This window comes from Mesoplodon bidens, assembly GCF_964165515.1.
Source record: "Mesoplodon bidens genome assembly, chromosome: 10".
In the NCBI taxonomy this organism is placed as follows: domain Eukaryota; kingdom Metazoa; phylum Chordata; class Mammalia; order Artiodactyla; family Ziphiidae; genus Mesoplodon; species Mesoplodon bidens.
The window spans coordinates 92,060,140-92,172,890 of NC_138172.1; the positions used below are offsets into that span (position 1 = coordinate 92,060,140).

Consider the following 112,751-nt stretch of genomic DNA (forward strand, 5'->3'; position numbering starts at 1 on the left):
ATCCCTTTTTCTATGAGTTTGTATGTATATTTGTTTTTGAAGTATGATTGACCTACAATACTATGTTAGTTCCTGTTACACAATATAGTGATTTTTTTCTGTACATGTCAAAATGGTCACCACCATAAGTCTGCTTACAATATGTCACCATACAAAGATATTACTTAGTTATTGACTATATTCCCCACACTGTACATGTCATACCCTGGACTCACATATTTTGCAACTGGAAGTTTTTCCTTCTTAATCTCCTCCATCTATTTCTTTCTTCCCCCCACCTCCCTCACCTCCGGCAACCACCTATTTGTTCTCTGTTATATAAAACTCTGTTTCTGTTTTGTTATATTCATTTGTTTTATGTTTTAGATTACACTTGAAATTGAAATCATACAATATTTGTCTTTCTCTGTCACTGCTTAATCAACTTCAAAGAGAAAGATATATTTCTCAATAATTAAGCCTGGAGTGAGATATTCAGTGTAAATTTACTTTCCTAAGAAAAAAAGGGACTTCCCTGGCAGGCCAGTGGTTAAGACTCTGCGCTCCCAATGCAGGGGGCACGGGTTTGAACCCTGGTCGGGAAACTAGATCCCACAAGCCGCGAGGTGCGGCCAAAAAAAAAAAAGAAAGAAAAAGGAATTATTCGAAGCTTCCCTGCTCCTGTTCAGCCTGCCCACTCCCTAATTTTTCAGGCCCTTTGCCCTGTTATTTACTATGGAGTAGTATTCTGATGTCATAATAATAATACATGACTTTTTGTTGAGTCAAGTCAATAAGCATAGCTGACTTTTATAAATACCAACTACCATCCCAGGGGGTGAGTCTTTCCAATCGTTACTTGCGAATGATTTTCATCACTCCCTAGGACGTAATCCTTTAAAAGCCCCAATTTAGCTCAGTACTCCTAACCTCATTTTAGAATAAAATAGGCCAATGGTATTGCCAGCCTGACATGTCCTACCTAGCCATATTCACTTTTAAAAAAGGTGAACTGGCCTCTCTAAATAAATTAAGAGGGTGTTTAACAATAATGTAAGCAAATCAATGCAAGCGATTTTTAAGAATCTTACTTTGTAATTTATGCATGTTGGGAATATATATTAATTGCTTAGGCCTTTCCTCTGGAAGTATTCCCAAGCTTTGAAAAACTGAGATGCTTAGATCTGCTGATGATTCTTCCTAAGAACCAAGCAGCATTTAGGTCTCTGGGAAATAGTTTTGCATTTGACACAGGATGGAGATAGGTTGTTGGATGGTCCTGTTTGATGGGTTAGACTGAGATTTCTTCTTGGAATGTGGACAGGACACTGAAGGATGAGAAAAGTGGGGTAAGAGATAAGAGGAGACGAGACTCTTGAACATCCTCTTGCCCTCCAGGTTATCTTCCCTTTGAAAGATGGATACGGAACTCCACACTAGGTTCTGGTTTTGTGCAAGTCACGTTTAACTGGATGTTGCCTCTCCAGGGATAAGAAAGAAAGGGAAAGAAGGCAGAAGGTGTGGGAAAGAAAAGGGGAGTCATTCTCAGAAGCAGGCCAGAGGACAAGTGCACCTGAGCATGTAAGAAAAATGGTGGGAGTTTTAAAAAATATGCATTCCTAGATTCAACCCTAGAGATTCTATAGATCTGGTTGGGGCCCTGACAATCCATGTTTTAAATGCTTCCCATCTGCTGCTGATGCCAGATTTGGGGACTACTGTGGAAAAGCAAAGTTTGTGCCTAAAACAAACCAGGATCTAATTCTTTAGCTTTGACATTGGGGGTAAAAAAAAAAGGGAGGGATGGGGCCTGAGGATGTTTAAAGTCAGTTGGTTAGGATACTTTCCTTGATTCTCGCCTTATTCTCTCTCCCCCTATCAAGAAAACTGTTTCGTATTCATTGCCTGGCAGGGGGTGAGGGTGGGGAGGATAAGCCAGGGTGAAAAGGAATAACCTTCCAAAAACCTAAGATCCTTAGGGGAATTAGATACACAGGAAAAATATTTCAGAGCTGGAGGGTGAGGCCATGCCCAGAAAAAGACTGAAGAAAAAAAAAAAAAGAAAGAAAGATTGTCTAAGCAGAGGGTATTTAGAGAGGGGAGGGGAACAGAGAGGACACAGGTGCCTGGCGTCCTCCAGAGGAACTACGTGCCCTTCCCACCTGAGGCGGTAGGATTCAATGGCGAAAAGCCTCAGGCTTCACTCCCCAAAGCAGAGGCCTGGAGTGCAAGGAGACCCTGGAGAGGGAAGGGCTACACCGTGCATCTCAGCCCAGGAGGACCCGGAGGAATGCAAAGGCCTGGACTGAAGGGGGCAGGCAGAAGGCCAGGAAGGCGAGGTGCCTTGGCAACAAGTTGCAGGCACAGAGGACATCAAGAAACACATCCTCCCCACAGCATGACGTGCACCCTAGGAACGACTCTAGGAAGAGGCGGGGTGCTGAGACCTGACTTGACTTAGTTTATGTTTCTGCTACCTCTAAAAAATGGGGTTTTGGAACAGAAATTCTGTTGAGTTCAAGAAATAGGAATTTACATTTCTTGAATACCTGAGTCATGGACACTCTCATGTCTGCTCATGTCAAGACATGTCTGCTGCACTAGAAGCTAATCGAATGAATAATGGCAGCATCCCATGATAAACCACGGAACAGCCTGGGTAGGTATGGGGAAGGGATGATGGGCTTGCCGTTGAGTTTCCTACATTTCCGGTCAATAGCCAGGATATCTTCATTCTAAGCTAAAGATCACGTGTAGAGTTGTAAGTTACTCCAGCATGCGTGCAACTCTCTCTAATTCTAATCCAAGACATTCTGAAATAGTGCCAAGAAGCAGGGTGGCCAGATTTAGCAAAGAAGTTGTCCCATGCGTTATTTGCACAACTGGAGACATTCTTCTACTAAAAAATTATTCGTTGCTTTTCTGAAATGCAAATTTAGCTGGGTGTCTTCTAGGTTGTCTGGCAACCCTACAAAGAGGGGAACTCACAGGTGAGGGGGCCCAATAAGACATCTCCCACTGTCCCCGACCTGTTTAGCAGAGCCCTTACTCCACTCCAGAAACCCTGCCAAGGCCCTGGCTGAGAAGCAGCTGGACAAACCTCGGTGAGAAGAGGCCGGAATGTCAGTGGGCTGAGCAGCTTCCGTAAACATCTCAGACTCCACTCCCTGTGCCCGCCCATTGGCTGTGGGAAGTTCTAGAATGCTGCCTGGCTTAAAGAAAGGAACACAGGTTTTGAAATTAGTCAGATGTGAGTTCAGAGCCCATCATGTCAACTACCAAGTGTATGACCTTGAGTGAACTCCTTAACCCTTCTCTTTTAGACAGCTCCCTAAAAGACGTTTTAAGGATGAAAAAGAATGAAAAAGAATGCACGTAAAGCACACAGCGAAGTGTATGGCTCACAGTGGGTACGCTTAGTGCTATTTTTTTAAATAAATTTATTTCTGGCTGCATTGGGCCTTCCCTGCTGCGTGCGGGCTTTCTCTAGTTGCGGTGAGCGGGGCTACTTCTCATTGTGGTGCGTGGGTTTCTCACTGCGGTGGCTTCTCGTTGTGGAGCACGGACTCTAGGCTCGCAGGCTTCAGTAGTTGTGGCTCGCGGGCGCTAGAGCACAGGCTCAGTAGTTGTGGCGCACGGGCTTAGTTGCTCCGTGGCATGAGGGATCTTTCTGGACCAGGGCTTGAACCGGTGTCCCCTGCATTGGCAGGAGGATTCTTAACCACTGCGCCACCAGGGAAGTCCCCCCTTAGTCCTCTTATTTCATGCAATTAATTACTAAATAAGAGTGTGGGAAACTTTAAATCGTATTCCTTGGTCTCTTCCTCTCCTCTGGAAGATCCTACTTGGATATTGCAATTATTTGGGGACACAATTTGTCCCGTTGCAAACTCAGGGCTATGTATCTCAGTCTAGAGTTTACATTTTACAGTATTTTCTTTTACCCTTTTCTGTTATCCTAAAGAATTTATTTACATCTAAACAAAGGGCTAGGGAATTCCTTGGCAGTCCAGTGGTTAGGACTCTGTGCTTCCACTGCAGGGGGCCCGGGTTTGATCCCTGGTCAGGGAACTGGGATCCCACAAGCCACATGGCCATAAAAATAAATAAATAAATAAATTTAAAAAATGGTTAATTTTTAAAAATAAATAAATAAAGGAATAGCGTACTCAACTCATTCCTTAGTTGAGCATCCTGATCACAATTCCACTGAGCCCAGGGTATGGGGACAAATCTGGTTTAGGTGAAGCTGTTTTCTGACTGAAAATTGTTTAAAATAAAGAATGTAAACTTACAGCCATTTATGCAATACATATTTCCAAAAGGAAATTTATCTGCATTAAGTATTTATTCAAAACCCTTAAAGTAAAAGTATAACCATTTCTACTTGTCCCTAAACGGCAGGCCCTATGTCGTCATCATGTTTCTATCTGCAGAACATATGGCTCAGAATGCTAGTAAATATTTGTTGCGTAGTATTCCAAAGGTCTGGTTTTAAAGGATATATCCTCCTCCTGTAGTTCCTATTTTGGTATAATCCCTGAGGGAAAGCACTATCTTCATCCAATTACATAAAAGTGATTTTTTTCTGTTTACTTCTGACACAGCAAGTAGTACATGGTCTAAGGTAAACTGTGTTTAAAAAGAAAGGGAGGATTAAAGGTGTTTTAATAATAAAAGATTATTTTAACAAACTAAAGTATTTTTGAAATACACAGAAAAATAATTCCATCACATAAAGGTGGTTGAGGGAAATAACAAATTGAAATAACGAACCTCTGTGAATATGCATTCAGCCATCTAGTAAACATTTATCCAATTTGCACATGGTACTCTGGATATAAAATGTTAGGAAACCATGATGTGGCAATAATGAGGGGCTTTTCTTTCTAATGTATTATTTATTAGTCCTTCATTATTTATGACGTTAGTAAGTGATACTCTGCACGTCTGTAGCACCATTCCTGCAAAGTACCCCTCATCCCTCCTTCGTTTATTTTACAGCATGTGAATTTGGATCAACAAGAAGCCAGTCTAGACTCAGAAGACTGACTTACGAAGGGTCAATCCACCAAAGGTGAGTTCAGGTCGGCTGCGGACCTGGCAGAATATTTGACTGAGTTTTCAGGAATTGCTCATCGTGACTATTTGTCAGAATTTAAAATTTGCTCTTCCCTGTTTCTCCTCAGCCCTCCCTTCTTCTCTCTATGTCACCCCTTAAACATTTCCCCTTTCTTTTTCCACATTGTTGGCATGGGTAGGAAGTTGTCAGTGAAAGTTGCTGAAAAAAATCTAAACAAATGATCTTACTTGTCTTGTTTCGACTTGATGTAGATAGAACTGGTCGCTGTACTTTTATTTTCCTTAGTTTGAACTTAGGACAGAAAGCTTCTAAGACCTATTGCATTTTTTTTTTCCCCTCCATCTCAGTCTTTAAGACTTTTCAAAAAATCCCGTTCTAAAGTTAACGATGGAGCAAATGAAGGGGAAAAGTCAGCTCCTTTTTGTTTGTAAACTCAAAGCAAACCTTGAGAAAAGGAAGAGGCTGTTATCTGAGGAAGTGTGGCTGCAAAGGGTAGGCCCAGATGATGAGTTAAGGAGAGGCATAGTCGCAAGGGCCAGCAGTGAAAAGAGAAAAATGGCTTTTCCTTCTTAACTGTCTACTCCTAGTGGCCTTTTGCAGGTCTGTGTCCTCACCACCTGTTTGCAGAGTAACTGCCGTTCTGCATGGCACCATCTAATCTGGGAGAGACAAGGGATTATACTCCAGTGTGAGCAGGCATGAAGCTAAGATCATTCACTGATCTCTGCACCTCAGCTGAAAGACATGGGCCTAAAAGCAGGTGCTTCTTATAGTAAGTGCTTAGGAGTTACTGCTGCTTCACAGAAGGGTCAAGATTTTATGACCACACAAGTGAAAAAGGGCTGGTTTAACTCTTACTAACTTAAAGCATCCAAGTTGTGGCTTGGATTTAATCGTGGCTGGTAGAAGCTGTGCGTTGCTTGGTTAGGGCCTCTGCGGAAACTTTTGACGTGCTTTGATGTTTTAATTCTGAATCTAAACCTTTGTGGGCAGAGGTAGCTTTCTCTAACCGGAGGTGGTCTGTTTAACAGGCTTTGCTCCATGTCTGCAGAGTTGCCTTTGTTTGGCAACACTGCCTATTTAATATTACATGTAGAATAGTTTAACTTCACTCATATTTGCTTTGGAGAATATTTGTAGAGTTCTTTTTGTTTTCTGGTTCTGAAGAACCATGTTGGTGGTGACTCATGATATGCTGTTGTCCTTATAATGGACCCAAACAAGGTGAGATAGTTTGAAGACAGGCCGTGGGTTATAGGTACTGGCTTTAAAATCATCTTGTTAACCGTTATGTTTGGTTAGTTGCTCTGTTAAATCAGCTCTGCTATCTGCGATAATAGACACTAAAAAAGTACTAAATCCAGAATTTCATTTCAGGTAATAGTCTAGCTTCCTTTGAAAGAAGAAGCTAATGAAAATTTTAAATGTTTAATTTCATTTCTGCTCACATTGTGGTAAAGGTGAAATGTACCAAATGTTAAATAAGAAGGAAAAAAATCTACAAAAAAAATCTATAAGCTGCAGGTTCATCAACTCTTACTTAAATTGTTGATTGCAGACTAATGAAGAACAGGGGTTCCTAAGCCTGCTCTTTACAGAAACTTTGGTTAACTTCAATACCTTGATGTCTTGATGTGTAAGTTGTTCATATGAACAAATGTGTTTATATTTGGCCTATAGGAGGGGAGGTATGTGTGAGTCTTTTAAAAACGATTTTTCATTTCTTGTGTTTCACAACTTTTTAGGCCTTCCCTGTTGTAAGAGTTAAGAGCTATAGGTGTGTTGTGGAAAGAATACTTTTGATGACCAATGTCAGGGAAGGAATTTTTACTCTAAAGATCCATTACTATTTAATTATTTTCCACAAGTAATTTTTGGAGAGAATACTGTATCGGAATTTTGTCTTGACTTCATAGCACCTACGTAGGAGGTCAGGCTATTAGTAGGTGATCTATTTAATTGCTTTTATAATTTGTTAAGTAGAAAGCTGCCGTCATTTGTGTCCTGACAGTTTAGGAAAGTGAAAAAATCTATAGATTTTACTCCAAGTTGCCTGACTTCTTATCCAACATTTTAGATATTAGTTGCTAACCCAGTACCAAGAATATTCCCCCTTAAGAGTTCCTACCTTAGCATTGGTTTTGTGAGTGTTTGGAAAAGAGAAAAGCCACAGCAATTCTAAGGAAGTAGTCTGATATTTCTTTTCAGAATTTCTCTCTGCTCACAGCTTCTGGGATTGTGAGATGGTTTACTCTCCATCCATGTCTTTTGTTTCTTGTGAATTAATTCTAAAAGAAAATTTGTACAAGTAAAGAAGGATAGTTGGGAATTAGCAAAGTGCTCTTTAAAGTGCTCAAGTATGTTTCATAACTGATGTTTAGTTTCAGACTGTTAACATTTCAGATGTGCTTTATGAACTCTACAGCATGGTTAATTCTTAAAACAGTGCCTCTCAGATGTCCTGTGCATAGAAATCACCTGGCGATCTTGTTGAAAGGCAGATTCTGATTAAGTAGGCCTGGGATGATCTTTATTCTAACAAGCTCCCAAGGACTGGTGCTGCTGGCCCCTGAGTAGCGAGGGGCCAAAAGACACCCTTTAAGCTAAGTAGGTTGTACCTTTCTGGTGGTGGTGGGGTGACGTGTACAGTAGGGTTGTTAACATGTTAATTAGTAGAATGCTCTTGAAAAGAAGTCTTAATAAGTTAGGGTCTAATACATTCCAGCATTCCCTACAAATGCTTTTAAAAAATGAAAATGCTTGGTCTCACTGTGAGCAAATTGAATTTTGCAAACGTTATAGTTTTACATAGATTGATGTAATGATGAGGCCAGTTTTCTAATGAAACTGAGGAATTATATTTAAAAAAATAAACTAAGCCATTAGATTTATTGTATGGGATGAATTCAATAACAGGTGTTTAGAATTTAGAAAGTAGAATTTGGGAGTAATTATTAGTGTTACGTGCTAGGGGTTAATAAGAGCATAATACAGTAAACTTTAAGAGAATTCAGTAAAATGATAAAGTATAATGCACTATGTGGACAGAGCTTGTTTTAATGTTTTGTACACTGACATATATACTAAATGCTGAGATTAGAAATCAACACATAGTAGGTTCAACACATAGTAGGTGTTAATGTTTAGATTATGTTTATAAATTGTTTATAAATATCTATATCCTCCTTTAGCCTTGATCTCAATTGTTTATGTTTACCCTAGTTTACATTTTGCCTATAGGCTAATATATGTTTAATCTTTGTTGATTCATTAACTGTCTTAAATAATAGGATGGGACTGGTTATCCTGAATTTGGTTATTACTTCATTCAGTAAAACTGAATTTCCATTTAGGATTGATGAATTTAAAATGTGCCTTCAATTATAATGGAAGGTACATAAACACATATATGCCAAAAGCTACTATATATTGACATACGCAGTCAGGAAGAAGAAAAATGTTATATGGCATGTTGGAATTAAGTGATATATATAGTTAATCAAAATTTGATTATATTAGTTAATTCAGTTAGTCTTAAGTATTACTTTATTCCCCAAAGACAGAGAACACAGTAAGTTAATGAGAGTATAATGATGTACATCTTTAAATATCTTCCCAATGCTGTGGCCTCTCTGTCCCTAAAATACAGACAAAAACCCCAGTACTTTTCTAGAATCCCAACCCCACTTTGAGTTTTTCCAGCTGAGATTGAAGTTCATTATATCATTATAATACATTTTTTTTAAAAACCCACTAGTTTAACCTTATTTTTCTATCTAATGAAATGCTTGGTAATAATTATCACATAGAAATGTCTGTTGGAAGATCAAGGAGATCTGTCTAAAACTACTCTCAATAAAATAATTTGCTTCAATACACATCATAGCAGATACCTCATTTTGTGTAGGTAGGGTAAATACATACCTTTCTAACTTCTTGTAACTGTCATCTCTAAATACTCCTTTGGCCAGAATTGTCTTACCTTTTGAAGAAGATATAAAGGCTGTTTTTCAATCCAGGTTGGGTGTAGACCAAATTGTATTTCACTTGTAATTGGTGGATATTCCTTATCTCTAAAGAAAGGTCAGAAACCTCTCTATTTGCTAATTTATAATTGTCAGATGGATACCATATTATATGGGGAAAAATAAAGACGTTTCTTTGTGGGGAGGGACTTTAGTAGTAACAGTCTTCTCATAAATTAAGATCTCTTCCAATACACCATCTGTTTTGGCTGAAAAAAACTGGATCCACGTTTAAGTGAAGTTGGTCTAATTTTTGTTTTCAACTTACTGAGATGGAATTTCTGTCCTTCTGTGTTTTGTGTCCATTTCTGCCACTTGATCTGAATATGAATAGCTGTCTTTTTTTTTCCTTATCCTTCATAGAGACAAATACATTGAATTCTATTGATTTTGCTAACATGGCTTCTCTCTGTGATTTGGAGGTCTGATGTACAATATCCTTTCTACCCAAATGCACCTGTTGATGTACTCTTCACTCCCATCCTTCAACATGTCCTCATATCCCCATGCCATGATGGGAGTCCTGGAATTCCCAGGTGATCCTAAGCCAGCTATTTGAGTCTAGTCTTTCCAATGGCTATCATATCATACAGGTGGCAAATGTCTATGCTCACTATGCAGTAAGACAGTACTAGGATCTCAACATTTTAGTCAACATGAAGGCCATCACAGAGAGAGTTTTTTAAGTGTGAAGTTCTCCACTGAACTGGAAAAAAAATCTTAAAAAAAAATGTTTAAGTGGGCTTCCCTGGTGGCGCAGTGGGTGAGAGTCCGCCTGCCGATGCAGGGGACGCGGGTTCGTGCCCCGGTCCGGGAGGATCCCACATGCCGCGGAGGGACTGGGCCCGTGAGCCGTGGCCGCTGGGCCTGTGCGTCCGGAGCCTGTGCTCTGCAACGGGAGAGGCCACAGCAGTGAGAGGCCCGCGTACCGCAAAAAAAAAAAAAAAAAAAGTTTAAGTGGTAGTTAGGTTCCTAAATTGGCTACAAAAATGGCAGAGTGATGGCAAAGGTAAGAGGATAATAATTCCTGCATAATATTTTCATAGGGATCTGTTTACAATGCTAATGAGTGCTTTATCATGAATAAATAAATGAATTTGAGAAATATTAATTTGTTATGCAGTATAGGAAATGAATGTATGCAAGCTAGGAAAGGTTATATAAAGTAGTTCATCTGTATTCATCATTGTATTATTTATTACAATAAAATGGAAACAGTTGGCAATGGTAGTAATTGGATGTTGGGCAAATGAGCTAAAGTATATGTAGAGCTACTGCTATGTGTCAACACTCTTCTATGTGCTCAGATTATAGCAGTGAGTAGAAAAATCTTGGCGTTTAAAACCTATTAGGGGAGAAATTAGTTTCTATTAAAATACTCCCAGTGAAACAACCCAAAACACAAGATCACTTCTCAGAGTTATTTCAATTTTGTCTAGACCTAAAGACTGATGGGAATAGAAATAATGAAAAAAGGACGAATAAAGAAGATAACCACTTTATAATAGAAAATCTGCAAGTGATAGCTTCCAATTCTGTGAACTACAGAATATCATAGGTTTTGTAGGGATTAAATTTTATCATTTATAGAAATTGCTTACTTACACGTACTAAATAATACATATTATTCCCTTCCCCCCAAACTTAACTCCTAATATCGCTGGAAGGATTTCAAGAATACCTATTATTATTCCATGCCATTTGATATTTTTCCCAACTTATATATAGTATCTCTTAGAGAAATATTCAGTAATTATTTGTATGTTTTGAAGGTGGGCAGGTTAAGTTTTATAATCAGAATAACTTATTATAACCCATTCAACTACTAGTAATTCCTAACTGAACAATGAGTTCTGTACCAAAAGTGTGTGAAGAATTCTAGATTTGGTGATTTGTAACTCCAAACTGAATTTCAGCACAGACACCATATTATTTTAGAATCTCAAAGTATGTACAAGAAGTTATTTCATCCCATAGCGAGGCTGATACTATTTCAGGGTAAAATTAGGCAGTGGAAAGTTTAGGATGCAGATTTCTTCTTGCTTCTTATTGCTTCTCTGCTGTCAAGATTGGTAAAGTTTCCAATAACTCAGTTACCTGAATGTGGGACTAAAGTATTATTGTTCCCTCACATTTATTTTACTTCAAAGAAATAATCATAAAATGAGTTAAACAACTGAGATCAAGGCTAAAGGAGGATGTGGATTTTTCCTTATCTCCCTGAATCCTACTAATCTTCTGTTCTGAAGTTTTATCCGAGTGTGGCCCAGCTCTTTCGCATGTCCTTTCCTTTCAGAGCTTGGATATGAATGCTGTCTCATACACCAAATAACAGCCCCCAAGAAAGGAATGATTTTTGAGTCCCAGCCAGTTTATTCTCCTGTGCTGGAAATTTTGAGTTTGGTAGGGTGAAGAGGGCAAATGGTATGTGGCTACAGTTCAGTCTCCTATATATGAAGTGCAGTTAGAGATTCAGGTACAGATGTTTCCTGGGAGTTGGCTTATTAGGCATTACCTTACTCTGCTTGTCACATACCTAGCTAAGAATCATGAAAGACAACTGTATTGAAGAAGGATGAAGTACTTCAGGGGGAAGAGCTTGTATACCTGGAGAGTTAGTGGTGGAAGGGGGCATGAAGCTAGGACACTGAAGCACAAAAGGAGGTAATTAATTTTGTCTATCCTATTTGGGAACTTTTTATAGTCTTGGTGGTTATAGTCAGAGGTGCCATTTGTTCTGTAAGCCTGTGCCTTATACGGCATGATTCTTTAGGTGCTGGAAGGTACTACAAATTCCAAGGTACTGTAAATTTGGCTTCACCATTTTTTTTTTTTTTTTTGCGGTACGTGGGCCTCTCACTGCTGTGGCCTCTCCCGTTGCAGAGCAGTGCTCCGAACGCACAGGCTCAGTGGCCACGGCTCACGGGCCCAGCCGCTCCACGGCATGTGAGATCTTCCCGGACCAGGGTATGAACCCGTGTCCCCTGCATCGGCAGGCAGACTCTCACCCACTGCGCCACCAGGGAAGCCCTGGCTTCACCTTTTGACTTATATGATTTATATAGTGATTGGAATATTGTAGTGAAGTTTGGTGGTAGAGATGGTATAAAAGTCTTGAAGTTAGTTATTTGTATCTGATAACTGGATGATATTAGATGCTTTGTATCTAAGCATTTATTATGAACTATACAGAGATACATAAATCCTTTCATCAGAACCACCAACCTGTTGAGGTTAATATTCATTCTATTTGCAGATGAGGAAACTGAAGCTTAGAAAGAGGATCAGTAACTTCCCCAAGGCTACACAGCTAGTAAGTGATAGATTTTAAATTAAGTCTATTTGACTTCGAAGTTATTTATAAGCTTTAAAACCAATTGTCTCAAATGGAACATTAAGCCTATGTTTCTTCACAGTAGATTTTCTCCCTAAGGTTACTTGTTTGAACTCTTATAGAAAAGCTGGGTTATAGTCCTCGCTTTGACTGCACAGCTCAGTGTCCTCCAGTATGCCACCTGAATTCTCTGGACCCCTGTCTTGTCCGGTGAATGAGGGCTGGACCACGTGATCACCAAGATCTTTCTAACAGTCAGCTCTTACAATCTCTCTACTTTGTGGATGCAGTCTCTGAGCCTAGCTCGCTTATTCACTTTCCTAAATATAATGCCCTCAATTTGGGGCAAATATATGTATATTTTTATTACTGGTAATATACCACTCACCTCTAATGTGAGCTGACTGCTGTAGGTAATCATTTATTGCATTTCCTGTATACCAGGAAATATACTAAGTGCTCCATTTGGATGACCACAACAGCTCTATAAGGTGGATTTTAAAGTTCCCGTTTTATAGGGGGGAGGAAGGTTTTGACTTATCCAAGGTCAAACTAGAGAGTGGTGGAGTGAGAATTCCAGCACTTGTGTGTTTTGACAACAAAGCCCTTATATGTTAATGGAACATTAACGAAACTATGTATTTTCTATTTCTGCTTTAGGCTTAAAGATCATGGACATTGTCTTTTCAACCAGTTTTTTTCTTTTTATAAGGTATTGTTAGCTTCTGTCTGTGATTTTACAATCTGCTCACTTTCTGCCCGCTTTACCAACCAAGGGGAGAAGGAGACTGGGAAGGAGGTTACTCTTTTTGTGCTAAACGCCTCTTTCGAAGTCTACGTTTGCAACGAAGAGCAATAAAGCGAACGGAACCCCTGGCTTTGTGCCTCTGCGGCGAACCGTTCATCTCCTTCCGTGTCCTGAGAATTCGCCTTCTTCCGCTGAACTACGTTTCCCAGCGGCCAGCGCAGCCGAGAGCGCGGGCTCGACCCGCCCTTCCTTCCTCCTCGCCTATCACCCGGTCGCAGCGTGATGATGCAAACTCGTCGGGCGCTGACAAGTGACGACCTTCTGGCTCACGACTGCAGCGGCTTTAGCGGCGTCAATAGACGCAACAGCGGCGACTGCAGGGGCGACGACAACGGCTGGGCGGGCGCTGTGCGCAAAGGGGAGGGGTAGGCGGGCGGCGCCGGCGGCTTCAACTGCGGCAGCTACGGCTAGGGCGACGGAAGAAGAATCCCCAGCAGCCGGCGGTTGAGTTAGGCCCAAGCAGCGCCCGGAGCCGCTCGCACTGTCCTCTGCGGGGGAGCCTCCACAGAGACGGTGACATACACAGAGGCGGGGGTCCGCGGGAGCCTGCCGGACCGGAGCCAGCTCCTCGGCCTCTGTCGCCGCCACCCCCTTCCCTGCCGCCAGCGCGCGTTCTCTCTCCGCTCCTGCTCGCAGCCCCGCGATTCCCGGTGTGCCTGTGCCCCGCTGTGTGGGCAGCGCGTGCGTACTTCTGGGCTGGGGCCGGGCGGGGGGGGGCTCTAAGGCCGTCTCTGCCTCTCCCGCCCCGGAGGGGGAAGCCGCGGAGGCTCACGCCATGGCCTCGGGAGCTGGAGGCATAGGAGGGGGCGGTGGCGGCAAGATCCGGACTCGGCGTTGCCACCAGGGGCCAATTAAACCTTACCAGCAGGGGCGACAACAGCACCAGGTACGGGACCCCGGCGCCGTGGGGGCCTAGCGGGTCGGGAACTGGGCGGGAGTGGACGGGCGGCGAGGGGCCCCGGCGCCCCACGTGGAGCGGACGGGAGGGCCTGAGCGGAGGCCCGAGCGAGGCGGCGGGAGCTCTGGCCGCTGGGGCGGCGACGGGAAGTGGGCTGAGACGGGCCAATCCTGCGGCGCACACGTGTGGTTCGGCCGCCTCTCCCCAGCCCTCTCCGCCTGGGGCTTTCCCCCGACCGGCGCAGGGCGGGAACAGAAATCCTAGGCCACGCTGGGCCTAGAATTCTTCCGTTTTTTGGCGGGGATTGGGGGTTTGGGGGTATTATTCACGTCCTCTCGAGGGAGAAGGAAAAAGATGTGACTGGAGGCCCCTACGCCTGCTGTTTGCTAGTCTCCCGCGTCTTAGCGTGTGTGAGGAGGGGGCTGCCCGGAGGAATCTGCCTCCGGGGCACCCGGGGGTTGTCGGTGCCGCTGTTAGGGCGGAAAGTGGAATAACTTACAACGCGATTAATTAATTCTCCATCTCCCGGTGTCCCTCCCCGATCTGAGAGCACTGGCTTCGATTTTGTTTTGTTTGTTTGTTTGTTTGTTTCTTAACGGGCTTATAGTTAGTGGCACTGGGGCATTTTGAAAGTCCCTCTCCACACTTACGTCTCTTTTCCGTCGCGAGACTCTTTCCTCTCCACTTTTGTCCAATCCCCCCCCGCCACCCCACCCCCCCGCCTCCCCACCCCCCCGCCTTTTATTTTGGAAGCTGGAATTGGCCATTCTGCACAGCTGACCGGGACTCCAGTTCTGATCTCACGCACAAACTATTTTAATGTTACGGGGCGTATTCTAGAAGTTTAGGTACTTTTGACACTCCAGGAATGTTGGTGGTCTTATAATCTAAGCACCCTGTGCATTCGTGGGTGTTTGAAATTATGAAAAGGAGTTTATCCTAATTGTAACTAAGACATTTGATTCTGAGACAACTCCGTTTTTAAAATTTTACTTGTTATGGGGATTGAGTAGGAATATGTTAAGAATATTCTAATAAACGTCACTTACAACACTTTTCAGGGATACTAGGTAGAAGTAAGTGTGGGTCTTAAACCTATAAAAAACACAAAGGTATAGCAAAAGGGTCTGATAACTTGTCGCTTACTGTTAAGGGTAGACTTCCTAGATTGCCTTATTCTGGATGATGATGAATATTGAACACTTCAACATGTTTGGTGCTGGTGTTAAATTGTATTATTAAAAACAGAATTTTAAAAGATTTCAGAGAAATTTCTTAATAGTAAAAATTGTGGTTTATAATATTAGGTAGCTTTCTACTTACGGTTACAGGTCTTGGCCTTACTTTTACCTCCCACCGGTTTTCCCCCAGATATATACCAAAAGAGCTTGGTTTTCAGATTCCTTTGTGAGGAGCAGGGGTACTTGCAGGCAGATTTAAGATTAGAATTCAGGTCACAAGCCTGGCCATTTAACCTAATCCTTTGGTTGAGTGGAAGTTAAACACACATGCTTTCTGTTTTTCCTAAGAATAAATGTCTTTGAGTGCTTTCGTAGATCTCCTCAAAAGAAAGTTACTACATAAAAAAAGAAATTTGTAAATACAGATCATTGGATGGTCTGGACAGAGTTTAGAAAGGAGCTCATATATTCTGAGTGGCAAAAGCCAAAAATCACACCTTATTTTTATTTTTTTTTATTTTTGCGGTACGCGGGCCTCTCACTGTTGTGGCCTCTCCCATTGCGGAGCACAGGCTCCGGATGCGCAGGCTCAGTGGCCATGGCTCACGGGCCCAGCCGCTCCGCGGCATGTGGGATCCTCCCGGACCGGGGCACGAACCCGCGTCCCCTGCATCGGCAGGCGGACTCCCAACCACTGTACCACCAGGGAAGCCCCACACCTTATTTTAAAATGTACTTAGATAAAAATCTAATTTGGGGGAGATGATGCCTTAACGACGTAACACCTATGATCCAAATGGTCTTAGAGCTGGTATGATTTCAGACTGTGTGGTTTTGTTTTAAAGCCTGATAGTTTATCATTTCCCCCTATCTAAAGTACTTTCAGCTTTTTGCCCCACCCATTTAATTGAAAAAGAAAGTACATTTTTAGCTTTTGAATTGGATCAAAGGTGTTTGGGGGTTTCTTAATCAACACTGCAGGTATTAATATTGGCAGATACTACCAAAGAAAAGTATCCAGGAATATACAAAATAATACTTTAAGGATTTTTTTAAAAAAATCTTAAAATAAGGACTTTCTTTGATCCTTACTGGAACTTTTGTGCACTTGTAGACTACCTGGTTGCTGTCAACTATCCTAGGCTGTCGCCTCTGTTTTGCAGCAACTGCTGAGTCATCATGAATAGCAGGGAGCTTCATGACATGGCATGTTTTGTACTCATGTATTTTGATTAAATGTCCAGTGGTTTCTGGGCAAAAACGAAGTTTTTGGGTTGTGTAGTAGAGGCTTGAAAGAAGAATGAGCGATCTGGCACTGTTAGTTAATGGATGTTTGCCATTGCTTGTCAGGCCAACTGGCTTGTGCAGTCACGCAGTACCTGCGACTTTCGCATGTGTTTAAACTGACTTGTAATTTCCTGTTTTGACTTATTCTGGTTTAGCTCTGCTGAGGTATATCTAAAGTTAACATTTTTTTTCCTATTAACTTCTGATCTTTAAAATGGCATCTTGCTTCAAGTTGTGGAGACAAAAATCCATTGTCTTATTCAACTAACTGAAGGGTAGTAACTTAAGAATTGTAGAAGCAAAGATGAAGAACAGCACCAAATGATTAAGTTGATCATTTTCACTTGCCTTCTTTCCTACCCGCTAACTCTTAGCCCAGATGCATTTAGGAAATGGTATCATTTTTCTAGTGGGAGTGAACAGGTCAGTAAAGAGAATGTGCTTAGTTCTTGTCACCTGTTCAGTCTCCTTTCCCCTTTCCTTTTTGTGCAGATTGTCAGGCCCAGAAAGTCAGCTCTGGAGAGGTCAAGCTGCTTTTCTTAATAGCCACCACAAAAAACTTGAGCCCATGGGCAAACCAGAACATTGCCTCTGGAAGAATCTACTGCCACCTCCTGGTGAGAAGGGAACTACTTATTTTTGCCCTTTTTTGGGGGGTGTCCTTCAGAGGTTTTGTCTTCTGGTTTGGAGCTAAGGGAATCCACTCATTTTATCTTCCTAGATGCAGTTTGTCTTACAAGCCAGTTTCTGCATTTAGCTGTTTTTTAAAAAGGGGGGGAGGAAACCCCTTTATCTATTCAGTAGCTTAAATCAGGAGTCTGCAAACGTTTTCTGTAAAGGACCATAGAGTAAATATTTTAGGTTTTGTTGCTGCAGGTTCTTTGTTTTGTTTTTATAACCCTTTAAAAAATGTAAAAATCATTCTTAGCTTGCCGCCTGTATGAAAACAGGCTGAGGGCTGAATTTGGCCCACAGACCGTGGTTTGCCTAATCTTGGTTTATATGATAGTGTAGCTTTTTTTGTTGTTTTGGTAGCTTCTGTATGATACTTTGTCCCAAATAACTATGTCCTGCTTGGATTCTGATGGCAAAAGAGTGTTCTCAGTTTTGAAAAGGAGGGATATTTAATGGCTGAATAATTAACTCATTCCAGAAGTCGCTGAGTAGTTTTGACTTTTGTCTTTATTTGCTTTATCCTAGATGTTTAATTAATACTGTTAGTGAAAATAGAAATGGAAATAGTTGATAGGAAAAAGATGTGCTGTAATACAGTCAGAGCCTCTGAATTTGAATCCCTATTCTGCCAGAACTTGGACAAGTTCTCTCTGCTTAATTTACTCATCTGTAAAGTGGAAATTGTTGGGAGGGGTTAAATGAGATAATATAAGGAAAGCTCTTAGAACAGAGCCTGGCATATAGAGTAAGGACTCATTTGAAATTGTTGTGATTAAGTAGAACCTTTTGATTTAAATGTTTTATTGTCTCTGAATTTTGCTGCCTCTTAGTAGAGGTATTTTTCTTTTATGTACCAAAGTTCAATCTTTTATGGGTTTGTACTATATTTAAAAACTTGTTTTCTTTTCTTTTCCTTTAAACTACCTTAAGCTACATAAAAATACATTATTTTTAACATGTTCCTCATAGAAATGCCAGTCATTTAAGTGTATAGGAAAATAAATCCAAGTGTTAAATTACTTAATGCATAGTAGGTTTTTTTGTTTGTGATGAGAGGCCCTTGTGTGTGATAGTTTATCAATTTACTCACCAGTTTTTCAGATAATGACAAAAGAGCCCAGGTGTCTCCATTTCCTGGAAAGTCCTTTGATGAGGCAATTACCTATTACTTAAGTAGAATGGTCTGATGTCACTAATTAAAACCATTTCATTAGGCACAGAATATTGCAAAGATGTGATGACCTTGTATTTTCAAAAATGTTTTATTTGTAGTTACTTGGCTAATGGTCATGGTTGTTTTATATATATATATATACACACACACATATTTCTCTTTTAGATATCTGTTTTTGGTTTTTTTTAAGATCTTTACTGGACTATAATTGCTTTACAATGTTGTGTTAGTTTCTGCTGTATAACAGGGTGAATCAGCTATATGTATACATATATCCCCATATCCCCTCCCTCTCGCACCTCCCTCCTACCCTCCCTATCCCACCCCTCTAGGTGGTCACAAAGCACTGAACTGATTTCCCTGTGCTATGTGGCTGCTTCCCACTAGCTGTCTATTTTACGTTTGGTAGTGTATATATGTCCATGCCTCTCTCTCACTTCGTTGCAGCTTACCCTTCCCCCTCCCTGTGTCCTCAAGTCCATTCTCTACGTCTGCGTCTTTATTCCTGTCCTGCCCCTAGGTTCATCAGAACCTTTTTTTTTTTTTTTAGATTCCATGTATATATGTTAGCATACGGTATTTGTTTTTCTCTTTCTGACTTACTTCACTCTGTATGACAGACTCTAGGTCCATCCACCTCACTACAAATAACTCAATTTCATTTCTGTTTATGGCTTAGTAATATTCCATTGTATATATGTGCCACATCTTCTTTATCCATTCATCTGTCGATGGACAATTAGGTTGCTTCCATGTCCTGGCTATTGTAAATAGTGCTGCAGTGAACATTGTGGTACATAACTCCTTGAATTACGGTTTTCTCAGGGTATGTGCCCAGTAGTGGGATTGCAGGGTCATATGGTAGCTCTACTTTTAGTTTTTTAAGGAACCTCCATACTGTTCTCCACAGTGGCTGTATCAATTTACATTCCCACCAACAGTGCAAGAGGATTCCCTTTTCTCCACACCCTCTCTAGCATTTATTGTTTGTAGATTTTGTGATGATGGATATTCTGACCGGTGTGAGGTGCTACCTCATGGTAGTTTTGATTTGCATTTCTCTAATGATTAGTGATGTTGAGCATCTTTTCATGTGTTTGTTGACAATCTATATCTTCTTTGGAGAAATGTCTGTTTAGGTCTTCTGCCCATTTTTGGATTGGGTTGTTTGTTTTTTTGATATTGAGCTGCATGAGCTGCTTGTATATTTTGGAGATGAGTCCTTTGTCAGTTGCTTCATTTGCAAATATTTTCTCCCATTCTGAGGGCTGTCTTCATCTTGTTTATGGTTTCCTTTGCTGTGCAAAAGCTTTTAAGTTTCATTAGGTCCCATTTGTTTATTTTTTATTTTATTTCCATTTCTCTAAGAGGTGGGTCAAAAAGGATCTTGCTGTGATTTATGTCATAGAATGTTCTGCTTATGTTTTCCTTTAACAGTTTTATAGTGTCTGGCCTTACATTTAGGTCTTTAATCCATTTTCAGTTTATTTTTGTGTATGGTGTTAGGAAATGTTCTAATTTCATTCTTTTACATGTAGCTGTCCAGTTTTCCCAGCACCACTTATTGAAGAGGCTGTTTTTTCTCCATTGTGTACTCTTGTCTCCTTTATCAAAGATAAGGTGACCATATGTGCGTGGGTTTATCTCTGGGCTTTCTATCCTGTTCCATCCATTTATATTTCTGTTTTTGTGCCAGTACAAGACTATCTTGATTACTGTAGCTTTGTAGTATAGTCTGAAGTCTGGGAGCCTGATTCCTCCAGCTCCGTTCTTCTTTCTCAAGATTGCTTTGGCTATTCGGGGTCTTTTGTGTTTCCATACAAATTTTGAAATTTTTTGTTCTAGTTCTGTGAAAAATAGCAGCAGTAATTTGATAGGGATTGCACTGAATCTGTAGTTTGCTTTGGGTAGTATAGTCATTTTCACAATGTTGATTCTTCCAATCCAGTAACATGGTATATCTCTCCATCTGTTTGTATCATCTTTAATTTCTTTCATCAGTGTCTTATAATTTTCTGCATATAGGTTTTTATCTCCTTAGGTAGGTTTATTCCTAGGTATTTTATTCTTTTTGTTGCAGTGTTAAATGGGAGTGTTTCCTTAATTTCCTTTTCAGATTTTTCAACATGAGTGTATAGGAATGCAAGATTCTGTGCATTAATTTTTTAAAATTAATTTATTTATATTTTTGGCTGTGTTAGGTCTTCGTTGCTGCACGCGGGATTTCTCTAGTTGCGGCGAGTGGAGGCTACTCTTCATTGTGGTGCGCCGGCTTCTCATTGCGGTGGCTTCTCTTGTTGCAGAGCATGGGCTCTAGAGCACAGGCTCAGTAGTTGTGACACAGAGGCTTAGTTGGTCTGCAGCATGTGGGATCTTCCCAGACCGTGGCTTGAACCCGTGTCCCCTGCATTGGCAGGCAGGTTCTTAACCACTCTGCCACCAGGGAAGCCCCTGTGCTTTAATTTTGTATCCTGCCACTCTACCGTATTCATTGATTAGCTCTCGTAGTTTTCTGGTAGCATCTTTAGGATTCTCTATGTATAGTGTCATGTCATCTGCAAACAGTGACAGCTTTACTTCTTTTCTGATTTGGATTTCTTTTATTTCTTTTTCGTCTCTGATTGCTGTGGCTAAAACTTCCAAAACTATGTTGAATAAGAGTGGTGAGAGTGGGCAACCTTGTCTTGTTCCTGATCTTAGAGGAAATGGTTTCAGTGTTTCACCCTTGAGAACAATGTTGGCTGTGGGTTTGTCATATATGGCCTTCATTATGTTGACGTAGGTTCCCTCTGCCTACTTTCTGGAGAGTTTTTATCATAAATGGGTGTTGAATTTTGTCAAAAGCTTTTTCTGCATTTATTGAGATGATCATATGGTTTTTATCCTTCAGTTTGTTAATATGGTGTATCACATTGATTGACTTGCCTATACTCAAGAATCCTTGGATTCCTGGGATAAACCCCACTTGATCATGGTGTATGATCCTTTTAATGTGCTGCTGGATTCTGTTTGCTAGTATTTTGTTGAGGATTTTTGCATCTGTGTTCATCAGAGATATTGGCCTGTAGTTTTCTTTCTTTGTGACATTTGTCTGGTTTTGGTATCAGGGTGATGGTGGCCTCATAGAATGAGTTTGGGAGTGTTCCTCCCTCTGCTATATTATGGAAGAGTTTGAGAAGGTTAGGTGTTAACTCTTCTCTAAATGATAGAATTTGCCTGTGAAGCCATCTGGTCCTGGACTGTTGTTTGTTGGAAGATTTTTAATCACAGTTCCAATTTCAGTGCTTGTGATTGGTTTGTTTATATTTTCTATTTCTGGTTCAGTTTTGGAAGGTTGTGCTTTTCTAAGAATTCCAGGTTGTCCATATTATTGGCATATGTAGTTGCTTGTAGTAATCTCTCTTGATCCTTTGTATTTCTGCAGTGTCAGTTTTTACTTCCCCTTTTTCATTTCTAATTTTATTGATTTGAGTCTTCTCCCTTTTTCTTCTTGATGAGTATGGCTAATGGTTTATCAATTTTGTTTATCTTCTCAAAGAACCAGCTTTTGGTTTTATTCATCTTTGCTATTGTTTCCTTCATTTCTTTTTCAGTTATTTCTGATCTGATCTCTATGATTTCTTTCCTTCTGCTAACTTTGGGGTGTTTTTGTTCTTCTTTCTCTAATTGCTTTAGGTTAGGTTGTTTGAGATTTTTCTTGTTTCTTGAGGTAGGATTGTATTGCTATAAACTTCCCTCTTAGAACTGCTTTTGCTGCTTCCCATAGGTTTTGGGTCATCGTGTTTTCCTTGTCATTTGCTTCCTAGGTATTTTTTGATTTCCTCTTTGATCTCTTCAGTGATCTCTTGGTTATTTAATAATGTATTGTTTAGCCTCCACGTGTTTGTGTTTTTTACATTTTTTCCTTTTATTGATAACTAGTCTCATAGCATTGTGGTCAGAAGAGAAACTTGATACAATTTCAGTTTTCTTAAATTTACCAAGGCTTGCTTTGTGACCCAAGATATGATCTATCCTGGAGAATGTTCCATGAGCACTTGAGAAGAAAGTGTATTCTGTTATTTTTAGATGGAATGTCCTATAAATATCAATTAAGTCCATCTTGGTTAATGTATCATTTAAAGCCTGTGTTTTCTTATTTTCATTTTGGTTGATCTATCCATTGGTGAAAGTGGCGTGTTAAAGTCCCCTACTGTTATTGTGTTACTGTCGATTTCCCCTTTTATGGCTGTTAGCATTTGCCTTATGTATTGAGGTGCTCCTATGTTGGGTACATAAATATTTGCAGTTGTTATACCTTCTTCTTGGATTGATCCCTTGATCATTATGTCATATCCTTCTTTGTGTTTTGTAATGGTCTTTATTTTAAAGTCTATTTTGTCTGATATGAGAATTGCTACTCCAGCTTTCTTTTGATTTCCATTTGCATGGAATATCTTTTTCCATCCCCTCACTTTCAGTCTGTATGTGTCCCTAGATTTGAAGTGGGTCTCTTGTAGACAGCATATGTATGGGTCTTGTTTTTGTATCCATTCAGCCAGTCTGTGTCTTTGGTTGGAGCATTTAATCCATTTACATTTAAGGTAATTATCGATATGTATGTTCCTATTACCATTTGCTTAATGTTTTGGGTTTGTTTTTTAAGTCTTTTCCTTCTCTTGTGATTCCTGCCTAGAGAGGTTCCTTTAGCATTTGTTGTAGAGCTGGTTTGGTGGTGCTGAATTCTCTTAACTTTTGCTAATCTGTAAAGGTTTTAATTTCTCCATCAAATCTGAATGAGATCCTTGCTGGGTAGAGTAATCTTGGTTGTAGGTTCTTCCCTTTCATCACTTTAAATATGTCCTGCCACTCCCTTCTGGCTTGCAGAGTTTCTGCTGAAAGATCAGCTGTTAACCTTATGGGGATTCCCTTGTATGTTATTTGTTGCTTTTCCCTTGCTGCTCTTAATATTTTTTCTTTGTATTTAATTTTTGATAGTTTGATTAATATGTGTCTTGGCATGCTTCTTCTTGGATTTATCCTGTATGGGACTCTGCACTTCCTGGACTTGATTGACTATTTCCTTTCCCATGTTAGGGAAGTTTTCAATTATAATCTCTTCAAATATTTTCTCAGACCCTTTCTTTTCTTCTTCTGGGATCCCTGTAGTTTGAATGTTGGTTCGTTTAGTGTTGTCCCAGAGGCTTCTGAGACTGTCCTCAATTTTTTTCATTTTTTTTTTTTTATTCTGCACTGCAGTAGTTATTTCTGCTCTTTTATCTTCCAGGTCACTTATCTGTTCTTCTGCCTCAGTTATTCTGCTATTGGTTCCTTCTAGAGAATTTTTAATTACATTTATTGTGTTGTTCATCTCTCTTTGCTCTTTAGTTCTTCTAGACCCTTGTTAAGTGTGTCTTGTATTTTCTCCATTCTGTTTCCAATATTTTGGATCATCTTTACTGTCATTACTCTGAATTTTTTTTGGGTAGTTGCCTATTTTGTGTTCATTTATTTGGTCTTGTAGGTTTTTACCTTGCTCCTTAGTCTGTAATACATTTTTTAGTCGTTTCTTTCTTTTTTTGGGGGGGGGATGGTGCTGTATTCCTGTCCTGCTGGTTGTTTGGCCTGAGACATCTAGCGCTTGAGTTTGCAGGCAGTTGGATAGAGCCAGTTCTTGATGCTGAGATGAGGACTTCCGGGAGGCCTCACTCCGATTGATATTCCCTGGTGTCTGAGGTTCTCTGTTAGTCCAGTGGTTTGGACTCAGAGCTCCCACCACAGGAGCTCAGCCCTAACCTCTGGCCTGGGAACCAAGATCCTGCAAGCTTTGTGGCATGGTAAAAAAAAAAAAGAAAGAAAAAAGAAAGAGAAAAGGAGCAGTACAGTATCAAAGAATAAAAAAGAAAATAAAATTAGAAAGAAATAATATATTAGGAAAAATAAAACTGTAGTTGAAACAACTGCAACAAGGTAAAATAAAACTACAACAGATAAAAGAAAAACAAGGGGCGGGGGGACAAGCCAAAAGGAGAGAACAATGACAAGGTATAAAGAATAAAATAAAATTAGAAAAATAAAAGATTTATTAGGGAAAATAAAAATATAAAAGAATTGGAACAATGAATCAACAAGGTAAAACAGAATCTCAATCTAAAAGAGGAAAAAAGAAAATAAAAAAGCCTTGGCTATGGGAGTCAAAAAAAGCTTGGTGAAGTTTAGGTGTGGGTGGAACTGAGTCAGGAGCGAGGTTTAGCGTTGGGTGGGGCCCAGGCAGGGTGACTGTTCAAGCGTGGGGCGGGGCCTCTGCTTAGGACCTGCTTGGAAAGGGAGAGGCGGCACCTCCAAAGGAGGGCCTGCAGAGTGTGGAGCTCCTGGGGCCCTGGTTAAGGGTGTGTGGGAGGGGTGTAAGCCCAGGGCGTTGGAAGGGGTCTCAGAGGCGATCTCTGAGGGTAGAGATGGGGCCCTGGGTGGGGGGGCAGGGGTGGGGCTTGGGCTCTGCGCAGCAGGAGTGGGGCTCCGAGGGCAGAGGATTAGGCCTGGGAGACCAGCAGGCGTCCTGGTGCCCAAGCGGACAGGGAGAGCACGCCCCGTTCCCTTCCGTTCCTTTGTGCCCCTCCCCCACCGTCTCCCCCAGTGTCTCTCCCGTCGTCGCTGGACCCCTAGCCGGGGTGGGTCCCGCTGCTGTAGGACCCCCTCCCTTCCCCTAGCCACACCTCAGGGGTGCCGGTCCCAGAGTTCCGGCCTTTACTTTTGCTCCCCCTTCCCTCCCTCCCACTCCCTCAGGACCCATGCAGCTGGAGGGGCCCTTGGTGAGCACAGGATCAGGCCCGGGATCTCAGCAGGCTCCCGGGGGCCCACGTGGGCAGGGGAAACCTGACCGTGCTCCCTTTTGATCCTCTGCCCCCCAGTGGTTCCCCAATTTCCCCCTTCGGGCGTGGGATCCCTTCCCCTCCCCCAGCCGCCCCTTAGGGGCACCAGTCCCGTCCCGCCTCCACTTCTCCCCCTTCACTCCCCCCACGCCCCCCGTCCTACCTGGTTGCTGGGGGTTCTTCCCGTGTCTGTGGTCCCCCACTGGTGCCTGGTAGGTGCCCTAGTGGTGAGGAGACGCGAATTCAGCGTCCTCCTAGTCCGCCATCTTAACTCCGCCCTCTCTGTAATATATTTTGAAAGGATTTCTTCTGTGTTGCTAAGCCCAGTTGAAAGTCTTGCCACCAGATACAATTTACTGTTTACTATTGGAAAAAGGATGGTAGAATGCCTCTTCTGTCTAAAGATATTTCATTTTCCCTGCCCCTTTGCTTGTGACTTAAAGAATAAACTTTTACACCTAGTTTTCAAACAGATTGTGAAAGGAAAGTGACAATATCTTGTAGATAACTTTTAGTGGATTAAATTGCTTTAGGCTTTTATTGTGTCTCCTATTGCTAGTTTGAAAGGTCTTTTAGGGACTCCTTTTCTTGTCCTTGTTGTTTGATTACTGTTAATTATCTATTAATACCACCTGTATAATGTAGATCTCTAAAAATAAGAGACTAAGCCAGGTCATGTTTCTCCTTCCTGAATTAGTGTTAGAGTCTTAAAGGACGTTGAAAATTGTGGCCAGTTGTAATTTAAAATTTTCTTAGCTACAATAACTATTATGCTCATTTTTAAAAAAATTAATTAAGTTTATTTTTGGCTGCATTGGGTCTTTGTTGCAGCGAGCGGGGCTACTCTTCATTGCAGTGGCTTCTCTTTGTTGCAGAGCGCGGGCTCAGTACTTGTGCCGGCAGAGAGATATGGGAGAGCAAGGTGTATGGGTTTGGTACTACTGGGTGGAGAGGAATTATGGCCTCATTGATTAGTCGGAGGTCCTGGACCAGGCGATAATCCCCAGAGGCCTTGCGGACAGGCAGGATGGGGGTGTTGCAGGGAGAGTCAGTGGGGATAAGGAGTCCCTGGTTTAGGAGTCTGGTGATAATAGGTTGTAGGCCCCTAAGGTGAGTCTCAGAGATGGGAAATTGGGGCCTTGATGGAAATTTGGAGGGGTCCTTTAGGCGGATGAGGACGGGGGAATGGTGTGTTGCTATTATGGGCTTAGAAGTATCCCAGACTTGGGGATTGATTGGGTTCGGTGTGATTGGAAGAGGGGGATAGGAGGGGGAGGGTTCTAGAGACAGGCCGAGAAGAGGAAGCAGGAGTTGGGAGGAGGGGACCTTAGGGTCAAGTCTAACCAGCTGGAGGGAGGCCCCTAAGTGGAAAAGGACATCTCAGCCTAGCAAGGGAACTGGGCAGGTTGGTATGACTAAGGAATGAGTAAAAGGGAGGCCTTCGATATGACATGGGAGTGGACCGGTCTGGAGTGGGAAGGATGGTTTGCCATCAGTACCCATGACCGAGATCTGGGAAGGAGAAACTGGCCCGGAATAAGTAGGCAGGACCGAATAGGTAGCCCCCGTGTCCACCAGAAATGAGATGGACTTACCCGCTACCTGTAGCGTTACCCTGGGCTCGGCGAGGGTGATGGGGGTCTTCGAGTCCGGGCGCTGTCAGTCGTCAGCCAATCCCAGCAGTTCGAGTGGTAATGCCGTGGGGTCGGCCTGCCCCCCGCGTGGAGATGCCGAGGGAGGGCCAGTCGTAGGGCAGTCACTCTTCCAGTGGCCCGTTAGCCCGCAGCTGGGACAGGGCTTAGTAGGAGGTCGGGGATTGGGACATTGGCGAGCCCAGTGGCCTTCTTTTCCGCATTTGAAGCAGGCCCCCGGCGGGGTTGCCTTTTGCGGACCCCGTGGATGCTGTGATCCATGGGAGATGGCCGGCCTTAGGGCGGCTACAAGAGCTTGGATTTGGAGGGCCACCTTCTGGTGCATCCGAGCCTGTCGGCTGGATTCTGCCAAATCCTCACGGCCATTGTAGACTTTAAAGGCCATCTTTAACAGATCTCGAATAGGGGTTTGAGGGCCGTCTTCTGCCCGTTTTAATTTCTTTCGGATGTCCGGGGCTGATTGGGTGATAAAGTGGGTGGCTAGGACCGCTGCCCTTGCTGGGATGTCGGGATCCAGCCGGGTGTAGAGAGTTAAGGCCTCTGTAAGGCGATTGAGAAAGATAGCTGGATTTTCGTTAGGTTCTTGGGTTATCTCTTTTAGTTTTTCAAAATGGACTACCCTATGAGCAGCAGCCTGCATGCCAGCCAGGAGGCATTGGATCATGAGGTCGCGTTTACGACGGCCATTTTGGCCATCCTGATAAGTCCAGCCTGGATCGGTGCCAGGTACGGCAGTCGCTCCGACAGGCATGGAGTTGTCGGTAAGGTGAACCTGATCTGCATGGTTTCGGGCAGCAGTTTGAATTCTTTCCCTCTCATTAGGGGTCAGAGTAGAAGATAGGATCACAAAGATATCGTGCCAGGTTAGATCGTAAGCTTGAGAGAGGTAGCGAAATTCTTTGATGTAGCGGGAAGAGTCGGCAGAAAAGGAGCCTAATCGCTTTTCTATTTGAGAGAGATCTTGGAGGGAAAAGGGAACACGAACTCTAACTACTCCTTCCGCTCCTGCCACCTCCCTCAGAGGGCAGACGAGATTTGGATCTTGGGAGTCGTGAGAGCGTGTATGTGCACTAATTGGCGAAGCAAGGGGCGTGGCAGGAGAAACCGTTGAGGGAGGCGGGGAGCGGTTGGATGGACCGTTGAGGGAGGTGGGGGAGCGGTTGGATGGGCTGGAGCGGGTTCGGGAGGAGGAGGGACTGCTTCAGGGTTGGGTGGAGGTTGGAGCGGAGCTCTGGAGCGGGGAGAGGTGAGAGATTCGGGTGGGTCCGCTAGTGGAGAGGCGTCATCGTCAAAGGAAATGAGGGGCTTGGATGTAGGAGATGTCTGGCAAGAAGGATCTGGGAAGTGGAGCAATCGACGCGGAGGGAGGGGCGGGAGCGTAACTACCAGAAGGCCTGAACGTAGGGGACCTCGGGCCATTTGCCCGTCCTGCGGCAGTAATTATCTAGATCACGGAGGATGTTAAAATCGAAAGTCCCTTCAGGAGGCCATTTTGGATTGATTGTCTAGAGGATATTGTGGCCAGGCCACAGTGGAATAGAAAATAAGCCGTCGGCGACGGAGATCTTGGGAGAAACCGAGGGCTGTAAAATTGGCAAGGAGACACCCCAGGGGCGTCTTAGAATCTGGTTTCGATTGTGAGGTTCCCATGACCCCCAGTCTGTCCCTGAGTGAATGGAGAGGGAGAGAGGCGTCCCTGGTCTCAGTCTCCAATTCACGGCAGGTCGGAGGGCGGTCAGGCAATTGGGACGTCTCCACAGTTGCCCAAGGCCCGGAGAGAGGACGGAGGAGTCCCTGACGCGGCCGCGATTAGGGACAGGGAGTCTGGCGGGTAGGGACTCTGGGGTTCGGAGGGAACAAGGGAGCGGGACTTACTCCGTTTTCTGCCGGATCGGGTGGATGAGTAGAGGTTCCCTGGTTGTCTCCTGGGGGAGGGGAGGAGCGGCCCGCGCGGTAACCCGCGGGGCTTGGTACCCCTCCCGGGTTTCGGCACCAAATGTAAGGTTGGATCTTAACAAACGGCACCGCGAAATGGAGGAAAGCTTCAAGTGAGCTTTATTAGGGGGCGCTCCCGGGCGAGGCTCACTGGTCCGAGAGAAAGGGGCCAGAGAAGTCGCACCCGGGCGAGGGCTGGGCAAGATTTTATAGGGGAAGAAGGGAAAGGGGTGTGGTGAATCTGGGAGGGCGCAGGGTATTCCTTATTTGGTGGTCTCTTCGGGTATCGTGGCATATCTGGTGCCGGTTACATCAGTCTTGGGACCGTTAGTCCCGCCCCTCGAAAGGGGGGAAGGCTGGGCCGGGTGGAAGGTCCCCAGGTCAGTTCCTGGAACTGGGTGTCCGGAAAGTCTCCAGGTCAGTTTCTGGAACTGGGTGGTCCGGAGAGTTTCGGTCTGATGCAACCTGTGAATCTGATTGCGTTCCCCTGCCTCGGGCCAGTTGGCCTTACAATATATAGGATTTTTTTTTCCATTACAAATGAGTTGAGTTAGGATTGTAGAAGAACCTTGTCCCACCTCAGCCTCTTTCATTAACCCTTGAACTCAGGTTAAATAAAATTTGAAAAGCTAATATATTCACAGTACCTTACAAATTGGATGTGCTTGATAGGTGTATAGTATTGAATTGAATTTACTTCTGGCCCCCAAATTGAGTATTTATTCTAGATCTCAGTGACATTTTGATAGTGTTGTTGTTGTGAGGTTTTTTGTTTTTGTTTTTGTTTTGTTTTTGCCACGTTTGCCAAATGAAGAATGCTTAGTTCTTGAGGAGAAAAAAAATCCAATCATTTTAACCAGTCCAGGTTTAAAGATTCACTCCTGTAAATCCTTGACTTTAACTTCATTACTTAGGATCATCTGGTGTAGACTTTGCTTTGGCTACGAGGAGTATTTTAAAGATTTTAATGCCCTGTTTGTTTTGTTGCTTTTTCTAATAAGCCCTTCATTAATTTTTCTTTCTTTGACTACTTTTCTGCTTCTGTTCATTTAGTTGGCTTTGTTTTATTTATCATTCCAGAGGATGGTTCAGTTTTCCCATGCTCTTGGCTAACTTCACAAGTTGTTTTTTGGAGGAAGGACTATTAGTGTGGCAACAAAAATAATATTTGTTTAAGCTGAAGCTATTATACCAAGCAAATGTATTATTTATTTTTTTGAATTCTAGGATTATTGATGTCCTTTTTTGAAACTTGCCACAGCATATTCGTATGTGGGAATAAAAAGCTGGTTGACTAGTGCAGCTGTAGAAAAAAAATAAAATCATGCACCAGCTAATCTGTGCACTGTACAGACCTGTTGCCTACCTTCACAGAGCTGATCCTCCAGGGGAGGTGATAGACTGTGATTACCATCCCATATGCCAGATTGCCTGTAGGAAGTACAGGGTGCTGTTGGTGCATGTAAGTGAGTGACTGTCCTAGACTTGGAGGATCAGAGAAGATGTTCTGTAGGAAAACTTAAACATCAAGTTATAATGATGGCAGTTATGCTTACCACTGAAGCCTGTGGAAGTGGAGAGAAAGCTATTCTGGTAAAGTAGGACTTGAGTATTCACTCCTTAGTAGACCTTTACTCAGTGTACCTCTTTCCCCCTCAAGGTTGGTTGGTTTGTTTGCTTGTTTATTTTTAATATCACAGAACATTCTTTCTTCAAGTCCATATAGGAAGCTGATTTTCCCCATTCCTGTAAAGACCTGAAGTATATTATCTCAATAACTCCTGAAAAGGTAGACCTTCTTTGGTGATTGTAAAAGGAACCTTTTCTTCCATAAGAAAACTATTTTTCCCCTTTTCTAACTTCCTTCACTTTTTCTCAGTTTTCCATTAGTGGCTGAAGTACTTCGAAACTCATAAAAATTGCCCGCCAGGGAAGTACTTCTCCAAATCTATATGATAGACAGGGTCCCTTACATCTTCAGTCTACCCTATTCTGTGCATAATCAGGAGATTTCTTTTCCCTAACAGTTTTTTAAACTTCTAATATCTGGTAGTTGGTTATTTACTATAAATAAGCATGTTAAGTCTTTAACTGGAAATAAAAGAGATTCAAAGGTAGCCTTTTATGTTTTACTTCTGTTTACTTCTATATTTGATTTTCAGAATTCATATTATAAAGTAGGTATTTATGAAAGTTGGTATAATGGTATGACATCTTTGATGAGATAATCTTGGAAACAGTTTATTTTGTAGTTAAGTTTATACTCAGGGTTATGTTTATCATGGCCTTAATTCGGAAACTTGTCAGAGTTTTTAGATGATTTTAGTACAGTGTTTCTCAAACTTTATAATTTGCGTAAGAATCGCCATAAGAGCTTGTTAAAACAAATTTACATTTCTAACATGCCCTTAGGTGACACCAAACCAAGGCTGCTGGTCTGAAGATTCCAATTTGAGAACCACTTTTTTAGGCTTTTTTATAGTCACTAGATGAGCCACAGAACAAAAGGTTACATGTACATTCTCACACGTACACGTATGTGCACACCCACATGATTAAAGGGGAATTTTGAAGGATCAAAATAGTTATTTCAGGTCTATCAGATTTTGCATTTATTAACAACGTTATGAGAAGCTTGGATGGCATGTGCCAAGGACATTCCTACATTTGAGTCTTTGCACCTTTTGCTTCCTCAGCCTATAATACTTCTCTGCTAGAAACGTATATGGCTCATTTCTCACTTTTTCAGGTCTTTGCATATATAAAATGACTATCCCCATTTTGCTTCCCTGCTTTATTGTTGCCCATAGCACTGAATCACCATATCATGTGTTACATGTTATACGTATTTGTCTCCCTAACTTAGAATCTAAGCTCCAAGAGGGCAGGAACCTGTTCCTGTTTTTTATCCCTAGTGTTCTTGCCTGACATGTAGTATGTGATCAACAAGTATAGATTGAATGAAGAAAAGCAATGTTTGCCTTTTACCTCTGTGATCTAGATAAGATTTTAAAATATTCATCAGGGTAAGCCTCTTTCCTGGTCCGTTTATGTACTGTTTTACAGAGAAAACAGTTGGATATAACTTTTGGATAGTAAGTGCTTCCCCAAGTGTGGTATATGTGTTCCATTGTTGCTAAAGAAGATGAATCTAACTGATACGTGGACTGACTTTTTATTTTTCATGTTAATTAGAAAACAAATTTAACAAGTACACTAAGGACCCAACGGGAAACAGTTCTCCAGATGGTTCAGCTGAAATATCTTTAAGAAAGAGTCTACTCAAAGATATGGTGGTGATTAAAGGAATACATGCGGGATAGCAGGATACCCAGAGACTAGCAACAGTGGGAAGCTGCTACCATCCCTAGGACTGGATGGATAAAGGGAAGAAATTGTGTAACTGGAGTGGAGGAAGGGCTACCTGGCTGGAGCTGTAGTTTTGGAGAAGGGGCGCTTGAGCAGAGGGAGCACAGGAAGAAAGACTTCTCTTTCCTTCCATCCTCTAATATCTAATATCCTCCAGAATCTCTCATGAGCCAATCCAGAAGCCAGTTTGTTGAGACAGCCAGTCAGGAATGGTGTCAGGGCAGCGCAAGTGAAGACCAGTACAGCATCAGATTTGTGATTTGGTAGATTTTATTGTGTAGGAAAAACTGTTTATTAAGAGAAATAAAATAAATAGAAAACCATTAAATAACAGTACAGGTAAAGATCATGGCTAAAGTTTGGGAAACACTGGGGAAATAGTTATTAATCCTCATTGTATTCAGCACAGTCCACAATAAGATTTGTTTTCCTGATTCATTAAATAGCATTTTAATATTATGATATATTTTAATTATTGTCTGACTAGTACTCCACATGTATGTTTTCCAGATAACTGAATATTAAGATTTAAGTATACATAATTTTATTCACCTCTTGTAGAGGGATTTCTTCCCTGAAATGTATTGTGATTTCCTGAAATGTATCTAATTTCCTAATCTCTTTAATTAGATTGGTGGTTCTCAAACTGTAGCATACATCAGATTCACTTGGGAAGGTTTGTGAAAACAGGTGGGCCCTATCTCCTGAATTTAGTAGGGCTGGGATTGGGCCTTAGGTAATGCAGATATAAATGGTGAGGGGACCACATCTTGGGAACCACTAGTACTAGGGTATACTGAGCTTAATTTAACTTTTCTTGATGACTTAGGGTCATTTACCCTATAGAGGCATATTGAAGTAAGGGGATATTTCCTTTTAATAACGGTTCCAGGTCAGTTTTAGCATCTGTATTTGATTTTGTTGTCAAGTGCATCATGCTGACATTCATTGTGCCACTAGTAATTCCTCTCTCTCACTGTAATTTTTTTTTAAATTTGTTTATTTTATTTATTTATTTTGGGCTGCATTGGGTCTTTGTTGCTGTGTGCGGGCTTTCTCTAGTTGAGGCAAGCGGGGGCTACCCTTCGTTGTGGTGTGGGGACTTCTCATTGTGGTGGCTTCTCTTGTTGCGGAGCACAGGCTCCAGGTGCACGGGCTTCAGTAGCTGTGGCCCATGGGCTCAGTACTTGTGGTGCACGGGCCCAGCCGCTCCACGGCATGTGGGATCTTCCCAGACCAGGGCTCGAACCCGTGTCCCCTGCATTGGCAGGCGGATTCTTACCCACTGCGCCACCAGGGAACCCCTCTCACTGTAATTTTGTACTGAGCTGCTCTGGGCTGAGACTAAATAAATTGGTTACATTTTAGTTGAGAAAAGAGAAGGTCTCCAAGCAAAATTCATGAGTTTCAACGAAGGAGCTTTTTTTTTTTTTAATCCATTTTGCCTGTTCAATTTTTACTGATTATTCTCCACAATACCTAATGCTGCCACATAAGTGACCTTTGGTTAAGTACGGTGCTAATTTTAAGTTGTTCTGTACTTGCCTCCTTCAGTGAGTAGAGATCACAGGAATCTCTGATACTTTTAGTAGCTAAACACCTTAGAGGAAGTCTACAAAACATTTATTTCACACTAAATTCTTGCTATAGTGCCTTAATGTCACTTTGTATCAAGTGTGTCTTTTTTTTTTCTTATTTAAACTGTGTTATGTATTGCAAGCACTTTCAAGTCTTTTGGAATATGGGGAGGGGGTAAATAAATATTTAAATATAAATAATTAGCAAAATAATAAACATGAATGTTTTTATAAATATTAAATCTTGGAATAGGTATAGAATCTTTCTTTCCAAAGAAACTAATACTGTGTAACATTGGCATAGAAAAGGGGAACAGTGTGGGCTTCCCTGGTGGCGCAGTGGTTGAGAGTCCGCCTGCCGATGCAGGGGACACGGGTTCGTGCCCCGGTCTGGGGGGATCCCACATACAGCGGAGCGGCTGGGCCCGTGGGCCGTGGTCACTGGGCCTGCGCGTCCGGAGCCTGTGTTCTGCAACGGTAGAGGCCACAACAGTGAGAGGCCCGCGTACAGCCGGAAAAAAAAAAAGGGGAACAGTGAATTTGTGTTTTTCAGTAGTGAGTATTCTAGGGCTGCTGGCTTCATGTGTTGTTAGAGATCTCACACAATGTAGATCTGTTCAAAGTTTCTGTTTGGAGGAAAAGTAATTACTTTTTTCCCAGTTGTTACCTACAGCTTTTCAGATAATCAGGAAAATACTATTCAAGTGCTTATATCAGAGGTGTCCTCCATCTTTCCTATCGACAGAATTTTCAAGGCCTCTTTGTCTTGGGTTTGCTTTCAAGGTTTATGTGTTCTGCGTTAACTTTACCGTTTTTTTTTTTTTTGTACCTGGTGATTCATTCTTTCCCTTCCGTGACTTTCTCTCTGAAATCCTATTCTGTGAAGGGAATTGTTGCCTAAAACTGATTACCTCACCCCAGCTTGTTTCTGCTAATTTTTTTTCTCATTAGTAATAAAATTATCAGTGTATGTTTCTGTTAATATTTAGTAAATTGTGAAGTGCTTTTACATTACTTCATTTGATCTTCATTATAATTCCTATCAGGTAATAATAGGAGAGAGTGTTATTCTTATTTTACATAGAGTAAATCGTAGTACAGCCTACCAACCCCGAAGTCGATGCTTTTACTCTATCCTAGATATACCACAGCAGTCGTATTTGTACCTGGGCAAGTTACTTAACTTCATTGTCTCTCTTCATCTGTAAAGTGGCACGGTTAAAACCAATTTCATAAAATTATTGTGAGGATTAAATTGAATAATATGTTTAAACTGCTGAGAACAGTGTCTGTTCTATGATGAATGTTAATAATGCTGGTAGTTTTTATACCACATCTTTTTCTCTCTTTAAAAGTTACTGTAATAAAATTCTTGGTTTTCAGGCAACATTTGATATAACAAAATTTTACCATCAAAAAAAAATCTTAGATTATTTCTTGAGTTTATGTTGGATTAGTTGTCTTATTGCCTTTTAAAAAAATTCTAATTTTTATTTGTCTAAATTTTTGTTCTTAAAGAATGTGCAATAAAATATTTGAGGAAGCTGTTGAAGGTATTTATTGCTTCTTTTAATATGCTGGGATCAAGATGGATGCCTTTTGTCTGGGATTATAACATTTTAGTGCATATCTTATTACTAAATCTAAAATTTATATTGCTTAGTTGAAGACCTGTGGGAGCTTTTTAAAGATTAGAATAATATGGCCATTTGGGACAATTATTGGCTCATGGACATATGCATATGAAAGAAAGAAAAAGTAGGAATTTCATAAAGTATAGAATTCGTAAAATACATTACGTCAACATTAACTCACGTAACTGAAGTTTAGGAAACTTTGTTGGAAACAGTTGTGTTTTGCTTGGTTTGGCTTTCTGTAAATAGGTACTTATTTAAAAGATAAATTTCTAAAACTGCCTTACATGTTTTCCCGCCAACAGGGCATTCTCAGCAGGGTTACAGAATCTGTTAAGAACATTGTGCCAGGATGGCTACAAAGATACTTCCACAAGAGTGAAGATGTATGTAGCTGCTCAGCAGACACAAGAGAGATGGCACAGTGGCCGGAAAATAGGGAAGATGACCGTATAATATATGCTGATGAGGAGAACCCTAACATGCATGATGGGAGAATCACTCCTGAGCCAACAGTCAGTAATACAGAAGGTAAACAGAATGTGGATATTTTGTTGTGAATGATAGGTTTTCATGCCTTAATTTAAAATATGTTACCTGGCTATGGTAAATCTAATTGTGTAGTACAGAAACGATGTTGGAGGAGGGTGATGATCACCTTCAAATTAGAAATCTTTTTTATTTATCATCTTTGTTGTTTATTAAGGGAGGCTGAAATACTGTATCAGTTGAGAGTGCAAGCTCTGCTGTTAGACTTTGGGTTTGAATTTTCATACCACCAATTGTTAGTCATGTGGCTTTGGTCAAGATAATCTTTGTTCTCCTCTGTACCCATAGAAATGGTTTTGAAAAAAGTAAAGGTGAAGCCCTTTGAGTAGGTCGTGGCACTGAAGGAGCAGCGTGGCAGTGCTTCCCCCAGCACACGGACTTGGGTATGGTGTCACTGCAGTTGTCTCCAGTCCTCTGCAGCTAGCGCAGCTGGGCCACTTCATTAATCTTACCACTGAGTGACCCTGCATTTTAAATGCTTTTTTGGATCCATTTATGGTGTTTTTGTGGGGTTTACAAGTCTTAAATAGCTTCAGTGTAACCCATGAATGTGACGTATTTGGGAATATTACTTTGTCATTTCACTTTATTTTTTACAGCTTTAGTGAGATGTACTTCACATAACAATAGGACTCACCCATTTAAATTGTATAGTTCAGTGGGTTTTAGTATATACAGAGTTGTTCAGTCACCACAGTCAATTTTAGAACATTTTAATCACCATCCTTCCCTCCCCATCACCTCAAAATCCTATACCCATTAGTAGTCACTCCCCATCCCTACCCCTCCAGCCCTAGGCAACCAGCAATCTGTATACTGGACATTTCATATAAATGGAATCATAAAATATGTGGTCTTTTGTAACTGGCTTCTTTCACTTAGCATAATGTCTTCAGGGTTCATCCATGTCATAGCATGTATCAGAACTTCCTTTTTATTGCCAGGTAATAGCTCGTGGAATGGAGAAACTATATTTTATTTATCCATTCATCCGCTGATGGACATTTGTGTTGTTTCTACTTTTTGGGTATTATGAACAGTGCCAGTTTGAGTTGAATTGAAAGAGGTCTTCACATATTCTGGATATAAGCCCTTACCTGTATATGATTTGCAAGTATTTTCTCCTATTCTGGCTTCTTGATGGTGCCCTTTGAAGCACAAAATTTTAAATTTTGATGAAGTCCACTTTATCCCTCAAGTATATGTTTCTTTCAGTTTATATTTTTTTTCTTTCACTACATGTTTTACTTATAATTATAAAAAATTTTTTGAACTCTGAAATCTTGTCTTGCCTAAATAATTGATGTGGATGTGCCTATTAATTTTGGTATACTCAGTAACTTATTTTCCTGCCTGATTTGCTTATAAGGGAAAACTAGTGAGGGTGAAATGGGCTGAAAGAGTGATTCTTATTTGGGAGAAATGGCAAATCTAAGTTTTCTTAGTGATATTCAGTTTGGCTTAGTCTTCAAATCCTTGCTTATTTTTATTAGAGTAACTTAGGGAGTTTTAATATCTGTGCTCTTCAAGATTTCTTTCTAATATATTACCACCAACCATCTTGAGGTTTTATTTGTTAGATCTCTAAGGTGACTGCTTCTATATTGTTCTCTTTTCTGGACATCAAATGGGACCACAGCTTCCTTCTTTCTTTTGACTGGAGACTTTTAGTGTGCAGCAGCGTATATCTACAGTGACTGAAGCCTTCTTTTGCACCCTAATGAGTATGCTTGTGGGGATTAACTAACTTGAAGAATTTAATTCAGGTGTGAGATTAATGGCGTTTCTCATTTTATATCTGTAAAGTTCTTTTCTGTTTGTATTTTCATTGAAATTATGGAATTCAATGGTCTGCCAAGGTTAATTCCAACTTGGATTTTATTCATTATATTATTAGGTTTGTAAGGTAGCTTTTCTGTTACGTGTATATTACACACGCCTTTGTGAATAACTTCTAAATTTAAATTATTGTGGACATTTTCAAACTACAAAAGTAAGGAGGATAGTAGAACCTCCATGTACCTGTTACCCAGCTTCAAAGACAACCAGCTTTTGGCTGACTTTGTTTTCTTTATTCCCACATCTATTCACCTACCTTCTCAGTCTAACTCCCCTGATTATTTAGAAGCAAATTGTGAACAGCTTTCTGATATTAACTTCAAAAACTTGATGGCATTTTCCCTCTGTCTTGTCTAAGAGCTGACTCCTGCTCCTATCGTAAAATCTGTAAGTTCCAGGCAGTTCTCTTCACACAGTCTGCCTCCATCTTTCTCAAAGTATTTATTCAATAGTTGCAGTCACGTAATGTGTGACTACAGTACCATTGATAACTCCCCAGTATGATGACTATAGATCTTACTAGATGTAGCAAATCAGTTTATGTTTACTCTGTGAAACATTGCTCTTAAATTTGACAATGCATTCTCAAAACAACTTAGAGGGCTTCCTTGGTGGCACAGTGGTTCAGAGTCTGCCTGCCGATTCAGGGGACACAGGTTCGTGTCCCGGTCGGGGAAGATCCCACATGCTGCGGAGCGGCTGGGCCCATGAGCCATGGCTGCTGAGCCTGTGCGTCCGGAGCCTGTGCTCCACAATGGGAGAGGCCACAACAGTGAGAGGCCCGCGTACCGCAAAAAAAAAAAAACCCAAAAAACCCCCCCAGAAAAACAACTTAAGATATACTTGCTCTTAAAGTAGTGTAAAATTATCAAAAGCTTAAAATAATTTAGATATAACAGTCCTGAGGGTTGTTTACTAAATAGTAATTTTACCACTGTAACTTTTGTATTAATAGTAACTGGAGCTGGAGAGTATAGGACATTCTTCAAATAGCACAGTGCAGTATGACAGTTATAGAATCTGTGGCCCCTTTCAGATCTGTTGTCTGCAGCTGTGTGCTTATATGTACCTCCTTGTATTGACTGTCTTAATGATGGTGAGCCATTAGGTGTCTAGATTTCTTCTGCTAGGGTAATGAAATGGATCAGTGAGGAGAACCTCAAATAATGTACCTGTTAGATTTTTATTGATTCAGTAAGAGTTCAGGCCTCTGAGAGCCCCACGATGGCATATCTAATATGCTAGTCAGCAGTAGATTGAAGTTGTAGACCACATTGGCTGATTGATACTATGTGATCATAGGTGTACTCTTAGAAACTGGGCATTTATGGCTGATGTGAATCTGTAGATGATGTGGCCTTATTTAGTCTTATTATCCCAAAATGCGTCCTTCATTGGGCCTGATTTGGAGGTTAAGGAAGCTCTGTAAGTATAAAAAACTGGCATTGCTATTAGCAGCATACCTTCCAGTAGAAGTATATCATACTAGATTTCTTTTTTCTCTATAGCTTCTGTATATACTAGATTACTAAATGTCTGCCAATATCTAGAAAGTTGTCCTATCACTTTTATCCTATAGGATAAACTGCTGTAGGGATGAGAGAATGGGTAAGTGAACAGCACTTTTAGGATATAACATACTACAAAATTAGAATACTTAATACTCTAAGAAACAATTCAGCCTGTATGTGTATGAATCCTGACTGCAGAGAAATTGAAATATGATCATCTTTAGCTGCCAATAGGTTTAAATGCCAATACCAGCAGATTTCGAAGCTCCAGCCAGTTTCTGTCTTAACTTGAGCAAGCTTGATAAGAAATTATTACATATACATTAAATTCTAATTCCCCATTCCCCCTCCCCGCAAGCCCCTGGCAAACACCATTGTAGTTTCTCTGTGACTTTGACTACGTACCTCATATGAGTAGAATCATACAGTAATCTTTTGTGACTGACTTATTTCACTTAGCAGAATGTCTTCAAAGTTCATTCACATTATTGTAGCATATATCAGAATTTATTTCCTTTTTAAGGCTGAAGAATATTCACTGTATGTATTCACCACATTTATTTATTCATTCATCTGTTGATGGACACTTAACGTTACTTCCACCTTTGGCTCTTGTGAATAATGCTGTTAGGAACATGGTTGTACACATCTCTCTGAGACTCTGCTTTGAGTTCTTTTGGATATATACCCAGAATTGGAATTGCTGGGTCATACGGTAATTCTATTTTTAATTTTTTGAGGAACCACCATACTGTTTTCCACAGTGGCCGCATCCATTTTACATTTCCTCTCAACAGTGCACAAGGTTTCTAGCTTCTCCACATCCATGCCAACATTACTTTCTTTTTTTCTGATAGTAGCTGTCCTTATGAGTGTGAAGTGGTATCTCATTGTGGTTTTGATTTGCATTTTTCTGATGATTAGTGATGCTGAGCATCTTTTCATATGCTTTTGGTTGTTTGTATAGCATCTTTGGAGAAATGTCTGTTCAAGTCCTTTGCCCAGTTTTTAATCAGGTTATTTGATTTGTTGTTGTTGAGTTGTAGGAGTTCTTTGTGTGTTCTAGATATTAACCCCTTATCATATATATGATTTTCAAACATTTTCTACCATTCTGTAAGTTGCCTTTTTACTCTTGATTGTGTCTTAGTGCACAAAAGTTTTTAAGTTTTATATAGTCCCACATGTCTTTCTTCTTTTGTTGCCTGTCATATCTAAGAAATCACTGCCAAGACTAATGTCTTGAAGCTTTTCTCTGTTTTTTTTCCTATCAGTTTTATAGTTTTGGGTCTTACGTTAGGTCTTTAAAACAGTTTGGGTTTATTTTTGTATATAGTGTAAGATAAGGGTCCAGTTTCCTCCTTTTGCCTGTGGGTATCCAGTTTTCCCAAAATTATTTGTGGAAGAGACTGTCCTTTCCCCATTCATTGACTGGTCTTGGCACTGTATCAAGGATCATTTGACCATGTATGCAAGGGTTTATTTCTGGGTTCTCTATTCTTTTCCGTTGGTCTACCTGTCTGTCTGTATGCCAGCAGCATACTTTTGATTACTGTTTTGTAATAAGTTTTTGAAATCAGGAAGTGTGAGATCTCCAGTGTTGTTCTTCTTCAAGATTATCTTGGTTATAAGTGGTCCCTTGAGATTCCATAGGAACTTTAGAATGGATTTTTCTATTTTGTCCAAAAAAAGTCATTGGTTTTTTTTAAAGGAATTGCATTGAATCTGCAGATCACTTTGGGTAGTATTTACATTTTAACAACATTAGGTCTTCCAACCTAAGAACATGGGATGTCTTTCCATTTATTTACATCTTAAATTTCTTTCAGCGATGTTTTATAGTTTTCATCATGCAAGTCTTTCACTTCCTTCCTTAGTTAATTCCTAAGTGTTTTATTCTTTTTGAAGCTATTAATAATGGACTCATTTTCTTTATTTACTTTTTAGATTGTTCATTGTTAGTGTATAGAAACAAAACTGATTTTTGTATGTTGATTTTGTATTCTGCTACTTTGCCGAATTTGTTTATTCTAACACTTTTTTTTGGTGGAATATTTAGGGATTTCTGCGTATAAGATATATCATTTGAAAACATAATTTTACTTCTTCCCTTCCAATTTGGATGAATTTAGTTTCTTTTTCTTGCCTTATTACTCTAGCTAGAGTTTCCAATCCTGTGTTAAATAGAAGTGGGGAACGCAGGCATTCTTATCTTATTCCTGGTCTTGGAGGAAAATCAGTCTTTCACCATTAGGTATGATGTTAGCTGTTAGTTTTTCATATATATGGCTTTTGTTATGTTGATGTTTCCTTCTAGTCTTATTTGAGTGTTTTTGTCTGCACTTTTTTTTTAATATAATAGCACTTGGAAACTAAATAATCCAGAATTGTTTTGCATTGCTTAAGCTGGTAAATATTTTTGAAGACAAACTTTTAGAAAGATAGTATTGATACATAGAAGAAGATTACAGAGTAATTTCAAGTAGCAAATACAGTCAAGCACCACAGTAAAGAACAGCAGACTCTTCTTACTCATTGGGGACAGTTAATGTAGGGATGCAAGGAATCATTAATCATTAGGGAATTATTAATATAGTGTAGCATGTTAATAGGTGAAATGAGGTTGTAAATTGTTTCTTTCAGGTAGATACTAAATAGGCATTTGTTAAAACTTAAAAATCTATTGTTCTTTATTTCTACTTGTAATATGGAAACCACTGCTTAATATGTCAGTCATCCACAGACCAGAAATCATGTGTCATAGTGAAACAATAGAAGCATTTTTTAAAATGTGATTTTTCAAGTGATTTTTGACTAAATTATTTTGTAGAATATGGGTGGAGATTCTGGGTTCTGTTGTCTTCCTCTGAGAAGTATTGATTCTTGTTTCAGCAAGCAGTTGTTACTGAATGATCATTTTGAACTCTTAACATAGTTCTATGTTTTATTAATGTCCATCTGTGGAAAATCTAAGGTGTGTGTTAAGTCCCCTAAAGTGACAGGATTTAGCCTCCAAACTCTGTCTCCTCTGTGGCTTTTTAGATGGGTTTACTACAGCAGGTCTTGTTCTAGGACATGGCCCTTAGTCTCAAGGGAAAGCTCTTCTGGTATCTCAGCTGAATGCCAGGGTTATTTAAGGAGGTGTTTATGGGACCTCTAAATTCTGGCAGTCTTGGAACTTCACTGTCCTCAGCACTGCTTTTTTCCCCTAGCACTGATCAACCTTCTAGTAGCTGTTTTCTCAATTTCATAGCAGCTGCTGTTTGGTAAGCCTTAGGTGGTCTTGCTCTGTGTATGTATAGCCCGTCCACGCTCTGGACACTCCTGTGTAGACTTCTGGAGGCCCCTTTCTGTGTAGTTTTCTACTGTTCAATGCCCTTAATTCTGATTTCTGCCTACTGTATTTTGCTTTGACTCCACCTCTCTCTGCCAGGTCTGGAAATGTTCCTAGACAGCTGGGTAGCGATAGGGCTCACTGTGAGTTTTCCTTGTCCGTCTTCTGTTGTCTGAAAATTACTACCTCATGTATATTGTCCACTTTTATAGTTATTTACAGTAAGAAGGGCTAGTCTAGGGCCCCACTTATTCCAGCCTAACTGGAAGAGAGTCTTTTGGAAACTTGACAAATGATTCTAAAGTTCTTAAAAATACACCAGAAAATGAATAGAGAAATCCTGAAAAAGAGCAAGGGAAATGTGATGTAAGTCAGAGTAACTTTTACAAGCATTAAATGTGTTATAAAGGTATAGGATTTAAAACATTATGGTACTGGTATAGATATATATCGTTGGGGAAGGCCTCTTAGAATTTACTATGTGGTAGTGGTGGCTTCTCGATCAGTGAGGAAAAGATGGCTTACTTAAGATTATTTTATTTTATTTTATTTTATTTTATTTTATTTGCGGTACGCGGGCCTCTCACTGTTGTGGCCTCTCCCGTTGTGGAGCACAGGCTCCGGACGTGCAGGCTCAGCGGCCATGGCTCACAGGCCCAGCCTCTCCGCGGCATGTGGGATCTTCCCGGACCAGGGCACAAACCCGTGTCCCCTGCATCGGCAGGCGGACTCTCAACCACTGCGCCACCAGGGAAGCCCAAGAAGATTATTTTAGAATATAAACAGACTAGCCATTTGGAAAACAATGAAGCTAAATCATTCCCTCACTACTTCATCATAACTGATTCCATATGGAGTCAAGATTAAACCTTATATTGAAATAAAAGCAATACTGCCAAAAAGAAGAGAGTAAAATTTTTTATTTTTCAGTCTTGGAATGGTAGAAGTCTCTGTTAAAATACGTATTATTTTCTATATTACAAAGGACACCATCAAAAAAATAATGGTTTCAACCAACAGTGAAAAAAATTAGTTGTGATATTTCAGATCATGTCACACTAATCTTACTGATCAAAAAGAAACTAGATTGGACTAACTTTATTAGCAAGATAATAAAATATTAGTATATACTTATAGTTTATCAATGAGCAGTTAACAGAAGAAATATAAATGACCAGTGAATAGGGAAGGGTGCTCAATATGTCATTTAAATAAATGCAGATAGTAATGATGCCACTGGACACAGTAGATTGACAGAAATCAGAAAAGGTTATTATTATCCAGTATTGGAGAGCATGGGGGAAATATACATTGTCATTTACTATTTATGCAGTATAGCTTAACAGAAAACCTTTGGATCCACAGTATCTCTCATAAGCAAAAGTGAGCATGTACTCTGATCCAGTATGACAGGGCAGTTCCACAAATTATTGTTTATCCATTGATTCTCAGGATACCTTGCACTACTTAGGCTGCTTTATGGGCCCAATTTCAGACTTAGAGTCAGATTTTTTGTGGGTCACTTAGGCATATTTCTTAAATAATTTCTCCTCATGTTTCTCTTACATATTTAAAGAACCATGGATTTATCCAAAAAGAATACAAAGTCTGCAAGTATAAGTGCTTGTATGTTTGATAGAATATTGAGAAACAATTACATAAATAATTATGCTAAATCAGTCTGATAAAATAGAATGTGGTCTTCACATGGAATGTGCTCTGTATATGGAGACAAAATTATATGATAAATGAAAAAAACAAGTCACAGAACATAATGCATAAGCATGATTATGTGATTAGGGAAAATGTGTGTATGCATATAGAATGTCTGAGAGGATGTACAAATTTTTTTGAGATATAATTGATTTACAGTATTATGTTTCAGATGTACAACATAGTGATTCACAGTTTTTAAAGGTTATTCTCCCTTTATTGTTATTGTAAAATATTGCTTGTATTCCCTGTGCTGTACAATAAATATGTCCTTGTAGCTTATACATTTTATATGTAGTAGTTTGTATCTCTTACTATCCCTACCCCCGTCTGGTGCCCACCCACTTCTCTCTCTCTCCACTGGTAACTATTAGTTTGTTCTCTGTATTTGTGAGTCTGTTTCTTTTTTGTAATATTCATTAGTTTGTTCTGTTTTTTAGATTCCTCATGTAAGTGATATCATACACTGTTTGCCATTTGCTGACTTATTTCACTAAGCATAATAGTTTCTAATACTCTCCATGTCCATCCATGTTGATGCAAAATGGCAAAATTTCATTCTTTTTTATTGACTGAATAGTATTCCATTAGAGGATATACAAATTTAATAGGGGTTGTTTCTGGAGGGATGGACTTACCTTTTTGTTTTATGACTTTTTTTTTTTTTTAGCAGGAAGTTGAATGATATATTTATTTTAAAGAAGTGAAATGTTTTCAAATGTAGTTCATATAAACAAAAGAAAGTGCTAAGTAATAGAAAATGAGTATTACAGTTAATTTTTTGGATAATAGTTCTTATATATTAATAGATATGTATATGGCTTATAACTGGGAAAAAATTATTTTTTTTTTGAAAAAAACTTTTAGACTGATTTGCCAATTTATTACACTGGTAACTTAAACATGAAGAAATGGATTTCCTCATCCTTCTCTACCCCGTGATTAACAGCTAAGACTTGGGAGAAAAAGACACCTAGATTGAAATCTCACCTCAGTGCATCTTTAGCTGTATACCAAGCTTATCAAGATACTAAAATTCTCTGTGACTCATCTATAAACAACTGACCACAGCTAACTGACAGGATTTTGTGAGAGTCAAAGAAGTAAAGCAGATAGCACAATGTTTAGCACATAGTATGTATTCAATAACTGAAAGCTATTATTGTGATTCCATATGTACGTGGGCCCCTCAACCCCAACTTTAAATTATTTTTGGACTTTAAATTCCTGAAAATGGGATTGCTAACTATATTATGAATAGAGAAAGTGGCTGGGAACTTGGTAGCTGTAGTAATGATGTTCTTGCAAATACTGCAGATAAAAGTTAATTTGGAAGGGAGCAGGGGAAAGATGCAAATCCTAGTTTTATATTATTTCTGGGTAAAACCTGTGTGAATGTGCCTACTTAAGCTCAAGGCAAGGATCTCTGAGTAGTTTTGCTTAGCTAAGTTTGTTGAAGCCAAAGGACTTTATGCTAAACAGCCTGCCCTGACCCAGAGAGCAAACTAAAGCTATGATTTCTTATTCCTCATTGGCATAGCATTAGTGAGGGGCCCACAGTGCAGGCTTTGGTGGAGATTAACTGGAAGAGCCTGTCGTCTGCCAGTAAAATATTCCCTTAGGCAAGTCTCCTAGGAGGGGCAGTTTCTACTCTATCAGACTGATTTCTCCTTCTGTTTTCAAGACTGGGCTACTCTTGAAGTGGAAGGGGGTTGAGAGTGAGTATTCAAATTAAAGTTGCGGCTATAAGGGTTAGACTCTGTAGCCTATGAGTTCTGCTAACGTGAGGGTCATGCCTCATTCATTTTTGTGCCCCTGATGCCTCAACAGGGTTCTGCATTCAATATAATTATGAATATATGAATCCTCATAATTTTTCTTTACCTAATTGTCGCGTGTAGGAACACTACGCCAGTTTTTAAAACAAGTACACCTTTTTAGGTAGTTGCTTTGGAAATGTATGACCTGTGGTGTGAGTAATAAGGCATACCAAATGCCAAGCACTGGAGCTAAGCATTTTACCTTACTACTGAGTGAAGTCAATTTTGGAAACGGAGACTTCGACATTAAAGAATACAACTAAGATGGCACAGCTCATAGGTGACAGGGTTTAAAACTTGAACCCAAGGCTGCCTGACTTTTAATCACAAGAGAAAAGGCCTCGTATTAATTCGGCAAAACTCGGTGAACCGCCGCCCTTCAACTTGCAGTTCTCGGCAGGTTCCACCCGGAATTTAAGGCCTGCTTTACCAAGAAGAACCTCACCCTAAAGAGAACTGGACGGGAAAAGGTAAAACGTGGCCCCTGCGCAGGCTCAAACGTCCCTTCCTAATTCTTCCTTCCCTGCTCCTCGGGACGTCACGGCGGCAACTTTCTAGAGTCGGCAACGACTCTAGAATGCTCCTGCCCACTGTGAAGTCAAACGGGTGGAAGCTGTACCCCTCTGTGACGTGGACAACCTTCTCTTCCTAGGGCCTTTCCAACTTGGAAGCCAACACCACGCGCCTCGGCTTCTCGGGGATTCAAGCAGGAGTTTGCCAGATGTCAATATGGCCACTCTATGACTTTCTTATATAGCTTCTTCGCTTTTATTTTTCCATGAGCAGATTTTATTGTTTTTTCTCTTTCTTATTGAGCATGTTTTATAATACCAATTCAAGGGAAATCAAGAACTTTGTACTTTTAGAAGTGTATTTGATAATGAAGTATATTTTGACACTAGGTTAGGTAAATTTCAGTTAGTTGAAACTTTGGCTAAAGAATATCTTAAATTGGGCTTATGGGAGGCTTCAGTGTTTTTAATTGAAGCTATATTATACAGTATATTTTCTTGAAACAAACACTGTTTTGTTTTGACAGTGTATTGCTTTTTCTAAGTTGAGTATTCATAATATTAATGCTTTTCTTTTAAGAACCCTCAACAACTAGTACTGCTTCAAATTATCCAGATGTATTAACAAGGCCTTCTCTTCATCGGAGCCATCTGAGTCTCTCCATGTTGGAATCTCCTGCGTTACACTGTCAGCCCTCCACATCTTCGGCATTCCCAATTGGCAGTTCTGGATTTTCCCTCGTAAAGGAAATTAAAGATTCTACCTCTCAGCATGATGATGATAACATCTCAACCACCAGTGGTTTTTCTTCAAGAGCTTCTGATAAAGGTATTCTTGGCATTTGGTAGTATATAATTTTGGTAGTAAAAATAAATTTCATGGGATAATTTTTTCTAATTTGGTTGTCATTTTCAATTTATAAAAATATAGGCCTTGTAATCAGTGGCATTACTATGCATTGCATATTTTTGTTTCAGATATAGCTGTTTCAAAGAACACTTCAGTGCCACCTCTGTGGTCCCCAGAGGCTGAACGTTCTCATTCACTCTCACAGCACACCACCACCAGCTCAAAAAAACCAGCATTCAACTTGTCTGTCTTTGGAACACTTTCTCCTGTGAGTACTAATTTGATTTGATTTAACCACATTAGTTTTGAGTGTTTATTGCTTATAATTTATCATTATGTTTTTGTGCAGTCACTTGGGAATTCTTCAGTTCTTAAAACAAGTCAGCTTGGAGATTCTCCTTTTTACCCTGGAAAAACGACATATGGTGGGGCAGCAGCTGCTGTAAGACAGTCTAAACTACAAAACACACCCTATCAGGTTGGTTTGAAAGGGAGGAGGATTTGTAACCCTTTTTTTTTTTTTTTTTTATAATCAATAAGTAACTTGGCACTCAAATAGAGTTTTGGTTTAGTTATTCTTTAGTGAAATGATAGAACTCTGGATTACATTCTTTTCATTTAGGGGCTATATTAATATTATTTGAGACCTAAGGGAACATTTTATACATTATTTGTGATTTATTTCTTCATTCATTCACTCATTCATTTGTTCATTGATTTATTTATGGCTGTGTTGGGTTTTTGTTGCTGCACACGGGCTTTCTCTAGTTGTGGTATGTGGGCTTCTCCTGTTGCGGAACACGGGTTCTAGGTGCACGGGCTTCAGTAGTTGCATCACGCGGGCTCAGTAATTGTGGCATGTGGGCCCTAGAGTGCGCGGGTTTCTGTAGTTGTGGAATGCAGGCTCAGTAGTTGTGGCTTGCGGGCTCTAGAGCGCAGACTCAGTAGTTGTGGCGCACGGGCCTAGGTGCTCTGTGGCATGTGGGATCTTCCCCAGCCAGGGATCGAACCTGTGTCTGCCGCCTTGGCAGGTGGATTCTTTTTTTTTAATTTATGTATTTTTTGGCTGCGTTTGGTCTTTGTTGCTGAGCGTGGGCTTTCTCTAGTTGCGGCGAGTGGGGGCTACTCTTCGTTGCGGTGCGCGGGCTTCCCACTGCGGTAGCTTCTCTTGTTGCGGAGCATGGGCTCTAGGCACGCGGGCTCAGTAGTTGTGACTCGCAGGCTCTAGAGTGCAGGCTCTGTAGTTGTGGCACATGGGCTTAGATGCTCCGTGGCATGTGGGATCTTCCCAGACCAGGGCTCAAACCTGTGTTGCCTGCATTAGCAGGCAGATCCTTAACCACTGCACCACCAGGGAAGTCCGTGTGTGTGTGTGTGTGTGTGTGTGTGTTTTAGGAAGCATGATGATTAATTCCTTTTTTAAAAAATTGAGGTATAATTTACACGTAGTAAAATTTACCCTTTCCACGGTATTTGAATTTTAACTAAACACATACAGTTGAGTAACCACTTCTGCAATCAAAATACTGAATAAACATTTCCATCACCCCAGAATATTACCTTGTGTATCTCTAGTCAGCCCTTCTTCCTACTTCTACCTCTTGGCAACCACTGATCTGTTTTCTTTCCCTGTAGTTTTGTTTTTTCCCAGGATGTCATAAATTTAATCACATACTGCGTAGTTTTCTGAATGTGGCTTATTCTGCTTAGCATAGTGTATTTAAGATCAGTCTCTGTATTTGCATATATCAATAGTTAGTTCCTTTTTATTGCTGAGTTATTGTTTATCTGCTCACCAGTGAAAGGATGCTTGGGTTGTTTCTAATTTTTGTCCATTGTGAATAAAGCTGCTATAAACATTAATTTTCATTTCTCTTGGATAAATACCTAGAAGTTGGACTGCTGAGTCAGATGGTAAATATACATTAATTTTATAATAAACCATGAAAGTGTTTTCCAAAGTGGCTGCTACCACTTTGCATTCTCACCAGTATCATAAGTGTGTTCTGGTCAGCACTTGTTATCATCAGTGTTTTGTTTATTTCAGGCATTCTAATAGGCATGTAGTGATAACTCCCAACTCACTGTGGTTTTGCGTTTCCCTAATGACTAATGATGTTGGGCATCTTTTCATGTGCTTATTTACCATCAATATATCTTAGGTGAAGTACCTGTTCAAATCTTACTGCCCATTAAAAAAAAATCTATAAACATTTTTCACTGAGTTATAATTAATTTAGAATATTAGGTTTAGATGTGCAACATAGTGATTTGATATTTTTATACATTATGAAACAACTGCATTAAGACCAGTTACCATCCATCACCATGCAAAGTTGTTAAAATATTAATTACTGACTATATTCACCGTGTGTACATTACATCCCTGTGACTTATTTATTGTATAGCTGAAGTGTACACCGATTAATCCCCTTCACCTATTTTGTCTGTCCCTTTTGCCCATTTAAAAAAAAATTTTTTTCTTACTAGTGAGTTTTGAGAGTTCATTATTCAAGATTTAAGTCCTTTATTAGATATATGTTTTGCAAATATTTTCTCCCATTCTCTGGCTTGTCTGAACAATACCTTGTCAAGAGAAGTTTTTACTTTTGATGACATTCAGCATATTGTTTTTTCTTCCTTTTATGGTTCATGCTTTTGGTATCATATCTAAGAAATTTTTGCCTAACCCAAGGTCACAGACTTTCTTCTGTTCTCTTTTAGAAGCTTTATAATTTTAGGTTTTAATTAAGATCTGTGATTCATTTTGAGGTAAAATGTTTGTGTGTGGTATGAGGTGTGGATCAAGATTCATTTTTTTAACATACGGGTTTTCATTTTTTCTGGTCCTGTTGATAAGACTGTACTTTCTCCATTGAATTGCCTTTGCACCTTTTATGAAAATCAATTGACCATATAGGTGGCTCTATTTCTGGACTTTCTGTTCTTTTCTATTGATGTGTGTGTGTGTGTGCGAGTGCATATATATATACATATATATATATATATATATATATATATCTTTTGTCAACACTATCCTTTTGTCTTGATTCTTATATATTCTTATATTCTTATCTTTATATTAAGTTTTGAAATCAAGTAATCTGAGTTTTCCAAACCCCCCTTCCCCCGCCAAGATTGTTTTGGCTTTCCTAGTTCCTTTACTTTTTCATAATTTTAGAATTACCTTATCAGTTTCCACAAATCTGCTGGGATTCTGATTGTGATTACATTGAATCTAAAGATCAATTTGAGGAGAATATACATCTTAACAAAATTGAGTCTTCCAATCAGTGAACACAGTATGTCTCTCCATTATATAGGTCTTTTTATTTCTTTCATCAGTGTTTTGTAGTATTCATCACGCAGACCTTACACATATTTTGTTGGATGTATACCTAAGTATTTTATGTTATTTGGTATTAGTCAACAATAAATAGCCCGAATAGTCTATGCAGTAAATTGAATTCATAGTTAAAGTACTTTCCACCAAAGAAAACTTCAAGCCCAGATAGCTTCCCTGGCAAATTCTACCAAACATTTAAGAAAAAAAAATACCAATTTTATACAAACATTTCCATACAATAGGAAGGCATACTTCCCAACACATTTATGAGGCCAACATTACCCTGATATTAAACCAGACAAAGACATTACAAGAACTCTACAAACCAGTATTTCTCATGAATTACCTACACAAGCCTTTTCAACAGGTATTTGCAAATTGCACCCAGTATATATAAAAAGGATACTACATTATGATCAAGTGGGGTTTATCCTGGGAATGCAAGGTTGGCTCAACATTTGAAAATTAATGTGATCTATCATGGAAGCAAACTAAAGAATAAAAACTGAATGAACGTCTCCACAGATACATAAAACACATTTGACAAAATCAAACATCCATTCATGATAAAAATTTTCAGTGACCTAGGAATAGATGGGAACCTACTCAACCTGATAAATTTTATCTACGGAAAATCTTCGGCTAGCATCGTACTCATGGTGAAAGCTTAGTATTTTCTTCCTAAGATCAGGAAGAGAACAAGGATGCCTGCTGTCACCGCTACTGATCAGTGTTGTGTTGCAAGACCTAGCCAAAGCAAGAATACAGAAATACAAGGCACCCTGACTAGAAAGGAAGAAGTAAAAATGACTCCTATTCATAGACAACGTGCTTATCTACATAGAAAACCTTAAGAAACGCCAAAAAAAAGTTGTCAGAACTTACAAATGAGTTTAGCAAGGTCACAGAATAAAGGTCAACATACAAAATCAGCTGTATTTACATACATATATTAACAGAACAATTGGAAATTGATTAATTTTTGAAAAACATCAATTTAAGGTAAATTGCATCATTCTGTGCTTTGTCCCAAGAGTTACTTGATCATAAAAGTCCAGTTTCATGTGTATGTTGTCATGGTGCTTACATAACAGGTTTTGACCTTTTAAAGATGGAGGTGTAATAATACTTTAAGCCTGTAGGCTTTTGGTAGGCTTTTGGAGAGGGAGATCCATTTGAAGATGACAATCCATGATATAGAAGTGACACAAAAGCCAGTATATATGAAGATTGTGTCTTGTCCTTAAGAGTAGTTTCTTTCCTAAGTAGAGGATGCTTCTATATGTAATTGACAGTAATTATGAGTCTTACTTCTGAGTGTGTTGTTCATTAAGGGCAATATTTTGTTATTTAAAGTGTTAACTGGATGTTGGAGTTAAACAGGGAGTTTTTTCTAGAGCTTAAACTGGATCATATTACTCTTTTTCGCAAAATTTTTACAGTTAAAATAGTTCAGCGTGTATTAGAAGATAAGATGAAGCATGCCTGTGATTCATGGAATAGTCCAAATCAGAGTATATTTCTGCTATTTCCTCCTCTGTTTCTTGTATCACATCCTGTACTTTTTAATGCTGAGTCCTGACATACCCTTAGAATCCTTGTCAGCATGAGCTTCCAACTGTTCATCATTGATATTTGGGGTTAAATCTATTTCCTATTCCTTTCCTAGGGTGTTAGAGCTGGGAGGTATATTAAAGATTCTCTAATTCAGTTCCATTTTATTGATTTGTGAATTGAGGCCCTGAGAGTCCAGTGACCAGCAGAATCCAATGACAGACTGTCATGTTTTCCCCAAGGATTTTAATGTTGCCTCATGTTTGCCAAAGCCTCTGGCCTGAACAGCAGTCCTAAACAGTGCACCAAGTTCTTAATAAAACTAACGTAGAATATTGCAGCTACTCTGAAAATAAAATGAATATTGGTATCAGAGAAACTTATTTAAAGTAGTTATTATGATTCAAGTTTTCAGATATTATGAGCTGTTTATAGAAACTGAGTTATATTTTGAATGTGAGCATATATATATTTTTTTATATTAAGCATTTCCAGACTACATCTGTGGTAGTCACTTGGCTATTGGAATGTTATAATGCGTTCATGACAAAAGGAAGTGTTTCTATTAGAATTTGTAAACACTGCATGTGTGTTAAAGGGTACATGTTTATTCTTTATAAGGATTTTTCCTTAACTCCAATTTTAAGAACATTTAAAAGTCAGTTGTTAAGAAATAGCCTGAGTATTTAAAATTTTTCTTATATTAAAGTTTGAGAAATAAGTCAGTTTAAAATTTTTAATTTCCATTTCAGTAAAAGTTTACAGCCTTGTTGAGCTATCTGGGACGTTACTATAGTTAGAAGTTGTTTAATACCAAAAATAATGAATACTAATGCAGTTCTCATTAGTGTTCTTCGATTTAAATATCAGGGATAAATTGATCCAGGTGATACGATAACTTTTTACCAGTTGTCTCATTCTTCACATTTGACGTAGCTGACGGGTCTTTAGAGGAGCGTGTGCCATCTTGTCATTTTTATCTGATGGTAAAAGTAATTTCTCAGAGGATTGAATGGTCAGTAAAGGCATAAAGAAAAAACGTTGAACATGAGCTTAGTGATACCACCCAGAGATAAGTTGCTGTTAACAGTTAATCCTGTTTCACTTCTCACATTCATTCTATTTTGTAAATACTTTCATTTCCTGAAATGTGTGCTTCAGAGTTTACGGTTCCAACAAATAACTCAAGGTTTACATTATAGGCACCAGTCAGAAGACAGATGAAAGCTAAGCAACTGAACGCCCAATCCTGTGGTGTGACTAGTTCAACAGCTCGGAGGATATTGCAGTCTTTAGAGAAGATGTCAAGCCCTCTAGTGGTAAAATTTTTAAATCACAAATTCAGAATTGTAACAGAATTTCAGTTTAGTGAAAAATCTTAATTTTGTTATTTCAACATTAACAGGATGCAAAAAGAATTCCATCTGTTTTTACTTCTCCTCTGAATGCCGTAAGTTGACTTTTAAATCTTTTTAGGAGATAATATTTTTATATATTGGTGATGAGAGTCATATTTTTTCAAAGTTTTCCATCTATTCTAATAGTGTTTTATTTTTTCAGCCTCTTGATAGGAGTGGGATAGATACCACCACAGATTTTCAGACCAGAAGGGAAAAGGTAAGACTTCTTTAGCATTTATTTAAGGTATTGGCAGTTTTGTTGTATTTATTTATTTATTTTTTGCGGTACGCGGGCCTCTCACTGCTGTGGCCTCTCCCATTGCAGAGCACAGGCTCCAGACGCGCAGGCTCAGCGGCCATGGCTCACGGGCCTAGCTGCTCCGCAGCATGTGGGATCTTCCCGGACCGGGGCATGAACCCGTGTCCCCTGCATCGGCAGGCAGACTCTCAACCACTGCGCCACTAGGGAAGCCCTATATTTATTTTTAAGTTGGCAAATATACAAATTGACTTTAATTGATAGTCATTAGGGAACATGTTTGAAAAAATAGATTTTTTTTTTGGACATTGTAACCTCTTGTGAGGGCCTTACCACATGCTGTATATGTAGTAGATGCTCAGTGAATATTTCTTGGTTATTTGGCATTTCCATCTTCAGTATCCTGGCAGTCTTTTTTTTTTAACTTTATTTATTTTTAAAAATTTTGGGGGGTATAGGTGATTTACAGTGTTTTGTTAGTTTCAGGTGTATAGCAAAGTGAATCAGTTATACATATGTCCACTCATTTTTTAGATTCTTTTCCCATATAGGCCATTACAGAGTATAGAGTAGAGTTCCCTTTGCTATACAGCAGGTTCTTATTAGTTATCTATTTTATATATTCCTGTCAGTCTTTATACCTTTTGATAAATGAAAATAAGAGTGAACGGAGTTTGACGTTTTTATTAATTAGAAGTTCAGTGAACTAAAGCCCTCATTGAACATAGTTATCTTTGTAAATTTTCCTCATAAACATTATGTCAAATTTGTTATGTGTGATGGGATTTCTAGTTGGCATATCTTCCATCAGTCAGCCAATGTACTGTTCCAAGATCGCAGAGCTAATAAAAAATATAATATAGATTATACATTGATAACCTTTTTTAGTGTATTCTATTTGGTTAAAATTAGCTTTGGAGGTTACTGTGGGGGAAAAAAATGCTTGATAGTTAGAGTTAAAGAGGTATCTTTTTTGTCAGTTATACTTGTGGCTAGTTAAATTTCCTTCAGGGGAAGCAGATTCCCAGATCATTGCTTGTGAAAGCATTTATTATGACCCCAAGTTCCCCCAGCAGTAATTGATTAAAATTATCATAAATCTCTGAATTAATTGTGGTAACTATATTCAAGATATTGGTAAATTATAATTATTGTTATGAAATTCTGAAAGCTTAATTGAGTTTTTTCTTGGGATAGCATTGCTTCTCAGTTTTCCGTAGTACCCAGACATTTGTAATAAGGCAAGAGAGAATTCATTATTGGCTGCTGTGATGGGATTAATTTAGGCCATTAGCTGCTTTTCTCAGACTCACTTATATCAGATTGCTTAAAAAGACGTAAAATTAAAAAATTGTGCCATAAGAGAAGTTCTCATCAATAAAAATTTTATTAATGGTTGAGTATAGTATCAATAAAATTTTGGTAACGGGTGCTAGGAAGTATAAAGACCAGAATACAGTATTGTAGTTCAGGTTGTACGGTTATAATCAGAACAGTCTACAAAATAGACTTGTTCATTGAATTATAGGATCAGCACATTTGTGATGAGGATTTAGGGAAGAGATAGTAACTATACAGAGGCTTTGCCCTGGAAACCAATGTTGTTCACAGCTGCTGCTGGGTGAAAGGACTGTATTCATAGTATTACAGTCTTTGGACAGAGTAGAAGCTCTTGGCTTTATAGGCGTCTTATACCAACAGGATTTTTAGTGTGTTTCAGTGTACCAAAAGAATGTTGACAAAACACTTGTGTACTTAGATAATGAAGCCAGTTCATCTTAAGATTTGGAATTCTTCACAGTGCTTTACTAATTAGACTTAAATTGTATGACTTTTGATTTGGTTTTTAAATAAAAATGGAAGAAAATTTACTTGGAGAGAGATTTGCTCATTTTTTAGCAATTAAGATATTTTCATAGCTAGTTAAAAAATACAGCTGAAGAGAATGTAGATAGTAATTTGGGGAAAATGTGGCAAAATCAGTTTTATGTTTGAATAAACATGTATGTATGTTTATCAGTTTTATGTATGAATCAGTTCATATGTTTGAAGTTCATCCTGTAAAAGCTTAGATTATTCAAAAGGCTCTGCAATAGTTTCCATTTTGTGTGTGTCACATGTGTGTGAAAAGGCATTAAGTCTAGAATAAAATAGTCTGTGAAACTGTTTTGAAATTATATGTGTATATGTAGGTATATGTCTAAATAAATAAGTACATACATAAATTAATAATATAAATACACACACCCTTGGTTCTTTACTTTCAGTTTTTCCTCCTAGTATTTGTTTGCACCTACTGGGTATTTCTCTAGGAAGTACTCATAGTCTCTGGGTTACATTCGCTATTGTCAAATAATTTTTAGATATACATCGCTGATACATGAAAATAAAAGTTTGTCTTTTGATTTCTGCCTGTCTGTAAGGTGGACTCTCAACACCCCCCTGTTCAGAGACTCGTGACCCCAAAACCAGTTTCCATAGCAGCAAATCGAACTGTTTATTTTAAACCATCTCTGACCCCATCTGGTGAATTAAGGAAGACTAATCAAAGAATAGATAAAAAGCACAGTGTGAGTATGTGTTTATTTTCACTAGTCTTTGAATATTGATTTCAATGAATAAGAATAAGTAACATAGAGTACCAGTAACCTACTATTGCAGTCTAGCAACTAGATAATGCATAAAGTTTGTGAAGTAGTGATGATTACGGAGTGGTATAGCTTTAAATGGTTGGCACCTTGGTCAAATCCTAAATTAGTGTTTACTGGTAAACACTAGTATATATTCATTGTTTGGATTACATAATTTTGCCACACTAGCTTTATTTGTGTGTTTTGTTTATGTTATTGAACTATCTGGAAATAGATTGGAGACACCACGCCTGTTCACCCCAAACTACTCTGGTATCGATCGCCCGTGTCGTCATGTCTAAGCAGATCACTGTCAGTTCCTGCCTAATAGTATCTAATAGCTATAGTTCATATTCATATGTTATTTATAGCTGCTTGGGGTGTTTCTGTTTTGCCATACCATGCATCTTGTGGGATCTTAGTTCCCCAACCAGAGATTGAACCCAGGGCCCAGGCAGTGAAAGCACAGAGTCCTAACCACTGGGCTGCAAGGGAATTAATTCCCTATGGCTACTTTTTTGAGCCAGAATCCAAACAGGTTTCACATATTACTTTTGGTTTTGTCTTTCTAGACCTCAAATCTTCATGCTCACCACATTGGTTTTGTTTTTAAATAACTTCCTTATTGAGATATAATTCACATACCTTGCCATTCACCTATTGATTTAAAGTTTACAGTTCAGTGGTTTTAGTATATTCACAATTGTCCATCTACCACTACAGTCAACTTTAGAACATTTTCATCACCATCCCCTCCCCCTCACCCAAATCTCACATCCGTTAGTAGTCACTTTCCACCTCTACCCCTCAAGCCCTAGGCAACCACTAATCTGTCTCTATAGGTTTGCTTATCTGGACATTTCATATAAATGAAATCTTAAAATAAGTGGTCCTTGGTGTTTGGCTTATTTCACTTATGTTTTTGAGGTTCACATCATATATTAGACCTTCAGTACTTTTCTTTAAAATTTTTTTTTTTTTGCGGTACGCGGGCCTCTCACTGTTGTGGCCTCTCCCGTTGCAGAGCACAGGCTCTGGACGTGCAGGCTCAGCGGCCATGGCTCACGGCCCAGCCACTCCGTGGCACGTGGGATCTTCCCGGACCGGGCACGAACCCACGTCCCCTGCATCGGCAGGCGGACTCTCAACCACCGTGCCACCAGGGAAGCCCAGAACTTCAGTCCTTTTTATGGCTGAATAATATTTAATTGTTTGGATATACCATGTTTATCCATTCATCAGCTGAGGGACATTTGGGTTGTTCTCACTTTTTAACTGTAATGAATAAATACTGCTGTGAGCTTTTGTGTGCAAGTTTTTTTGTGGACATAGGTATTCATTTCTCTTGGGTCTTAGAGCTTGGAGTAGAATTGTTAGGCACATTGGTATTTGAAAAGGCCAGGTCAGTTGTCTTATATGATGTGTCTTGTATCCTGGGTTTGTCTGTTTTCCTGTGTCATTTAACTAAAGTGTATTTTTTTGTATTTACATAATATCTTCCTATTTGTGCCTTTGTTTATGTTTAATTTCATTCAATCTTCATAACTCAATTTCTTGAAAATTTTCAAACTGAAGTTGAAAGAATAGTACAGTATTTACCCATTTCCTTTAACTTGACTCACCAGTCTTTAACATTTTGTCATATTTGCTTTATCAAACTTTAAAAAAATGATTTGAGCATAATTTTGGACTTGGAAGAAAAATCTTAAGAACTCCACATTTTACGACATTTCCTTCATGTTTTTCTGTGTTTTCTACAAACAAGGAATTCCCTCACATAACTGCAGAACAATTACCCAAACCAGAAAGAAACTTGACATCGGTACAGTACTATTATTTACAGATTTTATTTAGATGCCAGTTGTCCCAAAAGAAAGAAAATGCAAGATCATGTCTTGCACTTAGTTGTCATATCTCTTTATCTCCTTTAGTCTACAACAGGTTTTTAGGGGTTTTTTATTTGTTTTTTGGTATTTCATAACATTGATAGTTCTGAAGAGTAAAGTAAGCTGCGTTGTTTGACGTCTCCTCATGATTAGACTCCGGTGTGGTACTTTTGGTAGTAATACCACAGAATAGAGTCTGAACTCTTCTCAATGTGTCGTATTAGGAGGCATGCTCTACCAGCTTGTCCCACTCCTGACACTGTGATAACTAGTTAAGGTGGCATCAGTGGGATTTCTTCATTGTGAAGTTACTGTTTTACCTTTCGTAATTAATAAGATAACTTTGAGAGGATAAATATCTTTTTCACCCACCAGTGTTAGCATTATTTTTTTTATTTTTTATTTTTTTGCGGTACGTGGGTCTCTCACTGTTGTGGCCTCTCCCATTGCCAAGCACAGGCTCCGGACGCGCAGACTCAGCGGCCATGGCTCACCGGCCTAGCCGCTCCGCGGCATGTGGGATCTTCCCAGACCAGGGCACGAACCCGTGTCCCCTGCATCAGCAGGCGGACTCTCAACCACTGCGCCACCAGGGAAGCCCTGTTAGCATTATTGATGATATTTGCCTGAATCTGTTATTTGTAGATGCCAAATGGTGGCTTTCTAATTACACTATTTCTTCTACCTTTATGAAGTTGGTTTTCTACTGTAGGAAGTTTACTTTTCTCTTTTTGTGTGTGTATTTCTCTATTTAAGTCAGTGTGAATTCTTATATTTCATAAGATTATAATCTTTTACTAGCATTATTTATTTTGATGCTCATATTGTCCCATATTTGGCCTTTGAACTGGCTCCTGTGTGTCCTTTTAATATTTCCCCTTCATTTTTCAAGCACTTAGTTTCTTTTTGATACTATAAAACAACCCAGGCTCATCTTGTGAGTTTTCAGCCCCAGCCCTGTAATCAGCCATTTCTCCAAGGAACCCTGATTCCTTTAGATGGAGGAATTCTTAAGTTGCAGAGAATCATTTCAAAAGGAATATCCTTATAAATTTGATTGCACATTTAATAGGCCATAATGAGAGATAAGTAAAAGTATTTTTGTGGTGGTAAGTGTATTAAATTTGTCCACTGCTGTTTTGTTGAAAGGACAGTTGTGTTTAGTGATAGTTTATGTGTATAATCACAGTGTATGTAGCTCTTGGTCATCATTTTGGAGACAGGGTATAGGTTGCAGATTTTAGGATTCACTAACTAAAAAAATCATTAAATTCCTGATTCCAAATATTAAAATTCACAGATAGAAGGGTGGTGCTAAGAAAATTAAATAAGCAAGCATGTAAATACGTTGCGTTTATTCTTTCCTAGACTGGATATGAAAAAAATAGGACACCAGGACAAAATAGAGAACAACGAGAAAGGTAATGTCATCCTTATAGTGAAGCTTCTTTATACTCATTTGTAAGGTCTGTATTTGATTTGTATCTGCCTTTTTGAAGATTAAGAAGGTTAAAAAAATAGAAACCACACACACACACACACACACACACACACAAATCTGTCAGCTTTTAAAATCACATTCAGCTGAACATTTATTTTCTCAGTTGTTAGCAGTTCTAATTTTTCGGTGTTCAATTAGTTAACAAGTTATGGACCAGAGTAATACATCATTGGTTTTAATTTTCTTTTTCTTTGCCTAGCGGCTTTTCTTACCCAGATTTCAGTGTGTCTGCAGCCAATGGTTTGTCTTCTGGAGTAGGTGGTGGAGGTGGGAAGATGAGGCGAGAGAGGACGCGCTTTGTGGCATCTGAACCTCAAGAGGAGGAGGTAGGGTTGTACTCTTAACGTGTGTTCTGAAGCATCGTAATACCTTGAAGTTTATTATTAAAAGCTTTGGTGTGGTGGTGAGGGGGAGACCTGGAGGTCCCCTGGAGGGGTGGGGTTTGGGGAGACCCAGCACAAGAATAATCTGCCATTGAAACAGTTCCTTAGAAGTGTGTGTGTGTGTGTGTTAAGCTGTCAGGCTTTTTTTTTTTTTTTAATAATTTTTGGCTGCGTTGGGTCTTCGTTGCTGCGCGGGCTTTCTCTAGTCGCGGTGAGCAAGGGCTACTCTTCATTGCAGTGCGCTGGCTTCTCATTGTGGTGGCTTCTCTTGTTGCGGAACATGGACTCTAGGCGTGCGGGCTTCGGTAGTTGTGGCATGCGGGCTCAGTAGTTGTGGCTCTCGGGCTCTAGAGTGCAGGCAGGCTCAGTAGTTGTGGCGCATGGGCTTAGTTGCTCCATGGCATGTGGGATCTTGGTTTCCCCGACCAGGGATCAAACTGGCATCCTCTGCATTGCAAGATGGATTCTTAACCACTGGGCCACCAGGGAAGTCCAGAGAAATGTTTCCACCTGTGTAACCCAAACCCCTGTCAAGCTGTCACACATTTCCATCACTCCAGAAAGTTCACTCATGCACCTTACCTGTCAATGCCCATTGCCTCCTGCCCCAGGGACAGTCACTGTTCTCATTTGTTCCATCATATATATATATGGTTTTGCTGGTTCTAGAACTTCATATTGATACAGTTAGTCAGTATGTATTCTTTTGTTCCTGACTATTGTGAGTAAAGCTGCTGTGAACATTCTTGAACCTTTTTGTAGACATAAGTTATTTCTCTTAGGGTAAATACTTAGAAGTGGATTTATGAGGTTATATGATTTGTTTAACTTTTTAAGTAACTGACAAACTGTTTTCCCCAAAGTGATTGTAACATTTTACACTCCCACCAGCAGCGTGGGGCTTTTCTTACTCAATCAACTACTCTTTATCAGTAGTTGACTGTCATCCTTTAAATTTTAGCCATTCCGCTTTGTGTCTGATGGTGTCTCATTGTAATTTTAATTTGCCTTTCTCTCTTGCTTAATAATGTGTTCTTCTTTATTGGCCATAATATCTTGCTTTGTGAAGTGTCAGATCTTTTGCTCTTTTAAAAATTGGATTGCCTTACTATCATCGAGTTGTAGGAACTCTATAAATTCTAGACCCAAGTACTTTGTCAGATACGTGTCTTACAAATATTTTCTCCCAGTTTGACTTGCCTAATCCTTTTCTTAACAGTATCCTTTGATAAGCAGATGTTCTAACTTTTTGAAGTCTGAACTTACCCATTTTTTCCCATTATTTTTACTGTTCTTTGTGTCCTAAGAAACCTATCCCCAGGCTGCCAAAAAAGTCTCCTATGTTTTCTTCTAAGAGATTTATAGTACTGCTTTTATGTTTTTCCTACTTTCCTTTTTGATTCCTTATGTGATCCGTGGATTATTAAGAAGTGGATTTAGTCCTGATTTTAACGTTTTGAAATGTATTGAGACTTGTTTTGTAGCCCAGCACATGGTCTGCTTGATGAGTCTTGACGAATGTGTATTCTGCGGTTGTTGGGTATAGTATTCTCTAGATATCAGTTAGATAAGATGACGGATAGTATTTCTAAGATCTTTGTTCTTGCTGAATTTTGGAGGGAGTGGGGTGGGGAGATGTCTGTTTTCTGTATTGTTGAGATATGAGTTAAAATTGTTAACTTTTATTTGGTGAATTTATCTTTTTCCCATTTATAATGTCAATTTTTGCTTACTTATTTTGAGGCCCTCATTGGTGCATACACACCTTATATCTATTGTGGCTTCTCAGTGATTTGCCCCTTTTAATATTACTAAATGTCCTTTAAAAAAATCTTTGGAAATATTCTCTGTCTTGAAACCTGCTGTAGCCGGTGTTTAATGTAGCCAGCCACTTTATTACTGGAATTAGCCTTCTTATGCTTACTAACTGCAAGTTATATCTTTTTCCATCCATTTACTTTCAATCTGTGCCTTTTCGTTTAACGTAAGTCTCTTATAGACAGCGTATAATTGAGTCTTGTCCTTTTATCTATTTTCTGCCTTTTAATTGGAATGTTCACTTATATTATTGGTATGGTTGGATTAAGATCTACCTTTTTTAAAATTTTCTATTTTTCCCACTTGTTTTTTGTTTCTCTCTTGTTCCTTTTGAAAGCTGTCTTCTTTTAGGTTAAGTGGAAAAATTAAGAGGAAAAATGGATGTTTACCTCACATATTCTCCACTTCTTCCAGAAATCTGAATTTCCGTTTGGTATCATTTCCCTTCCCCCTGAAGAACCTACAGAGCAGGTTTTATGGCGACAGATTCTTAGTTTTGTTTTCTCCAATTGCCTTTATTACACACCTGTAGTTTACAGAGATTTGGTTTGCCAGAGATTTAGACAGTTTATATGCAGACTTGGGACTCCCCTTCTGTGGCTCTTCATTCCTGCATCTCCCCTTATTTTCTACCTACTGTGATCACCCTCATGTGTCCTTTGAATGCCTCAATCAACAGATTTGCAGTTTTCTTTCTGAATTTCAACTATCCGACTGGCATCAACTCAAAGAGAGCAGGAAGCTCACTCAGAAGAAGCCTGTCTTCTAAGTCTCTTCTTCCCTCCAGTGTCTGCTTGCTTTTGGTTGCTTTGAAGTGTTTTCAGATGTTTTTAATATATTGTCCAGAGTCTGTAATTCTTATCTGTCAGAGCATTGGTCAGACACAAGCTCCTCCGCCATTAGCAGAAGTGGAACTCTTTTTGTTTGTTCTAATCTGGGTCATTTGAGACTAGTGGTGGTCTTTGCTATATTGAGTTAAAAACCAAGGCAGTTCACCAGACTTACCAGTGCTGACATTTATTAAATGCTTGTTTTACATGCCAAGACCAAAAGTGACTTTCTTTCGTATTAATACCACAACTGTGGTATGTTGATTTTTTTTTCTCATTTTCACCAGTTAGGAAATTGGTACCGAGGACAGTTAGGTTCACAAAGTCGCATGGCTGACAGGTGGCACAGCTGGGATTCATATCTTGTTTAGTATTTTTTTTTTTAATTCAAGAGCTCACATTGTGAACACTGCATAGTGCCACCGTATCCCTGTTTATTCTAAACTTAGCTGTAACTATTGATACATCAGTTCTACCTGAAAATAAGTAGAGACAGAAGTATGACACAAAAGATGAAATATACCATTGTAAAACATGTTGTGTTTCAGGAACTGGAAGTCCCAGTATTACCGAAAATCTCTCTACCCATCACCAGTTCTTCACTGCCTACCTTCAGTTTTAGTTCTTCTGTGATCACAACTTCCTCTCCATCACCCACTAGTCCTTCACAGTCATTAACAAACCAGGTAAAAAACCATTGTACCAATAGAGGTGATTTTTGTTTTTTCTCATTCTTTATTTTTAAAAAAGCTAATCTGTTTAAAGCAGTGATTAATTTTCACTATGGAAATTAACAACTCAGTAAGATGAGAAAAATGGAAATAGTGTTTTGCTTCTTTTTTTTTAATGTACATCATGATGAGAGCATTCTTCAACTCTTATGAATGCATTAGGGGAAGAGTTGAGTATTAGTTTGTTTCCAAACAATGTTCCCAGTTAAAATACTTTTTTTTTCAGTGAGAGTGGATTTATGTTTTTGTTTCTCAAGTAGTATTAACATTTTTAATCTGCTCCTGAAATTTTTATGCTTTTTTCCCTGACTTTTACATCTTCTGAACATATTCTTATAGATGTCATTTCTCCCCTTTAGATAAGTATCTCCCTCTAAGGTAATGTATATTCCTCTTCTAAGAGGAAGCAAGATCTTATAAGCAGTTAACTGTTTAGTAGTTTTCAGAAGTTAAAAAGTGATTTTTGAATTCAGAAGGGGAAAAATTGCTTTTGGCTTCTTTGTAATAATTAATTTTGCTTAAGGTCTATTTTATTGTCAAATTCTTTTCTAAAAAACTATTTTTGTATCGTTTCTTTAATAATTTGGAAAACCTAGGTACAAATGACCTCTCCAAACAGCACTGGCAGCCCCTTGTTTAGATTTTCATCTCCAATTGTAAAATCTACTGAGGCAGATGTACTACCTCCGTCATCCGTAAGTAGCAAGCAAGGAATATTTCATATTTATTGATTTCAAAGGCATACTATATTTTTAAAATCAAATCTGAGATGCCATTGGTAGTAAGAAATGCGACTTTTCTTACCAAAAAAATTCCAGTGTACAGAAAACTTTCAATGAACATCTATATATTTTTCACTATATATACATATATATATATTATGCATATGCATTTTCTTATGTACCATTTGCAAGTTAGGGTGCAGACATCTTGGTACCCTTAATACCTTTCCGTGTATCCCCTAAGAAAAAGGATATTCCTTTGTATACCCACAATACAGTTATCCTATCCAAGAAATGTAACATGATGTAATAGTAATAGTGTTCATGTTCAGATCTACCCATCAGCCCCAGACTGTCCTTTAATTGCTGTTTGTTTCTCTTGGTCCTGGATCCACTTACGATTAGGACTAATCTAAGTCATATTGAATTTAGTTAACATGTCTCTTGAATTGACTTTAATCTAGAAAAGTTGGAAGTTTTTATGTCCCACAGTATGTATTTTTTTCTTCATAATTAAGAATAAATATTTTGAGTAAGAATAATACATAAGTTTAATGTTCAAATTGTGTCCTACCTGTATTTGGCATGTGTATCATTTTAACATGTTACTTTCTGTTTTTCACTGTGTCCTTGTTTTCTGTCACAACTAGATGTTCCAGATCATTTTGTAACTTCCCTGCCACATGCCTGAAGTGCACTTGTTGGCCATAAAGTCTCATACTTTTTATTAGGAAATGGCATTTAGAAGTCCAGAACTGGGCATTAGGAACACATTATTTTTACGTATTGCTTTGAATGAAAAAATGCTTCAGAAATTTAAAATGCTGTTGTTAAACTGTGACACACCATTCATTATAAGAAGCACACCAATTTTAGAGATTTAAAATAGGAGAAACTGTGAATCTTAGAATATGTGAAATTCAGTATATTTTTTTGACTTGGCATAAAATAGAGCTTTATATTTGATAATCATTGGAAGCTAAATGGACACTGAAAAGACACCTTCTCTTTCTACAGATTGGATTTACATTTAGTGTGCCCGTGGCAAAGACAGCAGAACGCTGTGGCCCTAGTAGTGCCTCAGAGCCACTTACAAGGAGTTCAGGTAAGGAACCATTTCCATAATATTTCACATAAAAATACATTAGATTGATATTTTAAATTATCTTTTACCTTTGGCAGTTCTTGTAAATGGTTTCATTTGAATACAGTTAGCTCTCTAAATGTGAATGGTTACAGTTTGGATGTGAAAGGGATGGTCACAATAACAAATTTATCCACTGTCTTTATTTAGTCAAAATAAAGTGATATTTTATTATAAATGAAATCTTCCCTTTCTTTTTAACATCTTTATGGAGCATAATTGCTTTACAATGGTGTGTTAGTTTCTGCTTTATAACAGTGAATCAGCTATATGCATACATATATCCCCATATCCCCTCCCTCTTGCGTCTCCCTCCCACCCTCCCTACCCCACCCCTCTAGGTGGTCACAAAGCACCGAGCTGATCTCCCTGTGCTATGCGGCTGCTTCCCACTAGCTATCTACTTTACATTTGGTAGTGTATATATGTCCATGCCACACTCTCAGTTTGTCCCAGCTTCCCCTTCCCCGAGTCCTCAAGTCCATTCTCTCGTCTGCGTCTTTTTTCTTTATTCCAGTCCTGCCCCTAGGTTCTTCAGAACCCTCTTTTTTTTTTTTTTTTTTTTTTAGATTCCATATATATGTGTTAGCATATGATATTTGTTTTTCTCTTTCTGACTTACTTCACTCTGTGTGACAGACTCTATGTCCATCCACCTCACTACAAATAACTCAATTTCATTTGTTTTTATGGCTGAGTAATATTCCATTGTATATGTCGATGGACACTTAGGTTGCTTCCATGTCCTGGCTATTGTAAATAGTGCTGCAGTGAACATTGTGGTACGTGACTCTGTTTGAATTACAGTTTTCTCAGGGGATATGCCCAGTAGTGGGGTTGCGGGGTCATATGGTAGTTCTATTTTGAGTTCTTTAAGGAACCTCCATACTGTTCTCCATAGTGGCTGGAGATTTACATTCCCACCAACAGGTCAAGAGGGTTCTCTTTTCTCCACACCCTCTCCAACATTTATTGTTTGTAGGTTTTTTGATGATGGCCGTTCTGACTGGTGTGAGGTGATACCTCATTGTAGTTTTGATTTGCATTTCTGTAATGATCAGTAATGTTGAGCATCCTTTCATGTGTTTGTTGACAATCTGTATATCTTTGGAGAAGTGTCTATTAAGGTCTCCACCCATTTTTTTTTTTTTTGATAATGAGCTGCTTGTATATTTTGGAGATTAGTCCTTTGTCAGTTGCTTCGTTTACAAATATTTTCGCCCATTCTGAGGGTCATCTTTTCGTCTTTTTTTATGGTTGCCTTTGCTGTGCAAAAGCTTTTAAGTTTCATTAGGTCCCATGTGTTTATTTTTGTCTTTATTTCCATTTCTCTAGGAGGTGGGTCAAAAAGGATCTTGCTGTGATTTATGTCATAGAGTGTTCTGCCTATGTTTTCCTCTAAGAGTTTGACAGTGTCTGGCCTTACATTTAAGTCTTTAATCCATTTTGAGTTTATTTTTGTGTATGGTGTTAGGGAGTGTTCTAATTTCATTCTTTTACATGTAGCTGTCCAGTTTTCCCAGCACCACTTATTGAAGAGGCTGTCTTTTCTCCATTGTATATCCTTGCCTCCTTTGTCAAAGATAAGGTGACCATATGTGCGTAGGTTTATCTCTGGGCTTTCTATCCTGTTCCACTGATCTATATTTCTGTTTTTGTGCCAGTACCAGACTGTCTTGATTACTGTAGCTTTGTAGTAATAGTCTGAAGTCTGGGAGCCTGATTCCTCCAGCTCCGTTTTTCTTTCTCAAGATTGCTTTGGCTCTTTCGGGTCTTTTGTGTTTCCATACAAATTGTGAAGTTTTTTTGTTCTAGTTCTGTGGAAAATGCCATTGGTAGTTTGATAGGGATTGCATTGAATCTGTAGATTGCTTTGGGTGGTATATACCGTATTCTTGGATTCTTCCAATCCAAGAATACAGTATATCTCTCCATCTATTTGTATCATGTTTAATTTCTTTCATCAGTGTCTTATAATTTTCTGCATACAGGTCTTTTGTCTCCTTAGGTAGGTTTATTTGTAGGTATTTTATTCTTTTTGTTGCAGTGGTAAATGGGAGTGTTTCCTTAATTTCTCTTTCAGATTTTTCATCATTAGTGTAGAGGAATGCAAGAGATTTCTGTGCATTAATTTCGTATCCTGCTACTTCACCAGATTCGTTGATTAGCTCTAGTAGTTTTCTGGTAGCATTTTTAGGATTCCCTGTGTGTAGTATCATGTCATCTGCAAACAGTGACAGTTTTACTTCTTCTTTTCTGATTTGGATTCCTTTTATTTCTTTTTCTTGTCTGGTTGCTGTGGCTAAAACTTCCAAAACTATGTTGAATAGTGATGGTGAGAGTGGGCAACCTTGTCTTGTTCCTGATCTTAGTGGAAATGGTTTCAGTTTCTCACCATTGAGAACGATGTTGGCTGTGGGTTTGTCATATATGGCCTTTATTATGTTGAGGTAGGTTCCCTCTGTGCCCATTTTCTGGAGAATTTTTATCATAAATGGGTGTTGAATTTTGTCAAAAGCTTTTTCTGCATCTATTGAGATGATCATATGGTTTTTATCCTGCAGTCTGTTAATATGATGTATCACATTCATTGATTTGCATATATTGAAGAATCCTTGCATTCCTGGGATAAACCCCACTTTATCATGGTGTGTGATCTTTTTAGTATGCTGTTGGATTCTGTTTGCTAGTATTTTGTTGAGGATTTTTGCATCTATGTTCATCAGTGATATGGGCCTGTAGTTTTCTTTTTTTGTAACATCTTTGTCTGGTTTTGGTATCAGGGTGATCGTGGCCTCGTAGAATGAGTTTGGGAGTGTTCCTCCCTCTGCTATATTTTGGAAGAGTTTGAGAAGGATAGGTGTTAGCCCTAATCTAAATGTTTGATAGAATTTGCCTGTGAAGCCATCTGGTCCTGGGCTTTTGTTTGTTCGAAGATTTTTAATCACAGTTCCAATTTCAGTGCTTGTGATTGGTCTGTTTATATTTTCTGTTTCTTCCTGGTTCGGTTTCAGAAGTTTGTGCTTTTATAAGAATTCCAGGTTGTCCATTTTATTGGCATATAGTTGCTTGTAGTCATCTCTCATGATCCTTTGTATTTCTGCAGTGTCAGTTGTTACTTCTCCTTTTTCATTTCTAATTCTATTGATTTGAGTCTTCTCCCTTTTTTTCTTGATGAGTCTGGCTAATGGTGTATCGATTTTGTTTATCTTCTCAAAGAACCAGCTTTTAGTTTTATTCATCTTTGCTATTGTTTCCTTCATTTCTTTTTCATTTATTTCTGATCTGATCTTTATGATTTCTTTCCTTCTGTTAACTTTGGTGGGGTTTTTTGTTCTTTCTCTAATTGCTTTAGGTGTAAGGTTAGGTTGTTGGAGATTTTTCTTGTTTCTTGAGGTAGGATTGTATTGCTATAAACTTCTCTCTTAGAACTGGTTTTGCTGCATCCCATAGGATTTGGGCTGTCACGTTTTCATTGTCATTTGCTTCTAATTTCCTCTTTGATTTCTTCAGTGATCCCTTGGTTATTTAGTAGCATATTGTTTAACCTCCATGTGTTTGTATTTTTTACAGTTTTTTTCCTGTAATTGATATCTAGTCATATAACATTGTTGTCGGAAAAGATACTCGATATAATTTCAATTTTCTTAAATTTACCAAAGCTTGATTTGTGACCCAAGATATGATCTGTCCTGGAGAATGTTCCATGAACACTTGAGAAGAAAGTGCATTCTGTTGTTTTTGATGGAGTGTGCTATAAATACCAATTAAATCCATCTTGGTTAATGTATCTTTTAAAGCTTGTGTTGCCTTATTTATTTTTGTTTTGGTTTATCTATCCATTGGTGAAAGTGGGGTGTTAAAGTCCCCTACTGTTATTGTGTTACTGTCGATTTCCCCTTTTATGGCTGTTAGCATTTGCCTTATGTATTGAGGTGCTCCTGTGTTGGGCGCATAAATATTTACAATTGTTATATCTTCTTGGATTGATCCCTTGATCATTATATAGTATCCTTCTTTGTGTCTTGTAATAGTCTTTATTTTAAAGTCTATTTTGTCTTATATGAGAATTGCTACTCCAGCTTTTTTTGGATTTCCATTTGCATAGAACATCTTTTTCCATCCCCTCACTTTCAGTCTGTATGTGTCCCTAGGTCTGAAGTGGGTCTCTTGTAGACAGCATATATATGGGTCTTGTTTTTGTATCCATTCAGCCAGTCTGTGTCTTTTGGTTGGAGCATTTAATCCATTTACATTTAAGGTAGTTATCGATATGTATGTTCCTGTTACCATTTTCTTAATTGTTTTGGTTTTGTTATAGTAGGTCTTTTCCTTCTCTTGTATTTCCTGCCTAGAGAAGTTCCTTTAGCATTTGCTGTAAAGCTGGTTTGGTGGTGCTGAATTCTCTTAGCTTTTGCTTGTCTCTAAAGGTTTTAGTTTCTCTGTCTGAGAAATCTGAATGAGATTCTTGCTGGGTAGAGTAATCTTGTTTGTAGGTTTTTCCCTTTCATCACTATAAATATGTCCTGCCACTCCCTTCTGGCTTGCAGAGTTTCTGCTGAAAGGTCAGCTGTTAACCTTATGGGGATTCCCTTGTATGTTATTTGTTACTTTTCCCTTACTGCTGTTAATACTTTTTCTTTGTATTTAATTTTTGATAGTTTGATTAATATGTGTCTTGGCGTGTGTCTCCTTAGATTTATCCTGTATGGGACTCTGTGCTTCCTGGACTTGCTTGAAAACTTTCCTAACATGGGAAAGGATATAGTCAACTATAATCTCCTCAAATATTTTCTCAGTACCTTTCTTTTTCTCTTCTTCTTCTGAGACCCCTATAATTCAAATGTTGGTGTGTTTAATGTTTTCCCAGAGATCTCTGAGACTCTCCTCAATTCTTTTCATTCTTTTTTCTTTATTCTGCTCTGTGGTAGTTATTTCCACTATTTTATCTTCCAGGTCACTTATCCATTCTTCTGCCTCAGTTATTCTGCTATTGATTCCTTCTAGAGAATTTTTAATTTCATTTATTGTGTTGTTCATCATTGTTTGTTTGCTCTTTAGTTCTTCTAGGTCCTTGTTAAACGTTTCTTGTATTTTCTCCATTCTGTTTCCAAGATTTTGGATCATCTTTACTATCATTATTCTGAATTCTTTTTCAGGTAGACTGCCTATTTCCTCTTCATTTGTTTGGTCTGGTGGGTTTTTACCTTGCTCCTTCATCTGCTGTGTATTTGTCTGTCTTCTCATTTTACTTAACTTACTGCGTTTGGGGTCTTCTTTTCGCAGGCTGCAGGTTCATAGTTCCTGTTGTTTTTGGTGTCTGCCCCCAGTGGCTGAGGTTGTTTCAGTGGGTTGTTTAGGCTTCCTGGTGGAGGGGACTGGTACCTGTGTTCTGGTGGATGAGGCTGGATCTTGTCTTTCTGGTGGGCAGGACTGTGTCTGGTGCTGTGTTTTGGGGTGTCTGTGAACTTAGTATGACTTTAGGAAGTCTCTCTGCTGCTCATGGCTGGGGTCGTGTTCCTGTCTTGCTAGTTGTTTGGCACTGGAGCTTGCTGGTCGTTGAGTGGAGCTGGGTCTTAGCGTTGAGACGGAGATTTCTGGGGGAGCTCTCGCCGATTGATATTACGTGGAGCTGGGAGGTCTCTGGTGGTCCAGTGTCCTGAACTTGGCTCTCCCACCTCAGAGACTCAGGCCTGACACCCGGCTGGAGTACCGGGACCCTGTCGGCCACACGGCCAGGTATGTGGGACGTGTCTTGCCTTTTGGGAGGTCTGAGGTCTTCTGCCAGCGTTCAGTAGGTGTTCTGTAGGAGTTGTTCCACATGTAGATGTATTTTTGATGTATTTGTGGGGAAGATGGTGATCTTCACGTCTTACTCCTTCGCCGTCTTGAAGGTCGCCCACTGTGTTTACTTTTGATTACAACAGTTAATGTTATTCTTCTCTTTGTATCATATTTGATGTATTATTTCAGGAATATCCTGATGGTTATAAACTTGTCCTCAGTTGGGGGAACCAAGCAACAGGGAGCTGTGCTGACGTTTGTTCCTGTCACTGGAACTACTCCTATTGCTGCAGCTTCACTCCTAGGCCTCCACTCACCAGATCCAGGCAGCTTTCCAGGAGCCTTGACTGCTGGTTACTGATCCCAGGGCTGCCCACCAGGTCTCACAGAGGTGTCTGGTATTAACCTCTCTACCAGTGCTCTCGGTACCAGATTCTCCTCTGTGCTAAGCAGACATCGTCATCTGAGCAACAGGAGAGCTCCCTCAGCGGGTCTCTCGCTGTGGAAGCTCTATAAATGAAATGTTACAAGAAGTTCAAGGGTGGTCTACATTGTAATTACAGTGGATTCCATCTGTAGATTTACTCTTGAGTTCATAAGCATTTTTATGCGTAAGGGTTATGCTGGCCTCTGCAGATAGTGATATATAATTTCTAAACTCAAAAAAATGGGCATAATTGAGGGAAAGAAATGAATATTCAGATAATTAAACCATAGGCTTTTGCTGTGGTGGTGGTGGTTTTGTTTCAAGTATTGGGTGTTTGGGAAATGAAGAATAATCTGGGCTGAGTTACTCAGGTCAAGAATTCTGAGTAAGGGCATTTCTCACCCAACAAACAGCCAAATGCAAGAGAACAAGAGGAAAAGCATGGCATACTTTGAAAATCGCAAATAATTTGTCATGAGATTGAGAGGTAGCTTTAAATTCTAAAAATTCTGTGAATGCTATGCTCAATAATTGGATTTTAATCTGAATGTGGTAGGAAAACATGGGGTGGTTTTTATAGGGGGTGAGATGGTGCCTTGGAGTAACAGCAGTGTGTTAGGTGGGCATGTGAGTGGGAGTGGGGTGTCATATGCTGAGACACCAGTTAAGGGGCTGTTGCCTTATTCAGAAGTGTTTCGTTGACTATCTGCTGAGTTTGGGAATTTTTAAAAACTAGATCCTCCCTCAAAAGATAGATTTAAAAAACTATCAAAGAGCCAGGACCTATAAGCTAAGAAAGTCTTTGTCTTTGGATGATCTGGAAGACAAGAGCATAGGTTACAAGAGTGGCACAAAATAAGAATTTGGTATGTTTTCAATCCTAATTTTTGTTAAATAAAACAGCCCTGTTTAAGAGAAAGTAATAAGCATATTTCAGGTGTACTTAACACACTTTTTTTTTTTCTTTAATGTTACTGTGAATTCAAGAAGAATAAACTGATTCAAATTTCATTTTCATGCCTGGTTATGAGGGAAAGGCATTAAAGTCCTTCAGTTTTTATTAATGCTTTACTGATGGTAACTGAATGAGTAATAGTTTGTTAAAACAACTTTTTGTGTTTCATTACGTCTGGGAAGATTGTCCAGATTTTTCAAGAGTTTATTATGAGTGGCATATATAGAATTGTTCTTACATTGAGACCTCTGTTTCTCACCACTTCTTCTTTTTCTTTTCTTTTTTTTTTTTTTTTTTGCGGTACGCGGGCCTCTCACTGTTGTGGCCTCTCCCGTTGCGGAGCACAGGCTCCGGACGCACAGGCTCAGCGGCCATGGCTCACGGGCCCAGCCGCTCCGTGGCATGTGGGAACTTCCCGGACTGGGGCACGAACCCGTGTCCCCTGCATCGGCAGGCGGACTCTCAACCACTGCACCACCAGCGAAGCCCTCTCACCACTCTGTCATTAAAAAACTGATGAAAATGTGGAAGTCATGGTTACGCTGTGATAGGAGCTAATTTTCCCATTATCTTCATTTTCCATCTCTTTTAGTACACTTTAGGAAATCCTTAAAATTTACCTTAAGTTACTAAAAGCAATTCAATATTGATTATAAAGGAAGATAGAATGTGATAAAGTAATAAAAGCATTTTTCTTTGTTTTGATACAGTTGTAAGAGATAGGTATGGTGTTTTGGTTTTTGCACATTTTTATTTTTCAGGTGAAATTGACACAAGATAAAGTTAATCATTTACAGGGAACAATTCATTGGTGTTTAGTACAATCACAATGTTGATTGTGTTTAGTACAGTCACCACCTCTAACTAGTACCAAACATTTTTATCACTTCCAAAAGGAAACCTGTACCCATTAACCAGTTTTTCCCCATTTCCCCTCCCCCGCCAACTGCTGACAGCTACTAATCTGTGTTCTGTTTCTATGTATTTACCTATCCTGGAACCATACAACGTAACTTTTTGTATCTGGCTTCTTTCACGTACTGTTTTCAAGGTTCATCTGTCTTGTAGTATGTATCATTACTTCATACCTTTTGTGGCTGAATGATACTCCACCATATGGATATACCATAATTTATCTGTTTATTCGTTGATAGACATTTGAGTTGTTCCCACTTTTTGGCTGTTGTGAATAGTGTTGTTATGAATATGCATGTACTTGTATTTGTTTGAATACTGGTTTCAGTGCTTTGGAGTGTATACCTGGGAATGGAGTTGATGGATCAAATGAGAGTCCTATATTTAACTTCTTGAGGAACTACAAAACTTTTTCTCAGCAGCCGGCCCATTTTACATTCCCACCAGCAGGATTCAAATTTCTCCATGTTCTCACCATGTTTATTATTTTCCATTTTTTGATGATAGCCATCGTAGTGGGTATGAAGTGATGCTTCATTGTGGGGTTTTTTGTTGTTGTTGTTTTGTTTTGTTTTGTTTTTTGCAGTACATGGGCCTGTCACTGATGTGGCCTCTCCCGTTGCGGAGCACAGGCTCTGGACGCACAGGCTCAGTGGCCATGGCTTACGGGCCCAGCCGCTCTGCAGCATGCAGGATCCTCCCGGACCGGGGCACGAACCCGCGTCCCCTGCATCGGCAGGCGGACTCTCAACCACTGCGCCACCAGGGAAGCCCTTCATTGTGGTTTTGATTTGCATTTATTTCCCTGAAGACTTATGGTTTTTAATATCTTTTTTTTTGGAACAGAGGAAGGTTTATTGCAGGGACAAGCAAGGAGAACAGGTGGCTTATGCTTAAAAAACCTGAACTCCTGTTTAGCATCTTCTCATGTGCTTTTTGGCCCTTTACATATCTTCTTGGGAGAAATGTCTGGTCAGGTCCTTTGCCCATTTTTAAATTGGTTTGTCTTGTTGCTGAGTTGTAGTGTTTTTATATAGTCTGGATACTAGATCTTTATCAGATGTGTGATTTGCAAATATTTTTTCCCATTCAGTCAGTTGTCACTTTCTTAATAATGTCCTTAGATGCACAAAGATTTCTAATTTTGGTGAAGTTCAGTTTTTTATTTACTTGTTCTTTTGGTGTCATATCTAAGAATTCATTGTCAAATCCATGGTCATGAAGATACACCTCCTAGGTTTTCTTTTAAGAGTTTTATGGTTTCAGTTCTTATGTTTTAGGTCATTGATCCATTTTTTTGTTAAATTAATTAATTCATTTTTGTCTGCGTTGGGTCTTCGTTGCTGCGCACGGGCTTTCTCTAGTCGTGGCAAGTGGGGGCTTCTCTTCGTTGCGGTGCGCGGGCTTCTCATTGCGGTGGCTTCTCTTGTTGCAGAGCACGGGCTCTAGGTTCATGGGCTTCAGTAGTTGTGGCTCGTGGGCTGTAGAGTGCAGGCTCAGTAGTAGTGGCGCACAGGCTTAGTTGCTCCGCGGCATGTGGGATCTTCCCAGAACAGGGCTCGAACCCGTGTCCCCCGTGTTGGCAGGTGGATTCTTAACCACTGCGCCACCAGAGAAGTCCCCATTGATCCATTTTGAATTAATTTTTGTTGATGGTGTGAGGTAAGGGTAGGTTGGGTTTTTGAACTCCTTTACCCACTGCTTTAAAATTGGCAAGCACTTTAGAAGAAAAACCGATTATTTATATTTTACTATGGAAAATTTCAAACATTCTCAGAAGTGGAAGAGTAGACTGAGTCCCCATACACACTTTACTGAGCTTCAGCATTTGCCATTTTGTGACCAATCTTGTTTCTCTCTCCCTCCTTCCTTCCTTCTCCCCTCACACACACAAACACACCTATCGGGTAATTTTGAAACAATCCCAAACATATTTCATCTGTAAACAGAAATATAATGACAAAACGATTATTGTACTCACAATATAGATCTCTTATTTTAAGTATAAGGATATGTTTGTTTTAGCAAGTTTGGGAACTATGAAAAGTAAAAACATCACTCTTTCGATGTAAACAGTCAAAATTTTCTGGACTTTCTAACCTACTCTTTCCCATAACTGTGCTTCTGAGAATGATTTTTTGTGGCTGCATAGCATTCCATCATGTCAGTGTTCTGTAATTTATGTAGTTAGCTCCTTTTATTAAGTGTCATCCAGGTTTTCAATATAATAACTGAAAGATATTTTCAATCATAGGATGAATTTCTAGAAATGAAATATCTGGCTTAATTACACATTAAATTTTTTTAACATCTTTATTGGAGTATAATTGCTTTACAATGTTGTGTTAGTTTCTGCTGTATAACAAAGTGAATCAGCTATACATATACATACATCCCCATATCCACTCCCTCTTGCGTCTCCCTCCCACCCTCCCTATCCCACCCCTCTAGGTGGTCACAGAGCACTGACCTGATCTCCCTGTGCTATGCGGCTGCTTCCCACTAGTTATCTATTTTACATTTGGTAGTGTATATATGTCCATGCCACTCTCTCACTTCATCCCAGCTTCCCCTTCCCCCTCCCTGTGTCCTCAAGTCCATTCTCTACGTCTGTGTCTTTATTCCTGTCCTGCCCCTAGGTTCTTCAGAACCATTTTTTCTTTTAGATTCCATATATATGTGTTAGCATACAGTATTTGTTTTTCTCTTGCTGACTTACTCAGATATTGGATAACAATTATAGATTATATATAGTTTATATAATTTTTTGTCCTTCTGGAGGAGAGAGATATACAGTATGGGAAATAGTATTTTTTGCTTCCTTGTAATGGCAAGGTAACCCTGTACTTTAAGTCATTTGTTCATTATCTTTGAATTACAGTGACTTTTTTGGTGGGTATTTTTTTTTAAGATATTGATTCAAATTGACTTTGAGAGATTTTTCATACATGTAACTTGCTTTTTCTTAGCATAATATCTCTTACAATTAAAAAAAATTACAGCTCAAGATATCACTGCAGTGAATAGTCCAAGCTGTAAGAAGAAACCAGATGAAGATTGCAAGGGCCCTTTCAAACCTGCAAAAACCCTGAAAGAAGGAAGTGTCCTAGATGTTCTGAAGAACCCTGGTAAGATAATGGCTGCCCTTGAGATAATCTAAAATCTTAATTGCAAAATCATGATCTCATCTTAATATCACTTGTTAATACTCTGTTGTACTTCAGGCTTTTAAAAAATGATGTCTAGTTTGATAGGAGATTGGCTTTTGAATGTAGATGTAGTCAGATGTAACTTTTTAGGTGCAAGAACTTAGAAACTATTTCTTTAGAATTTAAGGACTCTGTGCTAAAATGAAATCTCTAAGGGGCAAGTATAGAAGGAGAAAATGTGAATTGCCTGTTAATTAGAGATGGGCCAATAATTGGAAAAAAGTAAATAAACCTGATGATATACCTGGACATGTCTCTCTCTGAGAGCGTTGAACTGCCTTGTTCTTCTCAGATTATTCCCCAGTTGTGGGATATATATAACAAAGCCAAGTGGAAAGAAAACATATGCTGACTGTAAAAAAAAAAAACACACACACACACACACACACACACACACACACACACACACACACACACACACACACACACACACACACACACACACACACACACACACACACACACACACACACACACACACACACACACACACTAGTACTCACTTCAAATAAAATAAGATATGAATGTTAGTGGTTAAGAATTTGAAAATAATGAATAGAAGTCCTCAAATAGGAATAGGTTTTCAGTTTGAAAATCAAAGAGGATAGTATAATTCCAACTGGGATGTATAAGAATATAAAAGTGTTTATAAGATAATCTAGTAGCTCAGAAAGAATTTAGATTTATCCAGCACATGTGTTCATGTATAACTGAATATGAGTTTCAATAATAAGGTTGGATGCTCCAGCAAGATTTAGAGGGATTAGGTTCTTTTTGGTGTCGCTCCCATTTTATAGATGAGTAGACTGCCTACTGGAGTCTCAATATAGACGGTTTTATGCAGTTATGGGCAGGACTCCAGAATGCCTGTGTCAGGGTGAACTGAGTGGTAGTCAGTCAGCATCAAATGCATATAGGTTATCTTCATAGAAGTTACACTTTGCATTCATAATGCCCACTCCTCCCCTCTTTTAAACTTTTTTTAAAGAGCAAAAATTTGGAGAAGTTACATGTTCTCTTGAGGGAAATCCGGAAAATCCAAAAAAGTGGGAGGAAAAGAAAACTTGTAACACCTTGAAGTGGTTACGTTAAAATTTTGCCAACCTTAGTGACTCAGGTTAATCATTAACAAACTAGTACATTTTCCTCCTTTGGGAGTAACTGAAGTACGTGGGATTGATTTATCTTTAGGCAAAAAATAGCTCTAGGCTGGATTATTTCTTGGTACCACTAGAAAACCTCTTTAACAACCTTCTGTATCATCTTTCCCTCTGATTTTCTTTTCCCTTGATGCTAAAGGCTAGAGAAACGGGTGTTTTTTTGGTGTATGTAAAATAAAAGTTAATTGGTCCAGAGTAAAGGATTGAAAGGTCATTTCTACAAATAAAGTGTAGTTTGAGTGAATCAAGTCAATGTTATCAGTTTTGGTAGCACAAAGACTTTTCCTCATGGTTTTTTCCCTTATTTCCAAAGACTTTTCCTTATTTCATGGTTCTATGTGCATACCTTAATTAAGTCTCAAATTAGGTATTGGTTGAATAAACAGTAAACAGATTCCTAGAGGAAGATGATATACTATAAACCAAACATCTTTTGTAGACTTTTAACTAGGTCTGTCACCTATTAATTATGGGATTAGTACTAGAAATATAGCTTAGGTGAAAAACTACTCTTAAGTAGTCCATCTTGGATTGTAATAACTCTGTAATTAAGGTAAAAATGTTTTCTCCCAGGAATAATATTTTTATTATTAACAGCTATTATTCTATAATTATTATTGTCAATATTATTAATATTTATTAATGATTAAAAAATAATAGGGAGGCTTTCTAATCAAAACATTGACTAATCTTTTCCTTCCCACTCCCCTCTTCCCCTCATTGTAGGTTTCACATCACCAAAGGCAGACTCTCTTGCTGCTCAACCTACCACCACAAGCCTGGTAGTTTATTCAAGACCAGCAATAAGTAGCTTTTCTTCTAGTGGAATTGGGTTTGGGGAAAGTTTAAAAGCTGGGTCATCGTGGCAGTGTGATACCTGTCTACTCCAGAACAAAGTTACAGACAACAAATGTGTAGCCTGTCAAGCAGCAAAATTGCCACCAAAAGATACTGCTAAACAGACTGGAACTGGGACACCAAGTAAAAGTGGCAAACCAACTCTTTCTGCACCAGAGACAGGCTTTGGAGACAAATTTAAACCAGCAGTAGGAACTTGGGATTGCGATACCTGTTTAGTGCAAAATAAACCTGAAGCGATAAAATGTGTAGCTTGTGAAACACCGAAACCGGGAACTGGTGTTAAGCGAGTCCTTACGTTGCCAGTGGCTTCAGAAAGTGCTGTTACTGTGGCTGCTTCCTCCTCCAGCTGCACTGTGACCACTGGTGCCTTAGGATTTACAGATAAATTCAAAAGGCCCGTGGGATCTTGGGAGTGTCCAGTGTGCTGTGTTTCTAATAATGCAGAAGACAATAAATGTGTGTCCTGTATGTCTCAGAAACCAGGTACGTTTATGGCTGTTTGGAATAATTTTGTTCATTTCTTTAATAGAACATTTTAATTTATTCTCTGTAAAACAGCTAAGAATAACCTCAATATTTTAGATGTTTTAAGATGAGCATTTCCTCATATGTCTTAATTTTTCTGAACTGTCTTGAAATTAAAATGACTTGCTTGGGACTGGAACTGCATGTTCTCTTAGGAGAGTCTGTGTGTTTAAATCAGTCCAGCACCTGCTTTGACCTCTTTTTTTGTGTGTAATTTTATCAGAAGCTTCTGGCTCTCCATGATCATTTTCAAAGTTGGCTAATATAGATGCAATGGTCTTAGAATGGGGCAATCTTTCTCAAACCTTTACACAGAATAAAATACTCCTTTGTCTCTTTTCTTCTAAGTAGAAGTGAGGATGGCTAGTGGTCATTTACACAGCTGGTTTCACTGCATTATGAGAAGGCTGTGGCTGAATGTTAATGGTGATACCTGTACCTATATGTGCTATCTGCCAGAGATATTGCAATGATCATAAATTACTGAATCATTAATGAAAAGTTCTATTAGGTAACCAGAAAAATGAAGTTAGAGTTGAGTTTTTCCTGTTTCTGTTCAATTTTGAAAGAGTTACTGAAGATTTACATTGATCTTTAATTCATTTGACTCTGCTGTGTTTGTAATGCTATTATATAATTATTTGGTACAGATATATGGTAACATGGATACTAAATAAAACATGTTATGAGTATCCTGGGAATTATACTTCCTATTTTTATTGCATTATCATGGATGTGTGATTTTGTGTCTGCAATGGAAAGCTCTTGAGTTAATAGCCCACATCCCTCTCTTAACACCAGGGGTGAGCCATACTTCTGATTCCTGCTAGACATCTCTACAAGAATAAGGTTTCAGAATCTTTATTCTGAAATATTTTTCTCTTTCCGTCTGGCATTCTTCCTCTTCCCCTTAACAAAAAAAAGAAAGCTCGCTCTTGATATGTGTAGGAAACCAAAATTTATTCTGAGTTGATGGGTCAAACTTATATTTTTGATACATCACCTGGTGGCTTTTTGGAGGATAGATTTGAAGGCAGCAAAATTTGGAAACCAGAGGACAGGTTAGGACGTTGATCAATAATATAGGTAGAGATAGTAGTGATATGTACTAATAAAAGCAAATGGGGTGTAGAATAATGTACGGTTGAAGATATGTTGATTTCAAGCTGCTGAAGTTGACAGATATGTGTGAGGCCTTTGGATATACGGATAATGGACCCTTCGGACTGGGGATACAGATTTGGGAGTCATTAGCCCATAGTTTTCAAGTAAGTCGTGGGAGCAGAGGTGATAGAAGGTGAGTGAGCAGGGCAAATAGAGAAGACAGCCTGGAACTGAGCTCTGCCCGCGTAAGAGAGTAGCAGGACTAGAACTGTGGAGCAGTCAATCTGTTAAATGAATAACCAGACAGGAAAAACGAAAACCACGTGGTACTAGTTGCTTTTTAGGAGGATGGATTTCAAGGGAGCGAAACCAGAGGTCTCAATAACAAGGCTATTAAGCAAGAGATGAGGGGGCTTGAACCAGAAGAGCAGTAGAAGGAGGGTCAGAGAAAGAGAACGAAATCGATTGGAGAGATATATAAGGGACGAGTTGTCATCTCACCATTTTATTGGCAAGATGGAAGAGAACATACCACCAGTAAAACACAGATCAGGTAACTGGGAAAAGTGACAACAGCTGGAGGACATTTAGAGAAGTGGGGTTACCAGAATGAATGGCTCCACTCTCAACACTGTATTTCTTCATGCAGCTGTGCCTTGCTGAGCCATCCTTCCTGTGCCGCCGCATCTGCCCACAAAATTGCTAGTTCTGCTTAAAAATGTAAATACCACCCCTGTGAATCCTTCTCCTATCCCATAGTAATTTCTTCTCTGTACTCTTGTTTAGATCATTTGTCACTCTCCGTCTTAGTGATGGTGCTGCTATGCATTTATGTTCGTTTTGCTTTCACCCCTTTTAGACCAGAAACACCTTTAGAAGTTAAGCAACGTTTTATTCATCTTGATATCCCCAGAACCGAAGAACGTTATGGTGCTTAATAAATGTCTATTAAATGGCTACCTTATAACAGAAATGCCATGAACATAGTAGGTAGTGTTGAGTTGAATTGCAAAGTGGATAAAAGAGCACTTCTATGCAAAAATTGTCATTTCAAAGTCAGAGATCTGTGCTTTGAAATCTTGAAATTAATATTGCCTGGGCTGTGTGTTTTATGAATCAGGCTGTTGCCTACAATTTAGAACTTATGTTTTATAATCTGTGATGTTTAACAAAGTTTGACAGATTATTAAGGAAAATTTAGTCTTTTAGGCTCTGATATGTGAGCATGATTCTTAAAAACCATGGCTGTTCAAACTGGGGCTTAAAAGGGGGCTCATCACTGAGCAAGGTGAGTGTGAGTTGCTCTTTTGTAAGAGTAAAAGAAATCTGAGATGTCTGTACTGTTTTTAACAATGTGACGTTCAGATTTCTGGCATTTTCTCTTAATAGGAAACACATAAAAATTGTACATTTAGACTTAGTGGTGTCATTGAGATCTTGACATAATGTAAATCCGAATTTTCCTCTATTTCCCCATTATTTTTTAGGAAGTTCAGTACCTGCTTCAAGTAGCAGCACTGTGTCTGTCTCTCTGTTGTCTGGAGGCTGCCTAGGATTGGACAAGTTCAAGAAACCTGAGGGAAGCTGGGACTGTGAAGTGTGCCTAGTGGAGAATAAAGCAGATTCTACCAAATGCGTAGCATGTGACAGTGCAAAGCCAGGCACGAAGTCTGAGTTTACAGGTAAGGTGTTGGTAAAGTGCCTCCTTAGATGACCACTTTAAAGTGAAATATTTACAAACAGCTTTGGTTTTAAAACTATTCATTCTCTGTTGAAAATTCATGTTAAATGAGCTATTATCCTGGACTTTTAGCTCATATCTGTCTCTGAATTACTATGCAGTTGAATTGTTTGCTAGTCTGTAGTGAAGATAAGTACATTTTCTATTTTATTTGTTTTCATTTGAGAAGGAAAATGCTGGTTGCAGCCCACTGAATTAACATGGCTGAGGGGATACAGCTGGTTTGAAAAACACTGCATTTGGGTTTTAGAAGATCACTAAAGCTCCTTCTGTGGCTGCCACCTTATGGTCCCTTTCCCATTCTCCCCACCTGTAGTACAGTCACCACCACACCTGTAAACCTTCCTTTTGAGGCAGAAGTACCTTTGAGATCCTTTGAGTCAGAGGTGGTAACTAGTTAATTATTGTCTTTGGCACCTTTATTTTTAGCTTTCTGTCTAATATCACTTAAGGTATTTCAGAGACCATGTGGATAGCCATTTGCTTTTGAGGTGGGTTTTTTTTTTTTTTTTTTTTTTGGGTGCGTTGGGTCTTCGTTGCTGCACGTGAGCTTTCTCTAGTTGCGGTGAGCGGGGGCTACTCTTCGTTGTGGTGCGCGGGCTTCTCACTGCGGTGGCTTCTCTTGTTGCGGAGCACGGGCTCTAGGCACGCGGGCTTCAGTAGTTGTGGCTCGTGGGCTCAGTAGTTGCAGCACACGGGCTCTAGAGCGCAGGCTCGGTAGTTGTGGTGCTCAGGCTTAGTGGCTCCTCAGCACGTGGGATCTTCCCAGACCAGGTATCAAACCCCTATCCCCTTCACTGGCAGGTGGATTCTTAACTACTGCACCACCAGGGAAGTCCTGCTTTTGAGATTCTGATACAATTTTTCAAATAAGTTTCTTATGGAAAGAAAGTGCGGTGGGTAATCATTAAGGGGGGAGATCTGAAGACAAGCGCTTTTTACAAGCCCTTGGCTGCCACTTGTCTTTATTTACATGTGGGTAAACAGAGTAATGGATGAATACCTTGGCACCGTTTAATGATTTTTGTGTTGAGCCAGTCATTCAAGTGCTTCATTTCTAGTTTATTCCACTACAGAGAAGAATTCTGAAACCAAGACTTTGATCTTGTCAGTATAGTATTTTTATTTTTTAAAATATTGCTTCCAGGGCTTCCCTGGTGGCGCAGTGGTTGAGAGTCCGCCTGCCGATGCAGGGGACACAGGTTCGTGCCCCAGTTTGGGAAGATCCCACATGCCACGGAGCAGCTGGGCCCGTGAGCCATGGCCGCTGAGCCTGCGCGTCCGGAGCCTGTACTCCGCAACGGGAGAGGCCACAACAGTGAGAGGCCCGCGTACCGCAAAAAAAAAAAGAAATATGTATATATATATATATATTGCTTCCACTCATATAATTCTGGTTCTTTGGTGCTAAAAATTTTAATTCTTAAGTAAATAACACATGTACTCACAAGATTTAAAAAGCAAATTATGACAGGATTCACAGCAAAAAGTCTCTCTCTTGTCCCAATTGGCTCATTTTCCATCCTTCCTGCTCCACCAATGGTATTAGCTATCTGTGGTTAGTTTCTTGTAACTCTTTCAGTGTTTCTTTATGCACATCACAAGCAAATATACTTCTATTCTCTATATTCTTACTTCTCTCTCCCTTGTTAGAAAAGGTTGTATACCACACCGCCTTTTTGCACCCTTGACATTACCACAGATTAGCTTGGACTTCATTCTTCATTTACAGCTGCCTGGATTGCCTATGGCATTCTGCATATCTTTGAGTTTATCATTCAAATAAAGACTCGGCTGTAGACTTGCTGGGTCAAAGGGTACATGTGTCTGTAATTTGGGGTAAATATTGGCAAGTTGCCTTCCACAAATTTTGTGCTCATTTACACATCCACCTGCCATGTCTGGAGTGTCTGTTACTCCTAGTCTCATCACCAGCACTGTTTTATCACACTTGTTTGACCTCTGTCAGTGTGATAGATGAAATGTGGCACATCAGTGTAGTTGTGAGTATCGAGATGCTGAATATGGGCAACTTGGTTCATGTTTACTGCCTTTGTTAAACTAATACTCTTCGAAGTAGGCCTTTTCAGAGTTGTCCCATGTCCCTTTACTTTCAAGGTTGACATTCTGTTTGAGAGAGTAGTATTAATTCATTGTCTTTGTGGTGTTTCTTACATTTTTGAAGGCTTCAGCCCATCTTCCTCATCTTCGAACCCAGCAACCTCATCCTTCAAATTTGGTATCCCATCATCCTCTTCTGGGCCTTCTCAGACTTCAACAAACACTGGAAATTTTAAATTTGGAGATCAAGGAGGTTTCAAAATAGGTGTGTCATTAGATTCTGGGTCTTTAACCCCTTTGAGTGAAGGCTTTAAATTTTCTAAACCAATAGGAGATTTTAAATTTGGAGTTTCATCTGATTCTAAACCTGAAGAAGTTAAAAAAGATAGTAAAAATGATAATAATTTTAAATTTGGACTTGCTTCTGGTTTAAGCAATCCGCCTTCTTTAGCTCCATTTCAGTTTGGGGTGTCTAGTCTTGGGCAGCAAGAAAAGAAAGAAGAACCGCCTAAATCTTCATCTGCAGGCTTTAGCTTTGGTTCCGGTGCCATTAACCCTCCCCCTGCTGCTACTGACACCACAGTGACCTCTGCAAGCAAGAGCAGCTTCAGTTTTGGAACCATAGACACCAAGAGTGTCTCAGTGGTTCCTTTCACATGTCAGACGTCAGAAGCAAAAAAAGAAGAAACCCCTGCCTCCAAAGGAGGGTTCACTTTTGGCAGCGTGGACCCTGCCCCCCTGCCATCTGCCTCGTTGTTTGTTTTGGGAAGGACAGAAGAGAAACAGCAAGAGCCTGTCACGTCTACATCTCTAGTGTTTGGGAAAAAAGCTGACAGTGAAGAGCCAAAGTGTCCCCCAGTGTTTTCCTTTGGGAACTCAGAGCAAACCAAAGACGAGGGTTCTTCCAAGTCGACCTTTAGTTTCAGTATAGCAAAACCATCTGAGAAGGAATCTGAACAGCCAACGAAGGCCACTTTTGCTTTTGGAGCTCAAACCAGTACTACAGCTGGTAAGTATTAAACATTGTTTTTGTTTTTGTTTTTTACAAGGTGTCAACAAATGTAGCAAGTCAAGAAATGGTTTATACTGGAAATAGTTGAAAGAGTACCAGGAATAGAACTCTCTGGGAAGGAGCCGAGGGTTCAGCTCCTTCAGAATCCCCCCCTCGCGTGATTCTCATGAAGTTATCTGCGTATCTAATTTTGAGAAACACAGCTCTAATGGAAAGCCCACAATATTTGCACATTTGTCCGTGACTTTCTCCCTTCTGTTTGGGCTTTTGTAATCAGAATTGACATATACTGTTCAGGAAAATAAGCATTTTTTTCTTAAGCTCATTAAATATTTTTTAACTAATAAAATCTTTATGTACAGGCCTTCATTTACAAATAGAGATAACCAGTCTTCATCTGGCATTTAAGGAGCATAAACAACAAATATGATAAATCCCTGAGAAATAGAGGTGATTATGAAAACTAAGATCTGGAAGAAAAAAATGAAATAGCATTTTTAAAAGTTAAAGAAACTGTGGTTTGTGAAATAAAACCATTGTGTGGACTGAGGAGGGGGGGTGGGGGGGGGAACAGCTGATAATTGGATTAGTGAACTGGAATTTCCCAGAACACAATGCAGAAGAACATGAACACTTTTGAATAATAAATTAGAAACACAAGAAAATGAAAAATTAACCTGAAAAAAAAATGTATGGAATTCAGCACATAGGTGTGAGCAGTTTTTGTCTATAAAATTCTACTTAAATTTTAAAACACCCTTCAAAGGAAACAAAAACTAAATTATACATTATTATTTAGAAAGGAATAAGAATGAGATAGGGTCTAATCGAATTTAATCCTGGTATCGCTATACTGTTTCCATTGAAATAGACATTTTTAACGTCCTATTAAACCACCTGAAAGTGAGCTAACGTGCTCCATTTTCTGTAAATTATACCAGTGCCCATACCACAATGTGACCAGCCCTGTCTAGTAAGTAGTGTTGGAACTGAGATATTATTGGAACAAGTTTTAAAAAAAAAAAGTCTTCTACTGAAGGTAGCTGGATTCAGGGTCACCATATAAAAAATCATTCTCTTTTCTCCAAATCAAGAATAAATAGTTGGACAGCATTTCCCATTTGTATTTACTAACATTCCCAATTTGTATTTTATAATATCAGCAGAACCTGCAACATGCTAAAGAATTAAGAGAACATAAAAAGGCGTGTTTTATACTTGTTCCTGAGTGAGAATATCCTTTACTCTCCACCTCACTCCCAATATAATTTCAGTTCTTAGAGGAATTTTTGTGGAGCTCGACAAGCTAAAATAATTCTAAAATTCACGTGGAAGGGAAAATGTATAAGAAATTTTGGGGAGAAGGGCACACATACAGTCAGGTAGGTTTGCCCTACTGATATCAAACAATACTACAAAGCTACAATATTTAAAATAGTCTAGTAACAGTAACTGTAGAGGTTTGGAAGTTTAATACGTTGTAAAGGTAGAGTTACAAATTAGCAAAAGGGTACACCAGTCAATAAAGGCGCCAGAGAAAACTGGCCATTGTTTAGATAGATTGAAGTTACAATCCTGCTAACATAAATTGCGAAATCAAATTTATAAAAGTGTAGCTCTCTCCCGTTGTCTGAATTTGTTATCCAGAGTATCCAGTTAGATTTGGATTTAAGGAATATTTTTTATTTTTATTAATCTGAATGCCAAAGGTTTTGCTATGTTAGACAAAATTCATAAGCCATAAAAGAAAAGATGGATATATTTGACTACATCAAAATTTAACATAACAGATGTCCATTCGATGAATGAATCTATATTAAAAACTTAATGATTCTATTTTCTAATGGACTCGTAATTAGACTTCAGGCTAGGAAAAAATGCTTTCTGGTATTACTTGTTCTTAAAGTTTTTGTTTATATCTTAATTTCTGTCTTATAGATCAAGGTACAGCAAAGCCAGTTTTTAGTTTCTTGAACAGCAGTTCCTCTAATTCAAGTACACCAGCCACTTCAGCTGGCGGTGGCATATTTGGTAGTTCCACCTCGTCCTCCAGTGCGCCTGCGGCTGCCTTTGTGTTTGGACAGGCCAGCGGTCCTGTGAGCAGCTCTGCCTTTGGGAACTCTGCCGAATCCAGTACATCTCAGTCTTTGCTGTTTTCTCGAGAGAGCAAACCAGCAACCACGTCGAGCACGGGCACAGCTGTTGCCCCATTTGTCTTTGGTCCGGGTGCCAGCAGCAGTGACACTGCCGCCTCTGGTTTCAGCTTTGGAGCTCCCACCACATCGAGCTCTGCAGGTACATTTAAAAAAGAAGAGACATGTTAGTTTGAATGGCTTTCATTGTAAGCAGATGAACTCTTAGCAAATAATACCACAAAAGAGCATGGCCGCTTTTAGGTCATCTCTACCCAGGGTGTTGTAGTTATTCACTATGTGGAATGATGTGCATTTTGTGTATAGTGTAAGTCACTCTTGGAAGCAATATTTCTAATCTCATTAGGAGTATAATCTTTAGTTTTTTCAAGTGTTTTTTGTCTTTTTGGGGGGGGTTGTTTTTTTTTCTTGGCAATGTTAATTTGTAAATAGCCAGACACTGAAGATTATTTTAATAGACATTAGTCCTCATTTTGCAACGGATACATAATCACAACATTAGCTGATTTCTGCAGTGTGTCACACTTCTGATGGCAGATCAGTTGTCTTCTTAGATTTCTCTCTTTAAAGACCTAAAAATTTTTGGCTGTTAAGATAGGAGTCTTGTTAATAGAAGTTTTTGTTTATTTGGATTTTATATGGTTTCACTAAATAATGGTAGAGAGAATTGTATTCTTAATCAGTATTCAAAACTTGTCTTGATAGGATCTGTTCAGCAAGGTAAGAGTCTGGAAAGAAGCTTGACATTTGCTTTTCAGTTTATAGAGATTTCTTGAGGATTATCTCATTTTAACCATCATGGTAATTTCAGTATTTCTGTGGGCCTCTAGGATCCTCCTTTGTATTTGGCACTGGACCTTCAGCACCATCTGCCAGTCCAGCGTTCGGTGCTAACCAGACCCCAACATTTGGACAAAGTCAAGGTGCCAGCCAGCCTAACCCCCCAGGCTTTGGATCTATATCATCTTCAGCAGCATTATTTTCTGCTGGTTCTCAGCCTGCGCCACCTACTTTTGGGACAGTGTCAAGCAGTAGCCAGCCTCCCGTGTTTGGACAGCAGCCTAGTCAGTCTGCATTTGGCTCTGGAACAGCTCCTAATTCCAGTAAGTATGTAGTAGTGATGTCCTTTGTTTCCATACTTGGGTTCTGTATGTCTTAAATATAATTTTTTTCTTTGAACTTTGAAACCATGCGTGTCTTTTTTTTTTTTTTTTTTTTTTGTCTCTTGTACTTGGCAGAACAGAGATGTGTATGTTTAGATTTACCTATAAACAGCATTCCCAACTTTCACACAGTTAAGCACTTCTTTTTGGCTGCATTGGGTTTTCGTTGCCGTGCGCGGGCTTTCTCTAGTTGCGGTGAGCGAGGGCCACTTCGTTGTGGTGTGTGGGCTTCTCATTGTGGTGGCTTCTGTTGCGGAGCACAGGCTCTAGGTGCGTGGGCTTCAGTAGTTGCAGCACGTGAGCTCAGTAGTTGCGGGACGTGGACCCTAGAGCACGTGGGCTTCAGTAGTTGTGACACATGGGCTTAGCTGCTCCATGGCATGTGGGATCTTCCTGGACCAGGGCTCAAACCTGTGTCCCCTGCATTGGCAGGTGGATTCTTAACCATTGTGCCACCAGGGAAGTCCCCCTCAATTTACTTTTAAACACACCTGTTGAGATTTTACTTCCACTTGTATTACTTTTTAATTTCCAAGTGGTCCTCTTTGTTCTGTGGATGTTTCCTTTTTATATCCTTCTGCTTTTGTTTTAGAAGTGTTATGTATTGATCTCTTGAAGATATTAATGATGCAGGGTTCTTTTTCCCCCCTTAAAGCTTTTGCTTAGTCAGTTTTCTCCAACTTGCTTTTCTTTATTATTGTTTTGGTCTTAGTGTTTCTTATGAAATACTTCCCTTGCGTGTTTGGTGCTTCCTGCCTCTCTACTTGTAGTGTTTGGGGGTTTTGTTTTAATTGTAGTAAGCATGTTTAATGTGGGATCTATCTACTCTTTCAACAAATTAAGTGTGCAATGCAGTGTTGTTAACTCTGGGCACAGTATTGTGCAGCAGAGTTCTAGAATGTACGCGTCTTGCATGACTGACACTTTATACCTTTTGAATAGCAGCTCCTCATTTCTTCCTACTCCCAAGCCCTCTGCAGGCACCATTCTTTTAGCTTCTGTGAATTTGGTTATTTTAGATTCCTCATAGAAGTGAAGTCATGTAGTACTTGTTCTTCTGTGACTGGCTTATTTCACTTATGTCCTCCAGATGCGTGCATGTTTTCCCATATTGCAAGATTAATATTCCATTTTATGTATATATGTCATTTCCTTTATCTGTGCATCTGTCTATGGATATTTAGGTTGTTTCTACATCTTGGTCATTGTGAATAATGCTGCAATGAATGAGAGAGTCCAGCTATCTTTTTGAGAGCCTAGTTTCAAGTCTTTTGGGTAAATACCTAGAATGGCATTGCTAGATCATATGGTGGTTCTATCTTTAACTTTTTTAGGAACTTCCATACTGTTTTCCATGGTGGCTGCAGCGGTTTACATTTCTACCAACAGTTCACAAGGGCTCCCTTTTCTCCACGTCCTTGCCAACACTTGTTATTTCTTATCTTTTTTGTTTGTTTGTTTGTTTTTGCGGTACGCGGGCCTCTCACTGTTGTGGCCTCTCCCGTTGCGGAGCACAGGCTCCGGATGCGCAGGCCCAGCGGCCATGGCTCACGGGCCCAGCCGCTCCGCCACATGTGGGATCCTCCCGGACCGGGGCACGACCCCACGTCCCCTGCATCGGCAGGCGGACTCCCAACCACTGCGCCACCAGGGAAGCCCCCTTTGCCCGTTTTTTAATTGGGTTATTTGAGGGGTTTTTTGGTTTGGTTTTGGTTTTGGTTTGTTGGTGGGGGGAGGTTTGTTCTTGAGTTGTAGGAGTTCGTATGTATTTTGGATATCAGCCCTTTATCAAATATATGGTTTGCAAATATTTTCTTCCATTCTACTTATAACTTTATGAGTGCAGGACACCGAAATACCACTCGATAACTCATTGTATGTGGTTAGGGCTTGCAGATCTTGAATATCGTTGTAGGTTTATCTAACTGGCTTGTCCTCTTGGGAAGAACTGGATGCTAGTACAGTATCTTTAGAGCTTTCCTTTCAGACTGCCAGACTCCCCAGAGAAGACTCCTCCAGTCTCCTTCCTGAAGGGTATATATACTCCTGGTTGCCAGTGTTTTGGGAGCTGCGTCAGGGCAGAAGGCTGCAGCTCTCAATATTCATTGTATCAACCTACTCTGAATCCTTCTGTTTTCAATATGGTATTCTTGCCTTTATGTGTGATGTCCCCTGGTCCAGAGGCCTCTCCAGAGACTAAAGTTCTATTTTTCTGCTGGGTAGAGGGGATTTATTATCCTGTTTGGTGTTGGTGAGGGATTGCTAGGTACCTGCTTCTTAAACAGATCCTCTACCATTCTGCTGTTGTTTTTTTTTCCAGTCACACCTTCATTCTCACTTCCAGAAGTACCTGGAACCTAAACCTTTTGGGTATGTTCAGTGTGAATGGAAAGCCTCTGTGCTTCCCCTTGCTGCTGGTTTCGTACTTGGCTCCAGTTAGCCTTCCAGCTTCAAAAGTTTGTTGTGTTGTCTCCTCTCTCCATTTGTTGTAAAATTCCCTTTACTGTTATTTTAACATAATTTTGAAGAAGATAGAGGTAAGTATGTTTGTTGATTCCACGGTCTTAGCGAAAAGTCCACTCTGCCCTTTTTTCCTTGGTCATGGGTGAGTTGGGTCACTTGTTTGAGGGTGTCAGGTATATATTGTGTGAGTGGAGAAAATACTTCATTTTCTTTAAGTGACCATAAGAGCTTTAACCCTTTACAGGTTTTTGTATGTAAAGGTCAGAGTCCTTACTAGAAGAACCATCATTTTTACCTTAATAAAGTTTTTCTGCTTCATCTATTGCAGGTTCTGTTTTCCAGTTTGGCAGCAGTGCTGCTACAAATTTCAACTTCACAAACAATAATCCATCAGGAGTGTTCACGTTCGGTGCAAATGCCAGCACACCTGCAGCCGCAGCCCAGCCCTCTGGCTCGGGGGGCTTTCAGTTCAGCCAGCCTCCAGCGGCGTTTACTGTGGGGTAAGAGAGCTTTTTGTTGAAATGGAGAATTTAACATAATGAGGGTGTGTGTTTGTGTGTGTGTGTGTATAGAATCACCAAGGTGCAGTATAGTTGAGGTGTCTGTCTGTCTGTCTCGGGTATGAGGTATAGCAGAAAGTAGTGTCCCCCACCCCATCACCAGTCACATTTAGCGTTATGATTGTGAACTTTCATCTGAGCATCATGTCACATTACAGAGTTTTTGTTTTTCACAGGTCAAATGGGAAAAACTCCTTCTCTTCTTCTGGAACTTCAGTTTCTGGTCGCAAGATAAAGACTGCTGTTAGACGCAGGAAATAAAGGTCTTGATGCTGTTGTAAACACTGTTTTAACAACAGCTGGTGCCCTACTTTCAGATTCTGGATTGTACTATGTGCTGGGTTATCTGAAGTCAGATCTTTAATTTTGGAATTTTCCTCCTTTTTTCTTTACAGAAGCCCCAACTTCACTTCTCCCACCCCCTTTTAAAAAAATAATAGCTAGACTGGTGACTCATTCTTCAGCAAAAATGTTTTATGATCCAGCAAATTATTCACTGGTTTGACATAGGCTGGCTGAACCCAGGAATCAAGCCCGCTCGAGAGAATGGCTTTGTATACAACCTCTTTGTCTGCATCACCATGTGCGTTGATGTGCGTTTTATGGAACGCACTGAAATTGTAATTATATCTGAGGAATTCTGTATAGATTAGAGGATGTTGAAATGAATGATTTCTATGCTGAGTTTGTGCTGGTGTATGTGTGAAGTGAGTGAGTTGGGTGTATTGTGCACTAAAATTTTCTGATAGAGGAAAAGCCTGATTAAAGAATGGTCCATGCTAAGGACTTGTTAGATCTAGTTCGTTCTCCATTTAATAGTTATATGCTATTTCTATATTGGCATTCTTCTGACTATCACCTGTCTTGCCTTTTTCATTATTTTATTATAAAACTTGTGTAAATACAGTTTTGTTTCTGTACTTTTTTGGCATAACATAAGTCTGTGAACTTGAAATTTTAATTTTGTGTTAGAAAGGTTTTTTTGTTGTTTAGTCTTGTCTCAGATTTTATTATGTAAATCCCATTATTCAAAGTTGCCTAAATCCATTTGGAAATCTTAAAAAAAAAAAAATTGGGGATTCTTAAAGTGAGTTTATTGGCTTTTCTGATCCAGTTTTTGTTTGGACCAAAAACCAGTATTGTACAAAGTATTAAGCATATATTTTTATATTTACTGAAATGGACTGTGGTGACTTTGGATAATAAGGAAAAGTTTAATATTAAAGCCATGTTTATTACAGTATAATTAACATGTTAAACCATGGGATAAATGCCATCAATAAAAAGTTATGAAATACGTTTTGTTCTAGTGTTAAATCCTAGTGAAGGTATGAGTGTTAGTGGAAGGGAACCTTTATATGAAGGTTAACAATGGTCAGAAGAAAAATTCTGAAGAATACATTGAAGTGATTTGGACAACGCCTAAGTGAAGGGGAAGTGTCTGAAGGTAACCCTGCGTTATGTCTGGTGCTAGGAATTGCACCTACTTTGCATATAAATTGACATACCTTTTTAAAAGTTGAAAATAAACACACGCAGCCATTTCTGTTTGTATCTTCCTTGATAGGTGACTAGACAGTGTTTTATTGATAGAGTTCTTGGAGATGGATGCCCAAAATAGCCCACAAAAACTTCAGTGGTCATTTTGTGGAATTTCTTTTGGATTATTTTATCGATTTTTTAAAACTAGATTTCTTTCTTATGGTCCATAAAAGTGCTCTTGGGACAGAGTTTGATAATTGTGTTCTTCAGTTTGTACATATTATTCTGTGGCGACTTTTATTTTGCTGAACTTGTGGTTAAATTCAGTACTTTAAAATGTTTAAGAGCTTTTCTGTGTTTCCAGTGACATGGTTTCTCTTACTGAAAATGTCTTAGGCCATCATCAAATGCTGGTTTCGGAGTAGGAATTTTGTATTTATAATTCTCACCTTATTAAATAATATACATTTGACATGAACCTCTTTGGGGGCAGATGATGGTGAATGCTAAAAGAAGTAAACTGGAAACCTGTGGGGTGTTGATGCTGAGAAGTTAATGCCTAACTAAACTGCATGTTCCTTCACTCTTAGCCATTCTTTAGGTCGATATGGATGGGAATATTAGGCTTTCTATTCTGGGAAAGATTTTTCATTAAAAATGTGCTGGAAATATTTCATTTTACTTAGCACTTTTTTTTTTTTTAAGCAAGTAACTGAAAACCAAACTTAGGGTGGCTTATCTTATAAATGAAATCTCCTGGCCCCCAGAACTGAGATCTCTAGGGCTAGAGTATTTGGGACTTAGATAGGACTTGTCTTTTCATCTCAACTGCTTTAACTCTCAGGCTGCACACGGCAGCTATAGAAAACATTTGTGGTAGCAGCTCCAGCCTCAAATCAGTCCCTTCTTAAGCCCGGAAGAGGTATCTCTTCGTCAGACTGGTGCAGGCTGTAGACCCACTCCCTGTGGCTGTAATAGCAGCCTTGGGTTCCATGCTCTATACACAAATGAAAGAAGTCAAGCACTGTTTGTGGAAGAAGGGGAAACGTTATGGAAAGAAAACAATAAAAGCCCACTTCTCGTGCTGGATCAATGAGGAATTGTTTTTAACTGAAAATAATCTCTGAAGGTAAGAAAGGCATATGCAGAAAGATGGAATAATCAGGTATGTTTATATAATTTGATTTACAACAGGGTCCGTTGTTCTCACTGAATGTACATCAACATGCTTGGTGAGGTGGGCCAAATGTATGTATCCTGGGACGTGCTCACCAGAGATTGATGCATCACCGGGGCCAGGTAGGGCCCAAAATCGTTACGTGAGCACCTGGAAGACTTCTGATGCATGAGGTCCAGGCATGCCACTCTCAAGTGGTAGGTTGACTTTTTAGTAATTTACAGTTTGGGGCATTAAGAAAAAGAAGTACAATTCAGACAACTGAAATAAGTCTTTAGCTATTTGTTACAAATTTCTCTTGGAATTATTCATGGAATTAGGGTTTTATTACTTGAAATAAATGTTGGACTAATTTTAGCAATTTGTAACCAGGCCATAAACTTCCTGGTTTAGCCTGGGGAAGAACTTATGTTTTTCTTTAATTGTATCAGTACGTCATGTGCTGGGCCTGTTTGGAAACTGACGAATTTGGTACAGTAACATTGAGAAAAATGGGTGTGTTGGGTCTAGCTACACACACCAGCTATACATACCATGTCAGAGCTTTCATTTCCTTGTAATATAGGGCAACTTTTATAAGCTTACCTCAGACATCCACTGTGGTTTCCAGCATGTGTAGTAGTTCATGGCTGAGGTCCTAACAGCACATTGTCTACAGGATTCAGACCATGCCACAGTTTAACTACATTTAAGTTTATCCTTTATTATCTTTGTGTTTCTCGAGGAACCTGTTGTGTGTCCTTCCTTGTTTTGTTTGTAAAGGGCTGAATAGGGAATGCTTACAAGACCAGACTAGGATCAAATTGCCCAGCTCAGTCTTCTCCTAGCTATGAGACTGACTTCTGGTTCCTCATGTGTAACGTGGGTCCTTAGCATCTTGCACCTCGGTTGGAATGGTTAACAACTTTAAGGAACGGACAGGATTAGTTTAATATTAAAAGCTTAGTCATCAACAGCTAACTTCTGAGTGACTTGCTAAAAGAATATATCTCAAAGTGGATGATTTTTTTTTGATAGACCTCTATTTCTGAAAGCATTCATCTCCTGAAGGCAGAGAATGCTAGAGCAGCTGTATTTGGAAGCAAGAGATTCTGGAGCAAACCTCAAAGAAACAGGCAAAACACAAAAGCATTGGCGACCAGGTATTTATTGAGACAAAGAATACAAATTGGTGGCAAATTATTAAAAATAGAATGTTGAATTTTCATTTATAGGCAGGCCATCAGATACTGTTTGTGGATCAAGCCATACTCTAATGAACTGCAAAGAAATACGCACACAGCTTGAGATAAGGAACTTTACCCAGGGAAGCACGTATTGCAAAGATTTTGGCCTTTGGTATGGGCTGGGGGTGGTGGTGGGAAATGGCAAGTAACTGAAGTATTTGCCTGATTTTAGGAATACTGCTATTATTTAGGAATATTCTTTAAAAGGAACAACAGCCTGTTTTCATAGGGATAAGTATAGAATAAAAAAAGTTAATACATTCCCATCAAAAAGCCCTTTTATTCCCAAGTAGTTTTTCAACTCCTGTCTTCCTTTTGCTGGAAATATTTATGCCTAAGTGAAACGCCCAAACAAGTCACTTAAGGGAAAAAATCCTTCTTTTAGAGTTAGAACAATTTTTACTGTCATTTGAAACATTAAAGACTTTTATAAACTTAGACAAAGCCCTCAAATAATAATGTTTTTTCAATCCTAAGTATTTGGGAGAAACTAGGTGACTGTTTAGGGAGAAAGAAGTAACTTCTGAAGCAGTGCCACACAGGTGCTGGCTTCCTCTCTAGCCACAGACTCCCTAAAAGCACAGCTTGCTTGCCGCCGCTCCCACTCACCTAACTCAGCCCAGCGTGCATTTAGTATGTCAGACTTTTCTCAAGGTGCAGGAGCCACTCAGGCTGCACATTTCATAACAGAGTTTCTAGGTGACTAAATTAACTGCATGACCTGTGGTTTTATATACAGTATGTTCACTGAAATAGTATTCTCAGCATGACTCCTAATTTCTGTTCCCTTATTATTGTAAAAGTGATGAAGAATATTAATACTATGAAGACAACTTTCTTTTTGCCTTTTTAGGCTGTAGAGCTTCCGTATGAGAATTCTGTCTTGACACAGAAAATTCAGCATTTCTGTAAATGAAATATAATAAAGTATACTGAAAATAGGGAGGCCCCAGCCCCAAGAGAAAAACACGTGGCTCCCCCTTCTTCCCCATTTTGTCATTTTTTCCCCCCAACTTGGGAATCAAAAATCTCCCTAAGTGCTGAATTCATAAACAGACTTGGATTTTGTTGTAAAGGCAAAGTAACACTTTTTACTTGATAGGGCTACATAGTGTAACTTGAATCCTGAGAAATGCATCTACATAGATATTAAAGTATAAAACTGGACTATGTATTTCCTTTTGTTTACTGTATAAAAATAGCCTAAGTGGTGAACCATCGAGGAAATTACACATTAAAGGTGTATTCCAGAGCTACGTGTCGGAAGGGTACATTTCAACTCCCAATTCCCAATCGGGCAAAGGGGGTGTATACACTGATCCTAATGTATACACTACTAATTGGTAAGTTTATGTAATATTTCCTAATAATTTCTCCTCTAATTTAAGAAGTTAGTGGATGGTTTTGGTTTGTTTACTGTGAAGGGCCATAACACTTTCTCTTCCCAGAAACAGGTGAACGATCTGTTTAGTATTTTGACACATTTAACTAATAGGCTTTCTGTGATGGATTTACTATAAAGTTATTTTGAAAAACATTGTTTATGAAAACCATAAACCATGGCTCATGGTTTTCATGAAATTATAAACCATGGTTCATGGTTTATGAAATTTTACAATAAGAAAAGGCATTAAGGACACTGTTAAGGTTTCTATAAACAAATTGAAAATATTCACATTTTAAATGTCAAAAAAAAAACCACTTTAAAAACTGATATAGTAATAGCAAATGTATTTGCTGTTAAGACCAAAATAAAGCCTAGATTGATCCTGTAAGCACCCTAGTTATGAACTGTTCAACACAGTTTAGTGTTTTTGGGGAAAATAACAGATGCAGAAAATGCCTAAGAAACAGAACTTTTAGTTCAGATATACCTCAGCACAGCTAACTGGGCCATCTAACAAAAGCACATACACACACTTAAAACTCTACAACTGTGCAATCGAAGAATAAATTAAAATGGCAATACACAAAGTGTTACTTAACATTTCCCTCAAAAACATCATCCCTGGCAGGCCCCAAATGAGCTGTTGGCCCACAGAACCAAAGAACTTGGAATAATGTCTGGAAATGCTACTCTTCCTTGTTACAGAGAACAGTGCCTAACGGGAAAACTGGTAAGTATTTCACAGGCTACTAGTATTTAATCATGAAATGCTAAGATTATTTAATTCCTTGATGCTTCAAAAGTTATGGAACAATATAATATAATAAAAGGAAACTAGTATATGAATATCCTGTATATAAAGAGAAGTTATATTCAGAACACTGAAAAGCACTAATACTTTCTTCATGCTGTGCACATACTGGGAATATTGTTTTACAGTAAATATGCAACAATTTGATAGGACTGCTTTTCCCCACATATTTATGGTTTGATTTAGGGCACTGAAAACACTTGCACATGAGTTTCAATTTAAATTTACAGTGAAAACTTACCCCTCTCCCCCAACCCCATTAAAAGCAATCACTAACTTAACCTTTTTCTTTAAAAAAAAAAAAAAAAATCAAGGATAAGATAGCAATATGACTTAATACTTTTTCATCATCATGCAAAATCTGCCCCCAAATACATGTTTAGGCATTAAGAATAGTTATAAAGTTACACATTCCTGCAGTAAACTGCAGTACAGATTTTAAAATTTCAAGTCAGGGAGCTGCTAGGCCGGCCTCACTTTCCCCTCTCTCTCGCAGCTAACTCACCAGCTCCTGGGATGGGCGCTAAGTGGCTCATCAAATGTGTGTCCCCACTCCCTCCCCCCAAAGAGCAAAGACAAAAGTTTCCTCAAGAAGTGTTAACTAAAAGATGAGTGTGTTCACAAAACACAACTGGACATTTTCCATCATTTTGGGATAAACCAAAATAAGTTTTTAAAGTTTCATTTGGAGATTTCAAAGCTGAAAATGCTTTCAGCAAGTTCTAATACCTTAGACCTTAAGTATATACTGTCCGTTGTTGATTATGACACCACTTGCCTTTGGCTCAATCTAAAAATTTTAACACTTGAACTTACTTAACAGGTTTTTCTTCTGGAAAAGTTCTTTCTTTGACATTCAAGTAAAATCAATACTTTCAGCATAGTCACCTGCATCGCACTGGAGCGACTGCTTTAATTTCTAAATCATCAGTTAATGTAACCCAGGGATACTGATGGCCTTGATATATAATTTAGTCTTGTCATTATTCCAGAGAGTATGGAATTCAGGGCTTTTTGGGGCATCATCTGACCCCATTTCTTTTTACCACAATGGTTCCTGCTACAATGTCATAGGCTGTTCGATTATGCTGAAAAAACAGCAGTGTGATGAAAGCAGGGAAAAAAGAAGCAATAGAAAAATTCTTGATCAAAGCTCGTACAGTGGACCTAAAAAATTAAAGCAAAAAAAAAACACCAAAAAACAGATTAAGTCGTATACCAACTACATATAGATTAATTGTATTCTATCAAGTTCAAGATGTATTTAAAACATATTCAAAGTATAATTAACGGTTTTAACCTTTGCCACCTGAAAGACATTCAGTTATCAAAGTATGATCAAACCACCTGGGCTAGTTCTAAAGACTTCGTAACATAAAAGTTAGACTTTAGAACTTACACATGAAAAGCAATGGTATGTCTTAGAGTGTGAGCTAAAAGTTTACAGTATTTTCTAGTATTTTGACAGAAGACTAGAATAACTATTCCCTTTACTTACCCTTTCTATAGTCACTCACTACTTTTAGTACCTCTATACTTTAGTGTTCTCACTATCTTCTAAACTGAGTACCCTTACGCAGTCCCATTTTGTACCTTCTATGAAGAGCACCAGCATTTCAAATTACTGTATTTGTTTATCAGATCTTTCTTTGTGGGCTTCTGTGATTAAGGAAAGCTTTCAACAGTAGCTCAGAATGGAGAATTGTCCTACTAACATTAGATTTCTGCCTTTCAGTGCACTGAACGGTTATAGGATAACACAGCAGCTGAGTGTGGGCTCTGAATCCAGACTGCTTGGTTTCAGATACATTTTCTACCAACTACTAGTTGTATTACACATCTGTAATAAGAGGGTAATAGTACCTAACTTAGTTAATACATATGCAATGTTTTTAAAACAGTGCTGGTTTATGAGGTGCTCAATAAATATTAGCCATTATTGACTCATTAAAAGTAATAGCCAGGGTTATTAGAATCACAAAAATGTAAGGAAATTTTGAAGATGTGAGCAAATTCAAGGCTTTTTCTAGAGTCTCTTGTTTAAACAACCCAACTCTGAATCATCCTGGCAGCAATTCCAGCCAGTATCCTGTTTTGCTCAACTGATTACCACCTACTCACCTCCACAACTTCCATTATCACTATCTGTACCTTCCCCCAGAGCCAGATGCCAACGCTAGCCATGAGTACTGGAAGTATTACAAGCTCTATCACTTAGGAGCAGGATGCACGCATGTATAGCTGTCAAAATTCTTATTGCCTATTCAAGATGGGATAATGACAGGTATTACCAAATGGAAGCTTCAAGGCAGAGCAGTAACTAAACTCCAATATCCACAGATCTAGAGAATAATAAAGGTAGGCCTGGAGCACTGACATAGAGAGCAGCCACGCCCAAATCCTCCTCTCATTATTGTGACCTACAGTTCATAAAATGCTTACCTTTGAAGATGTATACTGAAGAGGAGTCTATAATCATTGAAAACATTCAAACTTTGTTTTAAACTTAATAAATTAAGCCTATTATATGCCATGAAGAACCAACATCCTAAAAATACTTTTATCAAATGGTATAACTTATGAAAATAATTTTTAAGTAATCAGTACAATTCATAAGTACATAATACATTAGGCTAAAAAAAAGAACTTACGTTGTAATGCTAACATTTGAGGAAGGAATCACTAAAACCCGACTTGGCGCAATAAGCACCGACGTATCGCATGTCACAACTCGAAGCCCTAGCAGGAACTTCCCTGGGGTGGCTCCACCTGCTCCCCAAATGCAAATTATCTAAAGAAAGAAGGATAATTTTATAATAATTTACTGGCTCAACTATACCAATTTTAAAGGTAAATTTTCCTGCCATATGATTCATGTTTAAAATTTTTCAAGTTGGAAGAATTTCATAGAATACTTAAGGGTTAACCTTTTAATGCATTTCTGCAGGTCTCTAACATCTTCAATACCACAAGATATCTACTGTAATATTTCTCTATGACCCATTATATTTTTTAGCAAGTTGCTTCCATGGAAAGACGCATTTCAAGTTCCACAACCAACTTACAATATATTTTTGGACAACAAGACTGAAATGTATTACAAAGAAACTGAAAAATGTCTCCATTCCAAAAGTTTTAACTTGGAAAGTATTATGTTAAAGGTAATTTAGAAAAAAATAAAGACATTTGACAAATACATGATTAAAAACAAAAATCTCCACTACTTTTTTGTCTTGGGCTGATAATCTAAAATTAGATTGTTAAATATTAATATTTGCTGAAGTCAGTAGCTTACCTCATAGAAACAAACTAATAATCTGTATATAAGTGCCACAACCATCATTTTCTGCAAGTCTTCCATTGATGTGTCTTCATCTATTTCTTCTATTATATAATGCATAGCAAACTTGGAGATATCCCTACAAAAAATAGTTTTCGGTTACAAAGAATTAGTTACCAGAGCAGTTGCATTGATTTTTTTTCATTAGTGTAAATCAAAAACTTTAATTGAAATTCTAAACTAATCTTTAGGTTTCCAACTGTCTAGTTTCACAAAATATTCATTAGCTTATTCAACAAATAAGCAGCACTACCCTGAGCAGGCGCTGTACTAGCCCCGGGGATAAAATGGCAAGTGAATTCAACATGGTCTCTGCTTTCACAGAGCTGCTAACCCAGTAGGTAAAGCAGAATAAATAATAATGAAGTGGGAAAAGGGCTATAATAGAGAACCATTGGGTACTTGGAGACACGTACCAGGCACACTTAACTTAGTGGAGGCTTCCCAAAAATGACATTTAAGGTGAGATCTGAAGGATGAGAGAAGTTGGCCAGACTAAGAAGGGAGAAATTTCAGAGAGAGGGACTAACAAGAGAGAGAGCCTTTAAGCAAGAGTATGATGGAAGCTGTAGGCAGTTCAATGTGGCTCAAATAACTAAGTGTGAGAGGTGAGTGATTAAGAAATAAGGGTATCTGTTAAAATATATGAGGACATTAATAAGACTTACCCTGATGGCAATGAGAAACTATTGAAGGATTTTAAGGCAGGAGAGTGGCAGAATCAGAATTTATGATCTCTTTGGTTTTCTATCAGAGACTGAATTGAGATAAAACAGGAGACAGTAAACTGAGATACCAGTTAGAAGACTTGTGTTATAATCAAAGCAAATGATGGCAGTGACTGGACTAGGGAGAAGCAATGATGAAAAATGAAATTCTGACAGTGAAAAGGAAATGGTATGGGCTGAAGGTTATTCAAGAGACTGAACAGAGTTAGCTGGTACTTGATGGGATGTGTAGGGCGTAAGGGAGGGAGAGACAGGGAAGAATCATAGTAACATTCAGGCTCCTGGCAGGGGCCCTGAAATTTAATTACCAGGGTCTGAACTTGACTGTGACTTACTGCCTTTGTAAATTCTGGGCTTAACTTTTTGTAAGCCCAAATTTCAATCTCTATAAAATGGAGATATTAACCTCTAATTTACAGTGGTGGCAAGATTAAGAATCCATACAAAGCCTAGCACACGGAAAGTGCTTAGCAAGTGATAACTGCTATTATGATTGTTAATCTGAAAGGAAGATTATTCACATAAAGAGCTCACTTTGCAGTTCACTTGGAACTTGCCTGACAATATATGCAACCCCGTTTGGAAATGCCATCTAGCTGATTATTAATAGTTCATCTACCAAAACCTCTTTATGCCTTTGTGTTTAGATACTCCACTCTGAAAACGATTGTAAGAGAAAAATTTGCAACTGGCCTAAGAAAATAGTGAATAAAATCAAACCAGGGTTGGAGGTTCCTTTCACCTACTTTTGATAAGTTAAATTCCCCACATCTTGCAGAATTAAGTGTTTTTCTCCTTTTGTAGTTATTTCTTAAAACCAACAAGAAAGCAAATCCAACAAAGCTCCTATAAAGAAATCATGTACACTGCCACACAGATTATCCATATAGTCACTTGCAGGCATGAGAAAAAAATTAAAGCAAGATCTCTAGACAGTGGACATTAAAACCCTTCTGCAAGTGGCCTTAACTTACTTTATTCCGCTGAGGTGCATAATGCTTAAGACAATGGTTGCTTTTATAAAGAAGAGAATAAAGAAGTCCACCATCTCTGCCATGAATCTGTGGGCCAAGGATGGAATAACATACTCTCTACCTGTAAATTTAAAAAAAAAAAGAAAAGTTAGGAAAACTAATCGTTGTACATAGGCCTTGGAACCCAAGCTAGGTAATGAATGTAAAGTCAAGGTACAACTTGCTGATAAAAAAAAATTTTATAACTGCAACAATTATTGGTATTGACTTCAATAGGGCATGTTAATAAAACAGCAACGCTACTTCACTATTTACTGAGCAGTTTAAAGCTTGTTTTCACCCCCTTAACGTTTAGAAATGATTTCACAGATAAATTTCATTATTTCAAGTACTCAATACATTTCACTAGGGATTCAAATGAGACTCCAGGTGATTACAAGCCAATGACACAAAATTAAACTTTTTAAGCAAAATAGCAAGTGTAGACGGTACGAAGTAAATCCCTGTGCCCCTCATCTTACCCCTTATTTAGTCTGTCTTGCTTTCTATGTAACAAATCCAGGGATTATCAAGCTGCCATCCTAAATTTTGAATCAAATTCAGGCAACTAGGTCTTGTCCCATATTATCTGTGGCTGGATAAAGTAAACAAACAGTCTAAATAATACACTAAAAAGTGTAAGTGATTCAGAATATTCTAATTCCCATACAGAAGTAAACATACAACACACAAGATGAAGCCAAGGCCCAAAGGTTCATAATTCCATTTGCATTAATGAAAAGCTTTAATATCCGTCAGTTCCACTGTCCCTAATTCACAAAACAGTTATCATATTAACTATAGATAATATAGGTAATACATCCATGTCTGGATTCTTTCCAGCATCATCAGTCAAAACTTCCCCTACCCCCAAGCCGGGTTTGCCGTCTGAGAGTGAATTAAGCTTCGGATCTCACTCCACACCGTGGAGACGAAGGCTAAGAGGACGCTTTGAGGAGCAAAGGCTTCTTTGCACGTGGAAACCACCAGACCGGGGAGCCAGGGAACCGATTCGGAGCGCTAGGTCTAAGGGGAGGCGCACGCGGGGCCGCGCGGTACACCCTGCGAGCTGACAGACGCGCAGAAGCCACGGCGAGCGCGGCAGCGGTGACAGCGGAGAGGGGCCCGCCGGCCCCGCCCCCAGGTCGCTCCCCGAAGAGCCTCTCACCTGCCTGCCGCCCGGTCTCGCTCGGGGCTCGCGAGGCGGCGACGGGTCCTACCCTCGTCGCGGGGGCTGCCCGGGCCGGCGGCTGCACGTGAGGCGCGCGGGCTCCCGGGCCGGCGACCGGAGCCGAGGCGGTGAGGCCGGCGGAGGCCGGCGGCTCGGGCCCGGCGGCCGCGGCGCTCAAGAAGTAGAAGGGGTTGTAATAGCCCAGCTGCAGGGGCGGCGGCCCGGCGGCCGGGGCAGCGGTGGCGCCGGCGCCGGCGCCCGCGAGGTAGCTAGGCGCGGGCGGCTGGGGGCTGCAGTAGGCGGGGAAGGCGGCCAGGCCGCTGTGCCAGGTGAGGTAGCCGCAGTAGGACTGCCACAGCCACTCGTGCACCTGCCGGGAGTACTCGCGGGCGCTCAGCCGCGCCGGCTTCTCCCGCGACGTCGCCGCCTCGGGCGCCTCGCAGCCTGCCGGCGCCTGCAGGCCCGCGCCGGGGCCGGAGCCCGCCTCCCTGCCACTCTCGGGCTCGCGCGGCGGCTCCGACTCCTCGGCGACGGCCGCGGGGGGAGCGAGGCCCGGGGCTGGGGGCCGGCCCGGAGCCTGGGGTTCGGCCTGCGGCCCGTCCCGGGGCCGTGGGGCGGCGGCGGGAAGGCCTCTTCGGGAAGGAACGGGCTCGTGGTCCCCTCCGCCGTCGTCCTGCCCGGGAGGGCGGCCTCGGGCTTTCTCCGGCCCCTCCGCCATCATTCGCCTCAGCAGCACACTCGGCGGTCCTGTCACTGCGCCGTCTCACTCTCCCACTGGCCCCTCCCCAACGGCCCGGTAGCCACCGCCGCAGCCGCAGGCGTCAATTCGCCACCGGAAGCGGAAACCCACCCCTCGTCGGCGTCGCCGGCGCGGGGCGGAGCAAGGAGGCGGGGCGTGAGAGTGGGCCTTGGTGCTCAGAGCCTTGGGAGGCGGGACTTCCTCGGCCGGGCGTCGTGGGCTTATCGCTTGAGGGGCCCAGACTATCATCACCCGTCCCCCAGACACACACCTCTTGTGGTTTTAATGAAGTTGGAGGCCCGAGGCTTCTCCAGATAATCTCACGGGATGTGGACTCAGGCTGCTCCGGGAGAAATAGCTGATGGAGGAAGGGGATTTCAGAGAGAAGTCCCAGGGCTCGGCGCCGCCTTTTCTGTTTGGGGCCGCGACAGTTTTGGTCTCTAGGCACAGGGCTTGTTACTTGTTTCCGCCTGCGTTCATTCCAGTTAACTGGTCCTCGCCCATCTGTACTCAAGGTGATATAAGGCATATCCCCTTAGAGGATAAGAACTTAATAGCCAAACCACACTGGGATCTATCAAGAGAGTATGGCTCAGCGGCAGACATCTTGATTGTAAGAGAAAAGAGGAGTTATGTTGATTTAAGAGCTAGACTCTGTCCTTATCCTGGAGCTGACCTGTGTCCATAATATCTTATTCTCCACTGCTGCAGACACAAACCTACTTCAGCAAAACTGTGCCTTTCCTCAGACCCGTTGTCTCAACCTTTGGTGCCTGCCTTTTATTTTCTGTTAAGGCAAGGCCCCGTTCATATCCCAGGGCTTTGGAGCCTCCTCTGAGTATCTAAGCCCAGGGACGATTTCCCCTTCCTCTGAACTATGTATGGCACCTTACATAAGTATAGTTTAATACACCTTCCTATGTCCTTAAGTTGGTTAAGTGATAGGAATATATCTTTGTATCCCCAGACCCATACAGGAGATCTACAGGGGCCAGGTATTGTGGGTTATACTTGTTAACAATGATTCCCATAATCACTCTTGACTTTGCTCTGGGAGATGAAAGTAAAAGGCTTAACTTTTGCCCTGAAGGAGCTAATGATTTGGTTAAAGGGAAAGACTTTCATGAAACACTCGAAGGCCTATTTAAGACAATACCAATATGAGTCCAAAATAAGGGAAAGATAATGGTGGCCTATTGCTAGAAAGGTTACCCTTACAGATGTGATTTTAAAAATCAACTCTGGGACTTCCCTGGTGGCGCAGCAGTTAAGAGTTTGCCTGTCAATGCAGGGGACATGGGTTGGATCCCTGGTCCGGGAAGATCCCATATGCCGCGGAGCAATGAAGCCCACGAGCTGAAACTACTGAGCCCACGTGCTGCAACTACTGAACCCGGCACTTCTAGAGGCACAACACAACACAAGAGGCACTTCCACAACAAGAGAAGCCACCGCAATGAGAAGCTGGCGCACCGCAATGAAGAGTAGCCCCTGCTCACCGCAACTAGAGAAAGCCCGCACGCAGCAACGAACACCCAACACAGCCAAAAATTAAAAAAATCAGCTGTGAAAAGTTAAACATGCATTCCAAGTTTGGGTAGGGGAGGAAGGAGAAGCAGGAACAAATAAATGAAGACGGCATGGAATGAGTGTAAAATATTGTGGTTATTGGAGACACTGGTCTTTGTTTTCATACCACTGATTAGGTAGCACCTGGCATAGTGCCACTCACATAGCAGACATTTATATTAATCAGTACTCTTTGCTGCAGTTATCAGAAATCCAATTGTAACTGATTTAAGGAGAAAAAGTAAATGAATTTATTGACTTGCATAGAAAGTTCAGGAGTAGTTTAGGTTTCAAGGATATCTAGTTACAGATAATCATAACAGCTTCAGGAATCACCTGTTTTTCTCTTTCTTTGACTTTGCTTTTGAGAAAGTAAGAGTGTTTCTGTTTCGGTGATAAACCTAATTCTAACTGGCTTAAGCAAAAATAAAATTATTGCCTTTTGTAATCAACAAATTCAGAGGTTCTACATAATATAAGAAGGTTCAACAGTACATTTAATAGGCATTCCAAAAGAGAGAAAAAGAAATAATGGCCAATAATTTTCTAGAATTGAAGGAAGATGACTCTTTACATTGAAGAAGCACATCAAGTTTTAGGAAAATAACATAAACATATAACACATATATGATGAATATAAGCAAAGAGAAAAATAATGATCTTAAATAGCAGCAGTTAAAACGTAACCTAAATAGAAAGAAATGACATTTAGACTGGAAGCCATATTGTCAAAAGTGAAAATATGCCAAAGATAGTGGAACATATATAGTACAGAGTATGTAACTATATATATATAGTTATATATATATATATATGTAACCTGGACAACCTAGTAAATCATCACTCAAGAATGAGGATGTGATGTAATGCACCACTGCTAATCTAAACAACACCCTGATCAACCCTAGTCCCTTCCCATCATACTCAGCCAAGGACCAAAGTCTCAGGGATAGAAAAAGGGAAGTATTCATGAGTCAAAAATATAAATGGATTCTGGAAAGAGGGCAGTACATGAATCTTGAATCTCCATGAATCACCACATCAAAACAGACTGTATAGTGAAAACAAAAATGCATGGGGCAACATTTACAACTAAACTAGGTAACAGATAACTCCACAAACCCCAAAATACAAGTGTGGGATCAAATCACAAATGCAAAATTGCATAGTGTTAATGCCGGAAAAAATCAGATATAAACTGTGAAGATATTAAGAAAATTATATAAGACATGAAAGAAAAATCAGAATAGGGACTTCCCTGGTGGTCCAGTGGTTAAGACTCCATGCTCCCAATGCAGGGTGCACGGGTTCCATCCCTGGTCAGGGAACTAAGGTCCTGCATGATGCGGCCAAAAAAAAAAAAAAATCAAAATTAAAAAAACCTCAGAAAGTAACAACTTGGTAAAGAATTAGAAGAGAAAAAGTGGTTTCAGAAAATACTTAACTAGAAGGAACACAGGAGTAAATACAGATGGTGCCCAAGAGAACTAGAATTTGAAAATGAGATTTTAAATAAATATAGAAACAGAAATGATTTTAGAGAAAAGATAAATATTGAAGATAGGTAAAGAAGATCCAGTGTATGGATTAAGAGTTCTTGATAAAGAAAACCAAAGCTAGCTAACAGAATATGATGCATAATTCAAGAGAACTTTTCCTGAAGTAAAATACATATATTCTATTTATATATATTCACATATATATTCATATATACATTTATATATATATTCGAAACCTCACACTGAAAGAGTATACTGTGCGCCTGAAAGCGCTGAGCATGAACAAGATGTATTCTAGTCAGTAAAATTACTAGACTTTACATTTTGAAAAATGGTCATTTAGGCCAAAAAAAATTTATGAGAGAAAATTGGATTACCATAAGACTTCAACATTAACACTTTATGTGAGGAGAAAATGGTGAAACATTTAAAATATTCAAAGAAAGAAAATGAGAACCAAGTACCCTGTATCCAGCAAAACTGACTTTAAAGTATAAAAGCCTATTGGTTATCAAAATGAAAGAACTCAGAATGTTACTTGAGTCCTTCCTGAGGGGTGAAGCTCGGCAACCAAAATTACTGACAGTGACAGAAAGACAGTTAGTGAAACTTTCAATATTACTTGTAGAACCAAGACTAAATGAGGCTTTGTTTCAGTCAGGGTCCAGTCAAGAGATAGAAACTTCACAATAATTTGAACAGAGGACATTCACTATGAAGAATATTAATGGAATTGGAATAAAGGGAGGCTGACGAGCAAAAGGCAAAGAGAATTCTTACCATATAGGAACAGTAGATACAGGGAACAGCCACCACTCCTGAACTGAAATAGAATGGCGAAGAAACACCCTTAGAATGGCCAAGAAGCACCCTTGCCCCCATGCCCCATCCACCTCCTTGTTGGAGAGGGCATGACTGTGGCTCCCTGCTGTGGCCTCAGTGCGCCCCGTTAGAAATCCTCTCTGGAGTTCTTGGAGAACTAGCCACAGCAAGGTGCCTTTATCAGAATTCACCGCAGAGTGCCCAGAGAAGCCACTTACAGGAAGGTGCTATACCAGCAGCACACCACTCCATGAAGCCATCTAAAACGGTGTACTGGGGCTTCCCTGGTGGCGCAGTGGTTGAGAGTCCGCCCGCCGATGCAGGGGACACAGGTTCGTGCCCCAGTCCGGGAAGATCCCACATGCCGCGGAGCGGCTGGGCCCGTGAGCCATGGCCGCTGAGCCTGCGCGTCCGGGGCCTGTGCTCCGCAACGGGAGGCCACAACAGTGGGAGGCCCACGTACCGCAAAAACAAAAACAAAAACAAAACGGTGAACTGGGGGAAGCTGCCCTGGGAAGCTGCCGCTTGTTGTTGGCTACTGGGCACCGCTGAAAGGAACCACACACTCTGCAGGAGCCGAAGGAGATAAGTACAGGAGAATCAGAAAGAGAAGCCTCTTCCTCCTCCAGTGCCTCCCTGCCCCTACTCCGGCCCCGCCCCCTCCTTGCAACAGTACCTTCTGCTAACAAAGCCTAACATTAAACCAGCTGATATGGGAGAAGTATTTACAGAGTTCAGCTCCATTATTGCACAGCAAGCAAAGATTTGGAGCTGAGAGCCACAAAAAGTATAATCTGAGATGGATTTGTATTCTGAAATATTGGTACAAAATTACTGTAAAACTGGAAAGGAGTTTGGGAGGAGCACCGGCAAAAATTTAACTTTTCAGTATATTGATGGTGGCAATATTAGTATTTTGAGAATGTATGTGTAATATGGGGTAAAATGAGTAATTATCATTAGTATGAACTATCTATCTAGTTTCCTGCATCTTTTCAGTAGCAGTGCTCATTCTTACCATTTGGAGTGTGGTTTTGAAATACCAAGTCCCACTTGAAGAAACAAAGGCTACTTGGAGAAATGGGTGATTCTAGATCTGGGGAAGGAAATGTATAGAATGAGCATAAAATATCTTGACATACTGAAGAGCAGAGGAACTATTAAAGACTTCTAGGGTCATGTCCAAAGGACCCAGGAGCCAACTTGAAGGGGCTCCGCATTGGCCAAAGATGGGACAACTTGAGTTTCAATAAGGGAAATAATTAGAATGGACTGAAACCCATTAAATAAATTTAAATACATAAATTCATGATAATAATGTAGTCTTACCAAAGGGATTAAACCTGAATCTGATCAACTGCCAATTTACAGGAAATAGAGGACAAAGACACATTGAAAACACCATGAGTGTGCAGTCTGCAAAATCCAGACTGTGGGGAGCCCTGCAATCAGACAGCTGAGTTCAACAGATAAATTGTAAGAAAAAGAAGGGGGAGAACCATTAGATTAAAGGAGACTTAAAAGACATCAAATTATCCTAAATGATACATTAGAACAGTTAGACTAATATTTTCAGGACACTAAAATCTGTAACAAGGATGCCCACTGTCACCACTTCTATTCAACATAGTATTGGAAGTCCTAGCCACAGCAATCAGGAAAAGAAATAAAAGGCATCCACATTGGAAGGGAAGAGGTAAATTTGTCATTATATGCAGATGACAGGATACGATATATAGAAAACCCTAAGACGCCACACAGAAACTACTAGAACTGATAAACGAATTCAGCAAGGTAGGAGTATACAAGGTTAACATACAGAAATCGGTTGCATTTCTTTACATTAACAATGAAATATCAGAAAGGGAATGTAAAAAACCAATCCCTTTTAAAATCGAGTCAAAAAATAAAATACTTAGGAGTAAACCTGACCAAGGAGGTGAAAGACTTATATGCTGAGAACTATAAAATATTAATAAAGGAAATTGAAGATGACTCAAAGAAATGGAAAGATATCCTGTGCTCTTGTATTGGAAGAATTAATATTGTTGAAATGGCCATACTACCCAAAGCAATCTACAGATTTAGTGTGATTCTTACCAAATTACCTATGACATTTTTCATAGATCTAGAAAAAATAATCCTAAAACTTATATGGAACCATAAAAGACCCAGATTCGCCAAAGCAATCCTGAGGAAAAAGAAAAAAGCAGGAGGCATAACCCTCCCAGACTTCAGACAATATTACAAAGCTTACAGTAACCAAAACAGCATGGTGTTGGCACAAAAACAGACATATGGATAATGGAACAGAATAGAGAGCCCCCAAACAAACACACACACCTGTAGTCAATTACTTTGACAAAGGAGGCAAGAATACACAAAGGAGAAGAGATAGTCTCTTCAGCAAGTGGCGTTGGAAAAGTTGGACAGCCGCATGTAAATCAATGACATTAGAACACACCCTCCTCCCACCATACACAAAAATAAACTCGAAATGGCTTAAAGACTTAAATATCAGACACGACACCAGAAAACTCCTAGAAGAGAGCATAGGCAAAACATTCTCTGACATAGATCGTACCAATGTTTTCTTAGGTCAGTCTCCCAAGGCAATAGAAATAGAAACACAAATTTAAAAATGGGACCTAATCAAACTTACAAGCTTTTGCACAGCAAAGGAAACCGTAAATTAAATGAAAAGACAACCTACAGGCTGGGGGAAAATATTTGCAAATGATGCGACTGACAAGGGCTTAATTTCCAAAATATTAAAAGAGCTCATATAACTCACTATCAAAAAACAAACAACCCAATAAAAAAATGGGCAGAAAACCTAAATAGACATTTTTCCAAAGAAGACATACAGATGGCCAACAGGCACATGAAAAGATGCTTAACGTCACTAATTATTAGAGAAATGCAAATCAAAACTACAAGGAGGTACCATCTCACACGGGTCAGAATGGCCATTATTAAAAAGTCTACATATATGAAATTCTGGACAGGGTGCAGAGAAAAGGAAACCCTCCTATACTGTTGGTGGGAATGTAAATGGGTGCAGCCACTATGGAAAACAGTATGGAGGTTCCTCAAAAGGCTAAAAATAGAGTTACCATATGACCCAGAAATTCCACTCCTGGGCATATATCTGGACAAAGCTATAATTCAAAAAGAAACATGCACCCAAATGTTCATAGCAGCACTGTTCACAATAGCCAAGACATGGAAACAACCTAAATATCCATTGACAGATGAGTGGACGAAGATGTGGTACATATACACAATGGAATACTACTCCCCCTTGTGGTTGCCAAGGGGAAGGGTGTGTAGGGGAGGGAAGGACCGGGAGTTTGAGACGAGCAGATGCAAACTATTATGTATGTAGGATGGATAAACAACAGTGTCTGACTGTATAGCAAAGGGAACTGTATTCAATATCCTGTGATAAACCATAATGGAAAAGAATACGAAAAAGAATATATATATATGTCTAACTGAATCATTTTGCCGTACAGTAGAAATTAACACATTATAAATCAACTATACTTCAATAAAGTATTTTTAAAAAGACATCAAATTAAAGAGTAAGACTAAATTATAGTGTCTAGAGGTACACTTAAAGACATTTTTTAAAGTGGTGACTATCAAAGTCAAGAGAGTGATTACTTTTGGGGGAAGCAGGGGGTTTGTCATTGGAATGGAGAACACAGGCTTCTGGTGTGACTGACGAAACTCTTGATTTGGGAAGCGAATAGAAGTATGTTCACCTTGTAATAAACCATCTGTTTATTAACCAAGATGTTAATGAAACATTTTAACCAAGCTGTTAATGAAAGTGACAAAAATGGAGAATTTTCCACTCAAACACCTAAACTCTAAAGGGGATACTTTAGTAAGAGG

General features: G+C 39.5%; 3 protein-coding genes across 4 annotated transcripts; 1 reads left to right on the forward strand and 2 right to left on the reverse strand.

Annotated features, from left to right (window-relative positions):
• Nucleotides 1–13,784: 13,784 nt before the first annotated feature.
• Nucleotides 13,785–94,042, forward strand: NUP153 (nucleoporin 153). Its single transcript, XM_081247788.1, has 22 exons — nt 13,785–14,115; nt 35,765–35,990; nt 47,318–47,566; nt 47,716–47,855; nt 47,937–48,065; nt 53,690–53,806; nt 53,893–53,937; nt 54,048–54,104; nt 56,570–56,716; nt 60,031–60,083; nt 60,363–60,489; nt 63,743–63,880; nt 64,522–64,620; nt 65,665–65,752; nt 76,875–77,000; nt 78,968–79,585; nt 82,219–82,413; nt 84,658–85,542; nt 87,484–87,840; nt 88,529–88,801; nt 91,653–91,824; nt 92,061–94,042. The coding sequence occupies exons 1-22, from the start codon at nt 14,005–14,007 to the stop codon at nt 92,143–92,145; spliced, it is 4,437 nt and encodes a 1,478-aa protein (XP_081103914.1). The 5' UTR covers nt 13,785–14,004; the 3' UTR covers nt 92,146–94,042.
• Nucleotides 21,289–34,136, reverse strand: LOC308624514 (uncharacterized protein). The gene is made up of 2 exons (XM_081247791.1): nt 26,888–34,136; nt 21,289–25,574 (listed from the first exon to the last, which is right to left on the reverse strand). The coding sequence occupies exon 1, from the start codon at nt 27,693–27,695 to the stop codon at nt 26,952–26,954; it is 744 nt and encodes a 247-aa protein (XP_081103917.1). The 5' UTR covers nt 27,696–34,136; the 3' UTR covers nt 21,289–25,574; nt 26,888–26,951.
• A 1,632-nt stretch (nt 94,043–95,674) lies between the features above and the next one.
• On the reverse strand, nt 95,675–105,029 carry FAM8A1 (family with sequence similarity 8 member A1). Of its 2 annotated transcripts, XM_081247789.1 has the most exons (5): nt 104,217–105,029; nt 103,010–103,130; nt 101,263–101,386; nt 100,619–100,758; nt 95,675–99,134 (listed from the first exon to the last, which is right to left on the reverse strand). In XM_081247789.1, the coding sequence occupies exons 1-5, from the start codon at nt 104,938–104,940 to the stop codon at nt 98,990–98,992; spliced, it is 1,254 nt and encodes a 417-aa protein (XP_081103915.1). In that variant the 5' UTR covers nt 104,941–105,029; the 3' UTR covers nt 95,675–98,989. The 2 variants fall into 2 exon arrangements, with proteins under 2 accessions (XP_081103915.1, XP_081103916.1); XM_081247790.1 differs by lacking the exon at nt 100,619–100,758.
• Between the last annotated feature and the right edge of the window lie 7,722 nt (nt 105,030–112,751).

Bases quoted from the DNA above. Each gene is read 5' to 3' on its own strand.
- NUP153 (XM_081247788.1), top strand. From the start codon at position 14,005: ATGGCCTCGGGAGCTGGAGGCATAGGAGGGGGCGGTGGCGGCAAGATC. The intron at 47,567-47,715 runs GTATTCTTGGCA...TTTTTGTTTCAG, and splicing joins TTCAAGAGCTTCTGATAAAG to ATATAGCTGTTTCAAAGAAC. The intron at 65,753-76,874 runs GTAAGGAACCAT...AAAAAATTACAG, and splicing joins GCCACTTACAAGGAGTTCAG to CTCAAGATATCACTGCAGTG.
- LOC308624514 (XM_081247791.1), bottom strand. From the start codon at position 27,695: ATGCCTGTCGGAGCGACTGCCGTACCTGGCACCGATCCAGGCTGGACT.
- FAM8A1 (XM_081247789.1), bottom strand. From the start codon at position 104,940: ATGATGGCGGAGGGGCCGGAGAAAGCCCGAGGCCGCCCTCCCGGGCAG. The intron at 103,131-104,216 runs GTGAGAGGCTCT...TTAAATTTACAG, and splicing joins CGAGACCGGGCGGCAGGCAG to GTAGAGAGTATGTTATTCCA. The intron at 100,759-101,262 runs GTAAGCTACTGA...TTCTTTCTTTAG, and splicing joins TATTAGTTTGTTTCTATGAG to ATAATTTGCATTTGGGGAGC.